Source organism: Phyllopteryx taeniolatus, chromosome 8 (genome assembly GCF_024500385.1).
Source record: "Phyllopteryx taeniolatus isolate TA_2022b chromosome 8, UOR_Ptae_1.2, whole genome shotgun sequence".
Lineage (NCBI taxonomy): Eukaryota > Metazoa > Chordata > Actinopteri > Syngnathiformes > Syngnathidae > Phyllopteryx > Phyllopteryx taeniolatus.
This window is the reverse complement of record NC_084509.1, coordinates 19,967,740-20,111,918: the sequence shown is the minus strand read 5'-3', so window position 1 is coordinate 20,111,918 and position 144,179 is coordinate 19,967,740. Positions and strand designations below refer to the sequence as shown.

Genomic DNA, 144,179 nt, shown 5'->3' with positions numbered 1-144,179 from the left:
AGGGCTGATGATGATATATAACTATAGGATACATGTATACTGTATATACAGTGCCACCAGAAAGTATTCACACCCCTTCACTTTTTTCACATTTTGCTATGTTACAGACTTATTCTAAAGTTGATTTGAGTATAGTTTTCTTTAAAAAAAAGAAAAGAAAAAAATCAACACAAAATATCCCATAATGTCAAAGAAAAACATTTTCAGACAGTTGTGCAAATGTATTGGAAATGTAAACATTTAAACATAATGGGTACATAAGTATTGAGTATTAATATTTTGTTGAAGCACCTTTGGCAGGAATCAAACCCTCATGTCTTCCTGGGTATGTCTCTACGAGCTTGGCACACCTCTTTTGGGGCATTTTCTCCTGTTCTTCTCTGCAGATCCTCTCAAGGTCAGTCAGGTTGCACGACCTGTGTCGGTGGATAGCCATTCTTTGGTCTTTCCAGAGATGTTCATTTTGATTCAAGTCTGGGCTCTGGCTGGGCCACTCAAGGACATTCACAGGCTGCTCCTGAACCCACTCCTTTGTCATCTTGACTGTGTCCTTTGGGTCATTGTTGTGTTGGAAGGTGAATCAACACCCTAGTCTGAGTTCCAGCGCAATCTGGAGCAAGTTCTCTTGAACAATTTCTCTATATTTGGCAGCTGTCATTTTACTCGCTATGCAGACTAGTCGCCCAGTTCCTGCAGCAGAAAAACAGCCCCACAGCATGATGCTGCCACCACCATGCTTCACAGTAGGGATAACACCATCCCTTCTCTTCTCCAGATATGACGCTTGCAATTCAGGCCAAAAAGTTCTATTTTGGTTTCATCAGACCAGAGAATTTAGTTTCTGCAGAATAGAAATCCTTATGGTTCCTTTGGGCAAACTCCAAGCGCGCTGTTATGTGCCTTTTAGAGAGAAGTGGCTTCTGTCTGGCCACTCTACCATAAAGGCCTGATTGATGGAGTGCGTTAGCTATGGTTGACCTTCTGGAGTGGTCTCCTTTCTCCGCAAGGGAACACTGGAGCGCCGCCTGAGTGACCACAGGTTTCTTGTTCACCTCTCTGATCAAGGGCCTTTTCCCCCAGTTACTCAGCTCGGTCGGACGGCCAGATCTTGGAAGGTTCCTGGTGGTTCCAAACTTCAAATAATCGAGATCACAGAGCTTTTCGGGACCTTCAATGCTGCTGAAATTCTTTTGTATCCTTCCACAGATGTATGCCTTGACATAATCCGGTCTCGGAGGTCTGCAGACAATTATTTAGACTTCATTGCTTGGTTTCTGCTTTGATATGCACTGCCAACTATGAGACCTGATATGGAGAGGTGTGTGCCATTCCAAACGATGTTCAATCAACTGAATTTACCACAGGTGGACTCCATTCAAGTTGTAGAAGCATCTCAAGGATGATCAGTGGAAATCAGATGCACCTGAGTTTAAGTTCGAGTGTCATAGCAAAGGCTGTGAATACTTATGTACCTTTTATGTTTGAATGTTTACTTTTTTTATAAATTTACACAAATGTCTGAAAATTTCTTTTGACTTTGTCATTATGGGATATTTTATGAAGACTTTTGTAAAGAAATCTATACTCAAAACAGCTTCAGAATAAGTCAGTAACAGCAAAATGTGGACAACGTGAAGGGGTGTGAATACTTTCTGGTGGCATATGTATATATATATATATATATATATATATATATATATATATAGGGAGAGAGAGCAAAGAGAGAGAGAGAGAGAGAGAGAGAGAAAGAGAGAGAGAGAGGAAAGGATTCCGACAGCAGTGTCAGAAGTCTACTGGGCACTGCCGCTAATGCTGGTGTGTTTTACCTTTTTATACAATTTTAAACAAATACATCATAATTAATTAGGCCGGTAGGCTCGCGACAGAGTTGATGGAATATAAACAGGGCTTGACATGAACCGTGTTGGTCACCAGCCATAATTACTTTTTAAGTTTTCTCCATCCTCATACATTTGTCAACCAGGGTCTTTGGTGCCGAGTAAACTTTGTCATTCCTCAACTTTCTGCTGAAACTTCTTCCTCACTGATGTACATCCATCAGCGGGATGGGTTGGGGGTGTGGGGGAGTTGGGGGCTTGGCTGCTGTGCAAAGGCCCATGTCAGAAATCCACCGCCTGCCACTGATATATACAGATATGCAAAGAAGCTATTTGCAACTAAAGTAATAACTAAATTTCTCTTCCAAGAAAGAAAGGAGAGCAAAGATAATTCAATTTCAGAAGCAAATATCATTTGCTCAACTTTGTATTGTGTGTCAAGGTGTGATTTGAATGAGCTTCAAATCACGTCTTAAAAATGGTCAGTTTGCTCTTGTTTAGGTTTAGAACACAGATATGGGATTCGATCAGTGACGTGCGATCAGGGTAGGCAAGTGAGGCAGACCCTCACTGCTCCCTTGGCGGTCTTCCCTTTCCACTGCATGTGAAAAGTAAATAAAACCTTATGATTACATTAAATTGTTCCATTTTAGGTCTATGGTCCGTGCTTTACATCAATTTTCTTTTTCAATCCAATAATTTCAATTATTTCATCATTAAAATAGCTGAATTTTCATATTTCCTGTTCAAATGCATAGGAAGTCACTTTGAGTCACCGCTCCCACGATGCTTCAAGAGCCCACGCACACATCCATTCAGGCAGGCTGTGATTGGTCCGTGGCTTCACACAAGAGACATTGGTCTTTCCTCATTACATCGCCAATAATATACGTTTTATCACACATGTACTGCACTTACTGACGTTTAACAGACTGTCTAATATAATTAATGAAAGTGTGTGATATTTAGTCTTTCTTATTGACCAGAAAAACCACTAAAAGTGCACAGTGGAGTCTGGTATGTATGGTGCCACAACCAGCATGTGGCAGTGTTAAGTTGAGCTTCATCGAGCTCCAGACGTCACGTGACTGTCAGTCAGGTATAAAATTCAACAAATAATCTTCTTTCTCACTGAAAATGCATTGGATCCATGACAGATTTTAAACCTCCAGGTAAATAGGAAAAATGACAGATTTGAGAGAAAAGGGAGGAAGTCAATAGTGAGGACACTTCTAGAAGAGATAAACAAGTGAGGAGGGCTGATGGACTGAGCTGAGCTGAGAGAACATGAGTTAAAGAAAGATAGCTGTCAACAATGATGGCCACGGAAAAGGGGAGAGAAGAGAAGAGAGACTTAGAGAAATTGTCGGACTAAAATAGAAAAGCTGCTGGCTGGGTGTTGTAATTGAAGGGGGTGCAAACCAGAGAAATGTCAAGCGACTGGGGCCAGAGAATCACTGGCAGGCAATGCAATGAGTGTCATCACACACAAGCACACACACAATGATTACCGAATGTCACCTTAGGCTATTGTCAATATAAAGGGCTAGTAGGGTTTCTACACCGTTTAGATTCGCATTTGTGAATGTCTCGTCTTCTTACACAGACAACATTATTAATCTTACTCGCCTTCCCTACTCATTTGACCAATGAGCAGCAACTGATTATCTTCGCTAAGATTAATGATTACCCAGAATACTTTGCCCTCGAAATGGGTATCCGTTGGAGGTAAATGGGTGGGAATGGTCAGCCATCACAATAGTGAGCGTTTCCTCCTCGTTGGTGAGTTCAAGGCCCTTGGCAATGGCATGGTCGAACGCAACCGTCTCATGAAGTGCCATGTATGCTCGACCATCGTGATGGGCCTGGTCAATGCGGCCCCCTGAGAACGGGCAGAGTTAAAGGTCAACTTCAAACGAAAAGGAGTTTGCGCTCTGAATAGTCAAATATTCTCCCAATTCCAATGAAGTTGCAGCCATAAAGATTATTTGCTAAAAACTAAAAACTGTATAGTTATACAGTTTTTCACTTTGAACATTAAAATCTTGTCTTTGTAGTGTATTCAATTAAATTTAGGTCGAACATGATTTGCAAATCATTGTATTCTGTTTTTATTTATGTTTAACACAACGTCCCAACTTCATTAGAATTGGGGTTGGATATTTTACTTAGTGCGGACACAGCGTGTATGTCTGTATGTACACAACATACATTCACGAAAAAAATAATACAGTATACAGTGGAACCTCGATAGAATGGACAAATTGGGGCGGAGGGGTCATCCGATATAGCCGATTGTCCATTACATTGAAGCAATTTTTTGAGCCCATATGCACCTATATTACTGTCCAGGACAAAATTATTGTTTTGTAGGATTTTTTTTGTGTGGCCGAAAACACCCAGTACAGGACAGTTATTTTTTAATAAATATATTTTTAAAAAGTTTGAAAATGTTTAAATGTTTAAAATTTTATCCAAACTTACCACACCAGTGTACTTGGTCATGGTGGGATTGTCGATGTGAAGTACTCATTAGAGGCGCGTCGCTTTAATGAGCCACGAGGTATTAGTGTGCTTCCTAGTTCCAAATCTTTTGCCAAAGGTGAACGGCTTGACAAAAATAAACTTTTACGGTACCAAAAATAGCATGTTCCAGACTCCAAAGCCTTGTTTTTTACTCCTCAGAGTTAATGCCGCTCTCTCTCTCTGCTCTATGTACAATAGACAATTGATATAACCATTGTCACATGGCCGGTATGTCAGTGCCCCACATTCAACATGGCTGCCACATAGACACGGGAGGCACGTCTTTTGGAATTGGATCTCATCTTTTTGTAGATATGTGATCCGAAAATGCGGTACCATTTTCTGCCTGCATTGCACCACAGCGCCAGTAAACAACAGCAGCCAATTCTGGAGCTAACAGACTTTGTCAACGGCATTCTAAATGACAAATGGAAACTATTTTTGGACGCATTGTTTAGTACCGATGGTCCGTTTTATTCGATATCCATTATATTGGGGTCCGTTTTATCGAGGTTCCATTGTAGTGATTGATTGCTGTATTACAGTGTGCTACTACTACTTGCCACATCATTTAGTACACTTGCACAATTTAATAAGAACATTTTGCCTTTACAAGAATCATATTTTTTGGGTTGAGGTAATTAATTAACAAAATGTTAATTATTGTGATTTTATAGTTATCAGGTTGTACAACTGCACTGCATCATAATGAAAGGTAGTCCTATCCTTGAGTTTAGTTAGATGAGAGGGTCGTCATCGGGGGCAAGAGGGGGCACGGCCCGCTCAAAAAAAAAAACCAAAAAAAAACGCTGTGCCCCCAAAAATCGAATCCACGCTACCTTCCTCAACTCCGTCTCCTTCGGTTCGTGCTGTGCCTCAGCTGCCTGTGATCTACCCCGAGGTTGTTCATTGTTAGATATAATACATTAAACCTTTATCAGACAAGTTACCATATTTGGTCACATTTGTAACACTGGCGTCCTGCTTTCCCATCCAGGAAAGGGAGGTCTCCATTCCAGCGGTCCACATTCATCGGTGCCAGGCCCACTATGTATGGCGGAACAGACGGGTCGCTGACAGACACAGGATTCCCGCGCCGTCCTATTGCCCTGGAAAGAAGGTATGGCTCTCGACACGGATTTACAGCTGTGGGGGGGGTTCCAAGAAGCTGGGGCCTCGGTTCATCGGTCCATTTGATGTTGACTCTGTGATCAATCCCCGCTGCTGTGAAGCTCAAACTGCCCCCTTCAGTCAAGGTCCATCCAGTTTTTCACATTTCTCTGCTCAAGCCTGTCTCCACAACTCCGCTGTGCCCGCCAGTCCTGTCTCCCCCACGTGTCATTGATGGTTACCCAGCCTACTCTGTTGAGGCAGTCTTAAATTCTAGCAGGAGGGGCAGGGATGTCCAGTATCTGATTGACTGGGTGGAGTATGGTCTGGAAGACCGTCAATGAGTCCCCCGCTCCTGGATCCTGGATCCGTCGTTCATCCGTGACTTCCATTTGTTACACCTTCTAAGCCAGGTAGGCTACCAGGGGACATCCATTGAAGGCGGGGTACTGTCATGTTCCTGTTCAGTGCCGCGTTGTTTTCTTCAATTGTTTTGGAGATTGCTGGTGGGTGTGGCCTCCTGTCATGCACTCGCAGGCAATGTCAATCAAGGGAAGTTAAAAGGAGTCGTCGGATTATTGCTTTTGCTTGCTGCCATTGCTGTATTTTGTCTGACCGTGTTTTCCTGCCCGTCATGGTGTTGTGTACACCTCTGCTTGTAAGTACTTTTGTAATTCGGTTTATTGTTAATTGCTGTGTTTCTCTTATTGTACTCCTATGCGTTACTGTCTGCCCTCTAGTGTGATTTTTAGTTATTTCTCTGTTTTCCATTTTGTTAATCACAGGACACCCTTCGGCCATTGTAGTTTCACATTTGCCTTTTTGTTCTTTTGTTTTCTTTTTTCAACATTCATACATATACCTCTTGTTAATACAATTTTTAAATTAACTCAAGTGTTGTCTGTGTTGGTATCTCACTCACTTAACACACACTCGTGACATTTTCCACTATGATGCGGTGCATTTCTAGAACTTGGAGCTTCACCATCATAAACTTACTGTTAAATTAATGTCTCTGTTGGCAGCCACACAACATTGAAATACTTTTGTAGAGTACATGTATTTCAGCAAGTAAATTTAAGGCAATTTTAAAATTGAGAATTTTACTCTGCCTCCGCTTCTTACTGGAACGAGGAGAGGAAAGTCTTGAACTATATGGTTGCTTCTATTTATACATGGGCTTGTTATTTTAAAGAAATTGAGAAGACAGAGTAGCACCATGAAGTCCCCAGGCGCCCACATCAGATTAAAGGAGCGATGGATTAGGAGGCTGGGGGACGCTTCCGTGGGGAGCACACAGTCAACCAGCACACATACACGACACACACGCACACAGTCACACGTTACATCAAATTCATTGAGCTGAATGCAAACGTATTTGCAAGTCGCTGGATCCACCACAGGTACACTTTTGTATGTCACTGCGGATTCAGGGGGTTGTGCACAAAAAAGACCACCTTCAACTCTTAAATCAGTGATAGTGTTGCCCGCATAGAAATAAAAGACATATTTATGTTTTAGCAAACATCTATTACAGTGATGCCCTTTGTGACTATTACTGTATAAGATCACTGTTTTCTATTTTTAGAAAGGCATCACCTTTGGCATTTCACTATTCAAACTTTGCCTGCCTGATTAAGTGGTTAGGATGAATCAAACGGTGCATGGACTGCTTGTCATCACCTTCCACTAAAAGGAAAAAGCCTTTAGGGTTTTTCCTGAGGATGCGGAGGGCTTTTTCCGTGGTCTCAACGATGGATGGGTCCATTTTGGGGTCCCTCTCAGCTTCATATCGCAGATCACCTGGTTCAAACAGAGCTGCAGGAGAACAGAAGCACACCAACAAAACACGGCAGTGAGTGAAATTCAAAATTTACCGCTTATCCTCACTAGGGTCGCGGGCTGCTGTAGCCTATCCCAGCTATCATCGGGTGGGAGGCGGGGTACACCCTGGAAGCGGTCGCCAGCCAATCGCAGGGCACATATAAACAAACAACCATTCGCCCACACATTCACACCTAAGGGCAATTTAGAGTCTTCAATCAACCTACCACGCATGTTTTTGTGATGTGGGAGGAAACCGGAGTGCCTGGAGAAAACCCACGCAGGCACGGGGAGAACATGCAAACTCCACACAGGTGGGGCCGGGATTTGAACCCCGGTCCCCATAACTGTGAGGCAGATCTGCTAACCAGTCGCCCAAAATGCCCGCGTTTTGTTTCTAAATCCATAAAATTTATTTGAAGTTAAGTACGGAAAACATGCAAAGACTTAAAACAATATAGTATATATATAGTTTGAATTTTCCTGATTTTGTGGGTGGGCCTTTCTGTTAAAGGAGTCAAAGACATAAAAATGAACTTTCACCTCTGCTGGCAGTAAAATAAAATATTGGAAACAAAAACACTCACCCATGAGGTAATCTGTGGTTTCTGGGTTGACAGCATCAAAATCGGTTTTATTCCATACATAATGGGCTACCTATAGTACAAAAATAAAAATCACACAACATCACACTATCACAAAACTTTCTTTACTGCTTGAATCACACTCTGTCACAACACTTCTGTTTTCTAAAGACTAGAATAAAATGTTGCCTCCGTCCACAAAAGTTTAATTGCTCTTTGCAAGCAAGTAAATATGGCAAAGCATAATTTCTATGTAAAAATTCAATACCCATTTCTTAAAAACAAAGATGTACTTCATGTAGCTACATTATAATTAAAGTAAAATACAAAAAAAAAGAAAAAAACTCAAACTAATCAAAATGAACAAATACTAAGCAGATATATTTGTACATATGCATAGACAGACAGACAAACACGTATATGCTTTCGATGCTCCATACCACCGATTTCCTTACCGTTCCAATACACACTGTTAGACATTCCTGTAAATGCTACAGTTATTTACCACATACTGTATGTAGCCCTCACTGGGCAGTACTCACAAAACCGTTGAACCCTCAGTTCACTGGGGGGAAAAACCCAAACCGATTGTCGTAGGAACGAGCCCTCAAAACGCTTCAGTAGGCACAGCGACTGGATCCCGTAGCGTCGAAGCGGCAGCCCGGTGGCGTTGAGCAGGCAGGACCCGTGGCTTTGAAATAGTAAATCCGTTCGCGTTCAAAACAGTCCAAGAATCCGTTCGTGTCCAAAAACAGTCCAAGCATCCGTTCGTTTCCAAAAACAGTCCAAGCATCCGTTCGTGTCCAAAAACCCCCGCCAAAAAAACTCTCTCCCTCTGGTCCCGCCTCTCCCGCTCTTCCTCTTCACGACTCACCTCCTTCCCCCAATCCCATTGGACCACCACCCCTTCAATCAATCATTAAAACAAAAAAAAACCTGAAATGTTCACAGACCCCTCGGGACGCAGGAAACCCCAGTATCCATCCACACAAAGAACCAAACAAACTTTTAACTAGTTTTCACAACAGCAATTCAAACAAATACAGTTCAACACATTTTAGTCAGTACACTACACTCTCCCCCCACAAAAAAAATTTTGTCATGCCCTCATGACATGTATAACAACATAAACTTTTATGAACAGGATAAACACTCCCCTCTCAAACCAATCCACTTATAAAAAATGCTCTTGTACCTCAAAGGTGATGGAGATAAGCCATATGTCTTATCATCAACCTTAGCTAGAGAGACAGTATGAGTACTAACTGCCACAGAGCTTGGACTCCCTAACAAGTCATAGGTTAGTCGGGTAGGAACCCTTTTCAGTCTTTGAGGCCGTCGTGCCTCGTCTGAACTCTCTGTAACACTGTCTTGTCTCGCAGTCGTTACATCGAATGTCTGTGCTTCAGTGTCCCTTCCAGTATCACCAGTACTTTCAAAAGTCTCATCTTGCACTACGGATCCATCGTCATCTGTTGCCGCAGATGCCTCAACTGTAACCTCATCCATCTCTTGGTTAATTGGAGGGACAACTTGATCCAAATCCATGCTGACAGGTTCTGATTGAACAGTTTCCTGAGCTTCCGGTTGTCTTGACTCACATATGGAGTGATAATCATACCACACACCCATTTCATCCTCTTCTGAGTCAGATGCAGACTCAATCTTTTCAACATGATCAAGCGCTGGTACACCAGAAAGATTACAGTTTTCAGCCCTCTTTGCTTTGAGTCTTTTGCTGGCTCTCCGTTTGCGTTGAAGTGTATCTTCGTTCTTTTCCACATTCAATTTCACTTCCTGTCCAATGGGCAGAATGTGATTTCGGTGCAATACTTTGTTAGAGCCTTGTCCGTTCTCTGGCTTCAACTTGAACACAGGCAAACCAGGGAGTTGACTCTCCACAACGTATGGTGTAGCTTTCCAACGATCAGCTAGCTTGTGTTTTCCTTGCAGTCCAAGATTTCTGATTAACACCCTGTCACCAGAGACTAATGGACAGAAACGAACTCTCTGATCGTAGCGTTGTTTGTTCCCTTCATTTTTTTTTCTAGCCATGCTCTCGGCGAGCTGGTAGGCAGTCTGTAATTCTCGTTTCATGTTTTTGACGTATTTCAGATAGGACTTGGTGGATGTACCATCACTTGAGACTCCAAATGCCACATCTACTGGCAGTCTAGCCTCTCGACCGAACATGAGAAGATATGGCGAGTGGCCTGTTGACTCATTTAGCGTGCAGTTGTATGCATGCACCAGCTGACTGATGTATTTACTCCATTTACTTTTGTCCTGCGCATCAAGAGTACCGAGCATGTTGAGAAGAGTTCTATTGAAACGCTCAGGTTGCGGGTCACCCTGCGGGTGGTAGGGTGTGGTTCTAGACTTCTTTATACCAAGCATACTCAACAGTTCATGAATGAGGCGGCTCTCGAAATCTCTGCCTTGATCCGAGTGTACTCGCTTCGGTAGACCATAGTGGACAAAATATTGTTCCCACAGGACCTTAGCAACTGTTGACGCCTTTTGATCCTTAGTCGCAAAAGCTTGAGCATAACGTGTGTAGTGATCTGTAATTACAAGAACATTACAAATGTTTCTGGAGTCAGGCTCAATTGTCAAGAAATCCATACAGACAAGATCCATCGGCCCCTCACTGGTAAGATGTGACAACCCAGCAGCTCTCTTGGGCAGCGTTTTTCTCTGAATACACCTTGGACAATTTTTACAATACGTCTCAACCTGTGTTTTCATACGAGGCCAGTAAAATCTCTCTCGCACCAACCCATAGGTTTTGTCAAACCCAAGGTGACCTGACTGGTCATGCAAAGACTGAAGAACAGTTTCTCGGAACTTCTGTGGGAGTAAGAGTTGTTGTCGAACTGGTTTGTTGGGAGGCTTACTGATTCGGTACAGTACAGAGTCCTTGACCTTTAACTTTTCCCACTCTTTTAACAACAATGACACATCCGGATGTTTTCGTTTGTTAGCCCGGTCCGCAAAGTTCTGCACAACAGCACACCACACTTCTCCGATGCATGGGTCTTCCTGCTGAGAATGTGAGATGTCAGCTAAAGACATTTGGGGCAGTGGCTGAGTGCTTACAGATAACACACTACAATAAGCTCTAGGTACAGCATGCTTGGATGAGCCCAGGAGATCCACAGCTCTGCAACGGTGAGGATAAGGTGTTCTAATTGACGACATGTGACAGACAGCTTGGACGCTGGTAGGAGACATGGACACTTCCTCTTCACCAGACACATCGCTGTCAGCATGAGGACGCCGTGACAAGGCATCTGCATCAATGTTTTGTTTTCCAGAGCGATATTTCAGGCTGAAATCATACATTGATAGCTCCGCTAACCATCTATGTCCTGTTGCGTCCAACTTAGCAGTGCTTAAGACATATGTTAACGGGTTATTGTCTGTGTGAACCTCAAACTTGACTCCATAGAGATAATCATGCAGCTTGGTAGTGACAGCCCATTTTAAAGCCAGAAATTCAAGTTTATGCGTGGGATAATTTTTTTCTGACGGAGAGAGGCTCCTACTTACAAATGCAACCGGACGCAAACCTTCTCCTTGGTCCTGATAGAGGACACCTCCTAAACCTTCTCTACTTGCATCAACATGCAGAACATAAGCCAGATTTGGGTTTGCGATTGCTAGGACAGGTGATTCTGTAAGACTGACCTTTAATTTCTCAAAAGCTTTCTCACAGTCTTCATTCCACCTTGCCCCAAACGGCTCTGAGGGGTGGTACCACTCTGTTTTTGAGTTCTCTTTCTCTTTGTTGTTCTTTTCCATTTTAGTCTTTCCTCCTGGCCTTCCAGTCACAATGCAGCCCTGCAGTAGCTGATTGAGCGGATGACAGACTCTGGAAAAGTCTTTCACAAACCGTCGGTAGTATCCGCAAAACCCAAGAAATGAACGGAGAGCAGTGATGTTCTCTGGGCGTGGCCACGACTTCACAGCTTCGATCTTTGAAGGATCAGTAGCAATGCCATTGCTAGAAACGACATGCCCAAGATAGGTTACAGAGGGACAGCAGAACTGACATTTATCCAAAGATAATTTAAGTCCCTCTTCCTTTAATCTGTCAAGCACTTTAAGAAGGCGCTGCTCATGTTCCTCCATTGTTCTCCCGAAAACAATGACATCATCAAGGTACACTAACACTTCCAGCAGATTCATATCACCAACCGTCCTTTCCATGATACGCTGAAACGTGGCTGGTGCTCCGCAGATGCCTTGTGGCATTCTCTCAAATTGATAAAATCCTGCCGGACAGGTAAATGCCGTTTTTTCTTTGTCAGCATCACATAAAGGGATCTGATAGTAGCCACTTCGGAGATCAAGCACGCTGAACCATTTGCTACCACTCAGGCATGTCAGGGCATCCTCCACACGTGGGACTGTATACTGGTCAGGAATTGTTCTCCTGTTTAATGTCCTGTAATCCACGCACATACGTATGGTCCCATTTTTCTTTCGGACCACAACGATAGGTGACGCATAGGGGCTTCTAGACTCTGAAATTATTCCAGCTTCTTTCAAATCATTTAAATGTTTTCTCACATCCTCCAAATCCTTTGGAGGTAAGCGTCTAGAGCGTTCTCTGAATGGTTTGTCCTCCGTCACTCGAATGCTGTGTTGTGTGCTCTTTGCACAACCAACGTCAAACTCACTACAGGAGAAAACCTCTTTCCTTTCCATCATTCTTTGACACAGCCTCTCCTTCCACTCAGGAGGCACAGGAGAATCTGCGAAGTTGAAAGACGAAGGGGATAGTTGAGATGTGGACGGCTTAGAGGACTTCTTTTCAGGGACTGCATTTATTACATCCACCCTGTGCAAATGAGCAATTTGCATACCACGTTTCAATGTCACAGAATGATTTGATACATTTCTCAAAGTTACTGTGATACGACGACAATGAACAGCACTTGCTTTATCAACAACGGGCATCACTAACAGTTCTTCAGGGAAGTAACCCTCCTCTGGGCGTTCTACAAGAACAGCCTGACCAGAAAACCCCCCCACAAATTTTGGCATGCCAACCACTTTTGCAACGCCCCCAGGAGACAGGACTAAGGGCTTCTCTCGAGTGAACCAGACTGTTCCTCTTTTTAGGTCAGCTGTGTCATCTGGGGTGCTCCGAAACTTCTCATAAGCCTCTTTTATTGAGGGGTGAACAGACATGTTATGTAAGAAATTATCTCCGTTTTGTGTCTTGCAGGAATGAAATAGGCTCCGAACTATGGAAGTGTTTGTGCCAACCACAATAGAAATCTCACCTTTCATGACTGGGTCTGGACACACAAGCACAAGTGTTTCTATGGTCTTAGCTACACCCACTACATCTCCAGCAAACTCAAGTTTCAAACACATATAACCATCATATGGATATCGGTCTACACTGAGGCCCCAAATCTCCAAGCACTCAATAGGGGTCAAGGGCAGGTGTTTCAGATACTTGTCATAAAAGGAGCGGTACAGCAGGGTAACTTGGGACCCACTATCAAGCAAAGCTTTGGCGTAAATGCCCTCAACTTGTACAGGAACAACAGAACTAGGTCCAATTAAACCCTCTGGCAAATCAGCCTTGCTTTCTTTTAGCGTATCACACTTTGTGGAACGTGTTCTCTCCAGAGCATCAGGCCGTTCCTTTACTGAGCTCCTGGGAAGTTTCCCATCAGCTGTTTTGCTTTCAGGAGACGCTTATTTACTTTTCGGAGATTCTCTGGGTTTTCACACTCCCGCTGAAAATGACCATCTTCACCACATTTGTAGCAAAAAACATCTGCACCATATTGAAATCTGGGAGTTCTCTCTTTCCCACTTGCATATTTTACAGCAGCTTTTTGAGTGTGGTTCTGGATTGGATGCTGTGGTGGACTTTCTGATGTAGCGACAGAGACAGATAGCAGACGTGCAATATCACTTTTAAGCCCCTGAATTTCCTTCTTCAGACTCTCTATGGCATGGTCGGTCTCCACTCCAACAGCTACTGATGGTGCAGACTCTGGTTGTTTTGACACCACTGACGCCGTAGCACAACCTGCACACTTAACCGCAGATGAAGAAACAACATTCTTCACTCTTTCTCTTTCAAGAACCATCCCCTCTTCTTCTCTTACCTCACGAAGGAGCTCTGTGAAGCTTGGAGCGGGCTTTAGCTTGTAAGTCATCCTTATACGAAGTGCAGCAAAATCATGAGTGAGTGCACCTCTAGCAATTTGCTCGATGCGTGTCCTGTTCATGTCAGTGACGTCGATCCCACCTTTCCGATGAACAGCGTGCAGCAGTTTGTCTAACCTGAGTAAGTATCCTGACAACTTCTCAGTTTCTTGCTGGAGTGTGTTACGGAACTTTACCATGAGATCAGCTGCACTATCTGTGGTCCCAAAAGCTGTTTCTAGGGCCTTAAGATACTCATTGGCAGTGGCACTGGGGTTAGTGGCTCTTAAACCCCGGACAATATCTGCTGCAGGCCCTTTGAGACTTTCAGCGATTCTCTGTTTCTTGACAACATCAGAACATTGCCACTCATCTAGCAGGTGGGTGGTCTGTTCCGCCCAAGAGTCATACTCCTCTTCTCCAGGTAGCGTTGGCTTTATGCCCGAGAAGAAGCGAAGTTTTCGATAGCATTGTCCGTCCATAGGCGGGGCTTGACATTTTTCCACAAGCAAAGAGATGGCATTGACAAGCTCTGTGTTCAAGTCAGGAACAGTGGGTGGGGCAGGCGTGGTCTTAAGCAAACCTGTCACATCATCTAAAGTCTTTCCTTCACTGGCTAAGAATGATACTAGCTTGGATTGGAAACCTCTTTTGTCACTAGTCACATGGAAAGTCTGAAAATCAGGGACACTTACTACCCACAAGTCTGACGGGTCCCCAGCAACCAACTGTTCAGGTAAGTCAGTTTTAGTCATGTCATCTGTGGTCTCAACTAATACGGACTGATTGTTGTTTGTGCGTGTTAGACACCGTCCTCTGATTTTAGTGCGACCAAAAATTTTAACTTCATCAAGTACCTTATAAATGTTCTCATCAGTAACATCAAGAGAAACCCCGCTAAGCACAATAGATTTCTTAACATCAATACCTTTGTCGTCACACCATTTGATTATTTGTTCGGACTCCATGTTTTGTTTTGAGTTTTTTTTTTTTTTTTCAAAACCAGTCACACAAAACACACTCAGTATTGTGATTACAGTACTATTACAACCCCGGTCAACATTGACCGAATTTCTTCCTTTTTTTTTTTTTCCTCTTTGCTCACCAATACACTAGTGAACAATAACGATCCCGGACGAGCCCCCACATGTAGCCCTCACTGGGCAGTACTCACAAAACCGTTGAACCCTCAGTTCACTGGGGGGAAAAACCCAAACCGATTGTCGTAGGAACGAGCCCTCAAAACGCTTCAGTAGGCACAGCGACTGGATCCCGTAGCGTCGAAGCGGCAGCCCGGTGGCGTTGAGCAGGCAGGACCCGTGGCTTTGAAATAGTAAATCCGTTCGCGTTCAAAACAGTCCAAGAATCCGTTCGTGTCCAAAAACAGTCCAAGCATCCGTTCGTTTCCAAAAACAGTCCAAGCATCCGTTCGTGTCCAAAAACCCCCGCCAAAAAAACTCTCTCCCTCTGGTCCCGCCTCTCCCGCTCTTCCTCTTCACGACTCACCTCCTTCCCCCAATCCCATTGGACCACCACCCCTTCAATCAATCATTAAAACAAAAAAAAACCTGAAATGTTCACAGACCCCTCGGGACGCAGGAAACCCCAGTATCCATCCACACAAAGAACCAAACAAACTTTTAACTAGTTTTCACAACAGCAATTCAAACAAATACAGTTCAACACATTTTAGTCAGTACACTACATGTACCTTACAGTAAACTACTTTAAAGTTATATTAGAGTAATTAACTACAGTTTCTACTGCATCATGGGATGTTGACTGATTCAATTAAATATAGGTTGAACATGATCTGCAAATCATTGTATTCTGTTTTTATTTATGTTTAACACAACGTCCCGACTTCATTGAAATTGGGGTTGTAATTAATTAACAACATGTTAATTATTGTGATTGTATAGTTATCAGGTTGTAATTAATTACTGTTACGCATGACCTCATATGACTAAATAACCAGAAGTATCGGTATTTTAATTTGAAAATAAATTTTTGAGCATAAAGATTCAGAATCGAAGGTATCGATATTTCAGTATCGATCCGCACATCACAAGTAGATGTATTACCTTGCCTATTTTCTGGTTCTGCCATTCACTGATGAGGTTGCGTTTGTCTTGTCTTTTACCCCTGGATGAGTAGTCTCTGGGGTATTCTGGATCCTTGGTACCCCTGGGGGTCATGTACTTTCTCCCGCCACCAATGATCACCTGCAAGCATGTATACTCCATGAAGCAGGATATCATGAAACTGAATAAAATGTTATGAATAATAGACATTCTCACATCTATGTCTGTGTTATTGAGCAGCTGAGAGGCAATGTCAGTGCAGCCATCTCTCTTGGCGGCAGCAGGCATGTCCGTGTCACTGTACCACTTCCTGCTGGCACTGTGGGCGTAGCTGGTGGCCGGGGTTGCATGTTGCACCCGTGTGGTTGTCACAATGCCGACAGACTTGCCTAAAAATATTCAGTAGTTTATCTTCAGTATCTCTCTACCACTGCTACTTTTGCTGTTTGATGGCTTAAACCGCTATCACAATACTAATTTCTACTAGTGCATCTATGGATATTCCCATTGTACGTTTGTATTAAGATAGCAGATTTACTGTATGTACGCTGAATGAATATTTATTATAAATAAAGCATGAAACAAGGTCGATTTGGATAACTGTTAGTTATCTGCTGAACTTAACACTGCACGTTCTGGGGGGGCAGAATACATACAAATACGAGAGAAAACAAAAACTGACAACCTTACTGTAGGAAATTAAAAAGTGGAAACAACAGAAAGTAATAATAGTAAAAAACAAAACAAAAATGCTGCTTTTGTCACAACAAAATATGCTTAGCAAAAATAATACGTGTTTTTGGCAAAATGAGATGAGCTGAATCTCAACACAATTATATATAATATACATAAGGAGGGGTGAAACAGTGGACAACTGGTTAGAGCGTCTGCCTCACAGTTCTGAGGACTGGGGTTCAATCCCCGCCCCCACCTGTGTGGAGTTTGCATGTTCTCCCCGTGCCGGCGTGGGTTTTCTCCGGGCACTCCGGTTTCCTCCCAAATCCTAAAAACATGCATGGTAGGTTGATTGAAGACTCTAAATTGCCCGTAGGTGTGAATGTGAGTGTGAATGGTTGTTTGTTTGTATGTGCCCTGTGATTGGCTGGCAACCAGTTCAGGGTGTACCCCGCCTCCTCCCCGATGATAGCTGGGATAGGCTCCAGCACGCCCGCGACCCGAGTGAGGAGAAGCGGCTCAGAAAATGGATGGATGGATGGATGGATACATAAGGAGGGGGTTTAGCCTTTCCTGTCATGGGTGTGTGTTCCGGTTGTTGTTTTCCCCCTGTCTCATACACACCTGCTCCTGAGAGCATCTTCACCACCAGTGCCTCGTTCACCCTAATTACCCCTTGCATTTAACCTCGTGTCTCATTTTTTCTCGTCGCCAGTTCGTTGTACCTTGTCGTCACGTTCCAGCATTCCTTGTTTCCACGTCACAGACTCACAGTAAGACGAGACCCTGTTCCGATTATCGACCTCGCCTTTTTGCCTCACATTTTTGGATACTGTTGCCTTTTTTGAATTGCCTGCCTGTGTACCGACCACTGCCCGTATATTAAACCTCTCTTTTTGAAACTGCCCATTTGTTTTGGAGTCGTGCATTTTTGGGTCCTATCCTCTGTTCCGTTCATGACATTTCCTCAGTTTGAGGGTCCTTGAAGACCCATTAAAAAGATGATATTTTTATCGGTATCAGTTTGAGGAAGTAGCAAGTTATCGCTTATCGGTATCGGTGGCAAAAAAACAGTTATCGTGCATCCCTAGTTTTCATTACATGTTCTTAGTATCCTCACCTGCATCTTTGGCCCACTTCAGGATGGATGTGACTTCATTGCCCTTCTGACTCTTACAAACGCCATTTCGAGCTGCTGCGCTGACGCCAATGGTGTTCAGGTTGGTTTTTACCCCACATAGATAAGCAGTGGCTGTGGCAGCACTATCTGCAATCTGGAAGTCCACACTGTAGGTCTGCACAAAGCACAAGGAGCATGTTTAATCTAACACACTGCCAGCCAGCTTTTTCCTGTGCGGAGAGAAGCCATACATTCTGTTAAGGAAAACCCAACCTGATCTTGGTTGAGGTGAGTTGTCCTGAGGAAAAAAAGCTATCACATTTTCCTTCATTGGCAAGCCAATTCAGTGCCTCTCCAACCTGAAAATCAGACCCCCCGTCACCCACCCCCCACGCCACCAAATAAAGTTTTGGCCTTTTCACACTTTGGAACAAAGTTTGAAAGGTAAGCATATTTTTTGTCATATCATCGTGGAATTTAATACGTGTTATAAATGTTAAAAAATGTAATAAAAATGCGTTTGGCTGGCGACCAGTTCAGTGGGTACCCTGGCTCTCGCCCGAAGATAGCTGGGATAGGCTCCAGCATGCCCGCGACCCTAGTGAGGATCAGCGGAACGGAAGATGAATGAATTAATGGCCTAAAAAATATTGCAGATGCTGATTGATCAATGGTTAGGGTAGTTAAATTATGGTAATCAAAATGTATTATTACTGTAAATGTACAGTAATATGTAAATAAGCGGCACTGTAAGCACCTGGTTAGTGCATCTGCCTCACAGTTCTGAGGTCCTAGGTTCAAATCCTGCCCTGTGTGGAGTTTGCATGTTCTCCCCGTGCCTGCGTGTTTGTTTGTGTGGTACCTTAGCCAAGCCCACATGGGGGAAGGTGTCCATGGTCATCACTGTCTCCTCTCCTGTTTGGTTCTGCAGTTGTCCCTTGAGGATACGAGCTGCTGTATAGGTTGTGATTCCCATACCTAATGTGAACATGCATATACTGTAGTACAGTACATGCAGACTTTCTATTTATGTGGTTCTCTAAAGGAGTTGTACAACTTCACTGACAAGATAAAGCAGTTTTATTTTATTTTTTTACACGATTTGGATTTTTCGGTAAACGTTTAACAATTTTGGACACAATGGAATTCAATGAACCATCTGTACCCATTAAGAAAGTGGTGTACTGTTACTGTGTACAACAGATTGGAACGGTCTATTTTTGAATTTGCCCACTTTGTGTGCATCAACCTACCATCTCCGAGGAAAAACAAGATGTTTTTGGCCACATTGGTGTTCTGCTTCCTATCTAAAGCTGTTTGCAAAGTCTTCTTTGCCTGTGATCTCCAGAACTCTGCATTCTCCTCTTCAACTGTGTTGGGGAATGAGTGAATCAAATTAGTTTCAATGATAAACAACTTCTCCTTCATGAAAATTGCAGACTGAAACCCATTGTGCTTTTATGAGAATCCCACAGAGAATAAACATCAAACCAGAGCTGCCAACCTCTAAAAATTCACTTCCAGAACAATTTTCCCAAATTTGTCTGAATTTCCATATTTTCAAAACTTTGTCAAGAACATTACTTTGTGACAGTCATAATCATCATTGTTAATAAATTAAGGCTTCAATATTTGTCATTTTAATGTTTTTATTACATCAACCTTGTAATGGCGGACACAGTTGTGGCCTGAATCTGTCAGGGCTGCTGTTTCAGCACCCTGAGTCCAGGCCGTGTGTGTGTGTGTGTCATAGGTGCTTTGCAGGGTTGATGTGTTGGAGTCTAGCAGCTGCACCTTGTCATGCTAATTACACCTGACTGCTCTTAAGACGCTGTGGTACTCCAACTCGTCGCCAGACTATCAACGCTCTACGTCGAGTTCGTAGCCTAGCCGCCTTGCCTATCTTCTTGCTTCCTGAAGACCAAGTGAGTTACCGCTACCTAATTCTTGTTCTTTGTCCCCAGTCTGCCATCTGCCCTTGCTCCCTGCAAACCAGTGCTCACCTCTTGCAGCCCACCGACAACACGGACTCCTACCCTGCCAGACCGGTCCTCGTTGGAACCCTGCCAATCCCAGATTTAGTTCTCAGAGTTCCTTTGCTGCAATAAACCTTTATTCACAAACTCACCTCTCTGCATCTGGGTCCAACTTGCAACCTGAATCCTGACAGAATCAAAGTACCAATATATGAGATTTGGATGTTCCATCATCAAAAATATCTGTCTATGGATTCATTCGCAATTTGCCAATTCTGTTTTCAACCCTGGTAACAAAACAAAAAAAAGCAAGTCTCTTAAAGCAGATTAATCAGATCTCAAATGGCTAAATTAAAACTAGGCACTCTATTTTGAAAACAAACAAAACATTGCCAATAGAATGTATTGGATAGTTTATGTATGGACAATAGTTTGATTTCCATTTTCTACAATGTAATTTCTCTTGCATGCTATTTATATTACAGTGATATTTTTTACATCCACAGTTGCTGCTGAAACAATGCAAATTCCCACCGTTGTGGGACTAATAAAGGTTATCTTATATTACAATATTTCTTAATCATAATAATATACTTTTAAACTGCCCGTGTTCGGAAGTGACGTGTGCAGTGATGTATTAATTAATTTCCGGTTCAGATGCGGCATCCTGTGTGGATGCGTATTATATCATATTTATATCCCTAAACATGTATTAATTGGCCTGTTGTTGAAAGTTGGTTACGCTCCATGAAAATGTGGTTCCGGCCAGACCTTTGTGACAAGTGTATTGTATCACCAAATCACTTATTTCAATGTTTTGCGACTGCTTGCAATTAGCTTTGACGTTGTCTTCGCCGATCAACTCCCCGTCCTCCCTTTGTGGCACTTGTAAGAAGCATGTTAAGAAGTATAGCTTATTCGGTTCCGTGGAGGCGATGATCAGTGATTACAATGCGCTGAGACCGGACGCAATGAGAAACTTCGCCTCCACGCGGCATAATAAAATAACGTGAACCATGCAACTGTTCAATGTGTACGCGCCGGTAATGTCAGACGCTGTTTTCTTTTTTCTCAATATCCGGAACAATCAGTGTTACCGCCGTAACGAGTCAACATCAGTGATATCCGTAACAAAATACGGACATTCCATAACATTTGGCAGCTCTGTCAAACTACAACCCCAAATCCAATGAAGTTGGGACGTTGTGTTAAACATAAATAAAAACAGAATACAATGATTTGCAAATCATGTTCTAGGTATATTTAATTGAATACACTACAACGACAAGATATTTAATGTTCAAACTGATAAACTTTATTGTTTTTAGCAAATAATCATTAACTTAGAATTTTATGGCTGCAACACGTTCCAAAAAAGGTGGGACAGGGTCATGTTTAACACTGTGTTACTTCACCTTTTCTTTTAACAACATTCAATAAACGTTTGGGAAGTGAGGACACTAATTGTTGAAGCTTTGTATGTGGAATTCTTTCCCATTCTTGCTTGATGTACAGCTTCAGCTGTTCAACAGTCCGGGGTTTCCGTTGTCGTTTTTTACGCTTCATAATGCGCCACACATTTTCAATGGGAGACAGGACTGGACTGCAGGCTACCCAGTCTAGTACACGCACTCTTTTAGTACGAAGCCACACTGTTGTAACGTGCAGAATGTGGTTTGGCATCGTCTTGCTGAAATAAGCAGGGGCGTCCATGAAAAAGACGTTGCTTGGATGGCAGCATATGTTTCTCCAAAACCTGTATGTACCTTTCAGCATTAATGGTGCCTTCACAGATGTTTTGCTTTACATAGTAGAGTTTCAAGTTGCACTTACGGATGTAACGCCAAACTGTATTTACTGACATTGGTTTTCTGAAGCATTCCTGAGCCCACGTGCTGATATCCTTTACACATTGATGTTAGTTTTTGATGCAGTGCCGCCTGAGGGATCGAAGGTCACGGGCATTCAATGTTGGTTTTCGGCCTTGCCGCTTACATGCAGTGATTTCTCCAGATTCTCTGAACCTTTTGATGATATTATGGACCGTAGATGATGAAATCCCTGAATTCCTTGCAATTGTATGTTGAGGAACATTGTCCTTGAACTGTTTTAAGACTATTTTCTCACGCACTTGTTCACAAAGAGGTGAACCTCGCCCCATCTTTGCTTGTGAATGATTGAGCAACTCAGGGAAGCTCCTTTAATACCCAATCATGGCACCCACCTGTTCCCAATTAGCCTGTTCACCTGTGGGATGTTCCAAACAGGTGTTTGATGAGCATTCCTCAACTTTCTCAGTCTTTTTTGCCACCTGTCCCAGCTTTTTTGGAACGTGTTGCAGCCATAAAATTCTAAGTTAATGATTATTTGCTAAAAACAATAAAGTTTATCAGTTTGAACATTAAATATCTTGTCTTTGTAGTGTAGTCAATTAAATATAGGTTGAACATGATTTGCAAATCATTGTATTCAGTTTTTGTTTAACACAACGTCCCAACACCAGGGTGTACCCCGCCTCCTGCCCGAAGATAGCAGGGATAGGCTACAGCATGCCCGTGACCCTTGTGAGGATAAGCGGTACAGAAAATGGATGGATGGATGAAATTAATAAAAGAGAATCATTTATATTAATGGAAACAATGATTGTAGGTTTAAAGGATGACAGAGAAGCCGAGGAACAAAAGAAGAGCAGAATAAAATGGGAGGTGAGAGTAAATTTCAAATGAGAGTCAAGTCAAAACAGAACAATTTGGATCAGACTGAACATGTTCAGGCTACTGTAGAGGACAAAATAGACAAAATGTGTGAAATAAAAATATATTGTAGTGTATTTTTAATACGGACTTAAAGAGACATTTTTACAGTATAGCAGGATGCCTGTAGAAGTGTTGCCTGCTTCAGAGATTTCTTTTTCAACTTTAAGCTTCAAAGAGGACAATTGCATTCCTGAGAACCAATCAGGCTTAAGGGCGGTACATACGAGTACGCCCACAGATGCGAGACTTATAAGCTTGTGTCCGAAAATTTCGGAAGGGGGGGGGGGTCTTATAGCGAATCGGGCTTGTTCAATAAACCTGATTTAGCCCAACCGCCTGTGTCTCGGAGTATTCTTTGCACTCGACGTGAACGCTTTCTCAGACCTGGAAATCCACCTCAATATCAATGAAATATACTGTATAATGAAAGATAACATAAAGCTTGTTGTCAGAAATTGTATAAAAAAATACACTTCATGCCTCTGGTGGCTGGAATAAACGCTATCTCATTGGTTTGGCATGGCTGCTTTCTTTCTCCCCTTCTTTTCCCCTCCTCCCACTTCAGTCTTTCTCATCGTGTCGTTTGCGCACCCAAGGCCGACAATGAGGTGCTCGAAAGCGGCCAGACCAGCACGACGCACTGGTCCGTACGCTGGCTGTAAAGTCCGGCTTTTTTTGCCTTTTCTCCTGTTGTTTGCCCCTACTCGTGTTGCTGCCTTTCTCACTATAGCAAGCACACACTCACGGTCGACAACGAGGCGTTCTAAAGGGGCTGCACCAGCGGACAATCCGAAGGGAAGATATATTTTGGGGGTGAAGGCATAGCTAACAGCACATCGCAATTGAGGTGGATAACAGCTGATGCGAACAAAGGAGCTCAAGTTCATATATAGTTGGGTAGGGGTGACTCATGCCAGATGCCCAAGTGTGTCACTGAGCGCTGTCTTGACTAAACAAAAAATCATGAAAACTGAAATGGTGAATGCTTTATCTCCACAATTTAGTACCACACAGTTCTTAGTATTTGCATGTTTTCAGCAGTTATATTAAAACAGGTATATGGTATTTAATTTAAATCTGTAAATCCACTTTACAGGGTCTTCAAATTGGACTTCACTGCCACCATCACCTTGTATGACTGCAGTACAATATTTGTGTAACACAAAATGCACAGATATACAGTACTGCAGTGGCATGTGCATGAATAAAAGCAGTTGAAATGTCTGTCTGCTGAAAACATTGACATCTAAAAGTAAAGAGTGAATGTTTTTATTTTAAAATATACTTAAATGTCAGTTGAGCTCGTAGTAGTCAACTATCAGCATAATCACTTGTCAATAGGAGTGAAAAGCAGTTGAAGTCTCAGTGAAACAGAGACTCCAAAGCAGCGAACAACATAACTGCCTGTATGACGTCTATAATTTTTTAAGATTTAATTTTGAATGACTTTTGTGGAGAAAAGTTTTTCAAGGCTTACCTTTGCCTGAGGTTTTTCCAACGACCACAAGCAGGAAAAGAGCCAACATGGACACTTTTGAAGGCTCCATGACTATTCTGTGCCTGGAGGATTGATCCGCTAAACTTTTCGAGGATCACCTTCCGATATAAATATTGCTTACGATATCCCATCACTTGTGATGTCATAAATGACCTTTGGGCCGCTCATTAATTTCCGGGGTCAGAGTGCAGCTTTTGTGTTGTCTTGGGAGCTGAAAACAAGTGATTATGTTTTCATAATTAGCTGACTTTTTATTAACTTGGAGGACTTATCAACAAAGGTCAAGCAATTAATAAAGGCAGTATATTTTTATGCAGTAGTAATAATCAAGGTGTGCGTGCCTGCATGCTTGTGTGTTTGTGTGTGTGTGTGAGTGAGATATGTGCCTAATCCTACCAGCTGGGTATTGACTGATAATGCAGCCTATGATTATGTAAGTGTCAGAAAGTCCATTGGCTCTCACAAACTATACATACCTGTGCAATGTAATGAGATCCACTACAAGAGCTGTACAAGAAAAATATGCTTGTAGAATGATTTTAAAGCTATTTTTTAATTAACAGTATTACCTGTACTTTGTTTATTATTGCGCTGTTGCATAGTTACGTCAGACCAACACAATATTAAAACAGCTCTCAATATGCAATGCAGGTATAGAATGCTGTAAACTACAATTATAAACATATTCTTAGAGCAATACCTCGATTACAGTGTCAATGAAAACTGCATAGAATATTAGTTTCTTCTTTAAAGGCAAAATATTTGATCACAGCTGTCATTTTGGATCTAATCCGAGTGAATTATTTTTACAATGAATACATGAAGCAAAAGAATATATGATTTCTTTTGATTGACCCAGATGTCTTCATGATTCATATAGGTGCAAATGCAAAAGTGTTCCTTCAGTTCTTATACAAGTACCTTGTGTAACACAGATAATGGAACATTTATCGGCACTAATTTGATGGCCTCGCGTCCTCACTATAGTTACTGATTAACCTTTCAAATAGAACAAGCCCCTGGTGATCAGATACTTGTTGATATGCAGAATCTAATCTACAATCTAATGAAAATTGATAACTTTATCAGTACTCGATTTTAAAGTCACTGTCAGACAGGGATTCATCTAATTACGTTTATAATTGTTGTTGAAGTTTGCAGAGGTGTAGAACAGACACGTTTCTAATATGATGGTTACATTATTTAGCTGTATGAGAGGAGCAAAATTTTGTGGTCGATAAGTGCACTGCTTGTGTGTGAGAGACCGTGTTTTGATGATCATCGAGCACTGATGAAGAGCCTAAACAAACAGGCCAAGAGATTTTGAGCTCAATATTGGTGCAATAATAACTGAAGCCTGTGCTATCTGTACCAATCAGTGAGGAGAGCCAGCGTTGAATCACATGCGGAAAAATACAGCAGTATGGTGTTTCTCATTATTTTGAGAAATGGTGCAGGTTCTAGCACACAATGCAAACAAACATATCTCCATCAACTTTACTGAACTTTTTTATTTCTTTTCTGGGTGACACAAGGGATTCTTTAGTTAAATCCATACACTGTACAGTACTCTCATGCACCTGATTTTTCTCTCCTTGACACCTTTCATAGATATTTATTTGAATAGTGTGTCATCATGCCTAACTATACATACTATGAATTCATGTTAAAACTGCCACTTTTATGAGATTTCTTTCTGGTCTTAAAATATTTTAAGGTATTTCCTCTTGCTGGGGATAGTACCAAGGTTTTACCTATTTGATTTATGCACTTAGTACACGCACATATTTTTAAATAAAATGAATATGAGCATTATTTAACCATGCCATTGGTGCCAGCATTAGAGAGTACTATAGTGTGTACTGCATGTGGCAAGTTTATAGGATACGACGACACTCTCTCGTGAGAGTAGCGTGGTATGGCATATTTCTATTCATTTAATTTTAGAAAACTCAGTCTGTCACGATTTGGTGCCACAGTTTAGCATATGGTACCCTAAAAAAACATTTGGGAAGGACTCAGTTCCAGCTGCTGTGCCGTTTTCCCTTCATATTCTTCACAGAACCTACTGCTGAAGGTCAACCATCAAAAAGCTAAAAATCTTTACTATGAAACCTGGAGGCCTTTGTGTGCTAACCACTCAATGAAAGGTGAGACAATGTATAAACATTTTATATGCGCAACAATCTTTATTAGTTCTTCCAGTTTTTGATGTGAAAAGAGGCAGAATTTTCTTTAAATATATTTTTAATGAAGCAAAAACAACTATTTACACATTTAGCTAAACTGCAATCAATTACTATACTTGGATCTGATAATTACAAGCACCTTCGGCCAGCTGAGGAGAGAAATAAATAGAGGGGTAAACTTCCCCATTGTTTTTAAAGAAAGGAAAAATATATTTGCATTCTCTTTGGGGGGGGGGGGGGGGGGGGGGCAGGACAAAAAAAACTATGATGTATATACAGAACATTCCTGAAAGCCGTTTCTACTCATGGAAGCAAAAAGGCCTACGGATTTGTCTCGTTGAGTATTTAAAAAAAAAAATAATTCTTTTCATAACGTGGAGTTTCAAATATGTAACTTTTCAGGTTTCAAAAACAGTATCATATTAAAATCCAAGCATGGTAGCTAGGCTTGGCCACGTCCTCATTCTTGCTCTCTTCAGGTTCAGGAAAAAGTAACACAGATCCAGCAGAGGGTGTAAGTTAAGTGGGGTGGCGACTGATCATTGCCCCCAGCAGCAAAATTGTCAATGTTCATAGTGATTCTCCTCAGTGACGCTGTCTTTGTGAAGTCTGCGTTTAGTCTTCAGAAGTCCACAACTGGTATAACTCGTGTCTCAAATGTCCATCTTCATCAATATTTATCCTTTTATTATATATATAAAAAAAAAAAAACACGCACACTCCAATCATTCAATAGCAAAAAATCAAAAAGCCAAGTATCTACATAGGCATGTAGATCAACCAAATGCAACATGTCACTGTTGCACAAAGGATGAAGTCATCAAAAATATATAGCCTCTTACATGTTTATATATTTAACAGCATAGTGTTGCTAAGATGAGGGAAAGCGGTTTCAAAATAAGATTCAAACTTCAAAGCAAACGGTCTTAAAAATACTGATGAAATGCTATGTAGCCCCCGCTTCTCCACCTTTTCACTACAGTGGTGCCTTGAGATAAGAGTTTAATTTGTTCCGTGGCCATGCTCTTATCGCAAAATGCTCATCTCAAAGATAATACTTTAAATGAGCCTTCTTTCTCTCTCTCTCCCACACTCGCTTGACCCCCGACCTGTGTCTCTCTCAGTGTCATTCTCTTTGTTTAGTTAGCTTTTCAGTAAACTTCAACTGGTAGTGGCAATGTACAGCTTGAAGCCTCTTTTTTTAAGAATATTTACTAAATTTCTATCAGCTAAAATGCTGCTTGTTGTCAAGTTAGTGGAGCCTCCTACTGCCATACAGCACTCGTTTCTCAAGTTTGGGCTCACAGGTCAAAGCAAAAACTCAGCCAATCGACGGCTCGTATCTAAAAAAAAAAAATAACTGGTAAGTTGGGTCACTTGTATCTCGAGGCACTACTATATCTGTATTCTCGCCACATAGATTCATTAGAATTAGGACATTCAATTGCACAGAATAAAAAAAAAGAAAATGGCATGATCGAACACTCGATCGATAATACAATCTCTCCAATTGAAGATTGTTTTATTGCTTTTTTTCTGTTTCAGCAGAAGGATTTTGTCGATTCAGGCTCATCTGAATCCTTCTCCTAACGTCCCTTCTCCCAGAGGACCTCAATAAAAAATCCCACCAGTTTAACTGTCAGACCTCAGAGACCCTAACTGTTGTCAGATTCGTCGGCCTGGCGCAACCATGTGAAGAAGCCGGTGACCGACTTGAGAGCCACGCCCTTGCCCTGCTGCTCAGCGGGGTCCTTGCACGATTCCCACTTGAAGAAGGCGTCATCTTTGATTACCTCCTCATCGTAAAGAGTGTCAAAGAACATTCGCAGCAGATCTGATAGTGGGACAAGAGAAGAAGAAGAATCACCTTTTTTGTCATTACATGAATTAATCACAGCACAGATATTCATGGCAGTTTAAAGAAGCAATCAAATACCTTGATGAACAACGGAGCAAATAATAACCTATGCAAATGTTCCATTAGTTTCTACTCAGTCACTCACTGGCTGGCTGCTCCATGTGCACCATCAGAGCCTGTAAGGCGTAGAGAGCTTGCAACTCCTTCTGCAAATCCGTTAGGAATTTCTGCAGCAACTTGGCCCTGTGATTGATCATCTCCTCATTCACCTTGTAGGGATTCTCACCTGAAAGTCATTTTCAAAAAACCTAAGTCAGCAGGACATTATGGCTCGTACATAGTGGTGATTGCATGCAGCAGTTTAACTGGAAGTCTTTTGAGTCTTTTACACAAAAGGACTTTAAGGACTTTACTGAGCTCAGGAAACAGGAATATATATTGTTGTTTTTTTTCCAAATCAACCCTTTTTAAATAAGCAACAATAATAATTTTAGGTGGTAAATGTTATTTACTAGAGAGGGAAAGAATATAAAAACAGTTATGTACAGTAATTTAAGCTGTCAGATAACGAACAGGTTTAAAAGCAGGACAAAGTGGCCTAAATGACAGTACTCACCCTTTGTCAAAAACTAAAGTACAATACTTTAGCTTAGCCAGCGACTGCCAGCCCACATAACCAAACTGTGATAGCGTAATGGTGGATCACTCAGCTTGTGCTTTGATAAGAAGGCAGCTAGCCAGCTAATGAGCTAGCTGCAGGATGATTATTGGCACTTCAAACGTACCTCGCGGTGATATGCTTAATTTTGGTGCAGACCTGGGTGCTCTGGGCTGCACATAGACAGGCTTTCCCAGCCTGTAGCACTATCTTTACCAATCAATTGCGAGGGCTCGTGAGTCGTAGCTACTCGGCTCCCCATATGCGAAAGCGGGTGAGTCTGTCTGCTGAGACCAAAGTGAGCACTGGCACTACGCCGGAGTACTTTAAACTAGGGGTTTCCCGATCTGATCTGAAAATCAATATTCATAATTTTTTAGAGATAAGTGCAGCAAATTCAATGTTCTCTCTCAAAATAATGAATATTGGTACACAAACGCTGTTTAACCACATACAAATAGGCAATATAAAAATACTATTTGGCATATATACATCAAACTCGGTGAAAAACGAGTCATCATAACAATATTCGATCATGACTTCTACTTTGTTACTGCAGGTGTATATTTCATTGCGTGTATCACACTGCCCCTCAGAGGCTAAGATGTGCACAGCAGGAACAACGATTGTCAATAAAACTAAACTCCAAGTTCAAGTGTATTGCCGTGTGGAGAAAGCAAATTATGTTCCCACTATATACTGACAGTAAAAACGAAACAAAAACAAAAAAACAAAAAAAGACTTGAACTTTAATAGTTATTTTGCACTTTAAAAGTATAATTTGTATTTTTATTTATTGAGATTATTTTTCATGGTTTTCTCATTCATTTTTTATTTAATCTATTTAAATGTAGAATATGCTTATGTTTAAGTTAGGCAGTGGCTAAATTGAAATTAAAAAAATATTTTTCAGGATTTACTAATATAATTAAATAAATAATTTATCTTATTCAATTGTAGTACATTCTTATTTTTAAAGTTACCTTATATAACCCATTAGTTAATAATAAATGGGTCAGTTTTCAACCTACTGTTGCTGATTATTGTTCTTTGAGTAAAATCACTTCATTAATCCTTTTCTAACATTCCACAGCACAAAATAAGTAAAGTATGTATGATTATTCCTGATATCGGTACTGGCCTGAATTCAAGGCTGCAATATCGGTATTGGATAGGAAGTGATCGGGACATCCCTACTTTAAGCCATGCACTATTATGCTAGCCATGACTACTGTCTACAGCTGCGCTTCAACTAGTGAGTGTGGATTAAACATGCTGGCTTCATGTGAACACATAAAAGTTTTTGTTTTTTTTTATCCCACACCAACCAATCCGCAGACCATGGTGTGCCGAACCATGACGAGTAATCGGTACGGATCATGGATCAAAGATTATCCATTGTGCCACTAGTTTACAGGGTATGAACAGCTAATTAACCCAACATGCAAATTTGTTTGGAATATGGGCCGACGCTAGACTGGTTGGAAAAATCCCACGCAAGCACAGGAAGAACATGCAAACTCCACACAGGAAGCCAAGATTTGAACAATGGACCTGAGAGCAATGACGCAGACATGCTAACCACTGGGTTACTGTGCTGCTTTAATTTATTCTAATACTACCTTGTCCATCTTACCACTGCGAAGCATCATATACATTTAACTTGGAAGGAATATTTTCTGTTCCAGTAAGACTGCCACAATGCACAAATGCATGATTAGATAAGTTATGTGTGGAAGAACTTGACTGAACTGCACAATGCCTTGATAATAAGCCCATCAAACACTTTTGGGATGAACTAGAATGGAGATCGTGAACCAGATCCAGATTTGTAACCTCATAAAACATTTGTCTTGATAAATGGGCAAAAACTCCAAAGTTTTGTAGGAAATCTTGCCATAAAAAGTATAGATTCTGTTATGGCAGCACAATGGAGACCAGCTTGATATTTTCTTAAATTTTCACTTCCTGTATGTGAAGGCCATGTGTCCCTACATGTTTGTCCAAATAGAGTATATTGCTTTTTTTCCATGTTACAAACCAAGACCCGTCTGTCTCATTGCCATATAATTCAATGTTCAATAATTATTTATAGTTTTGAATGGAGAAGGTGAAGAAAGCAACTCACAGATGATTGCTGATTGGCAGACACAGGTCATCAGTACTCTGACAAACATGTTGGAGGTTATCTGCTGCTCATCCAGGTTGGCCTAAAAGACAAACATTGGTATGCTTACATGCTTAACACAAGTGCCATTTCGGCAGCATCAGTAACAAACCACGAAATGAAAACAATGTTAAGAGCTACCCGAGTAGGCGTCTAATCGAAGACAAGCATGATGACTCCAACATTTCTCTCAAACAAATATTTTGCTTTGATGATCTTAGAATGTTAAAATAACAACCCTGGGTGCGAGCCACCTTCGCTAATAAAGAAGAATCTGCTTTTAATATGATACATTAAAGATATGAAACGTTGGTTAGTAACACACACTCAACAAGTTTACATTATAGGGAGGTACAGTGGAACCTCGACAGAATAGGGGGGGGGGGGGGGTCGTCCGATCCAGCTGATTGTCCATTACATTGAAGCACTTTTTTAAAGCCATATGCACCCATATTACTGGAAAGTACAAAATTATTGTTTTGTCTTCTTTTGTGGCCCAAAACGCCCAGTACAGTACAGTTATTGTAAATAATATTTTTTAAAAACATTTTATCCAAACTTACCACACCAGTGTGATTGGTTATGGTGACTGTGTTGACGTACAGTACTCATCGTTGGCGAGTCGCTTTCATGAGCCGCGAGGAATTCGTGTGCTTCTTAGCTCCAAATCCGTTGCCGAGCACAAATTGCTTGACAAAAAAGAACTAAAAATACTAAAAAATAGTATTGTACTAAAAATAGCATGTTCCAGACTCCAAAGACTGTACTCCTCAGAGTTAACGCCACACCCATGCCACTCTCTCTCTTTGCTTTATGTACAATAGACAACAGATATACCATCGTCACATGGCCGCCACGTCAATGACCCCCATTCAACATAGCCGCCACATAAGCATGGGAGGATCTAGGATTATTGTATATCTGTGACCCGGAAATACGTCAGTCCTATTCTCTGCCTGCATTGCACCACAGCGCCAGTAAACAGCAGCAGCCAATTCTGGATCAACAGACTTTCTCAATGGCATTTTAAGCGACAAAAATGGAAACTACTTTTGGATATATTGTTCAGTCCGGCGGTCCGTTTTATCCGATATGCATTATATCGGGGTCCGTTTTATAGAGGTTCCACTGTATATTGTATATTGATTTGGGGAGTTAAATAAAGTGCTAGTTACATTGTCAACAATGACAACCAAAGAGTAGAAACACACCTGAGTACCAAACTAGACGATAGGATTTGTCATATAATTTCTCAGTACAAGCAGGGCATGATATCTTTAACATGTATTAAGTGGGGGGAAAAAAAACATTAACTCCAAAAAGAATACGGTTCAAAGGCTGTCATTTCCAGAACCACGAATAAATGGACTTCAAATGTTAATAAAATCCCAATAAAAAAATAATACAAACCTGAATCCAGTCAATGAGTCTTTTGTTATCAGCCTTGTCCTGGATCAGTCTTTCAAGCTGTCTGGTCAGCTCTGCAGAGCTCATCTTCTTGGTTTTGCTCTTTTCAGAATCTTCAGCCAGTGTGAACACTACATTCTTCAAGAAAATAGAAATGTTTGCCTGGTTTGGTAATTCATGAAGTCATTTCAACTGAACAGTAATATATTTCATTTTTAAACTAGGTCTCCATTGCAATAGATACTGTACTTCAAAGAGGCACAACAAAGTAGGTAGAAGATGAGGAGGTAGGTGTTTGTGGTCATGCCTTACCTTTTCCGTCACAAACTTGTTGACGTCTACATCTTCAGGGAGGAAGTCTTTCCACTGGAGTTCTGCCTCCCTCCACATTGTGCCCACCTTGTTATGGCTCTGGATGTGGGATATACACATTTACAATCATCATTTAAAAACACATCTTACCAATAACCGGTCTCTTAAAAGAAAAGGCACAAGAGTGCCATAAGCACCACCTCCTCATGAAATAAAAAGACACCCACAGTCAAAGTATGGTATTCTCACAATTTTAATACAAGTTTCACAATTGTAAGGCTTTGATTTGACCGAAGAGAACTTTCTACAGATTCACTTACAAATGTGATATGTGTGAACAGGAGATAGCCTATGTAAAGTATCTGCATTTAAAAAAAAAAAAAAATATTTAAAAATAAATACAAATCAGCATATTCATGTCCAAAGAATACCCACTTTATGTTTTATGTTCCATTCCTATGTTTTTGCTCTATACATAGACCCCCTTAAATTTGCAGCCATTTGCTAAAATCATTCTTTTTTCCCCTCATTAATGTACACACAGCACCCCATATTGACAGAAAAAAATGGAATTGTTGAAATTTTTGTAGATTTACTAAAAAATAAATAAATAAAAAACTGAAATATCACACAGACATAAGTATTCAGACCCTTTGCTGAGTATTTATGGTAGTAGAAGCACCCTTTTGAGCTAATACAGCCATGAGTCTTTTTGGGAATGATGCAACAAGTTATTTTACACCTGGATTTGGGGATCCTCTACCATTCTTCCTTGCAGATCTTGTCCAGTTGTCAGGTCGGATAATGAATGTTGGTGGACAGCAATTTTCAGGTCTCTCAAGAGATGCTCAATTGGGTTTAAGTCAGGGCTCTCGGTGGGCCATTCAAAGACAGTCAAGGAGTTGTTCTGAAGCCACTCCTTCGTTATTTTAGCTGTGTGCTTAGGGTCATTGTCTTGTTGGAAGGTCAACCTTCTGCCCAGTCTGAGGTCCTGAGCACTCTGGATAAGGTTTTCATCCAGGATATCCCTGTACTTGGCCGCATTCATCTTTTCTTTGATTGCAACCACTCTCCCTGTCCCTGCAGCTGAAAAACACCCCCACAGCATTATGCTGCCACCACCATGCTTCACTGCTGGGACTGTATTGGACAGGTAGGAGCAGTGTCTGGTTTTCTCCTCATATACCGCTCAGAATTAAGGCCAAAAAGTTCTATCTTGGTCCCATCAGACCAGAAAATCTTATTTCTCACCATCTTGGAGTCCTGCAGGTGTTTTTTTTTAGCAAACTCCGTGCGGGCTTTCATGTGTCTTGCACTGAGGAGAGGCTTCCATCTGGTGGAGGGCTGCAGTGATGGTTGACTTTGTAGAACTTTCTCCCATCTCCCGACTGCATCTCTGGAGCTCAGCCACAATGATCTTTGGGTTTTCCTTTACCTCTGTCACCAAAGCTCTTCTCCCCCGATTGCTCAGTTTGGCCAGACGGCCAGCTCTCGGAAGGGATCTGGTCGTCTGAAACGTCTTCCATTTAAGGATTATGGAGGCCACTGCGCTCTTAGGAACCTTAAGTGCAGCAGAAAGTTTTTTGTAACTTTTGCCAGATCTGCGCCTTGCCACAATTCTGTCTTATATAGACAGGTGTGTGGCGTTCCTAATCAAGTCCAATCAGTATAATCAAACACAGCTGTACTCCAATGAAGTGTAGAACCATCTCAAGGAGGATCAGAAGAAATGGACAGCACCCGAGTTAAATATGAGTGTCACAGCAAAGGGTCTGAATACTTATGGCTGTGTGATATTTCAGTTTTTCTTTTTTAATAAAGCTGCAAAAATGTCAACAATTCGGTTTTTTTTCTGTCAATATGGGGTGCTTTGTACATTGAGGACAATAATTTATTTAAATGATTTTAACAAATGGCTGCAATATAACAAAGAGTGAAACATTTAAGGGGGTCTGAATACTTTCCGTACCCACTGTATCTTCATATAATGAATATTCACACACAAAGGCTCTAGGAACACATAGATAATAATAATAATATCCATCCATCCATTTTCTGAGCCGCTCCTCCTCACTAGGGTCGCGGGCATGCTGGAGCCTATCCCAGCTGTCATCGGGCAGGAGGCGGGGTTCACCCTGAACTGGTTGCCAGCCAATCGCAGGGCACATAGAAACAAACAACCATTCGCACTCACAGTCATGCCTATGGGCAATTTAGAGTCTCCAATTAATGCATGTTTTTGGGATGTGGGAGGAAACCGGAGTGCCCGGAGAAAACCCACGCAGGCACGGGGAGAACATGCAAACTCCACACAGAACTGTGAGGCTGACGCTCTAACCAGTCGGCCACCGTGACGCTAATAATAATATATGTTATATAATAATAACAATACCCACAGACACATATTCTTCAATCTAATATGGGAAAAACAAGTTATACTCAAAGTTCAATCGCAACTTTCTCTTTCTACTCTTTTTATCGAAAGGCAAGTGTGTATCTCCATGCATGCACCACACTGTCCCTAAGAGGCTGTGCTTTGGCCTCTTAGGGGCAGTGTGGTGAATGCACATTGCCCAGCAGTAATGGCAGGTATTATTTTTATTTATTGTTTTTTATTGCAATTTTTAAAAATGTATCATTATTTTACTTGTTAGTAATTTATTTTCTGGTTGTTCTTTTAAGTTATATTTACAGTTGAGTTATGGTAACTGAATAAATACTAAGTTTTGAAATCAATGTTTATTAATCATGATTTCAATATCAATCAAAATAATTGTGTTTATTATTTTTCCATAATCGCCCAGCCATACCTTAAACCAAACTGTTAATTGACTCGCGAATAACAATATCAGGAAGAAAAAAAAAAATATCAGTTTTGAAAAAACTGTATCCCTCAGGTTCACCGTGTTTGGTGCAATTGAGAGTGACATTAATATCCCACTCTCTACATGATGTGTGAAGTCAAACTTATGAGCTCACCATCTCTTTGCAGAGTAAACTGAGGATACGGACTAGCAGGTCTCCTGCTTTGCCCAGAGGGATCAAAGGCTTTGAAATCTCCCTGTAAAATCCAACAGTTAACATTCATATTAGAAATAATTTTCCAACGTGTCTGAACATTCAAGAGGTACAGAAGTCTGACACTAACTTGAAAAGGTGTCCCATGGGGATGCCTCCCTCATGGAGCATGGGAGTGATCAGTTCCGACAGGTAGAGCCAGATGTGCGGGATGTCTATCGCCATTTCTTCAGCTATCTCCAGGATTTCATGAAGCCTATGTAAAACGAAGAGAATGCCCTGACTTAAATAGGGAGTTTACAATTTGATTTGGTCATTGAATACTTTGGTCAATCACAATTTGGTAAATCACTCAGTATGATCTGACAGTTACATGAGCTAAAATGATTTTTGGAAGAAAGCAAAAAACTGCAATCTCTGTCCCCATCTTGTACATCTAATTTGACTTTTTAAGTAGTAACTACGCCTGAGGAAAAAGAACCAATCAGAGACAGAAGGCGTGACTGACGTGCCGTGCACTCGCAGGCACACACATAGCTGCTGAAACCCCCCAGCCTCACGCTGACCTAATACCTTGTACCTTGCTGACACTAGGGCTCAGACCCGGTCTCTATATCCCCATTCAACATGAACGTCTAGCGAATCAGATTTTAATTGTTAGCCTTTGTGCTATTCAAAAAATAAAGAGATGCATCATGTCATTGAATGAAAAATGCAAAGTGTGTCATGATCTGCACCCTGAAATTCCTCTGCGGAGCGTGGGTGGCCCACAGTTAGCAATAATTGACGACATCCCCTAATCTAAACGTTCATGTTAGCGAGAGGCATGGCTTTGGTCAGAGACTGGCAGAGTGAGGGAGCAGAGGGTCAGTGAAGTGAAACTACATAAACATTCTTAACATAAACATGTTTCTAGCAGTTTTAAAGCTGCAAACTCCCACTTGAAAAGCACACAAAAGGAAGGAACCAGTTTAACACAAAATGTTAGTTTAACATGCATGATAAGAACTTTTGTGGTTTCATACTGACCCTTTATAGTACTGTTCTGTTGGGAGGATGCTTGTCTTAATGAGCTGGTGCAGAAGCCGCCCTAGGTTCTCTCTGGCCTCGGTCCTGCGCTCCAGTGTCGACTCCAGCCCGAATTGTACAAACACAGACAATACCTGAGGGCAGTTTATCTCCTGCACACATTGCAGGGCCTCCTGTGGGGACAGAGAAAAATATCCTTCTGTCAGTGCATGCTGAAACATTTCTCTTTTTATTTCTTTTCATGACTAAATTGTCCCGCAATTGAATAAACAACAACAACAAAAGAATCAAAATGTTTAATGCACATGGTTGTCTTGAGAATTTGACTTTACTACTTTACTTTAAAGACATTTGTATTTGAGCATCTTTCTCCTGAATGCCAGTTACACCGTATTCAAATTTTAATGTTAAAGTGCAAGATAACCTGTCACAACTGCATTGTCCACATCCTAGACCTACAGCTTATCCATAAAGTATGCACAGCGCTTCACTTTTTCCACATTGTTATGCTATAGCCTGTCGATAAAATGGATTAATTTACACAAGAATGTAATTTTTTTTTAAATCATTTTTTCCTTTTCAACCATTCCTGTGTGCTTTCAGAGGCGTGCTTTGGGTCTTTGTCTTGCTGGAGGACCCATGATCTTTGCCTCAAACCAGGTTTTCTTACACTGGGGAAGACATTTCGCTCTAAAATTTCGATAATTTTCTGATTTCATGATGCGTGTGATACAGTCAAGGCATCCAGTACCAGATGAAGCAAAGCAGCCCATTATGGATCCTCCACCATACTTGACTGTTGGCAGTGTGTTCTTTTCCTTGAAGGTTTCATTGCACCATCTCTCAACATGCTGTTTATGTACATTTCCAAACAGCTCTATTGTTTCATCTGTTCATAAAATGTTATCATTTGCTCTTTTGTAACAAACGTTATTAATAGAAAAATGCTGTTTCACTCTATTCATTTTCTTCAGGAGACAGTCCACATTTAGTAAAACTTCATGGGTGCCAATAATACTGAGCAGGACTGCACATTGTAGCCCGCCTGGAGTTCGCTCAAACGCACCTCTTTGTCTCATTAGACAACGAGAAACTTTTACAAAAACATTTCTGACATATGTATATGTACAAAAACAGAAAGGATGTTCTTATTATTGCCCTGCAATTGGCAGGCAACGAATCCAGGGTGTACCTGCCTCTCGCCCGAAGTCACCTGGGATAGAAAACATCTTCTGCTTTATGGGCAAGTGAAATATACAAATGCAAGTCAAAAAAGGGGTGATTTTTTACCTTGATATTAAGAATATGGAGGTATTCTTCGATGATGGCTTTGGATTTTTTTGTTAGCTCTTCCACAGTCAAGGCCGGCTTGTTAGCAGTTTGAAGAGGTGGAGGAGTTGCAGCTGTTTCCCTCCTCACTGATTATGTAAACAAAACAAGACCAAAATGTAATGACCCTGCACAGACCTAAATTCGTACTGGCTCAAACGGTGATAGCGTGAAATGAGTATTAACACGAGAGTTAAAGTCTGGTCAGATAGATACCATTGTCTCGGCTCAGAGCTCTCTCTTTGCTGCCCCGATCCCTGTCATCTGCCATATTTGCAACTTTGCGGACTGGATCTGCTGATCCACGTTGCTCTCTCTCCCGACTCCGCGCCTCTTTTTCCCGACTGAAGCTGCGTGTAGCAGTAACATGTAGCCGAATGGCGCGCACAGAATGGTCAAAGCGCTCGCCTCGCTCTCGACTTGAGCTGTTTCTGTACAGGTGAGATTGTTAGCAAACATTATTGGACTAGGTGGATGTGAAAAGCTTAAACCAGTTGTGAAGTGGTTATAATTAAGTTACAGACCCAGCAATTGTGGGGAAATTAATCATCAATTAATGGCTGTTTGAAATTAAGGAAAAATAACTATTTTCTTGAAAATTAACAGAACATAAAAAAAAAAAAAAATTTTTAAAGAATGCAAGAAATTCATGAATACCTTTGCCGCCATGTCATAACATTACCTAAAAGTTGCGAAGATGTGCGCATGATTTCAGTATTGTGGTATTTAAAAAAAAAAAAAAAAGAAAAAGAAATTCCCAAGTCTGCAAGGACCACTCCATTGCAACTTTGTTTTATCCACTATACAACTGTTCCTACCGCTGAGGAACCCGCCTGTCTGACTCTGCTGAAGTTCCTGACAAGGCCTGTTGTAGAGGTGAGAACCTGTTTAGAGTGTTGGTAGCTGTACGGCAGCCAGATTCTGGGCCTGGGGAGAACAATACACTCAAAGATTGTATCTTATCTTATCATAGCTCATAATTAAAGCTACAGGGATATTCAACAGGTAGACCTACCAGAATCGATAAGCTTGTTGACACTACCACCGCTGCTGCCCCTACCCCAGCTCAAAGAACCTTTGCCTCCTGGAGCAAGACACTGAGTGTGGATATCAAAAGCAGGTGTCTGAAAAGAAGAGTTTCTTGATTAAAACCAAACTTCAAGCTGAAAATAAGAAAGATGGATCAAAGGTGCTTCAGCATTTAGCTCAATCTTGAAATGACATGCGATTAGATGGCATGACTGGATGTGTACTAAGGGGTTTTTAATTTTCTGAATTCCACCATTTCAATTTTATATTTGTTTTTGTATTATTGAGGCACATTTTATTAGTGATATTGTGGATTTTAAAAAGTGAATGGGAAGATTAGAGTTTGTGTCCTGCTGTGGACAAAAATAAATTTCAACTAGTTGTTGAAGAGATGCTAGCTTACATCCTGACTACTGCTCAGTGCCCCAGAGCAAGGCCCTAAAAATACTTTAAAATCAAGCTTTGAATTCAAGTTCATTTGGACTGTTGCGTTCCATGATTGTGCTTAATGCATGGTGGAAAGCAAATACTGTATATGCATACAACAGACAAGAACTACCTTTGGGAATTTGAATTTTGCATCATAAGTTCGGTTCTTGGATATGGGAACTGTGTTCCAGCCATCATCTTGTGGGGAAACACCACGACTAGAAGTGTGAGGTCCCCCACGAGTCCCTGATCCTGCGCCACCCATCCTGGTTCCCGGACCGCCAAAAGATTCTTTCTTGGAGATGAGGGCATGCTGCACTTTCATCTGCTCTCTGTGCTCCTCCAGCTCAGCTTCTTTGTGGATCTGGTCAATCGTCTTTGGGCCTTGGTCACGTCGTCTGGACATCCAATTATTCTGAGATGGCACGAGAGAGAATTAATGCACAATAAATGTTAACCCTAAACAGAGAACTATAGTCCAAAACAGTTACACACAAAATTTGACAAACTGTAATTTATGTTTACCCGTCGAAGGTCCATCACATCTTGCAACATAAAGCGGATCCTGGAGCTGGTCTTCTTTTCCTTTATTACTTTCTCCATCTGATTGAAATACTGGTCCATGAAATGCTAAAGACCATTCCAAAACATTGGTCAGTGTTTTAGTGTAATTTTGTTTTGTACATTCCCATCTTTGCAAGTTGATGTATTGAACTACAAGTGTAGGCTGTACCTTGGCCTTTTCAAAGTCTAGATCCTTTCCAATAGTGGATAATAGTCTGCACAGGCACTCCAGGGACTCCTCATCATGGTTTTTTAGTAGCTTTACAATGCAGTCATGCATGATGACTTCTGTGAGCATCTTAAGTTTGAATAGTTCACCGATGAATTTAATATTACCAAGTGAGCGCCTCCTAGCCTTGTTTTTAGACACTTCAAGATCCTCAATTAACCTTTGCTTCTCCTCATCCTGTTATGGGGAAAAAGTAGTTTAGTTGATGAAGATGTATTAATTAAAACAAGAAGGTTAGTTTATAGTGTACAGAATTACAATAAAAAAATACACAAAAATACTTGGTATTATACCCCTTCAGCAGCCTCCAGCTCTCTCTGCTTCTTCTCAAAGATCTCATTGTCATTTTTATCCTTCTCAAACTCATTCTGGCATCGATTCAGTAGCAGCTTCCGGAAATTCACAGTGTCTCCTGGCTTATTCGTAGCTTGGACTTTTAGCTAAAAAGATTTTATAGCCATTTATTGTAAAAATCATCTAGCATTAAATTGTCTACATAGGGAGCAAACATTAGTAAGCTATTGATACATACCCCCATAACGCAGCGGCACATGTTGGCATAGGCCACGGAAAAGTCTGGCTCAGAGATAGCCTTTTCAAAGGTGAGGTCTATGACACCTTTTAACCTCTCCTCCGTGTCAATAGTAAGTTCTGAAACTTGTTTCATTAGCTGTTGGAACTTTTGAGGGGTTAGTTTGTTGAGGATACTGCGGACCTTTTTAAACAATTCCTGTGTCTTGAGTTGATCTGGATCATTCTCCACAGCCTTTTCTCCTGCAAAACCATACACTGCTTTTTTCACTGAAGGCTTCCATGCTTTCTCTGCCTTGTTCAGCTTCACATCCTCATTGAGTGACATGCTGGTAATGATTTTCCTTGGTTCTTTCCTTTGCATCTGCTGAGAACGACGCGGGCCGCCTATGCCTACACCCATACCAGGAGGCTAAGAAAAGATGGGACAGAGGGAAAATTAGAAGACAAAATAATAGAGGACAACTACCATATTTTCCAGAGTAAAAGTCCCTCCGGATTAAAAGTCGCACTAGCCAAAAATGCATAATAAAGAAGGAAAAAACATAAGTCACATTGGAGTATAAGTCGCATTTTTGGGGGGAAATTTATTTGATAAAATCCAACACCAAGAACAGACATTTCATCTTGAAAGGCAATTTAAAATAAAAGGCTGAATAGGTGTACGGTATGCTAACGTAACACATTCAGCTAACGTTTCATGACACATAAACAACGAACTGAGAATGTGCCTGGTATGTTAACGTAACAACAGTTATTCAGATAACTAAAGCATAAAGAACATCAGTGTCACTCCAAATCACTAAATCCAATGAAATCTTCATCCTCGGTGTCACTTCTAAACAACTCCGCCAACTCCGGAGGTAGACGATGCACCGCTTCCTCTTCTACGTCACTTTTGTCAGACTCATTGTCAGTTGCAGGTACAGATACACAGGCCTAGAGCGCCCTCTTGCGGTTGTCAGTGTGAAAATAACGTGAAATTATATAATAATGTGTTAATAATTTCACATATAAATCGCTCCGCAGTATAAGTCGCACCTCCGGCCAAATGAAAAAAACTGCAACTTAATAGTCCGAAAAATACGGTAAATTGCTGGTCCGTGACCTTTAAGAGTTAAAAAAAATAAAAAATAAAAAAATAAAAAAATTACTTACTGGTCCTCTACTTCCTCCTCCCATACCTGGCCTGCCAAGGTTGGCAAAGGAAGGTGTGAAGTCAGGACCACAGTTCATTCCAGGAAGCCGACTGGGATCAAGTTGGCGAAGAGGAGTCTTGTTGGCCTAAACAGAAAGAAAAATGTGCGGATCATAAAAAGCGTACTCACAAAGATTTTGCACTGGCATTTTTTTTTTCTGTTTTCAGTTACAAGCCTCTAATACGTGATACTGTATAGGGCCCGTTTTTTAATTTATTCTTTGTCTTTACCACTTAACTTTATAACGGGTCAATTGGAAATTGAAGCCAATCTCAATTAAAAATGCCACTCACAGGAAATTTAGTCTTCACTTAACCTAACATGCATGTACTTGTAGATGAACACCAAAAGAACCAACACAAGCACAGGAAAAAAAAAAATAAAAATAAATAAATAAATAAATAAAAAGATTTGATCCCTCACCCCATTTGTTTCCTGTAGGAGACAGTAATACTCCCCATTCTTCCTCCAATGGTTCTCACAATTAGAGAAGTGATAACTGTTACATAAAAACTTGTGAATCCTGGCCAACATATTTCACGTGTTTTCTTTTGCACATACCATGGACTCCAATCAGTTAAGCAGTTCTTTTAGTTATACTGGTGGATATAAAAAGGCTACACACTATTGTTCAAATGCCAGGTTTTTGTGACAAAAAAAAAATATTTAAATTTAAAAAAATAAACATTTAATAACTTTTCCCAGCATTAACGTGACCTATAATTTAAGACTTAATTGAACAAAATATATATTTTAGAGGGGGAAGTAAAAATAAACAGATAATACGGCTGCACAAGAGAACACACCCTTCTTATAACTGGGGATGTGGCTTAGAATTCTCCATTCAATGTCAAACCCATGTTAAATGGGAGTCCGCACACCCCTACCACCACTTAAAAGTGTTCATGATTAACCCCAAATAAAGTTCAGATGTTCTAGTAGTATTTTCCTGACATTTTTGCAGTCACATGTTATAGCACTAGCAATGGTCCTCAGATAGCTTCCACAGCATCAGAGGGATTTCATTGTTCAAAGGCATCAGTCAGGAAAAGGGTGCAAAAGAATTTCCAAGGCAACAACTCAGATTGTGAGGAAATGGGCTTTGGAGTTGGATGACACGGGTTCAAGTCTGACTACAGACAAAAAAAATATAAAAATGGCAACTAGCTGTCGGAGAGATGGTAGTCTATTTGCTGCCTACTGTCGAGGTGCCCTTTAGCAAGGTATCATCCCCACGCTCCCAACTCAAGTGGTGCGGCGCTCTTTGCCCACTTCTTTCACTCAATCTCTCCTTTCATGTCTGCATGAGTGTGATCTGGTTCCGTTTGTGGTGTGCAAAACAAAAGTATACATCAAAGTGAGTTGAATTTCCCCTGGAGGGACACAAATAAGTACAATAAATTAAAATAAAAAATTAAATACATCATGGAACACAGTGAAGACAATCAGTATCAAGTGAAGAAAATACGGCACAACAGCGACATTACCAAAAACGGGACCTCCCTCCAAAATGAATAAAACGATAAGGAAAACAAGTCTGGGAGGGTGCTAAGAGGCCAACAGCAACACTGAAGGAGCTGTAATAATTTCTGGCAAGTACTGGGTCTTTAGTACACGTAACAACAATCTCCCATCTTCTTCATATGTCAGGGCTGTGGGGTAGGGTGGCAAGACAGAAGTCTTATCTTACAAAGAAAAACATCCAAGCCCAGCAACATTTTGCAAAAACAAATCCCCTAAATGTGTAAAAATGTGTCATGGTCCTATGAAACCAAGGTTGAACTTTTTGGCCATAATTCCAAAAGTTATGTTTGGCGCAAACGCAACAATGCTCAACACCAAAAGAACACCATATTAACAGTGAAGCATTGTGGTGGCAGCATCATGCTTTGGGGCTGTTTTCTAGAGTAAGAAGTGGGGCTTTACTCAAGGTGGAGGGAATTAGAAACAGTTTCCTTGAATATCTGTGGGGTAAACAATCTACCAACTCCACCATTGTGCTTCACATCTCATGACAAATTATGTACAGTATCTGCATGACAAATACAGTTCAAAACTCATATTCAAAGGGTGAAAAAGGAAGATGAATATTTTTCAAATAATGAGGAAATATCTATTGCAAGAATGGTCTTTCATACTTCTATGGTAAGACCCATTCTGAAGTTTTATTGATGGGTTAAGATGTAAAGACACATGATCACCTCTTTAAAAAAAACTATCAGTACAAAGGTAGTTATGTGTAAGATTTTTGGTATGTTATTAGCGTCAGTGGGTATACCTTGTCGAGGACGACATCATTAATAGCAGGAAGACCCTCAGGCTTATTCATGCTGGCTGAGATAAATTGGAATCCCAGAAGAAAACCCCGGTCATACTTTTTCTTCTCCTCTGGATTGATTGGTTTCCATTGTTCTGAAAATAAAATACTTAATTGCATCCCTTTGCTGGAATTTTGTTTCAAATACAGTAAATTACATTTTAAATAAACATCTTCAGACACTTAAGTTTAAGGATAACTTATGTTGTCATGTGTCATCCACTTGAGCACAAAATGAAACTTTGCAACCTTTTATTTGTAATTTTTTTTTTGTGAGGATAAGCAGTATAAAAAAATGGATGGATCTTGGTTTTGAGGCAGTTTACCGTTTATTATAATAATACTGCTAAACGTGGCACACAAGTGTGCTGTGAGAGCAGATCAAGGGTGTCGCGTAACTGATCCAATTTCACCTAATTTGCCTGAAAATTATTCTCAATTACAAATATGTTTTTGTTCATCTCTCCATGCCAGCGACATACAGTGACAGGCAGTACAAATAAAATGCTCTCCTATTAAATGCCAGAATGTAAATAAATCTTTGTATCCACCTGTTGCTATTGTAACAAATGTAAAATAGGTGCATTAGCTCAAGAAATGTTGGGAAACATAATTAAACTATCATTAATTTCAGCCACCTAGGAACAATAGCTATACTGTAACAATACGACCATCCTTCCAGGAGCGAAGTACCTCTACATTATGAGTGAACACTTGCACACCTTCTCCAATTTAAATTGTCCTTTGAAATGACCTCTGCTTTCTATTAGTTTGCTAAAATTAAAATCACCACTTTCATTTCAACCAATGGTTAGATATACCATATAACACATCTTTATTTTTAGGAAAAATAAAAAAATAAATTGTTTTAAATGTGCACGTAAGAGAGATAGTTATTTGTCAAAACTGGACTGTCAGTAAAAGCCAGCGACTGGCGACTGGTATAATGGACCCACCCTCTTTATACCGATATTCCTTGTCAGTTGTGGTCTGCTCGGAAGGGTTTGGCTGAATGTTCTCAGCATCCAGCTTGTCTTCCTTGTCCTCCCAGGTTAAGTCTGTGTCCTCTAGTGCAGGAGACGGAGGAGGTAGTTGCGTTTCAGATGATGTTGCCGAGACAACTTTAGGTTCTGGTGGTACAACTACTTTTTCCTGAAACAGTGGGGGACAAACGTGAATGGTTCCACATTACAACATTACGTACCACTGAATTTCTTTGTATATTATGAGCAGGGACTTTAATTACACATCCTGGTTGTAACAGTTGAAGGGTTGAAATCACATACACACACCTCTTTAAATGCATCCAGTAGATCTCCCACTGCCTCCTTTTTGTTCAAATCCTTCATTTTCCTCTTTTTCTTTGGCACAGATACAGCAGCTACAGAAAAATGGATAAAAGTCATCAAATAAAAAATACTGAGCACAGTTTTTGCCAAAATTTGCTGTAACACTGACAAAATATAATCCTTTACAAAGTGAGAAAACTAGTGCTATAACTTGGAAATGTAATGCACATTATAAATAAGTGGTAAGTAACACACCTTGCATAGTAGTTTCCACAAGGGTATTGGGGACTATCTGGGGAGGACTTGTCACCGTTTCTAGGTCATGGTCATCTTTTGAGCCTGTCACCAGTAAAGATGTCATTACTGCTGTGGCATTGGATTGAGGCATCGGGGAAACAGGAGGATCTGTTTCTACAATCTCAGCCTGCGAGGATGCTGCCTGGGCAATTGTTTCAGCAGGAACATTTAAACTGATGGTAGAAATGGACTCGGCAACAGGTACCGTGGTTGATTCAATAACTGATGGAGGCACTGCCTGAGTCACGGCTTTGGAGGATTTAAGGAGAGGCTGCCGACAAATGTCAGGCTCTGCAATGGGGCTGTCTTCACACTCTTCTGTGCTCGTAACAAGGGCCTCTGGATCTTGGGGGGATGGAAGTGGTAAACCATTAGAAAGGCAGAGCTCCTCAGGCTGAGCAATGGGAGACTCGAGAACAGACTCCTGGCGACTAGATGGGAACATGAGCGAAGGACTTTCTGACACAACCTCAACCACACCATTTGTGGAGGAGGAGAGTGTAAGAGAATTTTCCATAAAAGAAGCATCCTTTGATTGTACCTCCTCCTCTCTAATCACCACATCTACCACATCACGATTTGTGGCTGTGCTTTCTGGGTTTTCCTGAACTGCAGATGAAGGCATAGGATCAGGAAGGGGTGCAGGGTAGGCAGGCACCTCAGGCGCAGATTGGGGCTCTGGGGGTAGTTCTCTGGGAGGTTTGGTGGTGTACATTATGTTTGTAATGGGAATAATGGGCACAGGGGGAGAAATAGAAATGGTGCTCACAGGGGTTTCAAGTGCTTCTGATATTAGAGATAGTATTGTTGGCTTATTGTTCATGTCAGAGGAGGTAGCCTCTGCAGGGGTCGGGTCATCCTTAACAATATCAGGCGGCTGTGACAGAGGAGGCAGCAAAGGTTTTTCTCTATCATCTGGAATGTCAAAAAAAAATAAATGCAAAAACATGTTTTCATTTTATGTACAATAGGTCAATTTTAGGCGCTGGTGATCTTGGACATTCGGACATCCCCCACCTACCAAAACTTAAAATTTATTCTGGTTTAGTTTTGTTTATAATTTTTTGTATAATTTGAGTTCTTGACAAACTGAAAGGTTAACATCATCTTTTTGAAGGTTTGACAATACTGATAATTCCAACCACTGTCACTTTCCAAAGTATGATACTGCTCAGTCACTACACTTCACTATAGTTATGATGATTTGCAGTACTGTTAAAGTTCAACCTTGGTGTCAAACCACAACACATTTTCATTATGTGTTTGAAAACTTAGGTTAAATTTCCTCTGCAGATCTGAGTGCAAAAATACTGTTGCATTACAGGACTAGTGTCTCTCATTTTTTGGAACCGTATTTCCATGTATTTTCAAGTTGCTCATATCAGACATCTACACACACACACACACATCATACCAAATCACACACATGCAGGCATGCAAGTAGTGAAAGTGGGGTGCAAGCAGTGCTGCACCTCTTGACCTTTGAGGTGGGCTTGTTGCTTTGTTCAAGAGCACCTCGACAGTAACCAGGAAGCAGACTAGCATCTCTACAAACACGAGTTGCCATTTTTACATTTTGTCTGTAACAGGACTTGCAGTGACCCGCTATTCCAAAGCACAAGTCCTTACAGATGAGCTACTGCCATGATTTGTTTGCATCTAATTCTTTGACTTAATCAATGTATTTTGAAGTTACCAATATCCACTCAATGGTTTTTACCGAACAGCTGAAAAAATAAGAATTGTATTATTGAAGAAAAATTTTGTACACAATGTTGCCTCGCTCAGAAGTTTTATTTTGAATCAAAATTATTATTTTTTTGGATGTTGTGGGTGTGTCTCCTAAGTACGTTGAAAACACACCCCACTCAGTTTTCCGCTCTCAATCAAATAGGATCGTACATCATTATGTGCTCAAATGTCTTTAGTTAGCTGTAAACTGAATAACCTGTGTTACTGTGTTTAATAAAAAGTTAACGTTCCCTGAAGTTTCTGTTATGTGCACCCACACAAAACAACTATTAGATGACCCCATCGCAAGTCTAGCGAGCTCGCAAACCGGCAGCGGAGCCGTCCAGCTTGCCATCACCTCACTCCATGCCCCTCGCTTGGCATAACACTTCAGGGAAGATACTCTTTTTCGGGTTGTAGGCATAGCTTGATGGCTAACTGCACGCTGTAGTGGTAGAAATGGACCAAGTTATTTATACTAAATAACTCCCAATTGCGGCGAATAGCCGCTGATGAAATGATGCTCAGTATTTATAATAGTGCGAGAGGGCCAACTCATGCCAGAAAGCCCAAGTGCATACTTCGGCTTGGTTTTAGCCATGCCCAAAAAATACAGAAAACTGAAATTGAGAAAAAGAGTTTACTTAATGCTGTTTTTATCACTTCAAACATATTTAATTCAGTTAGAAACTAAACACAGAAAATACTTTACAGGGTCTCTAATGTTGCTGTAAATGTTTTGGTACCCTCAATGACCAATTTTCCATTAAGCCTGAATTGTCAGTTTTGGAGGGATTGACAGTTTGTGGTAATGTCACGATTGTGAAAATGATCTTGACTGTGGACCATGGCATATTAAATCACTTGATGCTTCTTATGCTCTTAGTGGACTATGATTTCTGCTGTGAGATACAGTTCAGTAAATCATAGTAAATCCTGCTAGATCATCTGAACTAAATTCGGGGGTTAGCTTGAGTCTGATGTTGTTTCATAACACTCTCCTGAAAAGGTCTCTCTTCAGGTTGTAGCCAGTTTTCTTTAAAGTCTTGATATGCTTTTTAGTTTTGTATAGTACAAATTAGGATTTCAGCAGGGGTGCTAAATCAGTGCAATTTGAGGAGATTATTTGGATTTCAATCCTCCAGGGATTATAATACAGGAAAGTGTCTTAATATGGAACTCACCTGCTCTAACCTGTAATGGAGCAATAGCAGCTGGGGTGCTCTCACCATTGGCTTGGACCACTCCTGTATCTGAGCCAGATATGTCAGTCTGTAAAAATATAGAAGTCACAATTTTGATGAATGTAAAGAATCTAAAGTAATCCAAACCATATCCCATACCTTAATCATGATTAAGGTATGGGATCATGATTAAGGTATGTATGTCTATTTAGAAAAAAAATATGATGAGCTTTGTATAAAAGGCTAATTAATAAAATCAACTTTAAAAATAAAAAAATTGTGAAGTCAAACTAAATCAACAAATTTACCTGTGGTGGGGTTGGGGTAGAGCCACTATGGCCCCCTGACATAATCTCCTCGGTGATGTCCCGACCACCTTGGTTTGGGTCTCTTATTCTGATCTATGGGAGTTATGGAGAGTCAACAGGAAGAAGTAAGGAAACAATTTACATATGTTGTATACTTGAGTTGGGTTGTCAAGAAGAGTATAATAGATATTAGCCGAATATACAATATTTTAGGGGTAGTACAATAGTAATTGAGACAAGAATCACTCATCATGCATGGCTATAATCAACTTTTCCTGCCTAGAAGCGTATCCTATGACTTGCTTTTATCACTCTTGTAATGTTACAAATTCTAATTGCAGGACACCAAACCAACCACCATACAAATTCCTATCACTTTTAACTGAAATATCAAACAAAAGTCCTTTGTAGCCTTGGGTGGCTGTGAAAATGTTTGTCGTTCAGGAAGAAGAGATCTGACTTGAAAATAGTTTTGCATGGAAACACTCTTGCTCTGCTGCTAGGGAGAGGAAAAACATGGAAGTTTAATCACTCTCACATTAAGTGCCACACGCACAGTAGTGAAACACTCCCTCTCTCTCACTCACGCACTACATGCTTTTTCTAGCAAGTCAGCGCTGCCATGAAACTGGTATGAGCCAGAATGGTACTAAATAAAGTGACACACAGTCATGGGACTAAAATGTCAAACTCAACCTTAAGCTAAAATAGGCACAACAAAGACTCTTCCCTCTCAATGTTTGACTCAAAAAAACAAAATGGTTGTTGACCATTACTAACCTTTGCCAGGCCCCGTCCATTGGTAGCTATTCCTAACAGAGTATTCTCATCCTGGAGTGAAGTGACCGCTTCAGGCAGTTGCAGGCGTGACATTAAACACCATAAAGCAGACGCGTGGTGGAACGTTTTAGGTAATCTTAACTGTCCCAGGCTGAGTACAGAACAGAGGCGGGCTGGGCTCTGTTGCAAGTAGACTAGCTAGCAACTTTACTCCCTCTCTCCTTCACTCATTTGATGAACAGAACAGGGAGGAGAAAAAAGGATGGCCACTGGCCTTATAAAGCTATGGCATTGGAATGTGCAACTCCCGCCCACAGAGACTAACACAGTTAAAGGGGCCCACGAGGGAAGTAGGGGAGACAGCAGTATAAGGAATATGAACATTTAAAGGGAGGAAAGGTTAAAATCAAATGAGATCGTACTAGCAAAATAAACCTCTTTGCTCATTCTTCCTCACTCTTGAGTCAACATGCTGCAAATTTGCTAGAGAAGAGAGGAGACCAGCAGAAGAGGAAGCGGGAGTGCCACAGAACTCAGTAGGGGAGGGGGCATAGTTGGCCACGTGGAACTGAGCAATGTGCTGACATGTCCCACAGCCCCTCCCCCTCTAGTTTTTCCACTTTGACATGAAGTGAGCGTAAGATAGATGAACACTAGGTTAAGAAAACAATTAAAAAGCTAATGATTTTACTTGCAATCAGTGCAACTGACGACAAAATGGGGCAAGGGTTGTCATAAATCAAAAATACACTGTACAACACACGCACTATTTACATTTAACGCAAAAAGTATTTTGGTTCTTTGCACACACACTCTTGTAAATATTTGTATATCTCTTAAGGTGTCCATGGCACAGAATTTAAATCACCACACACTAAGACTGCAATGCACATAACCCTATGGCTGAAAGACAGTCACACACTCAAGCAAATGTGTGACGTTATTTCCCAAATGCCCCTTTCCCATGGTTGTCCCTTGAAAAAGTCAAAGTCCAATCACTGATACGCAGCCAAAAGGAACCCAGTAAAAGTACCAAGGGAAAAGAACGTAGCTTAACGCAGATAATCAGGTACTACAGGCTGTCTGTAAAACTGATTCATCCAACATAGGTTAAGCATTTCAAATATACTTTGATTTTTATTTTGACCTAAACAAATCTAATATTTGCAAAACCTTTACTAAAAGAAAAATACACCACAGACTAGTCTTTTTAAACATTTATAAATGTTTTTTTTTTTTGTCACTGATAACTGCAACGTGTGACTTAAATTTGACCAGCACTGACAAGACAAAAAAAAAAGCAATTGCATAAGATTAGGGTGTAGTAGTGTCGAGCAGCCATCTTCAGAGGAAAGGAAAACCGAGCGACTCTAGAAATGGGACACTTGTGGCATAATTTTACAGCAACACATTATAAAAGTTCACCACTATTTCAATGGCATATATAGAACCCTATGTCCACCAAAAGCAGATTTAGAATATATGAGAGCTTGCGTGATTCAACTGAAAAAACTTTATCCCGTAAGAAATTCATGGTAATGAAAACCATTCAAGAAAAACAGTTCCTCAGTTATGTCGGTCAGATTATAACAATGACGAAATAGAGAAACTTTATTGCTAACATAGGCAATGATCAATTGAATAGAAATGTCATTTTTATCCTAATATTGCCAGTTTTTTGCTCATATGTATCCTAAAGATTAGTTTTTGTCCTTAGTTGTGTTATGATTCTTAGTACAGTATAATGCAGTAGTACAATGTGAAAGTTATGTTCCCATTTACAACCCCAATTCCAATGAAGTTGGGACATTGTGTTAAATATTAAAAAAAACAAGAGTACAATGATTTGCAAATCATGTTCAACCTATAAAAAAAAAAAAAAAAAAAAAAAAAAAAAAAAGCTGGGACATGTGGCACAAAAGTTGAGGAAAGCTCATCAAACAGCTGTTTGGAACACCCCACAGGTGAACAGGCTAATTGGGAACAGGGGGTGCCATGATTGGGTGTAAAAGGAGCTTCCCTGAATTGCTCAGTCATTCACAAGCAAAGATGGGGCGAGGTTCACCTCTTTGTGAACAAGTGCGTGAGAAAATAGTCAAACAGTTTAATGACAATGTTCCTCAACGTACAATTTCAAGGAATTTAGGGATTTCATCATCTACAGTCCATAATATCATCAAAAAGTTCAGAGAATCTGGAGAAATTACTGCATGTAAGCGGCAAGGCCAAAAACCAACATTGAATGCCCGTGACCTTCGATCCTTCAGGCATCAAAAACCGACATCAATGTGTAAAGGATATCACCACATGGGCTCAGGAACACTTCAGAAAACCAATGTCAGTAAATACAGTTCGGCGCTACATCCGTAAGTGCAACTTGAAACTCTACTATGCAAAGCGAAAGCCATTTATCAAAAACACCCAGTAACGCCGCCGGCTTCTCTGGGCCCGAGCTCATCTAAGATGGAATGATGCAAAGTGAAAAAGTGTTCTTTGGTCCGACGAGTCCACATTTCAAATTGTTTTTGGAAATTGTGGAAGTTGTGTCCTCCAGGCCAAAGAGGAAAAGAACCATCCGGACTGTTATGGACGCAAAGTTCAAAAGCCAGCATCTGTGATGTATGGGGCTGTGTTCGTGCCAATGGCATGGGTAACTTACACATCTGTGAAGGCACCATTAATGCTGAAAGGTACATACAGGACGGTGGACGACTGGTTAGAGCGTCAGCCTCACAGTTCTGAGGACCCGGGTTCAATCCCCGGCCCCGCCTGTGTGGAGTTTGCATGTTCTCCCCGTGCCTGCGTGGGTTTTCTCCGGGCGCTCCGGTTTCCTCCCGCATCCCAAAAACATGCATGAATTGGAGACTCTAAATTGCCCGTAGGCATGACTGTGAGTGCGAATGGTTGTTTGTTCCTATGTGCCCTGCGATTGGCTGGCAACCAGTTCAGGGTGTACCCCGCCTCCTGCCCAATGACAGCTGGGATAGGCTCCAGCACGCCTGCGACCCTAGTGAGGAGAAGCGGCTCAGAAAATGGATGGATGGAGGATGGTACATACAGGTTTTGGAGAAACATATGCTGCCATCCAAGCAACGTCTTTTTCATGGACGCCCCTGCTTATTTCAGCAAGACTATGCCAAACCACATTCTGCACGTGTTACAACAGCGTGGCTTCGTAGTAAAAGAGTGCGAGTACTAGACTGGCCTGCCTGCAGTCCAGACCCGTCTCCCATTGAAAATGTGCGGCGCATTATGAAGCATAAAATACGACAACGGGGAAAGCAAGAATGGGAAAGAATTCCACCTACAAAGCTTCAACAATTAGTGTCCTCAGTTCCCAAACGTTTATTGAATGTTGTTAAAAGAAAAAGTGATGTAACACAGTGATAAACATGACCCTGTCCCAGCTTTTTTGGAAGGTGTTGCAGCCATAAAATTCCAAGTTAATGATTATTTGCTAAAAACAAAGTTTATCAGTTTGGACATTAAATATCTTGCCTTTGAAGTGTATTCAATTAAATATAGGTTGAACATGATTTGCAAATCATTGTATTCTGTTTTTATTTATGTTTAACACAACGTCCCAACTTCATTGGCATTGGGGTTGTACATGGGCAGATCTGTAGATGAGATCGATCAATATCACCAGTAGAAAAAAAAATTCTTTGAGAGTTCATTTTCTGAACCAAATAAAAAAACAAAAGCTGCTGACTATTTAGGGAAGACATTTCACAGTTAAATATTTACTTCATTTTTTTTTTTTTTTATCTTGTTTTATTGCATTGCACAGCATTTTGTGAATACAGTGGAACCTCGATAAAATGGACCCCGATATAACAGATATTGGGTAAAAACAAGCGTTGGGACTGAACAATGTGTCCATAAATAGTTTCCATATGTCACTTAAAATGCCATAGACAAAGTGTGTTAGTTCCAGAATTGGCCGCTGTTGTTTGCTGGAGCTGTGGCGCAATGCAGGCAGACAATGAGAGTGACGTATTTCCAGGTCACAGCTATAAACTAATACTAGATCTTCCCGTGCCTACGTGCCAGCCATGTCGAATGTGGGGCATTGACCTGGCGGCCATATGACAATGGTATATCTATTGTCTATTGTACATAGAACAGAGAGAGAGCGTCATGGCTGCAGCGTTAACTCTGAAGACTACAAAAGTCTTTGGAGTCTGGAACATGCCATCTTTGGTACGGTAACAGTTTTTTGTCAAGCCGTTCAACGCTGGTAAAAGATTTGGAACTAGGAAGCACACAGTTCCTCCCAGCTCATGAAAGTGACTCGCCTATGATGAGTACTGTACGTCAACAATGCCATCATGACCAAGCACACCGGCGTGGTAAGTTTGGATAAAATGTGAAACTGTCAAACATTTTCAAGCTTTTTTTAATATTTATTTACAATAACTATGTACTGTAATAGCCGTTTTTAGGCCGTTTTTGTACTGTACAGTAATAAGGGTGCATATGGCCTCAAAAAAAGAAAAGTGCTTCAATTTAACGGACAATCGGCTATATCGGACGAGGCCCACCCACCCCTATTAATCCGTTCTATTGAGGTTCCAATGTTCATGGGTAAGCCACATTGTAGTGATGATTCTGATGCAACTTGCACTATTGTTGTCTGTTAAGACTTGGCCTGAGGTTTCTAGTTCAAATCCTCTTGTCATCCAAAGATATAGAGACTAGGACTGGTTACAGTAAAAGTACCGGAACTCTTCCCAACTACTGCTGTAGTGTTTGTGAGTAAGGCACCAAATATTTCTAACCTGTTAGCATTGTGATGATAAAATACCAAGTTTAAGTGAATATCCCCAATAGGTGTCCATTTTTTAACAAAATATTTGAAATTGGTAGGACCTTACAAAACTGATTCCGTTAAAGTGTTCCTCATTACTAGAGGATTCATCCATCCATTTTCCGTACCGGTTATCCTTACTTTGGTCACGGGCGTGCTGGCGCTTCTCTCAGCTGACTCTGGGTGAGAGGCAGGGTACACCCTGAACTGGTCGCCAGCCAATCACAGGGCACACATAGACAAACAACTATTCGCACTCACATTCATACCAATGGGCAATTGACACTGACCTGTTTACGTTCCCGTTTGGTGTGGACATGTTGGGGAGGCTGTGGTTGTGGTTGCTGCTGTTGAGGGGCAGGGTTCATGATGACAGGTGTTTGCTGCACTGGGGGTGGGAATTGAGGCTGGGCTGGATAGTAGGCTCCGGCTGTGGATCAGACAGAACAGTATTAATCAAAACATGCAAGCTTAATCCTACAATCGTGAAATGACACTAACATAAGCCTGACATTGAGGCACAAAAGAAGTACACAGCAACACAGTCTACAGCATGTAGACAAAATCATTCATGTGAGGTGCAAAAACATTTTTGGGGGAAGAGGACATTTGATCCTAATGATTTACAATACAACAACGAAAGTTTATTAGCCATTATTATTCACTGTAGATATATAATGCCATTACAGTGGAAAAGACAGCTTTTTTTTTTTATTTTTATTTTTTTTACTTAAGGTCTAAAGGCCCCTCATTGGCAGTCATGGTGAGTGTAACATTGCACTTTAGCTACAGAAATTCATCTGGAAATTTGGGGGGGGGGGGGGAAGGAAAAAAAAAAAAAAAAAAAAAAAAAAAAAAACTTTATTTGGTGAAAACATTTGAATTTCACTTCAAGGATCCAACCACAAGAGCTGGACGAATTGGCTGGGGAGAGGGAAGTCTGGTCTTCCCTGCTTGAGCTGCTGCCCTTGCGACCCGACCACGGATACGCGTTAGAAAATGGATTGGACAGGGGGAAATTTGGACTTTCCTATGCTGGCAATAAATGTCAACAGAGGATCAAAAAAATCTTAAAATTTCCAACTGGAAAAAAAAACAATAGGAAGACAAAATGGCAATTCCAGAATGCGGAAAAAAACGACAATGGCCCATTTGTGCAGTGATTAAATTAAATCCACCTAGACTATTTTGAAAACAATTTTTCTGAGATCGCAGCAGGTAAAAAAAAATAAAAATTATCATATCATAACACCAGAAATAAACAGGCCCGCATCCCACATTTGTCATGGGAAATCCTCAAAATGATCAAAATCTGATACCATGCTCAGCACACAGATGCTTAGTAGGGGTTTGTCAAAGTACAAACCCAAGAATTGACCCAAAATTCCCACTGCCTGCTTCAAACCACAAAGGCCAACTTCTTGTTCAATTTCAGGCATGTGTTAATGAGACTTGTTTTGGAATCCTATTATGATAGACATGTCCAACCAATTTCATGTAGATCAATGAAACTGGTGTTGAGGGCTGTACTTTTAAACTTCCCAGAGCGCGCTATTGAATGCATTTTGTGAAGTTGTATCGGGAATCCATAAAATAGATACATTTCCACCAGGATACACGCAGGCACAAAAATTGCTGAGTTTTGGAGAAGGTTGAGGCCCCCAAAAAGGAGGTACTTTCATTGCAAAAATATATACAGCGATTATTAGTATGATCAGTGTTACTGGACTACTAAATTCTTAATATTGCCTAGACTATGTATTTTGTATATGTGTTTATGTCTGAAATGTATATTTAGTTTGGACACAAATTCCTTGTGTGTTTTAACATACTTGGCCAATAAAGATGATTCTGATTTTAATGTGGGCTTTGCACCACCTGGTGCTCAGGTCGTAATAAACTGTATAGCCCAGCATATGAAAGTTAAGCGAACCAGTCGCAAATGTGCCATTTGCTGCTTTGGCTTTCACCAGAGCAACACAGTACACATCTTATTATAAACAACACATGCAATGATATGAAAAATCTGCACACCCCTGTTCAAATACAAGGTTTTTGTGACAAAAAAAAAAAAGCCCAAGATAAATCATTTGTAAGTGCTCTGTCCTGGGTTGTTTAACACATCTAGATGTAAATACCATAAAATAAAAGCTGGAATTCTGAACATTGGTCTCATATTCATCTTTTAAACTGAAACCCAAATGTCTTCAGTATACAACAAAAACAAAGGAATTGACCTTGCTGTTCCAATAACTTTGGAAGGGACTGTACCATGGAACACAATAAAGACAGTCCTCATCAAGTGGAGAAAATATGATACAACAGTGACATTACCAAGACCTGGGCATCTAAAACTAATCAGGGAGGCTACCTAGGGCTGAAAGCAACATTGAAGGAGCTGTGGGAATTTCTGGCCAAGTTTAGTATATTTGATTGTTAACAATCTCCCATCTTCTTCATACTGTATATCTGTGCTATGGGGTAGGGTGGCAAGATGGAAGCCTTATCTTACAAAGCAATGCATCCAAACCCAGCTACAATTTGCAAAAACACACCTAAAACCTCCCAAAAGCAAGTGGGAAAACGTGTTAATATTTGACAAAACCAAGGTTGTACTTTTTGGCCATAATTGAATGTGTACGTGAGACATATACAACACTGTAGATCACCAAAAGAACACCATACCAACTGTGAAGCATGGCCGTGGCAACATAATACTTTGTGGCTGTTTTTCTTTAGCTGAAACTGGGGCCATTGTCAAGGTGGGGGTAATTCTGAACAGTTCCAAATACCAGGCAGTGTTAGCACAAAACATTTAGGCTGCTTCTATACCTTCCCATTTGTTATAGGTCACACCAATGGTGGAAAAAGAAAAAAAAGAAAAATTATTAATCTTGGTTTTATTTATTTTTTAAATGCCATTTGAACAGAGGTGTACTGCCCTCTCAATGCTCTCTCTCAATTACTAATACAACCCCAATTCCAATGAAGTTGGGACGTTGTGTTAAACATAAAAAAAACAGAAAACAATGACTTGAAAATCATGTTCAACCTATATTTAATTGAATAGACCACAAAGACAAGATATGTAATGTTCAAACTGATCAACTTGATTGTTTTTAGCAAATAATCATAAACTTGGAAATTTATGGCTGCAACACGTTCCAAAAAAGCTGGGAGAGGTGGCAAAAAGACTGAGAAAGTTGAGGAATGCTCATCAAACACCTGTTTGGAACAACCCACAGGTGAGCAGGCTAATTGGGAACAGGTGGGTACCATGATAGGGTATAAAAGGAGCTTCCTTGAATTGCTCAGTCATTCATAAGCAAAGATGGGGCGAGGTTCACCTCTTTGTGAACAAGTGCGTGAGAAAATAGTCGAACAGTTTAAGGACAATGTTCCTCAACGTACAATTGCAAGGAATTTAGGGATTTCATCATCTACGGTCCATGATATCATCTAAAGGTTCAGAAAATCTGGAGAGATCACTGTATGTTAGCGGCAAGACCGAAAACCAACATTGAATGCCTGTGACCTCTAATCCCTCAGCTGGCACTGCATTTTCTCTGGGCCGAGCTCAGATGGACTGATGAAAAGTGGAAAAGCGTTCTGTGGTCCGACGAGTCCACATTTCAAATTGTTTTTAGAAATTGTGGACGTCGTGTCCTCCGGGCCAAAGAGGAAAAGAACCATCCACTGTTATGGACGCAAAAGCCAGCATTTGTGATGGTATGGGGCTGTGTTAGTGCCAATGGCATGGGTAACTTACACATCTGTGAAGGCACCATAAATACTGAAAGGTACATACAGGTTTTGGAGAAACATATGCTGCCATCCAAGCAACATCTTTTTCATGGACATCCCCTTCTTATTTCAGCAAGACAATGCCAAACCACATTCTGCAAGTGTTACAACAGCGTGGCTTCGTAGTAAAAGAGTGCGGGTACTAGACTGGCCTGCCTGCAGTCCAGACCTGTCTCCCATTGAAAATGTGTCGCGCATTATGAAGCATAAAATACGACAACGGGGAAAGCAAGAATGGGAAAGAATTCCACCTACAAAGCTTCAACAATTAGTGTCCTCAGTTCACAAACGTTTATTGAATTTTGTTAAAAGAAAAGGTGATGTAACAGTGGTAAACATGACCCTGTCCCAGCTTTTTTGGAATGTGTTGCAGCCATAAAATTCTAATTTAATGATTATTTGCTAAAAGCAATAAAGTTTCAGTTTGAACAATAAATATCTTGTCTTTGTAGTGTATCAATTACATATAGGTTGAACATGATTTGCAAATCATTGCATTCTGTTTTTATTTGTTTAACACAACGTCCAGACTTCATTGGAATTGGGGTTGTATATGCATAGGAATGTTCTCACTCTGCGCACGTTGTGAATATATGCAAAATCACTGTCAGGTTCATGGCACGTGCATACTGGCAAATTTTCAGAATCGGAGTTCATTCTAATATAAATGACGGGCTCCTACCCGGGAGCTGCATTCTGCATAAACTGTGCCCCTATTTCCCTATAAAAGGATGTCTGTCTGACGCATATCAGACAATACGCGAAGGTTTTACATCACACGATTAAAAAAATAAAGTCACAAGATATCGCCAAAACTTTAATAACCTTCTTAATCTTAATCCTATTTTCAAAAGGTTGGTATCATCAGAAAGCTTGCTAAACACAGAAACCAACATATAATAATCATGTTGAACATTTATAATGAATTCCAAAGTTAAATTAGCGAATATGGCACAAGACATACATATTCAAAAAAGAAAAATTATTCAAAAGCTGACATTGAACAAACGCTTTATACATTGATAAAATATATCGTAAGGAATAAATGTCGCACAGCAAAGAAGCATTTGTAGTTTATAAGGTTCATGAAATTAGCATTGAAAGTGACAGAAAATGTATGAGCCATATGCCGATCGGAGTACGTCACAATTCAATCACGCCAGCGGCGGTATGTGCTCAATCACATTTGCACATGCAGAAACACATACAAATATTGAAATCAGATTATCGTCGGGATTAGAAAGAACACTGAAGTCTTTGAAAAATTGGGAAATGCTAGCTGTCCGGTTCTTGGCAGTGAGGCAGCTCCACTACCACCGAATGTAATATTACTGAAGGAATAGCCACCAGACGACTCTAGTTGACAGTGGCCTCTCTGCCAGGCATCTTAATGACTGTCCTTTTTTGCATTCCAAAAGAATTATATTATACGTAGTTTGGGGCATACCCTGAATTTAGAGCATAAACAGTTGAGTTTTTTTTTCACACCAACTCAGGCTGGTCTGTCCTCCCTAAACCTTGTTGCATGAACTGATGAAGTCTGCTCTGTCGGATGAGAGGTAAAGCGTCGTGATGACTCCAGGACATGTGAGACCAAAATATTACTTGCGCCCTCACCATGAAGATCTCTGGGAGACGTCTCCCGACAACGTGACAACCAATTCACCCAAAAGCCGCTGATGTAGGCCTATATACAGTATATATATTTTTTAAATAAATATATAACGTAAGTGTGTGTGTGTGTGTGTATGTTCTGCGCAGCACCGACACCAGGACAGCCTTCAAATGAGGAAAACGCTAAATAAAATCCCAAATATTAGGGTGATTGTTCTGATATTTTCAGAGGTTTAAGTGGACATAGGTAGAGATGTCCATATAAATTTTGGTGACAATTGCTCGCAGTTGTGTGACATTAAGCATCTATATAAGAGGAAACATTTAACGTCCATAAAATCCGAAATATTGGGGCGATCGTTCTTGATATATGCAGAGATTGAAGTGACCATAAATGGAGAAGTCCACATACATTTTGGCAATGATTGATTTTAGACTTTACAATCAGTCGATTGTAAAGTCGATCAGTATCGGCCGATAATTAGCATTTTATGCTGATCGGCTGATCGGCTTTCATGTCATAATTTGCCGATCCGATCAATGACGTCATCGAACGGCTCCGCACAAGAAATTTAACGCCGCGTCGCCATTGCGTATGAATCCTCAAGCTAGTTTATTTGTAACCTTGTCACGTGTCTTGTGGCGCATTACTATAACTATCTGACAGCCAATAAAGTGTTTTTCATTCTTGTCGGTTAAAAAACACGCCATCGGTCTGGGACTATTTTGCGGTGTCTCAGACAAGTTATTTGCAGTCTGTGCACAACTGAAGTACGTTGTGGGGAACGTCATCTAAATGCTTCATAAGAAATTTAATCCGGCACCTTAAGAATGTACATAAGGAGGCGCATGCCGCGTTCAAGCAACGCAGCGTGTGGGAAAAAAGAAAAAGCCAAACGGACGCAAACTCTGGACAACACCCGTCCATATACAGTGAGAAAAGTTAGAGTAAACATGTCATTAACAGTATTTATTAAAGTGATTTAATTGCAATAAAGTAATTTAATTACAGTAAGTTAGCAACCCATTATTTCCGTCATGTTGTAATGTTGATCTGACCTAAACCTATGTCAGTGCCCAATCCTTGAATGCCCCCTAAAGGTCATTGATGTTTTAACTTTTGTCCAAAATTCTAGCGAATAATTGTGAGCTGGGATGGGCTGCAGCACGCCCGCGACCCTAAGCGGTACAGAAAATGGATGGATGGATTTATACAGTACTCTACAAGAAATGAACAAGTCATAAAGTCCACAAGTATATACACAATAAATGAACAAGTCATGTAAATGGACACATTGCTCCATCTTGATCGTTTTTTTAAACTTGATCGGTGATCGGCCCCAAAAATCCTGATCGTGTAAAGCCTAATTGATTGCAGTTTTGTTACAATCTACTTCAACGTTTTTCTTTATTAGTGAGCATAGAGTCACCAAAGGGTCTCCAATGCAATCGAACATCTTCAATTTCACCGCGACCCGGCTAGTCTCCGGGATACTCCAAGAGACGTCTCCAACCAGCGGAGACTCGAGTCACTATCTGGTTGCCAACTTGTCTCCAAGCCAGTGAGACAGGGATCTAATACAACCAGAACAGTCTAGTTGCGATTGATTGAATGCCCTGAGAATTAAATGACCTGGATGAATGAGAATATTCACAGGCATGTCAGGCAAACTTCATTTTATGAGCCAGGGAGATGAGCTTCCTTGCTTACACAAGTTGACAACAGTGAATTGGAGCAAAACTATAAAAAAAAAAGGAATGAAAGAAGACAAGAAAGGCACCATTACAACACGTCATGCGCAGTTACAATCTAAATTTAGAAAAGGCGCTTATGTCCCACCGGCATATCCTGCCACTATCGCATTAGTATTTTACCTGCAAACATCGCCAAATGTAATTGAACATTACCCACATATTACATCATCAAACAAAGATTATGCAATACTCACAGTCATTTCGTTTTGAAGGGACCACATAAACTGATGAAGACCAACCACGCAGTCAACGTTCAAATTCTGTTAGTCGACTGTTTCTACGGTGCCACAGGTTTTATGCTTGCAACTTTCAAAGAGGCAACAATATAAAGGCTGTTACAACAAATGACACATCAATCACTTCAAAGGTGTCTCAACAATGATGGCAGAACAAGGGGGGTGGAGACTTTTTATATCCCCTACAACCACAACTTATGTTTGTCACTGACAAACTCCATAGCCAGTGTTCAATAATGCACACTTTGTTAATGCTAAATAGTATTCTTTTGTGTACACATGTACATAAGTGCACATTACTGCTACCTGCAGCTTAAAAGAAGCGCAACTGTTTTTTGAATCGCTGACATTAAAAATATTTCAGAACTTCAAATTTTAAGAGATACCTTTTAGAATAATATATCACAGTTTGTTATAACATTTGGGTCTGAAAACCAAAATGTGTTGTCCTTCCTTTTATAATTGCTAATTAATGCTGTCTTAAGCATAATAAGCAGTAAAACTAAGCATGCTCATTTCATTGACAAGTTATTAACTATCTGACTGCAATCTTTAAAGTCAGAGAGCAACCAGGAGGCCCATGGTAGGCTTCTAGACTATAACAACAGCCTCTTTCTCCACATAACCGTTTATTTCCACCAACTCTGCCGCCCTATTACTAGAGCGTGTGCATATTATGAATTAATTAAAGCATGAAGAAATGGAAAAGTTTTACTTTCACAAACCCATTCCAACATAAAAAAAAACACTATAAGTTCAAAGTACCTCTGTTGGCTCACTCGGTCAATAATGTCAACAAGACATTCTGTTCTTCATTGATCTTAGCTGGACAGAGTCACCTCTTTGTCAAAGCAAAGGAAATAATGGTGTACAAAATGTTCGAATTCCAGCGGCGTCTCTTTGAGCTCAGCAGTAACTACAAACTGACTCTCCACCACTGTATTACAGTCCAACTCACATTACTGAGAGTCTGCATTGTTGACCAAGAGCAACACAGCCTAAATATAGTCAAAACCCACATACGATAGTTTGCAAGAGGGAGGGAAGGACCAAGAGAGACAGAGAGCATGCTCACAACCAGAAAGCCAGAAGAAGGAATGTAACTTTTCTTGGACAGTTTCCCAATACTGTAAATAAGAGGAATGAGATATGAGTCAATAAGCACAGGCGTATGAGCAGCTAAGGGGTGGGGTGGGGTGCAAAGAGAGACCGTTAATCTCGACGACACCTACCATGAGAGTCGTCCCCCTCTTGAGACCCACGATTCCCCATGTTGAATGTCTACCCGAGTGCAAAACTGCGTATGCACATCAAAATTGAGAGGGGGTGTTTTCAATGCCCCGTTTTACTTCTTCCTGCCCCCTCTACGGGTGTCCAGTCAAAATGATTTCTTTCAGTGTTGAATTCTACCTCTTCCAGCAAGTCTCAGCTTGACTCCTCCCTCTGAACTGAGCAGCTCCTTCAGTGCCAGACTTTTACACCCGAAGTGAAGGAAGGAATGTGACGGGAGGTCAATCCTGCCCAAAGCAAAAAGACTGTTCCATTGCACTAAACTATACACCACACCTGCAAAATAAATAAATAAAACAACACAAATGTGTACAATATTCTGTAGATTAAAAATACAAGGTGCAATAATGTTCACAATGTTGCTTTTATTTTACTTGATGTTTATAAATAACAGCTTTTTTTAAATCTCATCTGGTTTATTTTGTTAATGGTTGTTCTTTTCCTTGTATTATATATTAATGTTTGCTGATGTAACAAGTGGATTTCCCCTGCAGTTGGATTTTCCCGCCAACCTTTAATTTTTTTCGAGCTCTCTCTCTCCCACAAAAGTACATTGGCAGGAAAGGTGAACTGTTGGTGGGCATTACGACCACAGCAGCCCTATGGAAATGCAATGGCTTATATTCATGTGCATACAGTGGGAGAAAAAACAATTGTGCAAGTTCTCCTCCTTAAAAAGATGAGAGAGGCTTGTAATTTTCATCATAGGTATACCTCAGACATTCAAACAACAAAGGCATGAAAAAAGGTGACAAAAAAATAAAAAACATTGTAGGGGGTGTCTGGAGGGATCCCCCGGGCTCCCGCAGAGAATGCTTTTCATTTTAACATAAATTAAGCAATCTACAAGACTCTGAAGAGTATAATAAGGCAAAATAAATGTTCTTTACGCAGAAAAACATTTACACCGCTCAAGTACATATTGATGTACAAATTTAGGATTACAATTTAATTTTCCTCATTTCATTGCTTTTTTGTTTTGTCCTCCAACTTGAGCCAGGCCCATATCCACCTGCACCTGATGCCAGCTTCAAGCTGTGCCACATGAATAGCATCCTCCTCTTTAAGCGCTCTCATTCTGGAAAAGAAGACTACAATCAGTCTTTTTCACTTCATTTTTCACTATTACCAACTTCAAAGGCTAATCCCAAATGCATCCTCCAGGAAAATATTAAGTACAATATTTTTCTGTTTTTAATTGGCCATTGCTAAATTTGGAGTTAGTTCATTCTGTGTTGTGACATAATCCCTAACATGGCTCCGTTGCTTAATACATTTAACTTTAACATCCATAAACTAATTAGATAAATGTAGGCGCGTTTCCTAATTAAGACAAGATGTACTAGCGGATCAACTGTCGCCGATGTTACGTGTGCTTCGCTGTTCCACTGGGACCACGACCAGGGTCACGACCCGCAGAACCTCAACACAAAAATACAAAAGACCAGTGCAACAAATACGACTGGCTGATCTGATGAGCAAAAATGTTGCTTAAACATAAGAGTAGCATTAGAGGATGTCCGCTCTTAGAGGTGGGTAGAGTAGCCAAATATTGTACTCAAGTAAGTACAATAACTTGACTTGACAATAATGTGAGTAAAAGTAGAAGTAAAAAGTAGTCCTCCAAAAAATTACTTTAGAGTAAAAAGTACAGCGTGAAATAATTACTCAAGTACTGAGTAAATAGTGACTAACTTCTGATTTTTTTAACCACAGCATGAACATCAAAAATTACAAAATAAAATGCAAATTCTGCAAATTCTGATGTTGCCGTGTGTGTATGCACAGTCAAAACTACAACAAAACATCTGCAATTTACTGCACGGCATTTTCTCAAGTTATAAGTGAGATGAAACATCCACGTTTGGGCAGACAGTGCCAGACAAATACTACAATACATGAAAGCTGTCGTTTTTGTTCGGCTAAATGTAAACACGACACCATTGCCTTCATGGTAACGACGACCTTCCCAACATAGCCGTCACATAGGCACGACGATCGGCCGGCCTGGCTTATCTAGTTTTAATACTTATGCCCGGGAAGCCCAATAGAAGACGACGTAAGAGGTCATGTGACTTTCTTGTGTCGTTTGATTGGTGAACGAGACTTAAACGTCACTAGCACTTAAACTGGATTGGAACAAACAGCGCCAATGCGGAAGTCTAAGTCATAGTCTCGCTCACGAAATAGTTGATAAATAAGCAATAATTGATAAATAAAAGTAGCGACCAACATTTAGATCATTGTAATGGAGTAAAAGTACCATTACTTCTTAACAGCAGAAGCGGCGGAAGTGTTTTTTCTGGTCTCGTCAACTCCTGTGATTTATCCAAAGCCAAGTCCCAAGTGCACCGGCGGAACCTCAGGCCGATGCGCCAGCATATTAGTCCGCCAGAGAGTAATATTCACAATTACATCTCTGTGTGGATGGTGGATGTGTGGAATGCATCTAGCTGCCAGCGCTGAAGGAGTACAAAACAGTCAATGATGACAGCGACCCCACCCTCTCAGAAAAACTCATCGCATCTGTACGATTCACGGAAATGGCCTATTTTGAGTTCAAAACGGCGAATTTTGCCGAAAGGAGACCGATTTGCATGTACAACCCCAATTCCAATGAAGTTGGGACATTGGGTTCAACATAAATAAAAACAGATTACAATGATTTGCAAATCATGTTCAACCTATATTTCATTGAATACACCACAAACTGATAAACTTTATTGTTTTTAGCAAATAATCATTAACTTTGAATTTTATGGCTGCAACATGCTCCAAAAAAGCTGGAACAGGGTCATGATTACCACTGTGTTATAACACCTTTTCTTTTAACAACATTCAATAAACGTTTGGGAACTGAGGACACTAATTGTTCAAGCTTTCCCATTCTTGCTTGATGTACAGCTTCAGCTGTTCAACATTCCGGGGTCTCCGTTGTCGTATTTTACGCTTCATAATGCGCCACACATTTTCAATGGGAGACAGGTCTGGACCACAGGCAGGCCAGTCTAGTACGTGCAACTCTTTTACTACGAAGCCATGCTGTTGTAACACGTGCAGAATGTGGTTTGGCATTGTCTTGCTGAAATAAGCAGGGGCGTCCGTGAAAAAGACGTTGCTTGGATGGAAGCATATGTTTCTCCAAAGTCTTTATGTACCTTTCAGGATTAATGGCGCCTTCACAAATGTATAAGTTACCCATGCCATTGGCACTAACACAGCTCCATACCATCACAGATGCTGGCTTTTGAACTTTGCGTCCATAACAGTCCGGATGGTTCTTTTTCTCTTTGGCCCGGATGACACAACTTCCACAATTTCCAAAAACAATTTGAAATGTACACTCGTCAGACCACAGAACACTTTTCCACTTTGCATCAGTCCATCTTAGATGAGCTCGGGCCCAGAGAAGCCGGCAGCGTTTCTGGATGTTATTGATGAATAGCTTTTGCTTTACATAGTAGAGTTTCAAGTTGCACTTACGGATGTCACGGGCATTCAATGGTGGTTTTCGCCCTTGCCGCTTACATGCAGTGATTTCTCCAGATTCTCTTAACTTTTTGATGGTATTATGGACCGTAGATGATGAAATCCCCAAATTCCTTGCAATTCTACATTGAGGAACATTGTCCTTAAACTGTTCGACTATTTTCTCACGCACTTGTTCACAACGAGGTGAACCTCGCGCCATCTTTGCTTGTGAATGACTGAGCAATTCAGGGAAGCTACTTTAATACCCAATCATGGCACCCACCTGTTCCCAATTAGCCTGTTCTCCTGTGGGATGTTCCAAACAGGTGTTTGATGAGCATTCTTTCTCAGTCTTTTTTGCCACCTGTCCCATCTTTTCTGAAACGTGTTGCAGCCATAAAATTCTAAGTTAATGCGAATTTGTTAAAAACAATAAAGTGTATCAGTTTGAATGTCATATGGTCAGATGAAACCAAAATAGAACTTTTTGGTAAAAACAACTTGTCGTGTTTGGATGTGAGAGAATGCTGAGTTGCATCCAAAGAACACCATACCTTCTGTGAAGCATAGGGGTGGAAACATCATGCTTTGGGGCTGTTTTTCTGCAAAGGGACCAGGACAACTGATCAATGTATAGGAAAGAATGAATGGGGCCATGTATCGTGAGATTTTGAGTGAAAACCTCCTTCCATCAGCAAGGGCATTGAAGATGAAACGTGGCTGGGTCTTTCAGCATGACAATGATCCCAGACACACCACCCGGGCAATGAAGGAGTGGCTTCTTAAGAAGCATTTCAAGGTCCTGGAGGGACCTAGCCAGTCTTCAGATCACAATTCCATCGAAAATCTTTGGAGGGAGTTGAAAGTCTGTGTTGCCCAGCGACATCCCCAAAACATCACTGCTCTAGAGGAGATCTGCACGGCGGAATGGGCCAAAATACCAGCAACAGTGTGTAAAAAAAACTTGAAGACTTAGAAAACGTTTGACCTCTGTCATTGCCAACAAAGGGTATAGAACAAAGAGATGAACTTTTGTTATTGAGAAAATACTTATTTCCCACCATAATTTGCTAATAAATTCTTTAGAAATCAGACAACGTGATTTTATGGATTTTTTCCCTTCATTTTCTCTCTCATAAGTGAGGTATACCTATGATGAAAATTCCAGGCCTCTCTCATCTTTTTAAGTGGGAGGAGAAATAGGCTGTTGTGTGACTTTAATGAGCGCTCCGCTTGACTGACTGGGAGCATTTCCTGCCGAGAAGCTGCTTATATAGAGGAAAGGCGGACATGACTGAGGACAGCATGCGGACGTAAAGGGGAAGGGTGCGGGTGACAGAGGAAGCTAAAGACACGCCCCCAGTAGGTATATACTTCCGGTATGCGCATCGGTTTGGGTAAGGACCCCCGAAAATGGCACCTACGAAGAGACACGCTTATGAAGCACAGTTTAAACTGCAAGCTATTAGTTACGCGGAGGAACATGGGAATCGAGCAGCCGCGAGAGAATTCAAGATCAACGAATCCATGGTTCGCAAGTGGAGGAAGCAGGAAAACGAGTTTCGCCAAGTCAAGAAGAGAAGAAGAAGAAGCTGAGTTTCCATGGAAACAAGACGAGGTGGCCCGAGTTGGAAGACCAACTCGAGCAATGGATTAATGAGCAGAGAACAGCCGGGAGAAGCGTCTCTACAATCACCATTCGACTGAGGGCAATAACGCTTGCAGAAGAAATGAAAATCGAACATTTTCAAGGAGGTCCGTCTTGGTGCTTTCATTTTATGAAACGGCACCATTTATCCATCCGGGCAAGGACTACTGTGGCGCAGCAAATTACGGCGGATTACAAGGAAAAACTGGCCATCTTCCGCACCAACTGCAGTAAAAAGATTGCCGACAAACACATCCAGCCCAACCACATCACCAACATGGACGAGGTGCCGCTCACTTTCAACATCCCCGTGAACCACACTGTAGAGAAGAAGGGGACCACCACGGTAGCAATACACACAACGGGGCACGAGAAGTTGGCTTTTACTGTTGTGCTTGGCTGCCATGGCAATGGACAGAAACTGCCACCGATGGTGATTTTTAAGAGGAAGACCCTGCCTAAAGAAAAGTTTCCAGCCGAAGTCATCGTTAAGGCCAATCAAAAGGGCTGGATGGACGAAGAGAAAATGAGAGAGTGGCAGAGTGAGGTGTACTTAAACAGACCGGATGTTTTTTTCCACACTGTCCCTGATGATCTGTGACTCCATGCGCGCCCATCTCACAGCCACTGTGAAAAAACAAGTGCAACTAAGACTGGGAGGCAACGGTGGGCGAGTCACGCCACCATATGTGAATGGATTGTGGATGCCTGGGCTAAGGTATCTGCTTTGACTGTTGTCCGAGCCTTCGCGAAAGCCGGCGTCATTGCCAAACAGCCTCCCGGCAACGAGACTGACTCTGACAATGACGAGAGGGAACCCGGCGTGTTTGTTGGAGAACTTGCCCAGCTGTTCATTTCGGATACAGAAGATGAGGACTTTGATCGATTTGTGGATGAGGATTGATCAAAAGATAACGTGATTACATTGTTACCAATGTCACCAAAAAACATCAACAATATTGTTTTTTTTAACGTTTTGGGGAAAATACATTGTTCTAAAAAATGTGCTACTTTGGCAGGGCTAAACAATATATTGAGATAGAGCTCGAGCAACGAATAACACAACAATATTGTACAAACAATATAAAAGATAACGATTAAAGAGTAACAACTGTAATGAAAATCTGGATTATAGCTCGACCATGAAGCAAGAACCGAGATCTAGCGGAGGATTAATGTATCTGTATTCCGTGATGATAATTTGCAGGGACTCATAGTTTCCATGACATGTGCAACCCAGGACTCGCATAGTCGCATAGTCTGTAAAATTATCTATGCACAATGATGCTGGTTTTTAATGCAGTGCTATCTGTGGGGTCTAAGGTTACGGGCATTCAATGTTGGTTTTCAGCCTTGTCGCTTACGTCAGAAGTTTCTCCTAATTCTCTGACTCATTGATATTATGGAAGGTAGATGATGAAATCTTTGAATTCCTTGAAATTGTACGATAATAAACGTTCTCAAACCTTTGCTCACGCAGTTGTTCACAAAGTGGTGAATATCGGCCCATCCTTGCTTGTGAACAACTGAGGCCTTTCAGTGATGCTCCTTTTATACCCAATCATGGCACTCACCTGTTTCCAAGTAACCAGTTCACCTGTGGAACTTTCCAAACAGGTGTTTTTTGAGCATTCCTAAACTTTCCCAGTCCTTTGTTGGTCCTGTCCAAACTTTTTTGGAATGCGTTGCAAACATAAAATTCAAAATGACTGAATATTTGCCAAAAAAACAATCACGTTCATCAGTTTGAACATTACATTTCAATTGAATATGGGTTTAAAATGATTTGCAAATCATTGTATTGTTTTTATTTATGTTTTACACAACGTCTGGGGGGGTGGAAAAAAAATAAATAATAATGTATTATTATTATTTTTTTTTTAAAAACAGGCACGGTGGGCGACTGTTTAGCACATCCACCTCACAGTTCTGAGGTCCTGGGTTCAAATCTGGCCTTCCTGTGTGTTGAGTTTGCATGTTTTCCCTATGCCTGCATGGGTTTGTTCCCACATTCCAAAATCATACATAGTAGGTTAATTTAAGACTAAATTGAGTGAACGTGAGTGCAAACGGTAGTTTTTTTTTATGTGTGCCCTGCGATTGGCTGGCGGGTTTTCAGGGTGTATCCCGCCTCTCACCCAAAGTCAGTTGAGTTAGGTGCCAGCACACCCGTGACCCTTGGATAACCGGTTCGGAGAATGGATGGATGCACAATGTCTCAACTTCATTGGAACTAGGGTTTGTAATATTTGCTATTCACTGACACTCAATAACCTCTAGAGGCTGCCACCAAACCTAGCAGGAGGTGAGAGAAGAGCAACTGAACAAACATTTAATATGCAATGTTTGATGCAGAACCTTAGCCATACGTTATTCAGTCTGTGAGTGGCTCGGATGCGGCTCTATCCACTTACCATAACTACCATATTCGGCTGGGCTTGTGGCTGGGTAGAAACCTGGGGTTCCAGCTAGTACTGGGTATTGGGGTGTGGCCACGTAGGTTGGTGAACGGTACTAAAACAAAAAAACATGTATAACATAGGGTCAGGAGGAGAGTAATTGCAATTGGAAAGTGATAAAGTGAGTTATGATTATCTGCATCGATACCAGTATTGTATCGGCACTGATACTATACAGCTGTACTCATACTCGTAAAAATGGCCTTACACAACGACACCAGTACCACTTTGCCAGCCTGACATCCACCTTCCGGGCAGGTGGAGTAAGAGCCTTGCCAGTCGTGTGACGATATTTTAAGGTACAACAATAATACACCAAAACAGTCACTCCTCTATCGCGTGCCGTCCGGCAAACACCAAGTTTCTTGAGCCCCGTCACCTGCTCCGCTATGCGCTGCTTGGCCATGGTCGAGCCAGCCGCACTCCCGTCACGAAGCTGCAGCAGAGGAGGGCTGGGCGGGCAAGCGAGCACAGTGGAGGAGGACGTGCCATGAGATGTTAAAATGTCAGTCATGTCAAAAGAATTTGTCTCAAAAAGTGTTATATTTGAGTGTAACTTATGTCATGTTCAGGAAAAGTTTGGGTTTTTGAACAATATTTGATGAAAATGAAACATTCCCATCACAATTGCAAGACGTTATGGCATTATCAAGTATCGATACTTGGGATCGGCGTGTACTCGTAAAGTGTAAATACCTGTACTTGTTTTCGGTCTGGACAAAAAAAAAGTATCGGTGCAACCAGAGTGCTATTCAGCAGTGAGGAAATATCAATTGAAAAAGGAAACGCGGCGAGAGCTGACACTAGGGTGGCCCTAATTTTTGAACTTTTAAATGTTCATGCTTTCACCTCACCAATATGTTTGAGTAAATAAAAAATAATTGGGACAAAATTGTACCAATATTAATCAATAGTAGAGGTTACTCAAGACCATTGACGTTTTACACATATACTATGATATGCATAGTACATAGCATCATTTCTCGTGTATAATGCTAATCCCCCCCCCCCCTCGCAAAAAACAATTCTAGTCAATGGTGCACATTATACATAGGTATAAGGAAATTATTATTTATTATTTTTTTTTTTTTAAATAAAAAATATTTCACATTGTATAAATGTATGCTGTCACCAAGGGGTTGTGTAAAAGGTGTACACCAGGGGTCCCCAAACTTTTTCCTGTGAAGGCCACATAACTTTTCCCTTCTCTGATGGGGGGCCGGGGTCAGTTTGTAACAGAAAAAGTGTGACGATCGCAGGGGTGCCTAAAGATAAACATGTATTGTTTTCCAGAAAGCAACACATAACCAAATATTAATAACCCTTTCCAGGATCTTCACAGAAAAAAAAAAGTCAGGAAATACGTACAAATGTATTCTGCTGAGCTAACAGTCCACCTTTTAGCTTTGAGCGTTTGTCTGCTCACATTTGGCCTTGCAAGCTATCCTACTTGTCTTTGTGATGGGATTCATAGTGTCGCGCAGATTGTATTCTTTGAATACCACCACCGCCTCTCGACAGATGAGACAAACAGCCTTTTCTTTGTATTGAACAAATAATAATTGTTTGTCCACTGCAGGTTAAATACCCTGCATTCTGAATAAATTTTTCTCTTTCCTAACGTTTTCGCCTTCGCCTTTTCGGGGGGGTGGGGGGGGGGGGTGTTCAGATAGGGGCACAGACTGCAGAAGGGTGGAATAGAATGTCGCGTTCTATTCGTGTATTAGTCTCAATCGCGTGGCCAGACTGAAAAAAAAAATAAATGCGTCTCTGGTATTGTTCAGGGGACCGGGCCGAATGTGGAGGCGGGCCGTATACGGCCCACGGGCCGAGACCACTGGTGTACACTATGATTGACAGAGTACATTACGGTAAATGGCCGCTGCTCACCAGAGCACCCTGACGTCCTCGTGTCAGTCGCCATATTGCTATTATTATCTGTTGCTACTGCACTAGACGGCATAAATGCTCCCTCCTGAGTTTGTTATACCGTCAACCTAAGGTAGGAAATGTCTATGAATAGGACTAGTTACTCAGCTGCCTTTAAACAAAAACTTGTTGCTGAAGATGTAGGAAACCATTGAGTAGCACGGCAGTTCAATGTCCATCCATCCATTCACAACACCGCTTATCCTTCTCAGGGTCGCTGGAGCCTATCCCAGGTGACTTCGGGAGAAAGGCGGACTACATCCTAAACTGGTCGCCAGTCAGTTGCAGGGCACATGTACACACGGAATACCACTCACACTCACATTCACACAGTTACTAATTGTGAACTGAACCCACCTCTCACTTTTTTTGGAGAAATAGCCAAGATTTAGAACTGTGAAGAAACTCCCTGAATGTCTAAAACTTGGTGGAAAACTAACTGCAAGTGTTTGCCTTTCAAAACAGCCACAATAGCCATTGTCTAATGCCAAGACACTAGGTTATTAAATACTTATGCAGAGCAAAACATATTTGAAGATGGGCTGACAAATTTGACTTAAAACAAACAAAAAAACTTCAAATGTTTGAATTGTGAGCACACGTGTATTAATCATCTTTTGCCGGATAGCAATTACAATCAACATAGTTGTTGTATTATTAGCAATTTAGAGGTAAGAAATTTGATGTATTCATCATAAATCTTTCAGGGATTGTGATCTTCTCAATGTGGCCAAAGCAGCTGCAGTCAAAAAGTCTAAATAAGATGTGTTTCTTTTTAGAGTTCAAAAAGTCACGATTTTCAACCCATCTATAGTCAAACAGTAAAATTCTTTTGTGAACAGCCAGCACAACTACTTCAACACCCCAACTCCCCGGAGTTTTGACTCTACCTGTCCTGGTATAAAAAAGGCTGCCCCCTGTGGAGAGCTCGGGAAGGGCAATTGTTGTCCTGGGATCATCATCATTTGGGAACCAGGGGCCGGCTGGTAGACATGAGTGGGAGTTACAGGCCGAGGTGCACTGCTGGGTGGAACACCTCGAGGCCCACTGCTGAAAGGCAAGCTTGTTCTGTTGGTATAGTAGGGCTAGAGGGTAGACAGGAGAAAATCCAAAAAGGAGGACCAGATGGGAAGGACAGAGGGAGAGAAAGCAAAGTGAGGCCACAGACCAACGAGACACTACAAAGCCATATTACGGGAGGGAGAGAAACATGGATAGAAATATGAGATGGTAAACCGAGACAAAAGAGAGATGTTTATTATAATTGGTCAACTTTCTGGAAAGCAAAAATAAAAATGTCCCATTCAATTGACTATTACTTATTTGATATTAGCCCTAGGCCAAGCGGAGTGGCCTGACTAAGCCTGATGGCTGCATAGTTGGCTCATGAATCCATGGCTTAACTGCCTGAAGATAAAAAGATGCCTCTCACTGATATTCTGCTGCTGACCTGGGAAATGACTGCTCTAACCAGCAAAATTAAATCAAGCCAGAAAAGTCAAAAAATGACAGTCAAGGCACACCCCCCTCAAGACAGTGAGAATGGGGAAAGAAAAAGGCAGAATAAATAGTTACCTGTAGAGATCTGAAGCTTCCCTTTAGCAGCAAAAACAAAAATCACAGAGATGCATTAACTGGAAGCAATAAGGTGGGACAGTTTGAGAGAAAAGCCCACCACAGTCAGTCAAAGCAAAGCAGCCAGAAACATTCTCCACTGTGATCAAGCTGTGACGTAACAACCCTCATACAGCGAATGATTGACTAGTAGTAGTACAGGAGGTACCCAGTATAAAACTCAGAGGGAAGAAAGGTGATTTTTTTTTTTATCTTCAAGTTACTTTTACACACACACACATATATTTTTTTTTTTATTTTTATTTTTTTGCTGTTTAATAGTTTGAGGTGTCACAAAAGAAAAAACAAAAAAATATGCTAGCGTAAAGGTCACTGTACTGCTTTCACAAAAAGACTGTTTTCTCCTCTTTCTGCTGCTCTGTTTGTGGTGAAACCAACCCATATTCTACTGCTGATTACTGAAGAATGAAAAAGGTAGAAACAAACTTTTTTTTTTACTGGTGAAGGAGGAGAGTCTACTCTTTTGGTAGGTTCGGTGCTTATATTGAACACAGTATTCTGTGGGTCTTGAAAGATCAGTCAAAATGCTCTTGCATGGCTGGCAATACGGGGAACTTTGTTTAGAAAATGGCAGGCAGTGAATTGGTTAACTAACTGGCTACGATCATGGCAATATTTTGTGTTGTGTTCATTAAAATGTTTACTGTTATAGGTCACTGGCAAAATATTAGTCAGCTACAATGGATATAAAAACTCCACACACCTGTGTGCAAATGCCAGGTTTTTGTGGAATTTCAAAAATGAGACCAAGATAAATAATTTCAAAACATTTTCCACCATTAATGTGACCCATAACGTGTACATATCAAGTAATAAAAAAATGAAATGGGGAAAAAAATATAAAAACATAAAATAACCTGGTTACATAAACATGCTCAACCTCAAACTAATACTTTGTTGCAGCACCTTCGGCTTTTAATACAACACTCAGTCTTTTGGGGTAAGAGTCTATCAGTGTGGCAAATCTATGATAATATGATGTCCCTTTTCTTTGCAAAAACACTCCATCTCTTTCAGATTACGAGGTCATCTCCTATCCACAACGCTCTTCAACTCACAAATCAACTCACAAATGTTCGATCGGATTCGGGTGTGGAGTCGAGCTGAGGCATTCCAAAACCCTAATCTTCTTCTGGTGATAGCTGCAGATGTGTGCTTTGGGTCATTGTCATGCAGGAAGCTTTCTAGCATAAACATCAAGGTTTTGTGCAAACATGTTATTTGGAACTGTTAATAATTCCCTCCACCTTGACTAAGGCACCAGTTCCAGCTGAAGAAAAAGAGCCTGAAATCATGATGCTGCCACCAACATGCATCACTCTAAGTATGGTCTTCTTTTGGTGATAAGCAGTGTTGTTTTTGCACCAAACATATAATTTGGAATTACACAAGTACAACTTTGGTTTCACCTAACCATAACACATTTTCCCAATTGTGTTTGAGAGATTTTAAGTATGTTTTTGCAAAATTATTGGATGTTTTCTTTTGTAAGATAAGGCTTCAGTCTTGTAATCCTACTCAATAGCCAAGAACAATAAAAAAGATGGGAGATTGCCGTCACATGTACTAAACAGCTAGTACTTGCCAGAAATTCCTGCAACTCCTTCAGTGTTTTAATTTTCACCTCTTGGCAGTCTCCCTGACCAATTTTCATTTCATTTTTTCATCTATTATAGAGGGGTGTCCTGTTCTTGGTATTTTCATTGTTGTGCCATATGTTTTCCACTTGATGATTACTGTCTTCTCTGTGTTCCATGGCATATTTAATGCCTTGGAAATTCTTTTGTACTGTTCTCCTGACTGAAACCTTTGAACAATGTGATTGCTCTGATGGCATGGAAGATCTCTGTGGAATGCTGTAAGATGTTACTACAAGCATGTCAGGAAAATGAAATATCTGAACAATATTTGAGGTTAAGAGGCACTTTAAATGGTGGCCGGTGTGTGTTGACTTTTAACAAGACTAATCTGAATGCAGCCGCATCCCCAGTTATAAGAAGACGTGCACACTTGAGAGACCACAGTTGTTTACTTTTCCTCCGCTTCTTGAAAATATTTTTTCAAATAATTTGTACAGATTATAGGTCGTATAAATGGTGGGAAACGTTTTAAACTATGTATCTTTGGCTATGTTCACACTGCAGGTAAATTCCCTTTTCATTTTGCTCATGTATCTGATTTTTTCATGTCAATATGTCCAGTACAATTCTGATATTTTTCCATTTCCCCATGCCTCTTTTGTATGGGGTTATAAATTGGATGTGTGTCTGATGCGGGTGCAGTCTGGATGCCCACGTCACACTAACCTATGTGTCAGCAAAACGCGACAAATGTCACAATTGTTCGAGAAAACAGACACACCACAAAAGCAATGCCGGACGAAGGAGCAGTAAACATCAATCCATCCATCCATCCATTTTCTGAGCCGGTTCTCCTCACCAGGGTCGCGGGCGTGCTGGAGCCTATCCCAGCTATCATCGGGCAGGTGGCGGGGTACACCCTGAACTGTTTGCCACCCAATCGCAGGGCACATAAATACAAACAAACAACCATTCGCACTCACATTCACACCTACGGGCAATTTAGAGTTGTCAATTAACCTACCATGCACGTTTTTGGGATGTGGGAGGAAACCGGAGTGCCCGGAGAAAACCCACGCAGGCACGGGGAGAACATGGAAACTCCACACAGGCGGGGCCGGGGATTGAGTATCGGTCCTCAGAACTGGGAGGCAGACGCTCTAACCAGTCCTCCACCGTGTCGCCAAGCAGAAAACAGTCAGTGGCAAAAAGAAGAAGCTTCAGACCTGATAAGTATAAGAAAATGTTGGCTACGGTTGCACAAAATTCTTGAATTTGCCAAAAAATGCATCAGGACTAAGACCTACGCCCTGGGCCATATTTACTTCCATAAACTGACAGCACCTGATGTTTGTGACATCCTGTTTTGTGCCCATGCGTGTCACTTTACAAATACATTCCTGTTCACATTAGAGGTCTTATTTGTTTTTGTCATGTGAACAACTATACAAAAAGATGAGATTTAAGAACAAATCAGAATTGGGCATCATGCCCTGCAGTGGCCTCTGTCTAAACCTGGCATTTCACCAGGTGTGTGTAGACTTAATATCCACTGTATTTGAAATTCATATATTTTAAGTTTCCTTTCATTTAATGCATTTATATTTTCATCCAATCAAAGTTCAATCAATAAGAAGCATTACATTGAAAACATTTATCCTTTTTATCCTATATTGTCCATATTACAATTATTGTACCTAAGGTGAGATCATAATGCAAAACTTTCCTTCATGTTAATGTATTTCTGGAACGTTTTCCTTTATCTCTACAAAGTTTTGAGAACTGTTGGAAAACTTTTTTTCTTCCGTCCCATTAGGTTGGTCATTGTGTTCTCCTTTAAACGATGTAAAATGTGTTGCCATGGGCCTGGTTTGCACACACCATACGGGTAGCTCTTAAATTAATCCACAAAATTTGAGCAATGGAGTGACACAATGAAGAAAACCATCTACCCCAGTTAGTGAGTCAGTGTTGCTGTTAGTACCTGTTGACGTAATGGCCTGGGACCTGATGCAAACTAGAGGAGGAGAGGCAGACAGGACAGACATTAAAGACTAAAGTACAAGACACATGCTTCACTCAAGCTAACAAAGCACATTACAGCTCTCAACTAAAAGTTGAACACGAAGGCCATCTGAGGTCTCTGTGCATACAGTTTTGAAAACAGCAAAATCTTGAATCATAGCTCAATGATTCCAAACCAGGGTGCTGTGGCACACTAAGTGTCCCGTGAGAGATGAAATGACACGAGAGCAACATCATTTTGGTACTCATACTTTTTGTTTGATGGTGTGCCGTGACATTTTTCTAATGTAAACTGGGAGTCTTGGTGCAATAAATATTGGTAAACACTGCCAGCTATTCACAAAGAGGTTTTGTATGACCTTGTAATGTCTTTTCGTGTATTACCCTGCCCACTTCCATTTTGACAGCATTTGCATCTATATTTGTGACAGTGATACAAATTTCCTAATTTTGCCTGGGCTCTATGCAATGACTTATTTTAAAGGAAATCAGTAGGGATTTCAGGGATGAGCTTTAATTCAGATACATAAATATATTACCTTATTAACTATTTAAGAAATCTAAACAAGTTATACGGTACGTCTCCATTTTTGAAAGGTGACAAGTGACTGGAAAATTGACTGACAACCTGTTATAGATATGCCATGTCCCCTTGCTACAGTAAATAAATGAAATGTCTGTTGTTGGTTTCAAATAGGTGTGTCCCAAGCCGATCTTTGAGATCAGAAATCGGTCTGCAAGCAAAAAAAATTGTATCGGATCGGACTGGACTGGATCTAAAATTTCAGATTTTACCACTCATATACAAGCAGCCCATTCCATGTTCGGCTCCAGCACTTCCACCCAGCAGCACCCGGACGCCATGTAGATCCCATGTGATCACAACAACAGGTTACTAAGGTGCTACCATATTAGCAGACCTGCCTCCCAATGTATGGCGCATTATGAAGCGTAAAATACGACAACGGAGACTCCAGACTGTTGAACAGCTGAAGCTGTACATAAAGCAAGAATGGGAAAGAATTCCACCAACAAAGCTTCAACAATGTCCTCAATGTCAACAGTGTCCTCAGTTCCCAAATGTTTATTGAATGTTGTTAAAAGAAAAGTTGATGTAACACAGTAGTAAACATGACCCTTTCCCAGCTTTTTGGGAACGTGTTGCAGCCATAAAATTCTAAGTTAATGATTATTTGCAAAAAACAATAAAGTTTATCAGTTTGAACATTAAATATCTTGTCTTTGTAGTGTATTCAATTAAATACAGGTTGAAGATGATTTGCAAATCATCCTATCCTGTTTTTATTTATGTTTAACACAACGTCCCAACTTCATTGGAATTGGGGTTGTACATCTAGAACAATGACACATTAGATGTGAGGGTTGTATGGGGCAGTATTGCTACACCCTGTGAGTGAAGGACAGGACAAGATAGGACAGGACAAGGACAGGAAGCATGCAGGACAAGGGTCGTGAACACGGCTGTACAACTGACGTGTGGTGGGAGTGGCTATGTAAATTATAAACGTCTATAGGACCAGAGCGTGAGTGAGGGGATACCCAAGCAATTTGCATATTCATGAGTTATTTGACGCAATAAGTGAGTGGGCCCACACCCAGTGGAAAAAGTCCCAGGGGTGTGTGCCTGCGGACACATGCAAGTGAATTGACACCATTTTGCGTGCACAATGACTGACAGAAATGTCCTGTAATTGCTGTGTCTGCACCGCGGTGGCTGAGGACCCCACCCAATCAACCGAGATGCGGGATCGGGACCAGGACTCCACCCGAGAGCAGCCCGGTGGACAGGACACGTCCCATACATGAGGGACCCAGGGTGGTCCCTTCACGCACTCCCCTACCCCCAGGAGGGTAAGACAACCCCCCAAACCGCATGGCCCAGGATCCTGGGAGGCATTCAGGGCGGAGGGGCAGGGCGCCTGGACGGGGAAACAGCACTGACGTAGCGAAACCCGGTCCGACACCCGCACTCTCCCAACCCCACACCAGTCCCCCAGGAAACCCTGAATATGCGTGTGTGCCCAGATATGACCCGTGAGAAAAATATTTACAGTGAATAGTGTGAGTGTGTGCTCGGTGAGTGATTAAGAGGCATTGCTCCTGCAGGTCGGGCCCATCAGGCAGGACAACCACGGACCAAGAGGGCCACCCCACCCAGCCCCGCAGCACTGACCCCGGGATTCCCCCCACTACCCACCCCCGTGTGTGGGAGGTGGCCCCCCCCAAACCAGGCAGGGACGAAAACCCCCACAGCCCGCAGGGGACCACCCAGCCGCCCCACGAGAAGAGGAGGAGGCGACCGCAGCGGGACGCAAGGAACGGAGAGAAGAGGAGGAAGTACGCCCGAGGAGCAGCTAGAGCGGGGGACCCAGGCGGGTGCCAGCTGCCACCACCCCAGCACCCAAGGAACATGGGCGAGTCCACCATCAATGCTCTCCGGGAGTTCAATCCAGTTGAGTATTAAGCGTCAAAAAACACACTTTGAATCCACACATAATTTTTGTTGCGAATGAGAGTAAACCACTCATATTGTTGAGACTTGATTTAGTACTATATCTGTATGTGTTCTTTCATGTGATATTTAAGATACTCTGAAATACAGCTGAAGCCATCTATGTAGGTTTATGTCTGTGAGTTTGGCGGCACATGAACTACAGGGAAAAGAAAACATGAGTTTTCCTACCTGTCTGGGCTGTGGTGTTGGATGCATTTGTGGGGGCAGTGCGGTGGCAAACACAACAGAAGGGGGCTGCCCAGCTGGGAAAGAGGGCTGCAAATTACAGGAGGCGATATCAATAGGAGCAAAGTGGAACACATTACAGGTGAAATAGGAAGTGTAAAAGGGGAGTATAGTTAGAAGAGGAGAAATCAACTCTCACTAAATTGAAAGCAAGGTGCAAGGACATGAACAACACAAGAGCTTCACTACACTGTCTTCCTATTTTGTGATTGCACTAGAGTACAACTTTTCAATATCACTCTTGTGAATGTCTATCACATCCCAACCTTTTTGAAGAATATTGCATGCTCATCTTCCTCAACAAGAAACAGTAAACAGGATATTTTATTTTTTGTGGCTTATATGTTGAATGTGTGCGGCAACCAAACAACCATTTGTTGGGCGACTGGTTAGAGCGTCTGCCTCACAGTTCTGAGGATTGAGGTTCAATCCCCGGCCCCGCCTGTGTGGAGTTTGCATGTTCTCCCCGTGCCTACGTGGGTTTTCTCCGGGCACTCCAGTTTCGTCCCACATCCCAAAAACCTGCATGGTAGGTTAATTGAAGACTCTAAATTGCCCGTAGGTGTGAATGTGAGTGTGAATGGTTGTTTGTTTCTATGTGCCCAGCGATTGGCTGGCAACCAGTTCAGGGTGTACCCCGCCTCCTGCCTGATGATTACTGGGATACTCTCCAGCCCTCCCGCGCCCCTTGTGAGGATAAGCAGCTCAGAAAATGGATGGATGGATGTTTAATCTGAAGAGGATTAGTTGGGAGCCTCGGTCTCAAATGTCTTTCTCCCGATGTCCTTAGTGCTTTTTTCTCTCTTTTTTAAAACAGCATTCAATGTCAAATTATCAAGATGATAGGGTGAAACATTTTTGAAAGAGCTTTGTGAAAAACATTTTTGTGTCATCTAATATAACAAACCATTTTAAAATGAAGATTAATCGATTAAATTTCAATTTTTCTTCCGTAGTTGATCAAGGAAATTCAGTCAAATGCCCTTCACCAATACATAGACAATTATCAACAGTTCCTTACCTGTGAAAGGCCAGAGGACGGGGCGGGGTGGGGAGCGGAGGGGGGTCCTGTTATAGGCTGTGGTGCTTTATTCATTTCATGGAGTTCTGCATGGGGAGGGTTGTGTGCACCTTTGTACAAATCTTAAGGAATGAACAAAACAGACTCTCAATGGTTGTTATGCATAACTGATGTTGCCTGGTCCAGCTCTGAATACTTACATGTATGAATGTGTAAGGAGCTGTGATTTCAAGAATTTCTCCTAAAGACAGATAATGACCTTGTTAGCTACGTCAATTGATTCACCTATAAATTGAGTATAATACACACAGGCACTGATTATGAACATATTTTCTGTAAATTAATATTTGATGGTAAATACTGTACTAGAGCATCCTTGCTTGCTAAGCATTTCTGTTTGTGTATGTAGTACCTTGATGGAATATAAATATAAAATAATATATATTGAATTTTGTTGTTTATGTTCACCTAGAGTGAATATAAAATGTCTGCAGAGCCCTGTTCACATCAGGTTTTTGTGATTTAAAAAAACTGAGACCACGATAAATTATTTAAAAACGTTTTCCTCCATTAACGTGACCCAAGTATAACTTGTACAAAGAAATTCATTTTTTGTTCTCTTTTCAAGAGAGGAAGTAAAAAAAAACTAAGATAATTTGGTTGCACGTGTGCACACGCTCTTATACTGGGGATGTGTGTGTTGAAAATTAACTGATTACATTCAAACTCATGGTAATGGGAGTCAGCACTCACCTCCCGCCATTTAAAGTGCCTCAGATTAACCCCAAATGAAGTTCAGATGTTCTAATAGGCTTTTTCCTGACATTTTGTTTTGCTTTCCAGCTGAAGCCTGTCGGTTTTGTGCTAACACTGACTGCTATTCGGAACTGTTCATAATTCCCTCCATGATGACAGAGGCTCCAGTTACAGATGAAGAAAAACAGAACTAAAGCATGATGCTGCCACCACCATGCTTCACTGTGGGTATGCTGTTCTTTTGGCAATGAGCAGTGTTGTGTTTACACCAAACATACCTTCTGGAATTATGGCCAAAACGTTCACTCTTGGTTTTATCAGACCATTAGACATTTACCCACGTGTTTGGGAGATGTATTTTTTTTATTTTTATATGATTGAATGAAAAAAACGTGGCACGGTGGGCGACTGGTGAAAACCCACACAGGCACGGGGAGAACATGCAAACTCCACACAGGCGGGGTCGGGGATTGAACCCCGGACCTCAGAACTGTGAGGCAGACGCTCTAACCAGTCGTCCACCATGCCGCCTAATTATGTAATATGTATGTAATTATTTTTAGATTTATTCACTTAAGTTTGTCAATCCTGTCCTTGTTCATGTTGAAATAATTGATCTGTCATCCTGTTGCATCAACCTCAGTGGGCAGCCACTGGGCGGGCCTAGCCCTGACCCAGTCCCAACCAATTGCTTGTTCCTGTATGAGCTCTTCCGTGAGTTAGTAACCGAAAGTGATGGATTTAACGGTGACTAGATAGGTATGTTTTATGCACTTCATATGCAAGTTGATAACAGACATTCTACACCTAGCAGAAAATGTAGATGCAGAAACAGGAGACCCTGAGCATATGGCTTGCGAAGCTGAGACTTATTGAAGTTGTTGGAGAGTTACATCCGCTCTCTCTGGTCAAGATATTAACTGTTTGCAAACCAGCACTTCGCTCATACTAGACCACAACACATACACTGACCAGGGCACTTGGCTTTTGACAATACCCACAGTTGCGCTCATGTTTGATTACCCAGGCAGAATTTGTAAGATGGGTACAGATCTTTAAAGAAAACATGAAGGATCAGGTGAAACCCATTTAATTTTATTTTAATGGGATTCAAATTCAACAGCCAAGCCTTTCAAAAAAGCATTATCATTCAACAAAACATAACCATAAAGAAATTAATGATAGTTTTTGTTCAGTCATATTTTAAAAAACAAAAAAAAATTCACAAATGTTGCCTTGGTATGTAAACTGATGAGCACAACTGTACATATATGCAGTCATATGTACCCCTGTCATATTAGAATGAAAGTGTAGGCTACACATTTTTCATAACCGCAAGGTGGCGGTTGCATGCTAGAATGGAAGTGTGCACCTTTTTCATAACCTCTAGGGGGCGGTGGCATATTGGAATGAAAGTGTACAGTCTTTACATAACCTCTAGAGGGCGGCATACATTTATAAAATGTGAAAGTTTTTTTTTCATTTTCCACTATACCTATATATAATGCACACTGTTGACTTTTGACAATTATTTTGGGGGGGGGGGTGCATATTATACACGAGAAATTACAGTATCTCTTCTTAGTTTTTGTTAAGTTATGTTTGAGCATGGAAGATTTCTGTTTTGGAAAACTGGATTCTAGATCAGTGGTGGAACAGAATCTTGTGTGTGGTATTCTGTGTTGAGATTATCAGAGCACACCACAGAGTACAAACAAAACTGTCAAATGAGTTTTTCTTTTGTTATTGTTACTTTTGTGTGGGGTCTTTTAAAATTTGAAAAATCCTTGTGTGTGTACAAAAAGTGAGTTTTCTTTAAGTGAAGCAACTCAACTCCCAACACAATCATAATTCCATAATTCCATTCGAAAAGTTAAACTTTCATAGATTATAGATTCAGAGCCCACAATTTCAACAATTTCAAGTATTATTTGCTTATTTTTACATAATTTGGGCTTCCAGCTAATAAAACCCACGAAATCGGGAATTCAAAACATTTGAATACAGTGAAGAAATCACAATTTACTTATCAGTTTTTGTAGGGAAAAAAAGAAAAAAAAGAAATTAGGGTCACATTGAATCAATCAAAATATAGTACTTTCAAAAAAATATGTTAATCTTCAATACTTGGTTGGAATCCCTTTGCTTTAATCACTGCCTCGATGCGCCGTGACATTGAGCCAATCAGCCTGTGGCATTGCCTGGGAGTTATGTAAACCCAGATTTCCTTGATGTTTGCTGTCAGTTCTACTTTGTTTTTGGGTCTGGTGCCACTCATTTTCTTCTTGAAAATACCCCATAGATTCTCAATGGGGTTTAAATCTGGCGAGTTGGCTGGCCAGTCAAGTACTGTGATGGCGTGGGTATCAAACCAGGTTTTGGTGTTTCTGGCGGTATGGGCAGGCGGCCAGGTCCTGCTGGAAGATGAAATCTGCATCTCCATACAGATCCTTAGCAGAAGGAATTATGAAGTCCTCTAACACATTCTGGTAGACTGTTGCGGTGACCTTGGATTTAAGAAAGAGTTTACCAACACCTGCACTGGACATTGCACCCCAAATCATGACTGACTGGATATTTCACACTGGACCTCAAGCAGCTTGGGTTCTGTTCTTCACCCGTCTTCCTCCAAACCCTTGGACCTTGATTCGCAAATGAAAGGCACACTTTACTTTCATCGGAAAAGAGGACTTCGGACCACTGGCCAAGAGTGCAGTCCTTCTCCTTGGCACAGTTGAGATGCTTCCAACGTTGGCTCAGGCTCAGAAGTGGCTTGGCCCAAGGAACCCGACAGTTGTAGCCCATCTCCCAGATGCGTCTGGATGTGGTGGTTTATGAAGCTGTGACTCCCGTCTCATTCCACTCTTTCTGGATCTCTGCGAGATTCTTGAATTTTCTCTATTTGATAATTCGCTGAAGCTCACGGTCATCTCTTTTGCTGGTCCATCTTCTCCTGCCATATTTTGTCCTTCAACTAGACTTTCCATTGATATGCTTAGACACAGCACTCTGTGAACAGCCAGGTTCCTTAGCTATGAACTTTTGTGGCTTACCCATCCTATGGAGGGTATCAATGATGGGCTTCTGGCCAGTTGTCAAGTCTGCAGTCTTCCCCATATTTAACCCAACTGAGATAATTGAACCAAACTGAAGCAATTGAATGACTTCTGGGAAAACCTGTGCAGGTGCTTTGAGTTTAGTGAATGATTAGTGTGTGACACTCAGTTTAAAACATTTATGGCATGCAAAATTTGGTCTGATTTCTTCACAGTATTCTAATTTTTTTAATTCCTGATTTCATGGGTTTTATGAGCTGGAAGCCCAAATTATGTAAAAATAAACAAATAAATACTTGAAATTGTTTAAATTGTGGACCCTGAATCTATAATTAACTTTTTGAATGCAATTATGGAAATAAAAAAACTTTTCCATGATATTCTAATTTTTGGGAAATCTAATAAATACCTGATGTATTTTTGAGTGATGGCGTGCCAACGACTGTATTTTTTGCTGAAAGGCAACTCTGCGGCATGACGAGTATTAACCACGTGCTTTTCCATTCGATGTGCATGCCTGCTGTCAGCCGCTTGCTAGCACCACCTCGTTCTATTATTACTGGTGCTTCTCACAAGAGCCAATATCGAACGAAACCACAACTTTAGCAGGTAGGATAATAGCAGCAATAAGCAAGCCATGCTGGCTCGGCGAAATGACAAGTTTTATTTGGCTAGCTAGCAACCCATTGGATGTGATTGAGTAACCTGCTTGACAGCCTCTCGTTGGAACACAAACCGGTAAATGCTTATCTTGACGACCAAGAAGCTCTCTTACATTTCGTAGAAACACAACAAGACGACAACATCATCATCGCGAAAGTCCATCTTGATATTTGTACATAAAGACGACTCTTTAGTCGACAGTTGTCTGAACATTATGTATTAGTACAACACACCCTCCTCAAGGCACCAGACGTCATGAAATGGCAAAAAATGTCATTACAGACCCACTTGTTGGACGGGTCAACAAGTGTTTACTTTGTTACGTTTAACAGAAATGTATTCCCAAGTGATGAAAATTTGGCTCAAAGCGAAAGTCAACACCACGATGTGTTTATAAAGCTTTCAAAAACTGCTCAACAACTTTCTGCAGCGAGGCAAAATAAGACAGGTTCACAACAACGGTGACTTGCCATTCTGCTACAAAACCAACCTAACGTTCAGATTTCAAGCACGATTGAGCAGTAAACCACGTTAGAACAAAACAACACCAGAAAGCAATATTGCGTCACAATTTTGAAATATCCCAAAAGGATTCATTTTAATACTACGTCACATGAATTAGGACATGTCTTTTTTCTTCTTCTTCTTCAAGGCCACACTAAAGAGAGAACACCCACGTCGTTTTAGCATGGGATTCTAGCTATCCCTGACACACAGCAGCATTACTCATAATAAGCAATTAGAACACCCTATTTAATATATATTTAATATTTAAAGTATGCCCACGGGCATCTTTACGAATGACATCGCTGTGTATCTGTCACAGTCACTGAATATGTTTGGTAAAATGAGCATATAAATAAGAATTATTCGTAAAAGCGTTTTATTACCTTTCTCTCCTTGAGTCCGCAGAGCCGGACGGACGGAAAGTGTTCCCGGAAGCCGGTACCGTGGTAATTCCGGCCCAATCCCGTCACGTGCAATGAGTTCTCGGTCGGAAAAGGGCAAGTGGAACTGGAACGCCCCCCAAACTCCGATCGCGGACAACACTGATCGTCTGAGGAACATCAAAACAAACCTATTTTCTGTCCTAATTTCCGCACTATAACAGGGAACAGAGGTTGGAAATGCTTGTTTATTAAACTAAATGTGAGACATTAAATGAATCATGTCTACTAATGTAACTACCAGCTATATCAGTGGGCGCAACCCTGACATTTGTAACGTTTGTCGTCTGCGTGTTGTTACGTGAACCCTGTATTCATATTACAGTGTAGGTTTTATTGCCATTTACTGCTTATTTTAGTCATATATTTGAAGTCTTTAACACGTGTTTTATGTACTCTTTAATTTTTCTTATTATAATGTAATAATTTTTGTGTCATGTTGCTTCTTTATGTAAACCACATTGGAATACCTGTGTATGAAATGGGCTGTTGTCATATAAAGAGCTAGTAACAGAGAGACTTGAACTACCATCTAATTAATAAAGCTGTAAACTAACCACAATGCCAATGGGCTTGTTGGTTGTCATGGCAGCAGCAATAGTCACAGCTGGCCGGCTCACCCTGTGGCAATGACTCATCCAATGTTTCCCATTGACTTTACTGCATCAACCATCTCTTCCATAAACATCCCAGAGGTGCCCTAATCTGGGAAGCCTCTTATGGGCAGGATATCGATTTTAGTTTGTAAACAAATCTGTATTGCATAAATATTGTCACTTCTTAATTGTTAAGATATGATAACCAGACAGAATCGGTAATCACAATACCGAGCCTGGTTTCATCAAGTCTTTGGGGGGATTTAAATACAAAACATCTATTAGTCAAAGTCAATAACCCGGAAACTATTAAAATAGACCACAACATATAAGAATATCCATCCATCCATTTTCTATACTGCTTATCCTCACTTTGATCACAGGTGAGCTGGAACCCAGCTGACCCTGGATTGGTCACCAGGCGATTGGAGGAGAACATTTAAGAATAATTATTTTACAAGTCTGAACTATCAGTAATTGGCTGGCAACCAGTTCAGGGTGTACCCTGAGAAGTGTAGAGAACAAAGAAAAAAATATTTTCACATCTTTTGTTTCAACTATTGTTTGAAAAAGACTACACAACACATTCAACCATTTTGACAAAAAAAAAAAAAAAGTCTTCCATAGCAAATTGATACAATTTCAGTTGGCACATCACTGCATCCTGCCAAAAGATATACGGTATACTGTGGTACAAGTACTGTATGTAACTTGGAATCAATGCAGCACATGGAAATTAGTACATAAAAAAATCTCCCATAAGCCAACCTGTACCTCAAACAATATTAAATATGGCTATTTTTCCAAGGAAGTCATCGAAATAGTTTTTCATTAGCAGACAGACATGTTAGAGGTGGTATTTGAAAGAAAGGAATCGCTAGCCTACTTCTGCTTCTTTATTAGAGCAGTTTTAGTACAGGTTCCCACTTATATGGGCAAACTTGCAGCAGTTCGTCATTAAATTTTTTCATGCGCAGACCTTCAACATCCTCTGCAAACTATACATGACACTCCAGCAAGATGCCGGCACGATTGCAAAGTCTGTAAAACCCATCATTAGAAAATGATTTTTGTAGGTTGGAAGGCATTAATAGAGATGTTAAAGTAAAGAATAAATACAATTGGTTGAGATTAGAACTACTACAGTTCTAATGCCCAACAAAGCTCATCTGTCAGCATTCCTGACAAATGCAACATCAAAAAATAATATTCATTTCACAATGTGGATCCACATTTTATTTTTGAACAAACCTTTTACAGTCGTGTAACAAAACTAAAAAAAAAAGAACAACAAAAAAGTTGGCAAAAAATAACTGTTTAATGATTTATTTAGCCTAAAAATTTGATGTAAATAGTGGGGACAAAAACATCTGTTGCACTTAAAAGGCTGAGTGAATGTTCTGATAAACATTTACAGGAGGGCTGTGAATGGGTGTTGGATTGAAGATGTTTGAATTGTCAATAGCTGGTCCAGGGAAAACCTATGTTGAGTGGATTAGGTCAGAGTGAACCTCCACCTATGTCACTGCAATCCAATTATCCACAGCCCCAAAAATCCATCCATTTTTAAAGACAGCTCAGGCTGGCCACAGGCATCACACCATTGCTCTTTCCAGCAATGTAGTAAAACAAGTTATAACAATAGCAAAGAGCCATGGCGGGTCAACCTTGAAAATACAAGGAGAGTTGGAGGGCGGGGGAAGGGGGTTGAGGACAGTCTAGGTTTCATAGTTGGGGTTCTTGCGAAGGATAACAAAGCCCTCCAGGATGGGGGTAACAGGCAAGTACTCCTCTGTGGCCAACTCCGCTCTCTCACCATGCGCCAGCAAAACTGGTGTGGTGTGGGTCTGGAAACCTGTAATGGCCTTGGGTTTGCCTGCTTGGCCCACAACGTCCACGGCCTGTGGAGATATCAAAAGCTAGACTTTACACCGATCTTATCGTCCTGGTCTGTATCGGTAATTAGCATTTTATGCTGATCGGCTTTAATGTCATAATTCGCCATTGATCGGGTCCGCAAAAGACATTTACTCCGCGTCGCAATCATGTACGGTATATTTGAATCCAAAAGCTAGTTTATTTTTAGCCTTGTCGCGTGTCTTTTGACATAGTACTGTAAATAAAGTTATTAAAAAAAAAAAAAAAAACAGCAGTGTGGGACAGACAACACGTGATGCGTGGATCAGACTTCAAGACAAATTTGGCCTTTCACGATTGCACTATGTCAAACTACTGCAATCAAATCTTGTATTCAGATACCACCGCATCCCGTTTTTTACGATCACTGGGCTTTATCTTGTCAACAAAAAAGGCGACTCCATACACTGGCCACACTGGTTACCATGGCCACGACAACAACAATGGATCGCGTCGTGTGCATAAGAACTAAATGGGGAAAAACGTGTGTTGGTGGTCACCGGTGCTTGGGAGAGGACTTTAATTCAAGGATTGCTTGAGGTATGGTCACGTACTTTTAATACGATACAGCTCGCAAGCAGGCAACAAAACGTTATGGAGCCTAGCAAGCTAGTGCTAGCACTAACGATTGTGCGTAAACATGCTGCCGTTCTGTTGAATCATTCTCTAAAGTGAAGTAATGTGAAGTAATGTAATTACAATAAAGTAATTTAATTATAGTAAGTTAGCACCCATTATTTCTGTCATGTTGTAATGTTGGTTTGACCTGACTGATAAGAATACATGACCTGACTAGAGCAGTGATTTCCAGCCAAGGCACATATTTTACAACTGAAAAATCTCACGGCACACCAACAAAAAAAAATTTCACAAAAAGTGGATACATTAATTACTGTATGTACTTCCTGCCATCTAATAGAAGAGCATTTATTTGTTCTCTCTGTCACTATGCCTCACTGGCATAAATAGACGAACAAAGATATTATTTATTGTAAAAAAAAAATTTTGGAGCAGTTAAGTAAATAGACAAGTCATTTAAATAGACACATTGCTCCATCTTGTGATTGGATCAGTGATCGTTTTTTTAAACTCGCTGATCGGTCCCACAAATCCTGATCGTGTAACTCCTAATAAAAAAATTCAATCATGTTATGCTTTTCTGGTAACTTAATACATAATAATGTTGAACCATAGAAATACCCTGGATCATTCAGTCTTGACATTTGTCATACACTCTAGGCTACATAAGACTTTACCTGACCAACTCTGACAGACACGGGCAGTGGTCGAAGTTCCTCATCAAAGGTGACGAGCATACGCGGCTGCATGGCTGCTACCAGGCCGTAAAGAATGTAGTGAGATTTCCCCAGGATTACTGCAATTCACACAGTCATACCCAGAATAAATTTTAATGCAAAGAAATCACTGAAGAATGATTATGAATGGTAAAGCGTCTGTGGGAGCAAAGGCAATAAGAACTCACTGTTCTTGACATCAAGAAAGGAGACAAGCACAGTGAGCAGCCCAGCCACAGCAACCTGACTCATTAGCTGCCTGTCGCTATGGTAGGGACAGAGTGTCAGTGTGCCTTTGCCCAGGTGAGTCAGACCCTGTAGAGACGCAAACAGCACAAAGTCAATACTTATCTGTACACAAGCACACAACCCTCTTTGTGATGCCTCCACACACCTGAGCCAGTCGAACCATGAAGAGATTGTTGGGGTCTTTGGCATGATACTGTGCCAGTTGCCGCAGCATTGCAGCCAGGCGGGCATTATTTGTTCCTGAGAAAGAGGGGTCAGGGAAAATAAGTGTTATAAATGGGATAGGTACAGTGTATGAGGAGGATGGAAATTATTAATCGCTATAAGATATTTAGTTTGAAAACCTTGAGCAAAATCAGTGATTTATACTTAAAGCTTATATGACAAAAAAAGTCTTAAGCACTGTTAAACATGAATATTTTAAAATCAATGTGTATGTAATGTGTACAAGAAACAGGAAGTTGAACATTTTATAAAGTAAGTTCCACATAGTTATAACTTAATATATTTAGTACATCCAGACTCACCACTGCCCACCATGCCCATGGCAAAGATAGAGTTGTGTGAGACCTCGGGGTCAGCATCATGGGAAAACTTGCTGAGGGTGTCCAAGATGTTCAAACGAGGGTTGGACACAGAGATGAGAGCCAGAGCAAGAGGCACCGCTCGTCTCAGAGTGGGCTCACCGTAACGCAGCTGATGTTAAGAAATAGCACAAAAAGGAAGCAGCAGTTAGGTCAAATAGAGCTCCCACTGCAGAGGCAAATCTAGGATCTGTACTTAAGTGGTGCTTAGCCCCTAATAAGAATGTCAAGTATAAAATACAATTAGCATTTAATGTAAATAAAGCTCTTAAAACAATATTTTTGAACAAAATGGTGGAATATGCTGTTTGCAATCCTCAGAAAACATTTGAGTCACTTTTAAATTCAACCTTAAGAGTTTTTTGTCATATTTGTTGTAATGTGCAAAATTACAGCACACCTCATTAGAGTCCTTCAGTAAATAATAGGAGGTAGCGTTGGGCAATACGGCCTTCAAATAAAATAAAGATTTTTTTCATAAAAGTCAGATTTCTGTATTCAAGCAATATTTTCCCCTTCGGTGGGATTTACTTTATTTCTCCTGATTCCAAAAAAGCTTTGAAGGTTTTTTTCCCAAGCATTACAGAATGTTTTTCAATAGAGGTAATGTAAAAAAATGGGGGGGCGGCGTGGCGCAGAGGGTGAGTGTGCGCCCTGTAACCGCAGGGTGGCCGGGTCATATCCCTGCCTGAGCCCATGTCGTCAGTGTCCCTGACTCTTAACCCACGTTGACGTTGAATGAAAGCGGTCGGATGTTTGGTGGTGCTCGGAGGGGCTGTCGGTGCAAATTGGGAGCCAGGCTTCTGTCAGGCTGCCCAAGTAGCTTACCACCACCAGGGTGTGACTGGAATGTATGAACAGTGTGTGCAATTGTAAAGCTTGAAAGCCGAGCGTCTTGAAAAAGTGCTATATACGTGTAATGCATTATTATTTATTATTATAAAAGTAAAGTGCATCCTATCTTTTGTCATAACATGTTAGGGATACATGATAATTATTGGACAGATAATTATTTGGGGTGTCATGGTGGACGACTGGTTAGCACATCTGCCTCGCACTTCTGAGGACCCGGGTTCAAATCTGGCCTTGCCTGTATGTTTGCCTGTTCTCCCCATACCTGCGTGAGTTATCTCTGGGTACTCCGTTTTCCTCCCACATCCCAAAAACATGCACGGTAGGTTAATTGAAGACTCTAAATTTCCCGTAGGTGTGAATGTGAGTGTGAATTGATGTTTGTTTATATGTGCCCTGCTATTGGCGGGTGACCAGGTCAGGGTCTATCCAGCCTCTTGACCCGAGTGAGGATAAGCAGTATAGAAGATGAATGAATGAATAATTATTTGGATCGATTTGAAGAATTATGCTATCACATCGATAAATATGATAATATAGAGTCCATAAAAATAAATAAATAAAATCCAATAATTAAAAGTAAAAAGCAAAGCGGAGACATCTGGGTGCCCAAATCAAGCCCTCCTTTCTATTGAATACAACCAATCATAAACATGCAAAAAGGTGAGTGGGAGTCGCAGTAAACATGGGATCGAGCGTGTGGGATAGGAGGACATTTTGCTCGCTATCTGCAGCCAATGTTGTGCAAACATTCCGCGAGGAGGGAAACAATTAACAAGCTTCAACACATCAAATCTTATCTGCCACTTAAAATGTTGTCATTGCTACGACGGTGTTTTGAAAGCCTACGAACATGCCTGCAATGCTACTGCCTCAAAGCCAGCCACGAAAAAAGTGCAAAAAAAATAAATTAATTGCCAAAGATGGCTAAAACGATATGTGAGTTCATCATGGAAATGTTGGCACTTGACGACCAACTCTTTACCATCGTTGAAGAAACTGGATTTTGTCGGCTAATAAATCACTTGGAGCCATGGTTTGTATTTCCAAGCAGCCACTATTTTTCAGATGTATGTTTGCCAGCAAAATATGATGTGATTGCCACACTCTTGCGTACACTGACAGATGAAAATAAAGACATAAGCTTCACTAGTGATTTACAGACGTGAAGGTAGCCCTGTTAGCTTGCTAGGTCTGACCGTGCAGTGGCACATCTCGAAGGTGATCAATGCTATTGTCAATTTCACACACCTGCCTGTTCAGTCGTAGGTCTATGTCTATTGTGTTCTCATTTGTATGCACATGCCATGCAACATTCTTGTTTTATTATGCACTTAACTATGGCTGGTTTACATTTGAAAAGCCATTAAAAACAAAGTATTTTCTTAAAAAAAATAAACGTGCAATTCTAGAACCAGATGTGTTTTTGAAATGTGTTTTATTTGTAATTTCATATTTGGTTAGGACAAATCTTTTGGGTATTTCTTTCCTCCAGGTGTGCACAAACTACAGTTAACTCTAAATAAAAAATATGAATAAGTTATTGTATTGGTATGGGTCTTGAGAACAAGGAAGCTATCTGTATCAGCTTAAAAAATATATTGTGCATCCCGAATGAATGTAAACATATATTTAAATTGTTTCCTCAATTGTTACAGGGTCAGAAAAATCCTGAAATATGGCAGCCAATTTGCTAAATTGTCAACACTGACTCTGCAGCCATGTTGTACCAGACACGCTCAAATTTATTGACAAAATCTTATTATCGCCCAACCCTATTAGGATGCAAAGACTCATCGTCAGTATTACACATACCACACTGACTAACAGAACGTATTACTGAGCACTCAAGAGGTTCGCCCGTCTTTGGAACTTTCCCTTAGCTCACTGCACAGCGGCTTCACTCAGGCCACCTGGGTACCTCAACTGTCCAATCGAATAGCCATTTATGCCCTGTTCTTTTCAATTTGTTGCACAATTAACTGTGTAGCTCATTAAACTATACAGCCAATTTTTTTTCAGGAAGCAACTGTATGTCTAATCTTCCAAATTTTAGGTATGCAAATGAGACTTCCTTAGTGCTGGTGAGCATGAATTATTTTGACTTCACATCTGCACTTTAATGTCATCCGTTGCCCATGTACCACAATACCATTTGTGAGAGCAAGAGAAAACGGTGGAAGCTAAAAGTGACGAGCAGTTCTCACCAGATGTCCAAACGTCCGTAGTGCCATTTCAGAACCGATCTCCTCCCCCATCGCAATGAGGGCTATACCAAGAACAGCTACCCCCTAGGAAGAAAGTGATTACAATGAATATTGCTGATATTAGTGATCAAAAATGAAATTGTTAATAATTTACCTGGTGTGAGCCCATGTCAGCTGTGTCCTTCTTATCTTTGTCCTTTTTATCTTTCTTGTCCTTGTCCTCCTCTTTCTCCTTCTCCTTGGCCTCATAGTGCTCACTGCAGATGTGGAGAAGCTGCTGCACCTTAAGCACATTGCCAGAACCTGCAACAGGCGACGCCATAAGAGATGATTCGCTTGACAAAACATAGGTATCTGCTTGTGCAGACAGCTAAAATAACTTAGTAGTTGCAGACTAACCTGCATAAGCACAGATATCGACTAGCGTGTTGGCAAAGCTGCGGAAAGGTTCAGGAACAACTTGGAGAGCTGCCAGAGTGGTCTCAATGGCCTCTCCTTTACCTATGATGGAAAATGAGAGTGAAAATAAGACGAGAAAGAAAGTAATTATTTAAAGGTCCACTTACATCACTGTTTTTCGATGTAATTTTGGTGATTGATGTCCTTTTATCTGGTTTGAAATATAATTTTGGTTGGAAATTCTACTCAAGCTATTCTAAGGTGGTCTTTCCCACCTGGCATTTGAGACGGTCAGATTTCTCATTATTATACGCCATGTAAATGAGCTTCGCTCTGATCGGATCACTCATATTCCCTAATTTTAATATGGAAAACAGCTGGGATCTGACTGGTCCATATCACTCTCTCTGCTCAATAGATGTAACGTCCTTCGATGCCTCGTTTAGAGTCACGAGTTTGATCGTGGGTGTTATTTATACACACGGAACGCACATTCAAATACAGTCTATAAGTATACATGTGTTTTACAATACTTAACTATATTTGTCATTTTTAATTCAACCTTGGTGGATTAAATAGCGACGCTTGCATTCATTGTCGCCAGCAATAGTCGTTATTGCCAGTTCAATACACATGAATAGGAGGGGATGACAAGCTCAAAAGAGGAACACCACACCACCGGGCGCGGGACATGCCTCCACCACCTCGGTCCTCCCCAATGGGCCGCTGGTGTCTGTGAGAGAGCGCTCCGAGTGGCCATGGCGACGCCTGTCACCCACGGTTTCTCACAGCACGGCTAGTGGTAGAGCACTCTCTCGAGCACCAACCGCCGCCGACCCACTGAAGATGACTGCAGTCTCTTCATTTGCGGCAAACAGACTGTGTATAAATCATTGTGAAGCTCAATTCACCGAGCGTTGGATTGTTGGCTAACATAGAATGTGAGCTGGCTGAGATTGGACATGGGTGACATAAGAGAGGGGGGTACACTGAGCTTGTCATCTGTTCCCATTCACGTATATTAAACTGACCATGATGACCATCGCTAGGACAATGAATGCAAGCTTCGCTATTACAGCCACCGTTAGATTAAAAATTCCAACTATAGTTACACACGGGCAAAATTGTCAGTATCCCTGTTAACGAAAGACAAACACACAATGGTCACAGAAATAACTTGAATCTGACATAATACTAAATACAAATTAAACGATAATTAACAGGTGAAAAGCAGACACTCCTTTTGAATTGTGGTTCAACAGAATAATTTTTAAAAATGAACTCATGAAACAGGTCTGGAAAGAAAATGGCCACCCAGTTGGTCCCTGCGGCACCAACTGGGTGGCCAGTTGTCGGGGCGCCTCGGTGGGGCCGGCAGACCGCCCTGGGTCCCTCGCTGTGGGACGTGTCCCGTACGCCAGGCTGCTCTCGGGTGGCCCCCTGATCCCGCCCCTCGATTGATTGGGTGGGGTCCTCAGCCTCCGCGGTGCAGCCACACCAATTACAGGACACTTCTGTCAGTCTTTGGCATGTAAAACAGTGTCAATTCACTTGCATGTATCCGCAGGCACACACCTCTAGGACACTTTCACTGGGTGTGGGGTCACGCACTTCTGCGACAAATAACTCATGAATATGCAAATTGCTTGTGTATCCCCTCACTTATACCCTCGTCCTGTAGACTTTTATAATTTACATAATTAATGCAACCACACTTCAGTTGTACAGCTGGGTTCACGACCCTTGTCCTGCATGCTTCTTCTCCTGTCCTTGTCGTGTTCCATCTTGTCATGTCCTTCCCTCACAGGGTGTAGCACTACAGCAACACTCATATTTAATGTTTCATTGTTGTAGATAATGTAATGATTTACTTCTCTCACCCTGTTTACAATTAGTGCTTTGTCTTTGCTTCTCTCTCCCCTCTAGAAACTTCGTTCTGTTTGACTGATCAAGTCTGATTCTCAATAAACCTCAATTATAATACTAAGAAACCACAGCGGAAGCTTAAAAACTCCACTGTGACACAGTAAAACTGTTCCGGCATAAAAGGGATACAGATTTTCCATTCTGCTTGACCTAACAGCCGAACAGGACAAAAAAAAAAAAAAAAAGAGATTAGGAAGAAAATTAGACAAGCACGTTAAATGTAAAGGCTATAAGGCCATCTCCAAGTAGCTTGATGTTCCTGTGACTCCAGTTGCACATATTATTCAGAAATTTAAGTTCCGTGGGACTGTAGTCTAACTTCCTGCACATCGCCGCAGGTGGAAAATTGATGACAAATTGAAAAGACAGATAATACGAATCATAACAAATAGGGCTTCACAATTATGGCCAAAATAATAATCTGAATTACTTTGATCAATATTGTAATGACGATTATTCATCATCATTATTCCTCATTTTAGGGAAAAATATTTTTATCGCACTACTTTTCAACAAACATTATGTAACAGTTTTCAGTGCAAATTTAATCTTTAAATGAGAATAAATGAAAGATAAAAATAAATAAATAAATGTACCCCAAAAACATCTACTTTACCAAGGGCTAACTGAATAAATATGCAATTACAAAGTGCAATCACGAATTGCAACTTAATGGAAGCAAATACAGTTAATGCATAAAACATTAGGCTGTAAACGCCGACTTCTCATTTGAAAATCCCAGGCAATATAGTGAATTTTCAAGGACAGGTATGTCTCTGTTGTTCTGCTTGACCATAGGTCAGTCGTGCACGGTCACAAACTGCAAAGAACTTGACAGTTGTGATTTCCCTCTCGATTTACTTCCAGCGTTTTTTCATCGCGGTTAGGCCAGCCAAAAAGTTGAAGTCTAGGCAGCCGCTAAAACGATTGTTAATGGTGTCTTACCATGACACGCCACCTCTCCGCCAAAGTGCTAAAACAAACGAAAAAATAATTTTAAATCACCGACAATCAGCCAAAAGTGCGATCACGATTAAAATTTGATTGTGTAGCCCTATAAACAAAAGAGCCCAGAACAACCTCCAAAGAAATTAAAGCTGAACTCCAAGGTCAAGGCCAAGGTGTTAGATCACACCATCTGTCGTGGTTTGAGACAAAGTGGACTTCACGGGAGACAACCAAGGAGGACACCACTTAAAAATCATAAAAGCAACACTGGAATTTGCAAAACTGCCATGTTGACACGCCACAAAGCTTCTGTGAAAATGTCCGATGGGCAGATGAGACAAAATTGGAACTTTTTTGTAAAGCAGATCAGCTCTGTGTTTACAGACACAAAAATGAAGCACACTAAGAACAGAACACTGTCCCTACTGTGAAACATGGAGGAGGCTCTATTGTGTTCTGGGGCTCCTTTGCCACATCTGGCACAGGGTGTCTTGACTATGTGAAGGGTACAATAAAATTTCAATACTATCAAGGTATTCTAGAGAGAAATGTGCTGTTCAATGTCAGAAAGCTTGGTCTCAGTCGCAGGTTATGGGTCTTGTGACAGGATAATGACCCAAAACACCCAAGAATGGCTAAGAGCAAAATATTTGACTATTCTGAAGTGGCCTTCTATGAGCCCTGATCTAAATCCCATTGAACTTTTGTGGAAGGAGCTGAAACATACCATCTGGAGAAAGCACCCTTCAAACTTGAGACAACTGGAACAGTTTGTTCATGAAGAGTGAGGGATTCTCGTGAAAGTAAGCCATTTTAAACTAAAAAGAAAAACCTTTCCGGAGTGAGAAGCGGAAGCCAAAACATGCCAGCATAGGTTCCAGTTGAAAAGATAGTTTTCAAATAATCAAATTGGATTCTTCCTTTGTTGGGACTATTATTCCGGAATAGTACAAGGAGTAACAATTCAATTCTGATTCAGAAGTCATTCGCTACTGTCAAAACGAATACCAAATAGGGATGTAGATGGCGAGTCCGTGCCCTATTTGTGTGTGATAAGAATGTGATGATCCTGGGGGGAATAATCATCACTATAAGCTTAATTAAAAACACTTATGTTTTTGCTGATAATTTAAATATAAAAGTAATAGGGGTAGAACGATTCACAGTCGTGTCCATAAATATTGGGACATGGACACAATTCTCATCTTTGTGGCACTTTTGCTCAACTCAATACATTAGCAAGTTTTCACACCCTCCCCCCAAAAATATTACCAGCTATCATTGAGTGTAATTTCAAAAATAGTTGCTAATTATTGTTACCCAAGTGGTTGAGTCCTAAACCAAGAGGGAGCCAGCGGGCATAAGTGTCTTTCAGCTCCTGTTCGTTCTTCTCCATGATGGTCTGCACTATGGTGGAGGTCACGTCACCGTTACACGACCCCACAGCGATCATACCACATGCCAATGCAGTCACGCCAACCACCTGGATGGAAAGTTAACCCAGAAGATTGTATAAAAATTCTGCAGATTTAATCATGTGAAAAAATATCAACACAAAAACCAATCATGCCCATAAAACATACCTCCATGCTGGATTTTGAGTCTCCCATGACTGGAAGAAGCAGAGACAGGACATCTTCTCTATTGGAGCCAGCATAAGCTAAACCCAATCTGTAAAGGAGATGGTGGATAACAATTACAATGTATAGCTTTGTGTTCACAAAATCATCTAAAAAAAACATCTAAAAAATGATTTAACATTTACAGCAGTACAAGAAGGTGGCCCAAACTATAGGTAACAATGCATACACATACAAATGTTCAACGTTATAAAACATTTTTGTCGTCATCACCCAAAAATGGCGCCTATCCTCATGGTATTACTGTTGTGCAGGACATAGTCTGAGAGCAGGGCGAGGGCTGGGTCACATTCATTTCTCACACCTGAGTTTACGATGCCACAGGCAAGGAGAGCACCAGACTGCAAAAAAAGGATGACGTAAGGTGAAGAAGAATGAAGCAAGCTGACCTCATGTGCTGTGATCAATAGGACAGAAAATACATTATATTGTCTGTTGATTGTAAATTCATAGCTAGAGGTGTCCCGATCCGATCTTGGACATCAGAAATCGGTCCGATGTCAGCAAAAAAAACGAGTATTGGATTGAATCAGCCTGGCTCTAAAATGTCCAATTTTACCACTATTATACAAGCAGTCCATTCCTGCTCCCCTCCAGCACTTCTGTCTAGCAGCGCCTGGACAGCATGCACAGCCCACGTGGTCACAACAACAGGTTGCTAAGCTGCTAACATAGTAGCAAGGAGTAACTGTGACTGTAGCTTGCTTCAAATCATTTACTGACACTCTAGTTGAAATTCACTGTAAAACTAAACACAGATAAAGGAATTACACCTGTTGAATCTTTAAAAACATCAGACTTTGTGTCTGAGTTTTTTTTTCAGAAAAATTGCTAGCTCAAACCTAATAAACAATGAATGAAAAACACCATTGACGAGCTAATGAAAATTAGCATTGAGCCCGCTGCACATATCTCTCAGACGAATTAATATTGGTACACAAATGCTGTAAAAACACATACAAAAGGGGAATATAACACTCTCAGATATATATTCTTCAAACTCGGTGAAAAACAAGTTATATTGAAAATATTCAATCGTGACTTCTCCTTTCTGTGTGTCTCATTGCGTGCACCATACTGCTCCTCAGAGGCCAAGACAATGGACAGCAGGAGCAGTGAATAAAATTATACCCCAGACGCATTGCGTACATGTGGAGAGACCAAACGCTGTACCCACCATTCACGGACAGTAAAAAAAAAAAAAATAATAATAATAATAATAACTGAATTTAACTTTGTTATTTTGCACTTTAAAAGGGTAATTTATATTTATTATTCATTGAGGTCATTTTTCATGGTTTTTAAATTTATTAAATCTATTCAAATGTAGAATATGCTTAAGTTAAGCAGTGGTTATGTTGCAATTTAAATAAAGATTTTTGTTATTAATGGTTTTAAGTTATTTTCATGATTTTGTAATTTATTCTATTCAACTGTAGTGCAATACTCTGTTTAAAAGTTACTTGATGTAAGCCATTGGTTAATTATAAATGTCAGATTTTTTTCATACAATTTGGTTTAGCTTTTAACTGATTTCTTATTTTAGTTTATTTATTACTTATTAATTTATGTATTCATTACTTTTATTATTTTTATCCAAGTTCATTATTGTCCCTCAGTTTTTTACTCTGTCCTATTGTCTTTCAGTCTTCTTAACAGTTTAAGTTTAAATCCAGTGTCTCCTCATGGGAGCCTCCATACTATAAGGTGTGTTCGGTCTCCCCAAGGGGATGTCATTCTACAGTTTGGACTTTGCACAATGTGGGGAGTCCATCCCAGTCTTGCCGGGTCATGGTGGTCTTTGCAGCGGCATCCTCTGTGGCTGCGGGCGGCGGCACAGGTGTGGCTGACGCCCACTGGTTTGTCTTTCCTCACCTGGATCCTCAGTGCCTTACCATGTCTACACACTATTAATCAATATGCGCTGTGTGCATGTGTATGTGCAGGTTTGAGTGTTCATGTGGGTGTGTTTTGCATTTAAACGTGGGGTGGGAGGGGTGGGTATACTTATTGTATTGCGTACTTGTCATTTTTTGTCAGTTTTAATTTCTGTAAAGCACTTAGTGTTGCATTTTAATGTATGAGAAGTGCTATATAAATAAATTTGATTTGAAACAAAAAATTTCTAATTTACCTTTATGTAGTCCTCAGATGAGTAAAGATATTTATCAATCTGGGTGAGGCCGCCATCCACATCCCACAGCAAGATCATCCCGAGAGAGGCTGCAGCGCTCAACATACCTAAGTAGTTTCAAATTACACACACAGAAATTATCAATAATACAGCAATGTAAAAAACAAAAACGTTACTGTTATCATTATATATTTTGCAATCTGTACCATGGTCCTTGTTTTTGTACAACCATTTATTGCCATCATCTGTTAATAGCTTGTCCTGTCCAAATGCTGCATTAACAAAGCCATTCACAAAGGAAGAGGCCAGGTTCATGCGGGCTGAGTCCACTTGGGAACCGCTACCTCCAAATCCTTTAACATAGAAAAGAAACATTCAGTTGTCACTGACAGCCATAGTACAAAAACAAATAAAAATAAAATAAATAAACTAATCATTCAATTTGAAGCACATTACAGTATCTTGACTGGATATGTACAATTAATAAGCCAATTGTCACAAACCACTGTCTGACCACCAGGGCTAAACGATTTGGGAAAATAATCTAATTGGGAAGGGCAGCACAGTGGATGACTGGTTAGCACAACTGCCTTAGAATTCTGATGGCCTGTGTGGAGTTTGCATGTTCTCCCCGTGCTTGCATGGGTTTTCTCCGGGTACTCTGGTTTCCTCCCACATCCCAAAAACATGCATGGTAGGTTAATTGAAGACTAAATTTGCCCGTAAGTGTGAATGTGAGCGCGAATGGTTGTTTGTTTATATGTGCCCTGCGATCGGCTGTCGACCAGTTCAGGGTGTACCACGCTTCTCGCCCGACGGTAACTGGGATAGACTCCAGCACGCCCGCAACCCAGGTGCGTAGTGGTACGGAAAATGGATGGATGGCTCTAATTGGAATTTTTTTCCCCCAACCAATATTGCAACTGCTGCGATTGGCTGGGAACAAGTTCAGGGTGTACCCCGCCTCCTGCCCGTTAATAGCTGGGATAGGCTCTAGCACTCCCGTGACCCTTGTGAGGATAAGCGGCTCAGAAAATGGATGGATGGATATTGCAACTGATGTCATCGTCAGTTTTATTCACTAAACACAGGAAATAAATCATTCGATAAAATGACCAACACGACATTGGCTACATTTAACATATAAACAACTATTTGCTTTAGGTCAGGCCTAAATAACATATCTTTATTTGAACATTGAATTGTAAAAAGAATAAAAACAATCATACTGGAATATTGACTGATTGACTTAACTTCAAGCCTTGTAAACGTAATGTGATTCTTTTGCCAGTAGCAGTAGCACTGCTGGAAGGGTAAGCCAAATTTGAAGTGGAGAGTGACACGAGTAATGCTTTTCATCACAAAGATGTGAGAATTAAAGCAGTCCAAATGTTAAACTACATTAAATGTTTATCAGTTACAGTAAAAGCGTCACGATGACTCACTTGTTAGATAACTCTCAAAAACAACTATCAAACCCAAGAAATAGGAGAATGTTCTAAAATGTATCATTTTTAGTTAATAATAAACATGAATATTAAAAATTTTGGGTGGTAAATATTATTCACTGGACAGGGGGGGAGCATATAAAAGCGATTATGTACATTACCTAGTAACTTAAGCTGTCAGATAATTGTAACAAGATGTGAAAAGCAGGACAAAGCGGCCTAAATGACAAAGTACTCACCCCTTAGTGCAAATTGAATTTAAGTACAATACTAGAGTTCACATGGATTAGGAGTGCGTGTGGGACTTGCTACGCCACCACTGTGCCCAGCCAGAGATCGCCTGCCCACATAACCAAACTGTGAGAGCGTAGCAGTGGATCAACTCTGCTTGTGAATTGATGAAGAAGGGTGGATGCGGGATGGACGGTGATTGACGATCATGATTCAAACGTACCTCGCGGTTCTACGCTTCAATTCGCCGCAGAGCAGGAGCTGCACATCGACAGACTCCCCCCAGACTGCGGGCTTCTCTTTACCAATCGATTGCAAAGGACTCGTGGCTGCTCAGCTCCCCGCACGTGAAAGCCGGTGAGCCTGTTTGTCGAGCCCGCAGCGAGCAGCAGCACCTCCCCGCTAAGAAGGATAACTCAATACCCCTCAGTAGCGGTGAGAGGAAAATCGAACCATACAATTTCAAAACATATGGTAGACGTTTTTACAGCTCACACCTATATCCGCCGCAACTGCTTGCATGTCACGTCAGCTTTTTTCTTGTTTAAATTACAGCCTTTGCGATTGATAATTGATAATTACATACTGCACTGTCGGTATGAATTCGATTAATCGTTCAGCCCTACCGACTACCCTTTTCACATGCAGGTGCACATGCGCACACTTTCCCAGACTTACTATTATTTTCCAGGTGTGTTTTGTAGATGTCATCTGGGACTTTGGGTTCCATGATATCCAACTGTGGAAGTCGGGATGTGTGCGTTAGAAGAAGATTTTGATTAATGTTGAATGTTGATAGAACCAGTGAAGCAAAATTATCCGATGACGGTCTGACTTTACAATATGGCCATAATGTAAACAATACATGCACTGAAGAATAAAAGCCTTAAAAAACTTAAAGGCAAGATGGAGAAATATATATTTTACAGAATTTTCCAGCAAAAAAATAAACACAGTATACACATAATTTGGTGTTTGTTCTTTTTCTTAGATGGTAGTTTTTGTGACATAGCAGTACTGTGCTAATTACATGTCTATTAGTTAGTAATACCCAGGTCTTCTTAAAGGTGTTTAGACACTAAAAAGAATCCCACCGCGCCACTCGACAGTAACACTGTCTTGCTCATTTTCCCACATCCTGCCCTGTCCTTCTCTATCCTCTCTTATCTGGTTCTCTTGGTTATTTATTGCATGGCTTCACCGGCTACCGGCTATTACTGCCCTTCACTCATTTTCCTACCTCCCTGGCCAGGGCCAAGAAATTGCTGTTGAGCTGCACATTGGACATAATCTCTGTCAGGTCCTCATAATCTTCTACGTCCTCATTAAGCTCCAAGAACATGCCATGGCGACCAAGCATGTAAGACATCTGCTTCTGAATAACTCTGCAAGGTAAATGCAATGGAGTTAGTTTTTACATTTATGTTTTTAAACAAAAAATAGCTATATATATCTATAGAAACAATTACTAATGCAACGCAACCAAGCAATGCTCTCAATCAAAAGCTATATAGTACTCACATGTCTTTGCAGGATGTGAAGATGTTTTCTACAAGCTCCACATCATTGAGCATTAGAGCCAATCGAAGAGCCTCGGGATACCGGTTGAACTTCCTGAAGATTTTCAAGGCACATCGCAGCAGTGCAGAATTTTCTGGCTCCGGAACATAGCTCACACAACTGGGACAGTGGAGAACAAAAGTGTCAAATACTTTAGGAGGACCACATTAAAGAGACCAAAGTTGGTGAATATAGCAAGTTAAAAGCTGTACATACCTTGTGAGGTAGAGGCAAACCTTGCCGTAGGCATTCTCATCAATGTATTCGTCTACCATGTCCAGCCTCTCAATTTCCATCAATAGGTCACAAGCCTCGTGTTCAGCATTGTGTGCCATGTTGTAAGGTACGATTTCCTTCACCAGCTTCAGCAATGTCTCCTGCTGGGTCTTATCATTCTCCTCTACCTCCTGCCACTCTTTAGCCACCTCACCAGCCAGGTGCCTGTGAAATAATGACAGCAGGGGGTTGACTTAATTGTTTTCCATTTTCTTCATGTAATCGTCTTTTGAAAGCCAACTTTCACTCGTTCACTGCCAGCCATTTTCAAAGCAAAGTTCATCCATAAACAGCCATTTTAGAGCACTTTGAACTGATCTTTCACCAGAAAAAAACTTTTGTTTGTACCCCTTTCCGTTATGTTGTAAACAACAGGAGAACAAGGTATAACCAAAAACACCGGTACAGCATGCATGCTAGCATATGTTATAAGCTATCGTATGTTTTACCATGCTTGCGCCCAATAATACGGTGTGCCTTATGTATGTGTTAAATACAGAAATAGAGCCCTTAACTGAGACTGGGCCTTTTAATACGGTGCGCCTTATGGTCGCGAAAATACGGTAAATGTCCACAGCAGTGAATGAGTTAACAATGACTTATTTGAAATATATTTTGCTACAAAAAGTAATTATATGTAGTCAACATGAATTACCGAACATATTCATGTCCCCAGGAAGCCAGCTCTTCCTGGGAGCCCAGCAGGCGATACTTGAGACACTCCCTCTCCCCACTCATAGTCATGGCCAGCACCGATACCACATCGGCACAAAAATGCTGCAAATACAATAGTATGAACAAGTTAAGATCAATTCCATTGGCCCAGTTAAGTATACTTTAGAGTCCTGCCCTGCCCCCACCAGAAATGTGTCTGAGCATTTACAGTGGGGCAAAAGTATTTAGTCAGTCACCAATTGTGCAAGTTCTCCCACTTAAAAAGATGAGAGAGGCCTGTAATTTAAAGAATTTATTAGCAAATTATGGTGGAAAATAATTATTTGGTCACCTACAAACAACCAAGATTTCTGGCTCTCACAGACCTGTAACTTCTTCTTTGAGAGGCTCCTCTGTCCGCCACTCATTACCTGTATTAATGGCACCTGTTTGAACTCGTTATCAGTATAAAAGACAACTGTCCACAACCTCAACAGTCACACTCCAAACTCCACTATGGCCAAGACCAAAGACCTGTCAAAGGACACCAGAAACAAAATTGTAGAACTGCACCAGGCTGGGAATACTGAATCTGCAATAGGTAAGCAGCTTGGTGTGAAGAAATCAACTGTGGGTGCAATTGTTAGAAAATCGAAGACATGCAAGACCACCGATAATTTCCCTCGATCTGGGGCTCCAACGCAAGATCTCACCCCGTGGGATCAAAAAGATCACAGGAACAGTGAGCAAAAATCCCAGAACCACACGGGGGGACCTAGTGAATGACCTGCAGAGAGCTCGGACCAAAGTCACACACCACCGCCATGGACTCAAATCCTGCAGTGCCAGACGTGTCCCCCTGCTTAAGGCAGTACATGTCCAGGCCCGTCTGAAGTTTGCTAGAGAGCATTTGAATAATCCAGAAGAGGATTGGGAGAATGTCGTATGGTCAGATGAAACCAAAATCGAGTTTTTTGGTAAAAACTCAACTTGCCTTCTTTGGAGGAGAAGGAATGCCGAGTTGCATTCAAAGAACACCATATCTACTGTGAAGCATGGGGGTGGAAACATCATCTTTTGGGACTGTTTTTCTGCAAAGGGATCAGGACGACTGATCCGTGTAAAGGAAAAAAATGAATAGGGCCATGTATCGTGAGATTTTGAGTGAAAACCTCCTTCCATCAGCAAGGGCATTGAAGATGAAACGTGGCTGGGTCTTTCGGCATGACAATGATCCCAAAGACACCGCCCGGGCAACGAAGGAGTGGCTTCGTCAGAAGCATTTCAAGGTCCTGGAGTGTCTTTGCCAGTCTCCAGATCTCAGCCCCATAAAAAAATCTTTGGAGGGAGTTGAAAGTCTGTGTTGCCAAGCCACAGCCCCAAAACATCACTGCTCAAGAGGAGCTCTGCATGGAGGAATGGGCCAAAACACCAGCAACAGTGTGTGAAAACCTTGTGAAGACTTACAGAAAATGTTTGACCTCTGTCATTGCCAACAAAGGGTATATAACAAAGTTTTGAGATAAACTTTAGTTATTGACCAAATACTCATTTTCTACCATAATTTCCTAATAAATTCTTTAAAAATCCGACTGTGATTTTCTGTATTTTTTTTCCATTTTGTCTCTCATTGGTGAGGTATACTTTTGATGAAAATTTTAGGCCTCTGTCATCTTTTTAAGTGGGAGAACTTGCACAATTGGTGGCTGACGAAATACTTTTTTGCTCCACTGTATCCAACAGGTTTTAATCTGTATTTATCTCTCGTGTTTACTATAATACATTCATGCCATACCTTGTTTTCCCCTGCGGCCATGCCTTCATAGATCTCTTTAAGTTTGCCATAATGTGGGCGCAAAAATTTTAGAGGTTTGGGTACTGATGTCATGGAAGTGGTTGAAGAGCGAATTAGCCTGCGCAGCTCTTCCAATGCAGGACGGTACAAAGCTGTGTTCTTTTCCTGCAAATGCGTGAGTAAAGGTGAGATTAGTCAAGTTTTTTTCTCAAATGTACTGTATATAAAGAGTATTCAAATAAGCAATACTCACGCCTAGTCTCTCCACCATCATTTCCAAGTCCTCTTGTAACTGCTTATCTTCCTCAGACTAAAAAATAAATTAAGAACAGAATTTAAAAGTTATGTAATGTTAATGAAAATACTGCAAGTCAATAAATAGGTTTTTGCATTTTTAATCATGACACAAACATTGTGAAACAATATTACTCAAATACATTCGTAAAAAGGGTTTCAACTTGGTTCCGTTACCATAAAGGAGTGCATTCACACACATTTACAAGATATAAGCTACCCGACAACTGCACAACTGTAAACATAAATGTACGTCTGCTAAATTATTTACACATACCATACAATAAAGAAAATAACGTTTGTTATAGTAAAGTCCATACTAATTTGGTCTCTTATTTTCAATATTCCACCCCAAATGACTGGAGCACTCTTCAACAAATCATTCCCGTCTCATATTCATCCCAATATCATCGTTTAAAAAGTTAGTGAGCGATACGTAACAATCGCTGCACCTTTTTTTAGGCCTGTTATGTGCCTTTCACTCATCATATGCTATGATGTACTATGGAAATATGTAACTAAATCACATAGTACTGTTTGTTATATATCTATTTATTTGTTTCTATTGTGTTTATTTGTGTTTGCTTTTATTTTGCGTCGCTTTACTCTGCTGTCAGCAGACAGGTCAGCATTACAAATGAGAATCTTAAAGAACTATCCATACTAATCATAACTATCCATCCCAACCCTCATCTCCTGACTTTGCTAAGTGCTAAACCGTCCACAACTACACTGAGCTGCTACAGAGGAACTAACCAACTGAAAATGTTCCGACAACGCTCAGCACAGACAATATGACCCTAATACGGTATATTTACATTAACTTTATTTGTCTCCTGGCTCATATAGCACACAACCTACAACTGCTGTACCAAGCAAGATGACCGTTAGCATGATTTGCTCAAATTAGCTTGCCGGCTAGCTACGGTCGGAAGGGCAGTTAAATCGTTGATTTTTTTTCTGCAAAACAATAAAGCACCCAAACTAAACGTTACTGTGAGACTTTAACCTCTGACGACAAATGATAACAAATAACTATTTATAAAGGTGGATTTAGAATGACAGTCACTCTGGCCTGCTGAGCCATGCCGTAAAAGTGGCAGTGACAAGGCAAAATAACCACGCAGGTTCCAGTATCTTTAATCAACAAGCACTGAGCAATATTCACCAATTCTTGCTCCTCTTTTTTCTCTTTATCCTTCCCCGGAGGCTGCGAGTCCTTTTCCTTGTTCTTTTCATTCCCATCGGATTTTTCAGCCGGCTTCTTCTCTTTGCTTTTTGAGTCCTCCATGACAAGCTCCGACAACGCACTACAAAACAGCAAAATGAAACAGGGGAAACCGGAAACGTTTCTTCTTCTTCTTTTGTAGTTTAACGGCGGTTTGCAAACTTAACTAGTGCATCACCGCCACCTATTGATTTGTTATGATGGTTGCATTGGTTTACAGGCTAAATTATTTAGCTATACTAATAGTAAGATATAGCCAGGTGTGCCAAACTGATTTTTGTGACGGGCCACATTGTAGTTACGGTTTCCTCCAGAGGGCCGTCATGATTGTGGAAGCATATAAATGCGTAATCGCCTCATCATATCATTACATATACAGTGGAACCTAAGTTTTCATATGCTCTAGTTTTCATATGACTCCGTTTTTGACATTTTTTTCCATGAACATTTGTCCTAGTTTTATTTTATTTTTATTTTATTTACGCAACATTTCTCAACGTTATTAAAAGTGAAGACAATTTTGAAATTTGGTACAGAGTACACTCATATATATATATATATATCCATCAATTTTCTACCGCTTATCCGAGGTCAGGTTGCGGGGGCAGTAGCTTTAGTAGGGAAGCCCAGACTTGCCTTTCCCCAGCCACTTCATTCAGCTCTTCCAGGGGGATCCCGAGGTGTTCGCAGGCCAGCCGGGAGACAGTCTTTCCAGCGTGTCCTGGGTCGTCCCTGGGGTCTCCTCCCGGTGGGACGTGGCCAGAACACCTCACCAGGGAGGCGTCCAGTAGGCATTCTAATCAGATGTCGGAGCCACCTCATCTGGCTCCTCACAATGTGGACGACCAGCGGCTCTACTCTGAGCCCCTCGCGGATGATCGAGCTTCTCACCCTATCTCTAAGGGAGAGCCCGGACACCCTGCGTAGGAAACTCATTTCAGGCGCTTGTCTCCGGAATCTTGTTCTTTCGGTCACGACCCACAGCTCGTGACCATAGGTGAAGGTAGGAACGTAGATTGACCGGTAAATTGAGAGCTTCGCCTTTCGGCTGAGCTTCTTCTTCACTACAACGGACCAATACAAAGTGCACATCACTGCAGATGCTGCACCGATACGCCTGTCGATCTCCCATTCCATTCTTCCCTCACTCATGAACAAGACTGCAAGATACTTGAACTCCTCCACTTGGGGCAGGATCTCATTCCCAACCTGCAGAGAGCACTTTTCCAACTGAGGACCATGGTCTCAGATTTGGAGGTGCTAATTTTAATCCTAGCCGCTTCACACTCTGCTGAGAACCGCTGCATTGAGAGTTGGAAATCACGGATTGAAGCCAACAGAACCACATCATCTAGAAAAAGCAGAGATGCAATACTGAGGCCACCTAACCGGACCCCCTTTACGCCACAGCTGCACCTAGAAATTCTGTACATAAAAGTTATGAAGAGAATCGGTGACAAAGGGCAGCCTTGGGGGAGTCCAACCCTCACCGGAAACGAGTCCGATTTACTGCCAAACTCTGACACCGGTCGTACAGGGACCGAACAGCCCATATCAGAGGGTACCCCATATTCCCGAAGCACTCCCCACAGGACTCCCCGAGGGACACGTTCGAACAACTTCTCCAAGTCCACAAAATACATGTAGACTGGTTGGGCAAACTCCCATGCACCCTCGAGGACCTTGCCGAGGGTATAGATTTGGTCCACTGTTCCACGGCCATGTCGAAAACCACACTGCTCCTCCTGAATCTGAGATTCGACTTCCCGATGGACCCTCCTCTCCAGCACCCCTGATAATACCTTACCAGGGAGGCTGAGGAGTGTGATCCCCCTGTATTTGGAACACGGTCCTCCTTCTGGTGGACCCCTTCTTAAAAAGGGGGACCACCACCCCAGTCTGCCAATCCAGAGGCACTGTCCCCGATGTCCATGTGATGTTGCAGAGGCCTGTCAACCAGGACAGCCCAACAACATCCAGAGCCTTTAGGAACTAATCTCATCCACCCCCGGGGCCTTGCCACCAAGGAGCTTTTTAACCACATCGGTGACCTCAACCCCAGCGATAGGAGAGCCCGCCTCAGAGACCCCAGACTCTGCTTCCTCATGGGAAGGCGTCTCGGTGGAATTGAGGAGGTCATTGAAGTATTCTCCCCACCGACTCACAACGTCTTGAGTCGAGGTCAGCAACGCCCCATCCCCACTATACACAGTGTTCAGTGACCACTAAAGCTGCATTCCGCTTGGCCAGCCGGGACCCATCAGCTGCCTCAGGAGTCTCACAGGTCAAAAAGGCCCAATAGGACTCCTTCAGCTTGACAGCATCCCTCACCGCTGATGTCCACCAACGGGTTGGGGGATTGTCGCCACGACAGGCGCCGACCACCTTACGGCCACAGCTCTGTTCGGCCGCCTCAGCAATGGAGGCACGGAACATGGTCCACTCGGACTCAATGTCCCTCGCCTCCTCCGTGACGTGGGTGAAGTTCTGCTGGAGGTGGGAGATGAAACTCCTTCTGACAGGGGATTCTGACAGACATTCCCAGCAGGCCCTCACGATACGTTTGGGCCTGCCAGGTCGGACCAGGATCTTCCCCCACCATCGGAGCCAACTCACCACCAGGTGGTGATCAGTTGACAGCTCCGCCCCTCTCTTCACCAGAGTGTCCAAGACATGCGGCCGCAAGTCCGATTACACGACCACAAAGTCGATCATCGAACTGCGACCTAGGGTGTCCTGGTGCCAAGCGCACGTATGGACACCCTTATGCTTGAACATGGTATTCGTTATGGACAAGCCGTGATGAGCACAGAAGTCCGATAACAGAACACCACTCGGATTCTTATCTGGGGGGCCGTTCCTACCAATCACGCCCTTCCAGATCTCACTGTCATTGCCCACATGAGCATTGAAGTCCCCCAGCAGAACGATGGAGTCCCCAGCGGGAACGCTCTCTAGCACCCCTCCAAGGACTCCAAAAAGGGTGGGTACTCTGAACTGCTGTTTGGTGCATATGCACAAACAACAGTCAGGATCCGTCCCCCCACCCGAAGGTGGAGGGAGGCTACCCTCTCGTCCACCGGGGTGAACCCCAACGTACAGGCACCAAGCCGGGGGGCAATAAGTATACCCACACCTGCTCAGCGCCTCTCACCGTGGGCAACTCCAGAGTGGAAGAGAGTCCAACCCCTCTCAAGGGGACAGGTACCAGAGCCAAAGTCATGTGTGGAGGCGAGCCCGACTATATCGAGTTGGAACTTCTCGACGTCACACACCAGCTCGGGTTCCTTCCCTGCCAGAGAGTTGGTCATTCCACGTCCTTAGAGACAGCTTTTGTAGCTGAGGATTGGATCGCCAAGGTCCCCGCCTCCGGCCATTGTCCAGGTCACATTGCACCCGACCACTATGGGCCCTCCCACAGGTGGTGAGCCCATGGGAAGGGGGAAACACGTTACCCTTTCGGGCTGTGCCGGGCCCCATGGGTGCAAGCCATTCGAGTCCCACCTCCAGGCCTGGCTCCAGAAGGGGGTTCTGGTGACCCGCGTCCGGGCAAGGGAAAACGTTTTCCTGTATTTTCAATCTTCATAGGGGTCTTTGGAGCTGTGCTTTGTCTGGTTCCTCACCCATTAGCTGTTTCCCATGGGTGACCCTACCAGGGGCATAAAGCCCCAGACAACTTTGCTCCGAGGATCATTGGGACACACAAACCCCTCCACCACGATAAGGTGACAGCTCAAGGAGGGTGTGTGTGTGTGTGTATATATATATATATATATATATATATATATATAGCTCTGGGGAAAAAGTAAGAGACCATTGCATAATTATCAGCTTTTCCAATTTGTAGAAGAAAATAACATGATTTATTTATTTATTTAAATAGACTCAAGTGTAAAATTATCTATGCACATGCGCCAAATATACTGCACATAGTACCATATTTAGCTTTGAGATGGTATTTTTAAATTGCTGTGCTTCGATGAAAAGAGAGTTCAGCGCTCCACTATATGGAAATTACCTTTACAGTTTTTTTCAATAGTTCCATCGGGATGACTTTTGAAGCAAAATATGCCGCAAAGCACACTAGTCAGAGTCTCTTCTTTTTGGTAAACAATTTTCTATTTCAATTTCTACACATTCTCTTCTCATTTCCTCATACATTTGTTTCCCAGTTATCCATTTAATGCCAAGATGCCGTTCCGCACCTTTCACCTCTATAACCATTTTATCTGCTTTGTGGGTTACTTGACTTGTACAATTTATCACCTCAGCAATAAAATATAAACAATTTTCCTTCAATATCATGATATTATCTTGTGCTTTATATTTGTTTTTCCACCTTCCTGCACTTGCATGCCTCTTTGCTATCTACCTTGAACTAGCCAGAAGTAGCCTCTGCGTTTGCAATTTTACTTCCAATTTTGACTTGTATTTGAACTACGTTTTCCCTTACCTCACAAACTAACTTTATACCATCCTTCATCTTTTTGATCCATGCAATTTTCACCTGACTGCCATTGCATATGATGAACATATATTTTGGGTATTTAACCGCGATTGAATTAACTCACGAATCACAACTGATTAACGTTTTCTTAAATTCCTCAGCGTTCTTTCTTCTTTATTTACAGTACTACATAAATTTTTGAAGTTGTTTCTTGACCGCCCCTACTGGTGGGTAATATTGCTACTGCTTTGCCGTGTTTACTTCAAGAACTGAAAAATGCGGGAACAACGGCAACCTTCAAATCTTGGAGGTTTTACGTTCGTAGAAATACAAGTATGTACCTGACAGAATACAGTACAAAATACATTTGATTCCCCTCGTATTTCCTACTTTTAGGTTTTGAGATTTTGTTGTAAAGCACCTAACCTTTACATATAAATGTTAGTTTAGTGTGCATCGTGGTTTTGTCGTAAAACGTTCTCAAATTGTGCGATTTTATCGAGTGCATGTTGCTATTTTTACGTTTTTATTAAAGTAAGACTAAGAATATGTATGAGTAATAGCACCACCTTTAAAATAATCGTCTGTGTTTTTTATTGGTTTGAGAAGGATTTAGTCCTACGTTAGTCGAATATCTTGAAGTAGCAAAAGAGGTCATATGACCATATAGGTCACATGCTCGGTTTTTCCCGTTTATGTCAACATGGCTTTACAGACCTGTATATTTGTTGTTTTTAAATTCATTTTTCTCTGCGCTATCTTTGTGGTTGGAGAGGGACGACTCAAGGGTTTTGGTAGGTTTTATGAATTGGAGAGACATGCGTCCGACGAGCAATGGTTCATACAGAAACTAGATCACTTCAATGGAGCAGACGGCAGAGAGTGGAAGCAGGTATGTTCGAATGCTTTCCCTGTACTTCTCCCTACTTGTATTTCAATATATTTAGAAAAGGTGATCCCACCAGCTAATCGTTTCCCATAGATTGTACAGGTGTAGAATGAAATGATCGCGAATTATTGATTGTGAAGTCTACCTATGCAAACTAGAAGAACAGTTCTACTACATTAGTCTAAGACAGATGGATGTTTTCATGACCCTATCTCCCTTTACTTCCGTTAGAGGTACTTTGTGAACGATGCCTTCTACAAGCCGGGTGGGCCGGTGTTTCTTATGATCGGTGGAGAGGGTCCAGCCAATCCAGCATGGATGCAACATGGTACCTGGCTCACATATGCAGAGAAACTGGGAGCCATTTGCTTCATGCTGGAGCATCGCTTCTATGGAAACAGTCACCCAACAGTGTATGTTTTTTTTTTTAATTTTTTTTTTTATCTTTTATAAACTACGCACGCACAATGATTTGCAAATCCTGGGGGGAGGGGGGGGGGGGGGGGCGGCGGCTTTATAATAATTGAATAAAAACATTTTTGGGTTGTGGTGTGGGCCAGGTTGCAGTTACACCAATCATGTACTCTATTCTATACAAAATGATACTGTCGTGGTTTCATATTCTGCTTGTTTGTCACTTACCCTTGTTAAATTATTGTCACTTTTGCTATTTCACATTGCTTATGTCGAATTTAAGCGCGGCACGGTGAAGTAATGGTTAATATGTGTGTCTCGCAGTTCTGAGGTTTGGGCTTGGAATTTTGGCTGGAGCCTTTCTGTGTGGAGTTTGTGTATTTTCCCTGTGCTTGTATTCTCTGGGAAGCCCAGCTACCGCCAACGTTCCCCAAACATGCATCTTATCTTAAGTGAAGACAAAAGTATCCATTTGTGTCAATATGAGTCGGAATCTCATTTGTTTATACGTGTCCAGCGGTTGGCTGGCGACCAGTACACGGTGTTCCCTACATACCGCCCAAAGTCATAGGCTCCAGCTCGCCCACGACTCTATATGAGGACAAGTGGTGTAGCTAATGGATAGATGGATATCAATTAAATGAGCTATAACTGTAACACAGATTCCTGGCCTGTAAACTATTCTGATTCATCTGTCTGTACCTGTCATGCCACTAGATGGTAGCAATGCACTCAAATTAGGACAGCCTTTGTCTCCCTTGTTTACTTTTGTCTTAGAGATGCATATTGAAAACAATTGTGTTCTCTTCATTTAGTGACCTGAGCACGGAGAACCTACGGTTCCTCAGTAGCCGTCAGGCTTTGGCCGACCTGGCCCATTTTCGCACAGTGATGGCTGAGAGCCAAGGACTGGTCAACAGGAAGTGGGTGGCATTCGGGGGTTCGTACCCGGGTTCTTTAGCTACGTGGTTCAGGCTGAAGTATCCTCATCTGGTGCATGCTTCTGTGGCCACCAGCGCACCAATTCATGCTTCAGTCAACTTTCCAGGTAGAATGCAACATAATAGTATATTAGAACACACAGAAATATACACAATCAAAAACAATGAGCTGGCGCCCATAGAAGCGCGACCCATGCCAAGAACTTTTAGTTTTAAAGTTTTATTCATTAAGTAATGTTTTTTAAAATCTAGAATATTACAGCCAGTAAGGTCATCGACACGGGAGCTTTGAAATGTTCATGCAATCTTAAAGAGTCTTTCACATTAGACTCATTGGGGCTCATTACTAACAGTGCATACTCATAAATTTGTGCTTAAATCGAGCGTATGCACGTTTGATGCACAAATCAGTGATTCATCAATATGATCGTACTTGTTTTTGTTCGTACACTGAAAACAAATTTAGAACTTCTTCAGATCATGCAAGCTTTCCGATGATGCAAATCTTTTGATAATAGGATAAAGTTTTAAGAATCTTATTAAAGTTTTGGGGCCATCTCTTGTGACTTTATACCTCTGCGCATTGGCTCAGATGTGTCAAACAGATGCCCTTTTCAAGAGAAATAGCGATGCAGTTAATGCAGATTGCAGATAGCGGGCACAACTATTTAGTATGAATTCTGATTCACTAACATACACACGGTGGTGTGAAGAATATTGGCGGGTATGCATGTGTCATGAATCAGACGGTGATTTCGCATATACAGTTAACTTGTGCGCAGAGGACGAACAATTCTACACATTTATTAGTGAATCAGGCCCTTTGAATGGGACAGTTTAAAACATGTAACGTAAAAAAGGTTCACATTGCTTAATGTCCGAAAACTGTGATCAATGGTCACCAAAATGTATGTGGACATTTCTACTTATGTCCACTTCAACGTCTGAAAATATTAGAACGATGGGCCCAATATTTTGGATTTGACGGATATTAAGCGTTTTCCTCTTCATATGCGCGCACTATAGCGAAAAAGCTTGATGTAGCTTAATGTCCCAAAACTATCATCAGTCATCACCAAAATGTATTTGGACATATGTATGCCCACTTCAACCTCTGAAATGATCAGAACCATCGCCCCAATATTTGGGATTTTGTGGACGTTAAGTGTTTTCCTCCCTATAGAAAAAGCATTAGGTAGCTTAATACCCCAAAACTGTCATCAATCATCACCAAAGGTTCTGCGGACATCTTTCCTTATGTCCACTTTAAAATCTGGAAATATTAGAATGATCGGGCCAATATTTTGGATTTTATGGATGTTAAGCATTTTCTTCTCCATAGATGCTCCCAGAAAAAAACTTAAAGGGAACATATTTTCCCAATCCAATCAGAAGAGAAAAAAAGTATGTGACATAAGTGTGATGGTGTTAATGTTTCCCACTAACCTTAACCCACCCTAATCCTAACCGTAACCAATCCTAAACTGCCTTAAGCCCCAACCCTTTTCCTAAACCTAACAATAACAAACTTCATTGTTTTTATTTCATACAAATGTGATACATTTTGAATGGTTATGTCATTATATCTGCGTACCCTGCCCTTCCCGCGACACAGGAGCAAATCATGTTGAAGGAGGGCATGTCCTGACTGGAAACTATGTGGGAATCCTAATAATGCAGGCACGGACAGCGCGTCTTTTAAAATCGTATCTTTTTTTTAATGTTTTTTTTAATTTTTTTTATATCTGTGACCCGTAAATACGTCAGTCCCATTCTCTGCCTGCATTGCGCCACAGCACCAATAAACAACAGCGGCTAATTCTAGAACTAAAAGACTTTGTAAATGGCAGTTTAAGTGACAAATGGAAACTATTTTTGTACACATTGTTCAGTCCCGACTGTCCGTTTTATCCGATAACTGTTATATCGAGGTCCGTTGTATCGAGGGTCCACTGTAAACATTATGGTGACGATTGAGTTGAGCTTTTTTTACATTTGCGTTAAACACTTTAGACTGTCCCCTCTGATCTCAAGAAAATATTAGCGACAAAACACAGAGATAGTGTGCATTGTAAACAGGTCTTATCTCTTTTCCACCTATGTCAACAGCACCAAAATGTTTTGTTTGCTAAAACAACACTGAAGTTAGGCAGTATTATTTACAAAGATACAACTTACCAAATATTAGAACATTTGAGGGGTTCTTCTCTGAGTCGCAGCTTTTTGTGAGAGAGAAAAAGTCAAATTTTTTTATCCTTAAAAAAAATATTTAGCATACAATATATTGAAAAACTGAAATCATACTTCATGTGTGTATCTGTGGATTAATCTGTGGTTTTGTTGTTTGACTTCAATAGTACAGTTATCCTTTGCATTTCACTTCAGTTTTTTTTTTTAGCATCCCTGTTTTGTTTTATTTCCACCTGTTTTTCCCCAGAGTACTTGGAGGTTGTGGGGCGTTCCCTGGCTTCAGAGAACACAGAGTGTCCTCTAGTGGTAAAAAAGGCTTCAGATACCCTAATAGAGCGACTCAGCGACCCAGCAACCTATGACAACATCACCAAAGATTTCAAGTATAGCGTCTACACTTTTTGCAATACTTTCTTTCTGGTAATGTCAGCAGCTTTTTTTATATTGGACAGTTTGAATTATGTGAATCATCTTTCATAAAAGCATTACTAGATTTATCTCTTCAAGGAAACTGATTTAAGTCCATAAATAGAGTCAATTTCACACATATATTTGTGTACTTTTATCACATGCAAACATGCCATTGTTATTAGGTCCAACTCTACAAACATATGACCTATATTTAAAAATGGGTTTTCTAAGGTAATAATGCTACATTTTAAATGACATGGTTAATTTAAAAATAGCATATACAGCTAAACAATAAAATTGTCTTAGCTGATTGCAGCAAAGTACTGTAGTTGCTTCAAGACGGGCGGCACGGTGGATGACTGGTTAGAGCGTCTACCTCACATTTCTGAGGACCGGGGTTCAATCCCCAGCCCCGCCTGTGTGGAGTTTGCATGTTCTCCCTGTGCATGCGTGGGTTTTCTCCGGGCACTCCGGTTTCCTCCCACATCCCCAAAACATGCATGCTAGGTTAATTGAAGACTCTAAATTGCCCATAGGCGTCAATGTGAGTGCAAATGGTTGTTTGTTTATGTGTGCCCTGCGATTGGCTGGCAACCAGTTCAGGGTGTACCCCGCCTCCTGCCCGAAGATAGCTGGGATAGGTTCCAGCACTCCCGCGACCCATGTGAGAATAAGTGGCTCAGAAAATGGATTCTTGAAGACATGATTAATCAATAATCAATGCCACACAAAGATAATTCTAAACAGCTACCGGTAATCAATTATTCTGTTCATTTCCAATAGAGAGTGTATTTTGTGGGACACATGAAAAGCCTTAAATACCAGCTGTCTGTTGTTGTATTTTGTATTTGTGCATGTTATTGTTTTGAGCAATGATGAGTCACATAAATGACTTTCAATGTCAAAGGTCGGTCGAACCGAAATAATACTGGAGCCTTGTCTTTGTTTCAGTGCTGTCATGAACACAGTGAGTATCTTGGATTTTATTTTAGCCTTTTGTTGATTCTGTAGACGGTCAAAGGAGGCATGTTCTCATGCAGACACACAACGTGTCCAGCTTCTAACCTATAACACAGCCGAAAAAGCAGTATGCTGTTGTTCAGTATAATAAAAGTGCATACATGTGTTGTTGTCATTCCAAAGAGTGTATTATTCTTTTGTCTAGTTGACTGTATTGGTTATTGTGGAACGCCAAACATTTGTAGTTACTCTAACCTTGTCCTTGTTTTTGGTATCCTTCCTTCCTTTTTCCATATAGCTTGTGTTCCAAACTGCAGATTCAGACAGAGACAGACTCTGCCTACTTCTTGGAAATGCTTGCTGGTAACTTCATGGATGTGGTCCAGTATAATGAAGACAACAGGGGGTTTGAGGTAGGCAATAATTGACACATTTGATTGTAGGCCAAAATAGTGTCCATATAAAAAGTATTGTGTTCTCGTAAACTTAGTGAGCTTTCAAAGTATAAATATATGGAGTAAAAAAGAGGATTCAAAATGTATGCTGCAGAATACAAAAACCCTTTTACAGTTTCTCCAAGCAACTTTTGTCCAGAGAATGAGTCTAATATGACTCCTTTGACTCAAGACCCAAATTAGAAATGTCTTTTGTCCCTGGAAGCCAAACTTACAAAAATGTGTTGTAATATAGTTGACAATACAAACACATATACATGAGTGATAAAACACAACAGACATGAATTTATTACAAATAACATGAATCAAATAATAAAATACATAAAATCGTGTACGCTCATTTTTACTACAAACATACCTGTGATTGGTGGTTATGTTAGCATTTAAGAAAGTGTTGAAATAGTCATGTTCATGATAGCGCAAAATAATATAGGTAGGGCACAGAAGTCTCCTGGTAATCGGTGCAGACAGGAAGTCAGCATCATAGATATCTTATGTGAAACCAGATGGAGCTGGGACTTTGAGAGTGAATTGGAGTGAGGTGCAGAGTGGCCTCCATTTTGAACCAGGAGTCCCACGATGATTCTTCCCCTCCACTCCATTCATTTCTATTGAGACTTTGGGCATACCCACACAAAAGAAAATAATAATTTGTTTAAATTTGAAGCGATTTTCAGGTGGTTGTATTGTTCCAAACATCAGACATGTGGTTCCAAAACAAAATAAAAAATCAGTGTGCATTGAAAAGTTTTTTTTTTCCACTCAAACATTGGTACTTTTAAGGAGATAGTAAGTTGACAAACAGTCCAGATAGATGTATGAGATCTACTTGTATCCAATATGGTTTTAATATAAATAAGAGTAAAATATGGCACTGTATAGCATATTATTGAAAATAAACTATTGGATTTATTTTACGTTTTCAAACATTGTTGCATTTCATAGTAATATGGCACTGAGATCCATAAAATAGCACGGTTTTACTCAACTTTTGACGAGTGCTGCCACTTTAATTGTAGTGATGTTAGTTTTGAAATGTGGTGGAGTTTAATTTTCGAAAGCTTTGACACAACCAACGACAACATTCATTTGTGGTTGTCCGTATAATAAAATGGCCTGCCATGTGGTTGTTGTTCCATCCACCTTTTAAAATAAAACAAAAAATGCTCATAACGAAAAGGAAAACGTATGACAGGTGAATTTTTTTTTGGATGTCTTTTAAAAATATATACATACATTCTATTTTGGAATCCATACAAGATATGCTGATTGAGTAAAATGTAGCTCCAAGTAATCCTGACTTAATCGATAGGTGAAGCTATAACGCTCCACTTGGAGCAGGTCAGGAATTATCTTAAAGGTGTCAATATTATATTTCTTTTCTGTCCAAATGGCTGCAATATAACAGAGTGAAAAAATGTAAGGGGGTCGGAATACTTTCCGTATCCACTCTATCTATCTATCTATCTATCTATCTGTCTGTCTGTCTGTCTGTATATACAGTATGTACATATATCTGTTTGTGTGTGTGTGAATATGTATGTATTATATAATCATGCAGTGTATGTATTTATTTATTTATTTTTTTAAATCATACTTTAGATAGATGTCTGTCTGTATTTTGTTATGGAAATCACTGAAAGCTGACTCGTTATGGCCGTAACACCAATTGTTCTGGATATTGGGGGTGAAAAAAATCCAGTTCCCAACATTACTGGCCAGTACGGTGCTGTGTCTGGCCACCTTGACGGAAATTTCATAAATGAATTTGAGTAAATAAACACTATACTGCTTTTTAAAAAAGAGGGGAAAATAAGCTGCTTGAGGCCATGCTATTTTATTCCGCCCCAAGCTGCCGAGCCGCAGAGGGAAAAGTTTTCTTTGCGTCCGGTGTCAACGCATTGTAAGTCACTAATCATCGCCTCCGTGGTAGCAAGTAAACCACACTTCTTACCGTGCTTGTTACACGTATCGTTTACATTATCACGAAGGGAGGGTGAGGAGTGGGTAGGAGAAGATGGAAAAGCACGATGCTAATAGCTCAGCTATCGTGTCATGAAATCGCAAAACAGCGAAATAAGCGATTGGGTGATACAGTACACTTGTCACGTCTGGCTGGAACCGCGTTATAGCAGAGAGTAACCCAAGTTTGAAACAACAAAATAACAAGCCAATTAATAAGCGTCTGGAGCTCTAAATGTAAAATAATTCACGGCCTCTGAACTGGAAATGAATTAATATGTCACTGGAGACGTCATATGAAAACGGGGTCAGGTGAAATTATATTATTATTATTATAAACTATTTGTAATATAAGATAACTTTTATTAATTCCATAATGGGGAAATTTTCATAATATCAGTAGCAATAGTGGATATACGAACTATAAATACATAATATAAATAGCATGAAAGAGAAGACATCTATACAAGTACTGTATGCCTGTGAGTATTGTTATATTACCTTTCTGTATGTGTTACTACAGTTTGTGTATAAATATTCGTTATTTGAAGGTAAATCTCACCCGTGATCTAATGCTGGCTAGCCCGTCAATGACTGCGGTCAAGCCAGACTCCACTCGTCAAGAAGTCAAGCCAGCCGCCCCTAATTTTGTTCATACAAGGCATTACGGTAATAAGCCGCCAACGAGCAGCGAAAGCCACTTTCAAAATAAAAGCCTAACAATAATTGGCCTCCAGGGACGTCAATCCTTCGGATTTAAAATAACTCTATTAAATAAAATCTGTTATAACATGACCAGTTCACTTCTGAAAGAAAGTAGATTCTACCGAGATTGTAACCAGCAAGGTTAATTTGAATCTTGAGATGCATTCAAAAAATAGTTTGAAATCTGCATGCATGACTGCAAGTATACCTTATTTTAAAAAATTATAAAAAATAATCCCATTGTTACCGCAAGACCAGTCCAAATCTGTGGGCCATTAGACCAACCAAGGACTCCACTAAAAGAGGTTTGATAAAGATCTGAAGTTGTATTTAAAAATAAAAGTCCTCTGAAATCTGAACATTTACCCCAGATTAATTTTTTTTTTTTTTTAAATAATCGTTTTTGTATCGCAACACCAGTACAGTTGGATGGGACCTTTTGTAGGAGACCCGAGGTGTTCTAATGTCCTTCAGGACTAGACTGGTGTTGCGATACTGAAAATATTTATGTATTTATTTATTTATTTTAATTCAGGGGTAATGACGGTAATATATATGGATTTGAGGTTCTGTTTTATTTTGAAATACAACACCAGATTTGGATTGGACCTCTTATGGTGGAGGCCTTGGGTGTTCTTGTGTCCCCTAGTAATAGACTGGTCTTGCGATACCTCAATGGTTATTTTTAATCCTTTTTAAAAATCAGTATGTATTTATATCAATGTATTATTTGGAGGCTTTCATTTTGAAGGTGGCTTTCGCCTCCCCTTGACAGTTTATGACAGTAATCCCTCGTATAAACAAAATTAGGGGCGGGTGGCTTGACTTCTTCTTTTCGAATGAAGCTGGTTTAACCACAGTGGTCAATGGGAGTTTCTATTGACTGTTAGCATTAAGCTGGCAATTTCTAAAACGATCATGTGTGTCTTGTATTTACAGATACAATGTGTGTAATTCTTATTGTTGCGTGTTTAATTTAACAGTAAACTACACTTGAGGGGGCATTAAACAGTTTCACAGCACTTGCAAAGTATTGTGTACTTAAGACCTGCACGGCTTAACCTTTGAGACACTCAACTCAACTTTGTTTATAGAGCACTGTAACAAACTTCTGTACATAAAGATTGAAAGGAAATAGAATCAAGGGCATTTATTGTCATTGTATGGTGCAGATGCAACAAACGTTGGGTTATGAAAACTTAAAACACAACCAAGAATAAAACATTAATAATGACAAGCATATACTACTGGTAGGATCAATGTTCTCACAGCGCGATTGTCTCTTGGTCCCCCGTGACAGGAACGGCTAGCAGTGGCTCACTCGGCCCGGAGCCAAGCAGCGGGGAGGGAAAAGGAGAGGGGAACAGAACTTCACCCACCGTGACTCTTGTTGTGATAGCGAAATTGCCTCGGCGAATGTTGACTTCCCATCTCCTTTTTAGTAATGGGTCACTGTTAAACAAGTTAAAATAAAAAGTTGAATCGCTGAACATAACGGCCAGCACACTACAGTATTGCCTGGAAGAGCTAGCCCCTCATCATTAAAAAGTAAAATGTTCTTATGAAACTCCGACGTTGAAAAGTACCAGCACTAAACTATTGAACCTATAGCACAACTCCACATTATCACACATTTAAAGAATGAGGTTGTTTTTCTGTCCCAGGTCCTTAACACAGACAGACAGTCGAAACTGGTACGGTACCTAATCTTTTCACTGGAAATATTTGTGTTGCCTTGAATATGGTCCATTGCAAGGGTCATATAGACAAACCACTGACACGCTCATTCACACTCACTTTCATAGGTACGGGTAATTTAAAGTCCTCAATTAGTCTGAGAAGCATGTTTTGGGGATGCTGGAGGAAACCGCAGTACCCAGAGAAAACCTATGCAAGCACAGGGACAACATGGAAAGTTCACATTGATTTTTCAATAGAGATTCAAACCCTGATCTCCTGACTGTGAGCTAGACGTGCTAACCACTATTCCATTTGCTTCCTGCGAATTCATCACCGGCCTGTTAAGGGCACAAACTATGACATTAAGGAAAATGTACTAGCACAAGATTTAATCCTTGGCTGCTTTTTTTTTTGGGCCTATAGGGTTTAGTGGGCACCAACATCACCATCAAGGTGCTCTGTGGGGTGATGGCAGACACATCACTTGGAGAACCATATGCCCGATATGCTGCTGTGGCCCGCCTCCTGATGGACACCTTCTCAATGAAATGTCTGGATGTCCGCTTCAACAACAATTTGAGAGACATGACTAATACATCCTGGGATGGGCCAGCTGCAGGGGGAGGTGAGAATGAGTCTGTTTGTCCCAAGGGGAAAAAGTATTTTCAAATCTTTAAATACAGGTCTTCTTTTTTAGGTGTGGTATGTTCATAAATGAAACCTGTAATTTCTATTGACGTTTTTATATTTTTGGGTCTTTGGCTATTAGGTGAGGTGGCATGTTTTTGTCGACAGCAGAGGACTAGTGACGCAGACTAAATGATGTCATGCTAAAAGATTCCAAAGCCACCCAAAAAAGGCAGAAAGGCTGACAGAAATACCAGCATGAGGAGACCAGAAAATAAAATTCGGAAGCTGGTTTAGAACCATGCAGTGGGTCCTCATGGTCAAATACTAAAAAAAAAATTAACGGCACCTCATTGTGCTGTATTTTTACTCACTAAAAGATTCCAAAGCCACCAAATAAAGGCAGAAAGGCTGACAGAAATACCAGCATGAGGAGACCAGAAAATAAGATTCTGAAGCTGGTTTAGAACCATGCAGTGGGTCCTCATGGCCAAATACTAAAAAAAAGTTAACGCCACCTCATTGTGCTGTATTTTTACCCACTTGAATACTATATTGTGCTCATCATTTTCAGTTTAGATACTGCTGCTTGATTTTTATCTGCTTCAGAAATGGAGACATATGAAGAAAATCCAAGAGTTAAAAGAGGTATTTTTATGTATACTACGTTGAATCAAAAACCTTTTTCCTCTCTATAGCTGAACCAGTAATACTGTAACCAGGCAGTTGTTTTGGTTCCCAGCCTCACTTAGATGAGTGGGAGGGCTGGGATCCTCACAACAGGAAGTCGTCTCTTAAAAAAACATTTATCAGCAAGTCCCCACACAAGCCTCATTTACTTGCAACTTGTAACCTCTTTAGGACTAAAAAGCTCAATGTCACTACTTGTGTGGAAATGACAATTTATTTTTGACTCGTCTTTAGTATGAGATACTCTGCTGTGCTGTCTGTGCTTCTGTTTCTATAAATCAAGTGCATGTGTTAGCTGTGAGTAAACTGTGTGTCACCAGGCAGACAGTGGGTCTACCAGACCTGTACTGAATTTGGATTTTATCAAAGCACTGATTCGCCCAACCAGCCATTTGCTGGCTTCCCTCTGGAGTGAGTAAATACAAAATTCAAAAGCCTGCTATTTTAAAAAATTAATTTTCTCATTCTAATTTTGTCTTCCCATCCAGGTATCATGTGAAACAGTGTGCAGATTTCTACAACATCACTGGTGAGAAACTTGCCGAGGCTGTGGCTGAGACCAACGAGTATTATGGCAGCTATGATATCCACTCTGCCAAAATAGTTTTCCCTAACGGGTCCATTGACCCCTGGCATGCACTGGGAATCACTCAAGACATCATGGCTGACCTTCCGGCTGTTTTCATCAAAGGTGGGTAACAGCTTGGGGCCATAGAAAATCCCACCAAAGTAAAAGATTGGGTTAGGTTTGGTTTGGTTGGGTTACGTACTGAATTGATCCTGAAGGAACCAGTGGCAGCAGTGATAGTAACAGAAGTATTGAAGTCAAGTATCATCTCAGTGATTAGAGGTAGATTAAAAAGCATCTCCAATGGCAACTCCTCATCAAAGCACACCTTCCTGCATATATGTGCCCTGCGATTGGCTGGTGACCTGACCAGTCTCGGGTGTATCCCACCTCTTGTCCCAAAGCCAGATTTGATAGGCTCCAACTCACCCAAGACCCTAATGAGAACAAACGGTATAGAAAATGGATCGCTGGGTGTGGCAACAGATGCTTCACCATTGTATTGGGTCTTTTTAAAAAAAAAATTAATTTTGTGTCTTTTAATTACATTGACTCACACTAGTTTACTGATTTGTTTGCATTTATCATAACTTTACCAAAACTAAACAACCTTGTTATAGGGAATCCTGATTCTAATGACAAATACCTAAAATACAACCAATGACCTCTACTTTTGAAATACAGTTTTGCATATTGATATATTATTCTTTTAAGTTACAAAAAATACTTTTGGTTTGTGGCTGCCGTTTTTGTGTGCACAAAGCATTCTGGGATTGATGATGTATAATGTTTGCTGTATCTGAATTCTTTTCAGAGTAAAAGTTTTTTTGTTTTGTTTGTTTTTTTGCCTGTTAGGTATTTTTGACTTGACTAAGTTGACTGCCACTGCTGTGTCCCTTACTGTTTTTATTTAATACAGGAACAGCCCACTGTGCCAACATGTACCCTGCCAGCTCCAGGGATCTCATCCAGCTAACACTGGCCAGAGATCAAATCTTCTTACATCTGCAGCAATGGTTGAAACAATAAATGCCATCATCGCCAAATTGCCTGTGACACTGCTTAAAGCTTTGGGATGAAGGTTCCAAAAAATGTTTTAAATTGTTTTGGAAGTGTAAAACAAAATTGAGCTGATGATTAAATATTTTTTATGCACTGTGTACATATGTGTATGTTGTATATTTGCATGTCTGTAATGCTTCAAAGATTTTGCTGTCTTGCTATTAAACTTCGTATGAATGTTGCTTTTTCTGATAAACAATGAATTTACAGGTCCTAATTACTATCCAGTTCTGGTATTGATTCAATGTCCCGGGTAAGGGTTGAGCCTGATTATTAGGAAACAGGTATAACTACTCACTGCAGAAGAGTTGCTTTGTAAGTGGTAACGATGAGGAATTTCTATTAAAGCGTGTTTAATATTATCTGTAATGGTTTGTTAGATGGCGGACGAAGCATAGTGACAGTCACACTGATGTGAAATGAACACATTTTGGGACTGGTGGGGAAGCAGGAGGACATTTTTTTTAAAAATAAAAGCACAAGGAGAACAAGAAAATGCAGCATTACGAGTGAAAGCTTCCAAAAGATTTTGGCTTTCAGCTCCATGTGCAGATCTGATTTCATATTGCACAAGTTCAGTCTTGTTAGATTATCATGAAACTAAAATGTTTTCTTTGTAAAACAGGGGCATGATGATAGCTTCAGTGGGATGTTTTAAAGAGCACCAGTCACATCAGTTCTTTTAGGAAATGTGGGATTTAAGCAGCATGTTGCAAGTCTGTCATTCGAGTTCACGGCTGCGTTCCGGCAATATGCCCTTGAAACAGACACTGACAAAATAACCTGACCACTTCCTCCATTACTGTTTATTTTCACAACAGTCACATCTCAGGATCCCAGCTGTACATGCAAACCCTATTGCATAACCATAAACCCTCAAGGACCACCCAACACCACCACATCGAATCCAGTATATTGTAATATAGTACTGTATTGGCTGAGTTAGGCCTGTTCACAGTTATTTATGAAGACATTAAAATATGACAATTATAATAGCATGTCAGCGTTGACAGAATACCACAATTTAAACACTGTCCAGCTACACACGATGCTGTGTTTTGGATTGAGGATATAAATCATTCAATCTTGGAAAAAGTACTATTTATGAAACAAGAAATGTATGTCATGGAGCCAGTGCTGTAAATTTAGTAGACACCCCAAGCACTTCATGGAGGTTTGTTTTCCAATTCCAATCCTGTTGTAAATTTTAACTTTAAAAGTGGCTGTCTAGTTAAAGTTGAATACAATTCCTCTGCTGTTTTACTTCTACTCTGCAACTTCGATTTTGTTCTTATTTTATTAAAGCAAAAAATGGGCGCGATCAATGTACATACGTTTCTTTTGTGGTATTGATTTGCCTTTTATTTCGTATTATTTAATATTAAGTATTGGCAGAAGTTTATTTTGTAATCGTGGATGTAATGAATTCAATCTTAGAAAGATTATTATTTTTTAAACAAGCTGTATATGTCCTAGACTAGAGCATGTGCATATGCATTTAGGAGATACTAGAACGATTTTGGGGTGATGTCCCCCCCACCCGCCCATTTCCTTATTTTGAAAAACAAATTAGATGTTTTTTTCAGTCCTTGTTGTAAATGTTCATTTTAAAGGTGTCAGATTCAAGTTAAGCAGAATTTCTCTGTTGTTCTACTCTTCAAATCAAATCAAATCAAATGTTTCCTTTTACTGGCAACACATATGCTGTTTAGTGGTAAATAGTCTTGTTTTATTTTGAAGGATTAACGGAAGTCAATGTAACGTGTACTGTGTGTTCTCTAAACGTTCATACTGACGTTTGGTTTGGAGGAGGAGTTGAGTCCGTTAAAAGTCGTATTAAAACGGCGTTGTGCAGTTTCGACTCGAGCCTTCCTGGAATGACGAACATTTAAAATTTACTTCTCACACGTGTATGTGATATTTTGTTTGGTCGGCCAGTGAGACGTTGAGAATTTGGCGAAGAAAGTTCTAGTTTCACCTGTGGTGCAAGAGGAGCACGCGTCACAGTAAGTGAAGGTCGTTTTTTATAAAATTTTTATTCTACAACGTCACACCTGTGGCTTAACTCAGTTTTTCGTGGTCCGTTTGAAGCATTCACTTTCATTGCGCGTTTACCACGTGAGTAAATAGCAGACGAAACTGCAATACTGTCAGTTCGACCCGTGAATTCGAAACAGTTCAACAATCATTGAGTTTACGTTCGTTCGACTTTTAAGTTTTAAAGTACCTGACGTGAGTTGGTGTTCATCAAGAATCGTTTTATATTGTCTTGGTGGCATATAACGTCAAACAATATTAAAGAGGTGTAGTTATTTACTTGCATCCTCAAACCGTAAAATATTTGACTTTCTGACTCTGAATCTGCCCACCTGCCTTCCCGAAAACCTTTATCGCTTTCCTGGCTTCTCGAGGACCCAAGTGAGTGGACTCAAATCGGTGTGCAAAAAGATGAATAGAGTTTTAAAAGTCCTCATGCCTATTCAAAATGAAATGGAAATGGACTGAAATCGAAAGAGCCTGCATTTGCACTTTGGGTGGTCGGCGTTTTGATTTTCAACTTTGCAGCAAATTAATTTGTTAGCAAAAAAAAAAAAAAAAAAAGTTTTGTGTCTGTATACAGCGGCTGAAATGGGTATTTAACACGTCACCATTTTTCTATCTATCTATCTATCTATCTATCCATCCATCCATCCATCCAAAGGTGCTACTGACCTGAAAATTTCACCAGATGTTGGGAACAAACCAAGTAATGCATGCATACAAAGAAAGTAGAACAAATAAGCTCGAAAAATAAGTTGTTTGTAGTAATGAGAAATGACACACTGAAAAAGTATGGAACAGGCCAACTGGTATTTAATAGTTTGTACAAAAGCCTTTGTTTGCAATGACTGGTTCAAAATGCCTGCCATTTTAGCAGCAAAAGTGATCATTTTGGAGTGTGTGTGTGTGTGTGTGTGTATATAGAAAGTATTCAGACCCCCTTAAAAATTTCACTTTGTTATATTGCAGCCATAAATACATTTGTTTTTAAATGTATTTTTCCCTCATTCATGTACACACAGCACCCCATATTGACAGAAAAAAAACAGAATTGTTGCAATTTTTGCAGGTTTATTAAAAGAGAAAAACTGAAATATCACAGCCATAAGTTTTCAGACCCTTTGCTATGACACACACATATTTAACTGGTGCTGTCCATTTCTTCTGATCATCTTTGAGATTGTTCTACACCTTCATTTGTGTCCAGCTGTGTTTGACTATACTGATTGGACTTGATTAGGAAAGCCACACACCTGTCTGTATAAGACCGTACACCTCACAGTGCATGTCAGAGCAAATAAGAATCATGAGGTCAAGGGAACTGCCTGAAGAGCTCAGAGACAGAATTGTGCAAGGCACAGATCTGGCCAAGGTTACAAAAAAAATTCTGCTGCTCTTAAGGTTCCTAAGAGCACAGTGGCCTCCATAACCCTTAAATGGAAGCCGTTGGGGATGACCACAACCCTCCCTAGAGCTGGCCATCCAGCCAAACTGAGCAATCGGGGGTGAAGAGCCTTGGTGAGAGAGGTAAAGAAGAACTCAAAGATCACTGTGGCTGAGCTCCAGAGATGCAGTTGGGAGATGGGAGAAAGTTCTAGAAAATGAACCATCACTGCAGCCCTCCACCAGTTAGGGCATTATGGCAGAGTGGCCCTACGGAAGCCTCTCCTCAGTGCAAGACACAAGAAAGCCCGCATGGAGTTTGCTAAAAAACACCTGAAGGACTCCAAGATGGTGAGAAATAAGACGACAATCGAAGGAAAGATGAATGCGGCCAAGTACAGGGATATCCTGGATGAAAACCTTCTCCAGAGCGCTCAGGACCTCAGACTGGGCCGAAGGTTCTCCTTCCAACAAGACAATAACCTGAAGCACACAGCTAAAATAACGGAGTGGCTTCAGAACAACTCCGTGACTATGGCCCAGCCAGAGCCCTGAATTAAACCCAATTGAGCATCTCTGGAGAGACCTGAAAATGGCTGTCCACCAACATTCGCCATCCAACCTGACAGAACAAGAGAGGATCTGCAAGGAGTCATGGCAGAGATCCCCAAATCCAGGTGTGAAAACTTGTTGCATCATTAATTCTGGCTGTATTAGCTTAAAAGGTTGCTTCTACGAAAGACTGAGCAAAGTGTCGGAATACTTATGGCTGTGTGATATTTCAGTTTTTCTTATTTAAATCTGCAAACATTTCTAAATTTTATTTTTTCTGTAACTATGGGGTGCTGTGTGTACATTTGATGGGGGGGGGGGGGAATAAGTTATTTGAATGATAAATGAAATCAAATGGCTGCAATATAACAGAGTGGAAAATTTAAGGGGGTCTGAATACTTTACGTACCCACTGTGTGTGTGTGTGTGTGTATTTTATTTATATTTGTGATTGTGAATGCTGTTGTTATTAATGGAACGCAATTGTTCGAAAATAAACGTTCAAACATACCGTTATTAAAAATTCAATTATAGCACATTTTGTACGAAAAAGTGAAATGCAACGGGAACTGTACTTAGGCAGTGAGCCTTTCGTATCGCGCCAGTGGGAGCCCAGGTACCACTAGTGGTACTAGTGCCATACTTTGAGAATCACTGCTCTAAATGACAATATAAAAAAAAAAAACGTGATAAACATGCCAAAACCAGAGAAACTGATCATTTTGCGGCATAGAACATAGATCATGAATGGAATTGTTCAATGAACCAGTTTGAGTAGGACTTTGTATTCTCTGAATAAGTTAGTGGTAGTTGGTAAGGGCCTGGCTACAGCACTCTATTTAAGGTTATGTCATCGAAAGATCACGAGCAAAATGGTTGTGGTTCACTATCCTGCATCAAAAATAAAAGGCATAATCTGCCTTGCCTCTCCCAGATCTATTTTGAATGTCTCCAGGCTGCTCATGTGATGCTGTACCACGTATGTGATTCTGTCAAGGTGCTGTTAAAGTCAAAATGAGGTACCTGGTCTTGCTGGTTCTGTATGCTCTGGTGACCCTGTGCTGCCATACAAGTGCACTGTCCCAAACACCTTCTTACGGCGAACGGGGATCAGATCTTGGTATTCAGGTGTTTCAGCAAGTCGTCCGCTCCAAGCCCCTGGAAAATGTGGTCCTTTCACCCCATGGAGTGGCCTCTGTCCTTGGCATGCTGTTACCAGGATGTCATGGGGAAACCCGCAAGCAAGTCCTCAGTTCTCTCCGATACAAGAAAAATGGTGGGAATATGTTAAGTCTGTAAGAATATATAAACTAAGTTGTGAGAAAGGCTTGTAAAATTGTGTTCAGGACAAATGGATTTCCACTTTCTTGATTGGCACAGGACCTTACAGAATGTTAAAAAAATTGCACAAGACCTTGACCGCTAAGTCCAACCAGGATGTTGTTCTCATTGCCAATGGCGTCTTCAGCCAAGAGGGCTTCCCCATGCAGAAGAGCTTTGTCGACGCCAACAAGGCAAACTTCCAGGCTGAGAGCAGGAGCATGGATTTCAGTGACCCCCAACGGGCAGCAGATAAGATCAATACCTGGGTCAGCAACAAAACCAGAGGTTGGTCATGTTATGAACTGTAGAAGTCAGATGTGCTTTTTAAAATGAGATGTACTATATCATGCTTATTTAAACCAGTTCCCATGTATTTTAATAACATGTCTGTGACATGCTTGTCAAAGTCTCCATAAGATAAAGAATTACAGTACACCTTCAACCCCCCCCCCCCATTTCATGCCTTGATGAAATTAACCCATTTTTAGAGCCAATCTCATCTGATGCAAGTGAGCGACTATAAACCCTGCCCCATATACTGCGAGTCTAACCTTTGTTTACATGACAACCAGGGGTACCACCTGAGCATTGGATGAGAGTTGCTTCTACTTTTTGGAGCAGGTGCAAGAGTATTTTTTTGGGTGCCCATAAAGACACAAGGCCTTTTTACTTTGGGAGGCAACCCTTTAATACACTACCCTGGGTATGCAGTATGCAGCACATGGGCATGTCACCAAACAAAAATACACTCTAACCCTCAACAACTTCAGTGGGCAGCCAAGTATGTGCCGGTTATCAGACGCTAACACTAATCTGTAAAATAAAACTCTGGGCATTGTACGTAGGGTAGTCGTCGTCCAAACTCCGGCCGTCGCTTGAAATTGGCACCGGATATTCGGCCAGCCTAGCTAATCATGGGTGGAGAAACAGTGTGGGAACAGTTATAGTGGGAGGAAAAAGTATGTGAACCCTTTTGGAATTTCTTACATTTCTGTATAAACATAAATTGGTCATAAAATGTAGTCTGATTTTCATCTAAAACACAAGAATAAACAGTTTGCTAGAAGTAATACCACACAATTGTATTTATTTTCATTTATTTATTTATTTTTAATGGAGAATAATGTACACATTCTCAGGACAGTGAGGGGAAAAAAGTAAACCCTTGGATTTCAAAACTGGTTGAACCTCCATGGCAGCAATAACCTTAAACATTTCCTGTAGTTGCAGGTCAGATGTGCACAATGATCAGGATGAATTTTGGATCATTCCTCTTTACAAAACTTTTGCAGTTCAGCAAGATTCCCTGGATATCTGGCATGAATAGCTACGCTGAGGTCGTGCCACAGCATCTTTGACTGGACCACTCCAGAAAAACATATTTTCTTCTTCTGTTGTTGATTTGCGTCTGTTTTGATCATTGTCCAGTTGCAATACCATCCTCTTTTGAGCTTCAACTGTTGGAAAGATGGCCTCAAGTTCTTCTGCAAAATATCTTGATAAACATGCAAAGCACGCCCATGCCATGATGCTCCCTCCACCATGCTTTACACTTGAGATAAGATTTTGATGTACGCGTGCTGTGCCATTTTTCCTCCACACATGGTGTTGTGTGCTCCTCCCAAACAATTCAACTTTGGTTTCATCTGTCCACAGAGTATTTTGCATGTAGTGCTGTGGAACACTAAAGGGCTCTTTAGAAAACTTAAAATGTGCAGCACTCTGGTTGTTTTTTCACCTCAGTGAGCATTCTGCACTGTGCTCTTGCAGTCATCTTTACATGATGGCTACTACTATGAAGAGATGCAACAGGGCTGAACTTTCTCATTTATAGACAATTTGTCTAACTGTAAAATGTTCAATATCAACTTTTATAGATACTTTTGTAACTTTTTCCAGCTCTATACAAGGCAACTCTTCTTAATCATATGTATTCTGAGAGCTCTTTAGAGCGAGGCATGGTACACATCAATCAATGCTTGATGGGAAACAATGGTAACCTGGCGTGTGTTCTCTAGTGGCCAAAGCCGCTTTAAGACACACCTTCAATCTTGTCTCATTGGTTGGACTCACAGTTGGCTCACACGTGACTCTGATTACCTCTTGGTGAATCTGTAGCCTAGAGGTTCACTTACTTTTACCTCCCTGTCCTGTGAATATTTACATTATTTTCAATACAAATATATATGAAATTGTTTGTGGTATTAGTTTAAGCAGACTGTTTGATTATTAGACTGCATTTTATTGACCAATTTATGAAGTAATATAGGAAATTCCAAAAGGTTCTCAGTTTTATTTATATAATATATATATATATATATATATATATATATATATATATATATATATATATATATATATATATATATACTGCTTTATGTAAATTAGCCCACTGTTGCCTAACAGTGGGACTGAAGTGCAGAATGACTTTTTGACAAATGTTTTTAGAAATAGGCACATGACAGAAAATTGTTTGGGTTGTTAAAGTTTGCATTTGATGGGCTGGCAAGCACTTTAGAGGCCAAACTATTTGAAGACAACCAATAAACATATTTTTTTCCATGATTTATCATCCCCTTCAATATGTAGATTTTGTTTTGAAATGTTTTTTATTTATTTATTTTATTTTTTTCTCCCCACGCAGTTGATCTGATAATCCTCTCATGTTAAATATTCATCCAGGTCACATCACAAGCCTGATCAAAGCAGATATGCTGGATTCTGCCCTGGCCCGCTTGGTCATTATTAACTCAATCTACTTCAAAGGCTTATGGAAGTCCCGCTTCCAGCCTGAAAACACCAAGCTGAGGCCCTTCACTGGGGGCGATGGCAATGTATTTAAAGTTCCTATGATGTCCCAGCTATCAGTCTTCAACATAGGTAAGTCATAGTGAGCGTTTTTTCTGATCACTAAATCACATTTGTGATACTGCATCGGGCACGGTGGCCGACTGGTTAGAGCGTCAGCCTCACAGTTCTGAGGACCCGGGTTCAATCCCCGGCCCCGCCTGTGTGGAGTTTGCATGTTCTCCCTGTGCCTGTGTGGGTTTTCTCCGGGCACTCTGGTTTCCTCCCACATCCCAAAAACATGCATGAATTGGAGACTCTAAATTGCCCGTAGGCATGACTGTGAGTGCGAATGGTTGTTTGTTCCTATGTGCCCTGCGATTGGCTGGCAACCAGTTCAGGGTGTACCCCGCCTCCTGCCTGATGACAGCTGGGATAGGCTCCAGCACGCCCGCGACCCTAGTGAGGAGAAGCGGCTCAGAAAATGGATGGATGGATGGATGGATACTGCATCGACTGGTCAATAAGAGGCATCATTTACAACTGGAATCTGCAATCTATTGAATTTGCTGCGGCTGTGTTCAATAATATGAAAGTCATTTGATGAAATAACCATGTTATATTTTAGTTTTTAAAGATTTTTAAAACAAATAACAGGGATTTTATTCATTTATTTAAATACAGCAATCTGATCAACAAGGACTCATTGGCATTCAGCTGGAACAAATGCTTTTAGTGCTCTTTCCCACTTTTATTTTAATGTGTAATTCTGTTGAAACTCTCTTCAGGGAATTTCCATTCTCTACAGGCACTTCTTGTTTTTGAGATATCCAAACTAGGGCTCCACGATGTGGCCCAAAACCAGTATCTCTATTTGTGGGCTATGTTGCGATACATGATGTATATCTCTATATTCTGATTTTGTACCTCTGTCATATTGAAATGAAAGTGTAGGCTACACCTTTTTTTATAACCACTAGGTAGTGGTGGCATTTTGTAATGAAAGTGTACAGCTTTTTCATAACCACTAGTGAGGGACGTGTCCCGTTCGCCGGGCTGCTCTCGGGTGGATCCCTGGGCCTGATCCCGCCTCTCGATTGATTGGGTGGGGTCCTCAGCCGCCACGGTGCGGCCACAGCAATTACAGGACACTTCTGTCAGTCTTTGTGCATGTAAAACGGTGTCAATTAACTTGCATGTATCCGCAGGAACACACCCCTATGACTCTTTCACTGGGTGTGGGGTCACGCACTTACTACGACAAATAACTCATGAACATGCAAATTGTTTGTTTCCCCTCACTTATACACTTGTCCTGTAGACTTTTATAATTTACATAATTAATGCAACCACACTTCAGTTGTACAGCCGGGTTCACAACCCTGGTCCTGCATGGTTCTTCTCCTGTCCTTGTCGTGTTCTATCTTGTCCTGTCCTTCCCTCACAAGGTGTAGCACTACAGCCCCATGCAACACTCATATTTAATGTTTCATTGTTGTAGATAATGTAATGATTTACTTCTCTCATCCTGTTTACAATTGGTGCTTTGTCTTTGTTTCTCTCTCCCTTCTAGAAACTTTGTTCTGTTCGACTGATCAAGTCTGATTCTCAATAAACCTCAATTATAATACCACAGCGAAAGCTTAAAAACTCCACTGTGACACAGTAAAACTGTTCCGGCATAAAAGGATACAGATGTTCCATTCTGCCTGACCTAACAGCCAAACAGGACAAAAAAATCACAGGTTTAGAGTAATTGACATAGAGTCACAGCTCATACTCTTGTTGACTGAGAAAGTCACCAATTGTGTTTCACATTCCAACACAGCACCTGGACCACAGTTGCTCCTTCATCTTCTTGAGATCCAGACTGATTGCAATCAAGTTGATTCATGCTTAGTTTGGGCCTATACTGCCTCTTTGTTGCTAAAGATTCTGACACTTGCACAATGTTTCGGTGGCAGTCATGCTGTAAAATAAGCATGGAGCAATCGAATAATTCCCCCGATAAGAGCTTAACCTACCTCAAATGCTCCTTTTGACGATGCGACTAACTTCTGGCCAAATCCTGCATGCGTTCTACAGGAATTCCCCATCATTCCTGCACCTGTCCAAACTCATGTCTGTAGCTGTCTAGCTAGCCTACCTTCTGGTTAAGCCAAGATAAAAAAATATATATATTGACTGATCAGTCAGTCAGATTTCCTGTTTTTTTTCTTCTCCACCAGTTTCTGCTAGTATCTGAATATGTCTGACAGAATGTCTGCCTTGAAACCATGCTGATGCAGGATTTACAACTAGTCAAACTTGTATAAATGTAAAGCTGCTGTCTACAACAACCTATCTAACCTTCTATCCCAAATTATGCCAGGTGTTTATCAATTCAGCCATCCCTTAATCTTCTGTACTGCTTAACCTCACTCGGGTCGAATCAATGTATTTTCTGTGAAAGATTACTGAATATAATGCACTCTGAAAAAGTCTTCAATCAAATTAGCTCAAAAATTCCAAAGCTTCTCCTGCACCAATATTTGATCACATTTTTTTCATGCATACTATTGTTTATATTGTGAGCTGTCATTTTTTTCGATGCATTGTGCGTTGATGTGTAAGTAAAGCATAATACATTTTCTAATAAACTTTCTTCCACCAGGCATGGCCACCACTTCTCACGGGGTTAAATATAAGGTGATCGAGCTGCCCTATCACGGTAACACAATCAGCATGCTGATTGTTCTACCTACCGAAGAGGATGCACCTCTGTCCCACGTCATCCCACATATTAACACCGCCACAGTGCAGAGTTGGCGCAAACTGATGCACATGCGGAAAGTGCACCTACTCCTCCCCAGGTAAGATACACAATTACGGTACACTGAAACTGCAGTTCCATCTTGTGCAACTGAATGTCACAATTAACAATGTGTGAATGCTTGCGTATGTCTCTCTAGGTTTGCTGCTGATGTTGAGGTAGATTTAAAGGACCCCCTGTCAGCGCTGGGTATAACAGATATGTTCAGTCAGGACAAAGCTGACTTTAAGCACCTGAGTGAGTTAAAGTATCGTCAGTCCCTTTCAAAGTATGACGTGATGTCTTTTATTATGTACAGCAGATTTAATACGACACGAGCAAGGCTTGAAAATATGAAGGGAATGTTGGCTGTTTACTGCTGAGAGCCGGTCTGACCAATGTAATATGTCTAGATATCCAGTGTGAAAGTCAAAGAAATCACTTCCCCTTTCAATGTATTGAAGGCACTTAAGTGCATTAGTGCCACCCTGTGGTGTAAAGTATTAAGACATGGGACAGGAGAGTCTTGCGCTATACATTTCTTTAAAATTTAAACTTACATTTTCCCTTCATGTTGTTCTTAACTAAACATGTACAAATTACATTTCGTAAATTACAGTAGAGCCTGTCTGTAGAGCATTTTAGTGAGTGAAAATGTGTGTGTTCTACCTTTTTAGGCTCAGAGCCTGTGTATGTCTCCAAGGCCCTCCAGAAAGCCAAAATTGTGGTAAATGAAGATGGAACAAAGGCAGCAGCTGCCACTGGTGAGTGTTTTGATTAAACTATGCATTTACTTGATAAAGATGCTCTACTGAACATTGACTTCTAATACTTTTTTTTCTTTCTCATGTTCAGCTGCAATTTTGATGGCTCGTTCCTCTCCTCCTTGGGTTTCAGTGGACAGACCTTTCCTCTTCCTCATTCGGCATAACACATCTGGTACCAAATCTTTATCTTCATCTGTTAATCCCCCTGTAGATACATTGCAATGAAAGTGCTCATTGGGATTATAAGGAAAGTTCACATGTACAGGTACATCTCAATAAATTAGAGTAGAAAACTCTTCCTACATAATACCGCTGCGGCACAGAGGACGACTGGTTAGTGCGTCTGCCTCACAGTTCTGGGGACCGGGGTTCAATCCCCGGCCTCGCCTGTGTGGAGTTTGCATGTTCTCCCCGTGCCTGCGTGGGTTTTCTCCCACATCCCAAAAACATGCATTGTAGGTTCATTGAAGACTCTAAATTGCCCATAGGTGTGAATGTGAGTGCGAATGGTTGTTTGTTTATGTGTCCTGTGATTGGCTGGCAACCAGTTCAGGGTGTACCCTGCCTCCTGCCCGAAGATAGCTGGGATAGGCTCCAGCACTTCCGCGACCCTTGTGAGGAAAAGCGTCTCAGAAAATGGATAGATGGATACATAATACCACCCTTGTCACTCTACCTCAGGAAATATTGATGTTCCCCTGCCTTTGTCCTCAGGTACACTCCTCTTTATGGGCCAAATCAACCAGCCCTGAAGCAGATGTCCACTGTGCACCCCCCTCTAGTGGTATCGTGGATGCACAGGAATTGCTTGTTTGCTTGCATGAACAGACAAGCATGAAACTGCTGTAGATGTTTTATTGCCTTTATTTTAGTAATATTCAGAAATGCATATGCCTTTACTTTTGTCTGCTTTTTTTCTTATTTTTTTACAAATTGAATTTGTTTTTAATAGACTTTGAATGTCATTTTTGTATTTTATTAACTCTGTTTACTAAATGTTTACTAATCATTTGTATTGTTTTTTTTTCCCATTTCAATTATCACTCCAGTTGTTCTTAAGTTATGGCGATGCATGTCCAATCTTGAGGTCTTGCACACAACTGTTTTAATAAGATTTTCCTTCATGGAGGAAGGTTTCTTTTGTAATTCTTGCATCATTTGAGAGCAATAAATACTCAAACTCAGCTAACTGATTATCTTTTTAATTTGACACATTTTTGACAGTTAACCTGCTGGGAAAGTGGGAGTCATCCTTTTGTATGTGACTGTTAGACATGTTCAGTTTTAATTCCTTAATTCGTATTATTATTTTACATATTGTAATCTCCAGACAAGTTCCAAATTGTGGATCAGCGGTCTTATCCTACTTGCCATATTAGCCACCTGGTGTCAATCATGTTGGATTTCTTTGTAGATGTTTGTTTTGGTGGTCTGTTTCGACCTGGCAATGTGCTTGATTGCATTCTTTGATGCCAGGCATGGCTACACCAGTCCCTTGTTAACTCCCTCTGTGAAATAAAAACCTGGATGTCATCAAACGTTATAAAACTGGGTAGCAACAAGACTGAGATCATGGTTGTGGCCTACCACAGCACTGCTCCAGAAGGTTGGAGATCATCTCGACATTGACTGCTGTTCCATCTCTCCATTGTCTGAAGTATGGAACCTTGATGTCGTCATGGACTCCACTCATCACCAAATCTGCCTTTTTCCACCAAAATGGCGCCAGCCTTCACTCTCGCAATGCAGCGATCGTCATGCCTTTTGTCACATCTCGCCTGCACTACTGCAACACTCATCTTTGCTATGTGTAACAAAAGGAATTATTAAAGCCTAGAATGCTTTGGTATTTCAGTCTGTTTTGTCACACAGCTGCCACTGATTCTAATAACCAGGCTATACAGTCTGTTTCAGAACAGTTTTGTTCACCTGTTGATATTTTTGGTGTCAACATCCACCAACTCAAAATTCCACACCACCCCCAAATTGCTTAAACACTCATCGGTCATGGTACTTAAGGCAGTTTTGATTAACTTTAACATAGAAAAACTGTGCTCACCAGTAGTGCAAATGACGTTTTGCGCAGTTTAAACATCTGGTGGAAGACCTCCTTGTATGGCTCCAGAAATACTGTGAACTAACTTTCTTTGGTGTTTACTGTATTGTCCCAGATGTCATTAAAGGGAGAGCCCTCTCTGTAACTCTCCAATGTGTCAACAGGTCTCACAGGTCTGCTCAAATCGAGTTGTGGGGACTAAAATATTTGATCTCACCAAGAGCACTGGTAAATTTTACAAGGAAGCTAACGAACTTTAGATCTGTTTGGGTTAATAAACCTCTTGCCTCAATAGCTCTGTCACCATTCTGCTCTTCTGATAGTTCTTTCAGTAAACTTATGGCTGGTGGTCTGTCTATGTCTTCTTGCAAGCATTAGACACACATTGGACATGCAGGTATATCAGCCTTTGTCACTCTCTTGGGCCCCCCTGAAATGTCTTTGGTGCACATATGACTCTGACACAATTGATACTGTTTCTGCAAAAGAGAAGCAGTTCGCTACAAGGATACATTTCACACTGTCAACTAATACTAGATTGAAAAAATGCACATTTTTGCACATGGGACCCATGCAAACAACACAATCTTTTCTCGCTACATTTGCTGCTTGTTCCATCAATAGTAACCAATTGTTATTTTGTCCTGAAACTATAACACAATACTACTTGGAAGTGGGGATCTTTTCCACCAGAATAGGCCCACAAGCTCACTATCAAACACATTGGGTGACTTGTATTTCAATATTAAACTATGGGCCGTTTTGCTTATGTTAAACTTCTTTCTTTGTTCTTTTGCTGTTCTTTTTGACCAACTGGACCAATCATAACCTGTTTCACCAATAAGGTGTTTCCATTCAAAACCTATAGTTGCATACCAGTCATATCTAAATCCCCAATTCTGCCCATTCTCTTGAGCATCATTGGTGAGAGCCGCATATGGAATTATGATTAAAGCAGCTTGATTTTGGGGGCACAAAATATTAAACCGTTTTGCCGCATTTGGAGGCCATGCCCACAATTTTGATCATCAGCTGTACTCCTTTTGATACGAGTTAATGATTCAAAAAAAAATTTTTTATTATTATTATTGGGTTCGTCATATTGGTCCAGTTGGTAGGTGATTTTCTATCTAAAAAATGGGTTTTATCATTGAGGGTGGGACGTCCCATGTACCACAAAAACAAAACCAACATCTTAGTAGCCAAAGTTGCTACGTAACAACTTATCGAATCTCATAACCAACGTGGGTGTGCCTTTCTGCTGAGTTCTCACTAAAAGGGTTGGTGTCTTTTTTCTTCACTGACCAGCAAGCGTTTTCAGAATCTACACATCTGCTCCCGCTCCGTTATCAGACTTTTGCTCACCTTCCCTATTTGAGTACTCAGCTGAAATGACTCTTACAGTGTGTTAAATGAACCCACGTGTTTCTTTCTGCTATTTTTTAGGGCTGTAAAGTGTCAATCTATCTGTGCCACCATCCCTCCGGTTGAGACGTGACACAGCATGTCTCAATATAGCAGCCCATTTGAATAGGTTTTTTTTTTTTTTTTTTTTTTTTCTTTCCTGTGCTAATGTAAATTTCATTTTGTAGTTTTGCACTTTGTTTTTCCCAATAATTGCGTTCTTGTTGTGGAATACTCATATTGGCTATCAGTATAGATTGTACCATCTTTATTTATCATTAGTTTGCATGCCTCGATTAATGCTACTAATTCAGCAACTTGTTCAGCCAATTCCTGTCAATCATGCTGCGTGCCTTCATCAAGTAAGGGTATTAGTGTGGCTGGATTTAAGGTTGTGCATCGCTCAACAGTCAAATGTGGTTGTGATAGCAAGATGGCAATGCAAGATAAATGTCTTGCAGGTGATTTGCAATAGGAGAGCAGACACTGTATGTGGGACCTTTAGGGTGAACTGCTCTCTAGTTGAAAAATAAGCTATTGGTCTTAGCTTATCACCGTATTGTTGTGTAAGTACGGAGGTCATGCAATAGCTTTTACAATCTACCATTTGAATGAATGTTTTATCATTAAATTTGGAAGGCCTAGCGCAGCACTGGACACCAAATGTTGTTTAATGTCACAGAAGGCCTTTTCTGCCTCTGTACTCCATTAAACAGGTGATGTAATTTTAAGGTTGTTTTCATATATTAATTTTGACAATGGTGCAACAATTTCTGCATAGTTTGGAATCCATGATCTACAATAATTTGTCAGACCTAAAAATGATTATTATATGTTTCTTCGTCTGTGGTTTAGGATTTTTTAAGACTATAGCTCTCCTGTCTTCTAATATAGTCTTTCCTCCTATACTTAAATTATGGCCTAGATATTTAACTTGTCTTTTACATCATTGCAATTTATTTTTGTTAACTTTATGTCCCTCTTCTGTTAGATGATGCAGTAAGGTCAATGAATCTTTGCATGTGTCTTCATCTGTAGATGCCAGAAGACATGCGTGTTGTGAATTAACTTGTGAATAAATAGTTGGACTTTCACAGTAACCTTGCGGTAATCTAGTAAATGTATATATATATATTTTTTTTTTTTCTCAAATGTGAATGCAAACCAAAATTGACTGTTATTTTCTATTGGTACTGAAAAGAATGCATTACTGCATTAATGCATTAATGTCCACTACTGTAAACACAGTAGCGTCTGGTCTTAATGAATTTAACAATGTGCGTGGGTTTGGTACGCATGCTCTGTATTACTGCAGCTCATCACATTCTTTTTTATCTTCTATTTTTGTGATAAGCTCCAA

General features: G+C 40.9%; 5 protein-coding genes across 23 annotated transcripts in view; 2 read left to right on the top strand and 3 right to left on the bottom strand.

Annotated features, from left to right (window-relative positions):
- The window catches only part of alp3 (alkaline phosphatase 3), a 26,918-nt gene extending 2,627 nt beyond the window's left edge, over positions 1–24,291 (bottom strand). For 2 of the 4 annotated variants that reach the window (XM_061782581.1, XM_061782584.1), the window contains exons 1-9: positions 24,148–24,291; positions 19,192–19,308; positions 18,801–18,916; positions 17,939–18,113; positions 16,360–16,532; positions 16,144–16,284; positions 7,886–7,955; positions 7,158–7,292; positions 3,529–3,720 (exon numbers count right to left, since the gene is read on the bottom strand). In XM_061782581.1, coding sequence (XP_061638565.1) covers positions 3,529–3,720; positions 7,158–7,292; positions 7,886–7,955; positions 16,144–16,284; positions 16,360–16,532; positions 17,939–18,113; positions 18,801–18,916; positions 19,192–19,308; positions 24,148–24,217 — 1,189 coding nt within the window. In that variant the 5' untranslated portion in view covers positions 24,218–24,291. Of the gene's footprint in view, positions 1–3,528; positions 3,721–7,157; positions 7,293–7,885; positions 7,956–16,143; positions 16,285–16,359; positions 16,533–17,938; positions 18,114–18,800; positions 18,937–19,191; positions 19,309–24,147 lie in introns of those variants that run through there. The other 2 variants (XM_061782583.1, XM_061782582.1) reach the window with 2 other exon arrangements.
- A 2,040-nt stretch (positions 24,292–26,331) lies between these two features.
- Positions 26,332–87,542, bottom strand: LOC133482742 (eukaryotic translation initiation factor 4 gamma 1-like). Of its 15 annotated transcripts, none has more exons than XM_061783192.1 (33): positions 87,426–87,542; positions 82,261–82,301; positions 82,061–82,182; positions 80,983–81,069; positions 78,238–78,270; positions 74,614–74,634; positions 73,929–74,123; positions 71,065–71,164; positions 55,123–55,262; positions 49,243–49,335; positions 48,935–49,022; positions 45,978–46,934; positions 45,726–45,814; positions 45,390–45,585; positions 44,395–44,528; positions 42,076–42,201; positions 40,919–41,329; positions 40,680–40,826; positions 40,327–40,563; positions 40,119–40,223; positions 39,724–40,008; positions 39,151–39,259; positions 38,954–39,062; positions 38,352–38,566; positions 38,097–38,224; positions 36,807–36,979; positions 35,908–36,033; positions 35,739–35,820; positions 32,760–32,858; positions 32,451–32,585; positions 31,002–31,083; positions 28,361–28,501; positions 26,332–28,191 (listed from the first exon to the last, which is right to left on the bottom strand). In XM_061783192.1, exons 3-33 carry the CDS (start codon positions 82,133–82,135, stop codon positions 28,013–28,015), a joined length of 5,097 nt encoding a protein of 1,698 aa, XP_061639176.1. In that variant the 5' UTR covers positions 82,136–82,182; positions 82,261–82,301; positions 87,426–87,542; the 3' UTR covers positions 26,332–28,012. The 15 variants fall into 15 exon arrangements, 14 of the variants coding, with proteins under 14 accessions (XP_061639176.1, XP_061639177.1, XP_061639178.1 ...); XR_009789918.1 differs by having other exon boundaries at positions 28,056–28,191; positions 28,294–28,501; XM_061783193.1 differs by lacking the exon at positions 74,614–74,634.
- A 1,757-nt stretch (positions 87,543–89,299) lies between these two features.
- Positions 89,300–109,797, bottom strand: psmd2 (proteasome 26S subunit ubiquitin receptor, non-ATPase 2). 2 transcript variants are annotated; one of them, XM_061783208.1, is made up of 21 exons: positions 109,656–109,797; positions 108,447–108,503; positions 108,194–108,358; positions 106,400–106,521; positions 105,685–105,909; positions 105,430–105,588; positions 105,149–105,293; positions 104,587–104,647; positions 102,436–102,582; positions 102,230–102,336; positions 100,309–100,436; positions 100,039–100,126; positions 99,776–99,938; positions 95,582–95,683; positions 95,337–95,485; positions 95,183–95,266; positions 92,067–92,235; positions 91,685–91,779; positions 91,479–91,605; positions 91,252–91,370; positions 89,300–89,979 (listed from the first exon to the last, which is right to left on the bottom strand). In XM_061783208.1, exons 1-21 carry the CDS (start codon positions 109,776–109,778, stop codon positions 89,797–89,799), a joined length of 2,718 nt encoding a protein of 905 aa, XP_061639192.1. In that variant the 5' UTR covers positions 109,779–109,797; the 3' UTR covers positions 89,300–89,796. The 2 variants fall into 2 exon arrangements, with proteins under 2 accessions (XP_061639192.1, XP_061639194.1); XM_061783210.1 differs by lacking the exons at positions 106,400–106,521; positions 108,447–108,503; positions 109,656–109,797 and having other exon boundaries at positions 108,194–108,333.
- A 5,017-nt stretch (positions 109,798–114,814) lies between these two features.
- prss59 (serine protease 59, putative) lies at positions 114,815–127,898 on the top strand. Its single transcript, XM_061782405.1, has 9 exons — positions 114,815–115,054; positions 115,283–115,464; positions 116,281–116,513; positions 118,844–118,979; positions 120,266–120,380; positions 125,193–125,394; positions 126,407–126,497; positions 126,575–126,777; positions 127,574–127,898. Exons 1-9 carry the CDS (start codon positions 114,866–114,868, stop codon positions 127,681–127,683), a joined length of 1,461 nt encoding a protein of 486 aa, XP_061638389.1. The 5' UTR covers positions 114,815–114,865; the 3' UTR covers positions 127,684–127,898.
- A 1,612-nt stretch (positions 127,899–129,510) lies between these two features.
- Positions 129,511–141,208, top strand: serpine2 (serpin peptidase inhibitor, clade E (nexin, plasminogen activator inhibitor type 1), member 2). The gene is made up of 9 exons (XM_061782253.1): positions 129,511–129,722; positions 132,689–132,967; positions 133,072–133,299; positions 135,697–135,894; positions 138,455–138,653; positions 138,753–138,850; positions 139,270–139,356; positions 139,448–139,531; positions 140,074–141,208. Exons 2-9 carry the CDS (start codon positions 132,706–132,708, stop codon positions 140,109–140,111), a joined length of 1,194 nt encoding a protein of 397 aa, XP_061638237.1. The 5' UTR covers positions 129,511–129,722; positions 132,689–132,705; the 3' UTR covers positions 140,112–141,208.
- The last annotated feature ends 2,971 nt before the right edge of the window (positions 141,209–144,179 follow it).

Excerpts from the sequence above, each read along its gene's own strand:
- LOC133482742 (XM_061783192.1), bottom strand. The coding sequence starts at position 82,135 with ATGAATAAAGCACCACAGCCTATAACAGGACCCCCCTCCGCTCCCCAC. Across the intron at positions 74,124-74,613 it reads GAAGCTTCAGATCTCTACAG|CCCTACTATACCAACAGAAC; the intron begins GTAACTATTTAT and ends TCTACCCTCTAG. Across the intron at positions 38,567-38,953 it reads GACAGGCGGGTTCCTCAGCG|AAACAGCTCAAGTCGAGAGC; the intron begins GTAGGAACAGTT and ends TCACCTGTACAG.
- serpine2 (XM_061782253.1), top strand. The coding sequence starts at position 132,706 with ATGAGGTACCTGGTCTTGCTGGTTCTGTATGCTCTGGTGACCCTGTGC. Across the intron at positions 138,654-138,752 it reads GTGCACCTACTCCTCCCCAG|GTTTGCTGCTGATGTTGAGG; the intron begins GTAAGATACACA and ends ATGTCTCTCTAG. Across the intron at positions 139,357-139,447 it reads AAAGGCAGCAGCTGCCACTG|CTGCAATTTTGATGGCTCGT; the intron begins GTGAGTGTTTTG and ends TCTCATGTTCAG.
- prss59 (XM_061782405.1), top strand. The coding sequence starts at position 114,866 with ATGGCTTTACAGACCTGTATATTTGTTGTTTTTAAATTCATTTTTCTC. Across the intron at positions 115,465-116,280 it reads GGAAACAGTCACCCAACAGT|TGACCTGAGCACGGAGAACC; the intron begins GTATGTTTTTTT and ends CTCTTCATTTAG. Across the intron at positions 125,395-126,406 it reads TGGGCCAGCTGCAGGGGGAG|GCAGACAGTGGGTCTACCAG; the intron begins GTGAGAATGAGT and ends GTGTGTCACCAG.
- psmd2 (XM_061783208.1), bottom strand. The coding sequence starts at position 109,778 with ATGGAGGACTCAAAAAGCAAAGAGAAGAAGCCGGCTGAAAAATCCGAT. Across the intron at positions 106,522-108,193 it reads TGGCCGCAGGGGAAAACAAG|CATTTTTGTGCCGATGTGGT; the intron begins GTATGGCATGAA and ends TTGTATTTGCAG. Across the intron at positions 91,780-92,066 it reads CATGGGCATGGTGGGCAGTG|GAACAAATAATGCCCGCCTG; the intron begins GTGAGTCTGGAT and ends CCTCTTTCTCAG.